The 140,028-nt window shown below is 50.5% G+C and overlaps 8 protein-coding genes and 2 long non-coding RNA genes across 12 annotated transcripts in view; 4 read left to right on the forward strand and 6 right to left on the reverse strand.

Annotated features, from left to right (window-relative positions):
* Positions 1 to 6,792, reverse strand: part of LOC118219280 — a 117,447-nt gene extending 110,655 nt beyond the window's left edge. For both annotated transcript variants that reach the window (XM_035402330.1, XM_035402331.1), the window contains exons 1-8: positions 5,752 to 6,792; positions 5,163 to 5,273; positions 4,670 to 4,798; positions 4,011 to 4,121; positions 3,170 to 3,298; positions 2,728 to 2,838; positions 1,963 to 2,073; positions 328 to 456 (exon numbers count right to left, since the gene is read on the reverse strand). In XM_035402330.1, the coding sequence (XP_035258221.1) occupies positions 328 to 456; positions 1,963 to 2,073; positions 2,728 to 2,838; positions 3,170 to 3,298; positions 4,011 to 4,121; positions 4,670 to 4,798; positions 5,163 to 5,227 (785 nt within the window). In that variant the 5' untranslated portion in view covers positions 5,228 to 5,273; positions 5,752 to 6,792. The remainder of the gene's footprint in view (positions 1 to 327; positions 457 to 1,962; positions 2,074 to 2,727; positions 2,839 to 3,169; positions 3,299 to 4,010; positions 4,122 to 4,669; positions 4,799 to 5,162; positions 5,274 to 5,751) is intronic.
* A 10,208-nt stretch (positions 6,793 to 17,000) lies between these two features.
* On the reverse strand, positions 17,001 to 42,114 carry LOC118219264 (protein kinase C-binding protein NELL2-like). The gene is made up of 20 exons (XM_035402290.1): positions 41,750 to 42,114; positions 41,288 to 41,416; positions 38,345 to 38,495; positions 36,792 to 36,965; positions 36,339 to 36,435; positions 36,019 to 36,091; positions 35,790 to 35,872; positions 34,420 to 34,548; positions 33,035 to 33,137; positions 31,297 to 31,388; positions 30,589 to 30,691; positions 29,978 to 30,106; positions 27,684 to 27,809; positions 26,540 to 26,662; positions 25,357 to 25,452; positions 20,869 to 21,009; positions 19,695 to 19,888; positions 18,977 to 19,153; positions 18,058 to 18,282; positions 17,001 to 17,463 (listed from the first exon to the last, which is right to left on the reverse strand). Exons 1-20 carry the CDS (start codon positions 41,799 to 41,801, stop codon positions 17,422 to 17,424), a joined length of 2,439 nt encoding a protein of 812 aa, XP_035258181.1. The 5' UTR covers positions 41,802 to 42,114; the 3' UTR covers positions 17,001 to 17,421.
* Positions 42,115 to 50,360: 8,246 nt separating this feature from the next.
* On the forward strand, positions 50,361 to 53,520 carry prl2 (prolactin 2). Its single transcript, XM_035402466.1, has 5 exons — positions 50,361 to 50,420; positions 51,494 to 51,672; positions 52,146 to 52,253; positions 52,842 to 53,021; positions 53,323 to 53,520. Exons 1-5 carry the CDS (start codon positions 50,399 to 50,401, stop codon positions 53,518 to 53,520), a joined length of 687 nt encoding a protein of 228 aa, XP_035258357.1. The 5' UTR covers positions 50,361 to 50,398.
* A 4,904-nt stretch (positions 53,521 to 58,424) lies between these two features.
* szl (sizzled) lies at positions 58,425 to 60,614 on the reverse strand. The gene is made up of 4 exons (XM_035402459.1): positions 59,890 to 60,614; positions 59,466 to 59,635; positions 59,057 to 59,149; positions 58,425 to 58,750 (listed from the first exon to the last, which is right to left on the reverse strand). The coding sequence occupies exons 1-4, from the start codon at positions 60,162 to 60,164 to the stop codon at positions 58,440 to 58,442; spliced, it is 849 nt and encodes a 282-aa protein (XP_035258350.1). The 5' UTR covers positions 60,165 to 60,614; the 3' UTR covers positions 58,425 to 58,439.
* Positions 60,615 to 63,816: 3,202 nt separating this feature from the next.
* On the reverse strand, positions 63,817 to 78,443 carry mov10l1 (Mov10 like RISC complex RNA helicase 1). The gene is made up of 26 exons (XM_035402222.1): positions 78,055 to 78,443; positions 77,217 to 77,319; positions 76,676 to 76,863; positions 75,970 to 76,129; positions 75,440 to 75,552; positions 75,077 to 75,264; positions 74,712 to 74,849; positions 73,968 to 74,357; positions 73,290 to 73,487; positions 72,490 to 72,604; positions 71,565 to 71,742; positions 71,300 to 71,370; positions 70,356 to 70,447; positions 69,775 to 69,833; positions 69,559 to 69,671; positions 69,111 to 69,201; positions 68,335 to 68,516; positions 67,922 to 68,068; positions 67,663 to 67,784; positions 67,251 to 67,350; positions 66,683 to 66,829; positions 66,201 to 66,374; positions 65,840 to 65,989; positions 65,395 to 65,502; positions 64,783 to 64,923; positions 63,817 to 64,250 (listed from the first exon to the last, which is right to left on the reverse strand). The coding sequence occupies exons 2-26, from the start codon at positions 77,305 to 77,307 to the stop codon at positions 64,071 to 64,073; spliced, it is 3,636 nt and encodes a 1,211-aa protein (XP_035258113.1). The 5' UTR covers positions 77,308 to 77,319; positions 78,055 to 78,443; the 3' UTR covers positions 63,817 to 64,070.
* Positions 78,444 to 79,951: 1,508 nt separating this feature from the next.
* LOC118219277 (NUAK family SNF1-like kinase 1) lies at positions 79,952 to 88,994 on the forward strand. Its single transcript, XM_035402327.1, has 7 exons — positions 79,952 to 81,347; positions 85,382 to 85,502; positions 86,166 to 86,317; positions 86,726 to 86,791; positions 87,150 to 87,269; positions 87,401 to 87,533; positions 87,729 to 88,994. The coding sequence occupies exons 1-7, from the start codon at positions 81,078 to 81,080 to the stop codon at positions 88,736 to 88,738; spliced, it is 1,872 nt and encodes a 623-aa protein (XP_035258218.1). The 5' UTR covers positions 79,952 to 81,077; the 3' UTR covers positions 88,739 to 88,994.
* A 1,075-nt stretch (positions 88,995 to 90,069) lies between these two features.
* On the forward strand, positions 90,070 to 92,618 carry LOC118219343. The gene is made up of 2 exons (XR_004763725.1): positions 90,070 to 90,704; positions 90,792 to 92,618. It is a non-coding gene; the product is annotated as an uncharacterized LOC118219343 (long non-coding RNA).
* Positions 92,619 to 111,029: 18,411 nt separating this feature from the next.
* On the reverse strand, positions 111,030 to 114,496 carry LOC118219354. Its single transcript, XR_004763740.1, has 3 exons — positions 113,835 to 114,496; positions 111,897 to 111,921; positions 111,030 to 111,173 (listed from the first exon to the last, which is right to left on the reverse strand). It is a non-coding gene; the product is annotated as an uncharacterized LOC118219354 (long non-coding RNA).
* A 2,160-nt stretch (positions 114,497 to 116,656) lies between these two features.
* On the forward strand, positions 116,657 to 131,880 carry appl2 (adaptor protein, phosphotyrosine interaction, PH domain and leucine zipper containing 2). Its single transcript, XM_035402312.1, has 21 exons — positions 116,657 to 117,233; positions 118,620 to 118,718; positions 119,343 to 119,402; positions 119,646 to 119,717; positions 121,697 to 121,784; positions 122,139 to 122,180; positions 122,329 to 122,387; positions 122,570 to 122,716; positions 123,115 to 123,197; positions 123,477 to 123,629; positions 123,761 to 123,949; positions 124,976 to 125,018; positions 125,281 to 125,337; positions 126,799 to 126,893; positions 127,693 to 127,848; positions 127,999 to 128,051; positions 128,358 to 128,532; positions 128,917 to 128,953; positions 129,079 to 129,234; positions 129,342 to 129,389; positions 129,538 to 131,880. The coding sequence occupies exons 1-21, from the start codon at positions 117,180 to 117,182 to the stop codon at positions 129,667 to 129,669; spliced, it is 1,998 nt and encodes a 665-aa protein (XP_035258203.1). The 5' UTR covers positions 116,657 to 117,179; the 3' UTR covers positions 129,670 to 131,880.
* A 138-nt stretch (positions 131,881 to 132,018) lies between these two features.
* Positions 132,019 to 140,028, reverse strand: part of tubgcp6 (tubulin, gamma complex associated protein 6) — a 17,588-nt gene continuing 9,578 nt past the window's right edge. For both annotated transcript variants that reach the window (XM_035402256.1, XM_035402257.1), the window contains exons 17-25: positions 138,345 to 140,028; positions 137,835 to 137,984; positions 137,373 to 137,541; positions 136,842 to 136,983; positions 135,659 to 135,853; positions 134,902 to 135,034; positions 134,504 to 134,717; positions 133,360 to 133,553; positions 132,019 to 132,534 (exon numbers count right to left, since the gene is read on the reverse strand). The exon at positions 138,345 to 140,028 is cut by the window's right edge and continues 36 nt beyond it. In XM_035402256.1, coding sequence (XP_035258147.1) covers positions 132,443 to 132,534; positions 133,360 to 133,553; positions 134,504 to 134,717; positions 134,902 to 135,034; positions 135,659 to 135,853; positions 136,842 to 136,983; positions 137,373 to 137,541; positions 137,835 to 137,984; positions 138,345 to 140,028 — 2,973 coding nt within the window. In that variant the 3' untranslated portion in view covers positions 132,019 to 132,442. The remainder of the gene's footprint in view (positions 132,535 to 133,359; positions 133,554 to 134,503; positions 134,718 to 134,901; positions 135,035 to 135,658; positions 135,854 to 136,841; positions 136,984 to 137,372; positions 137,542 to 137,834; positions 137,985 to 138,344) is intronic.

Genomic DNA, 140,028 nt, shown 5'->3' on the forward strand with positions numbered 1-140,028 from the left:
GAACAAAACATGGAGACAGAGCTTTCAGTTAAACTCATCCTCTTACTGCAGCTCAAACTCACAGCACATGGAGACAGAGCTTCCAGTTAAACTCATCCTCTTACTGCAGCTCTAACTCACAGCACATGGAGACAGGGCTTCCAGTTAAACTCATCCTCTTACTGCAGCTCTAACTCACAGCACATGGAGATAGAGCTTCCAGTTAAACTCATCCTCTTACTGCAGTTCAAACTCACAGCACATGGAGACAGAGCTTCCAGTTAAACTCATCCTCTTACTGCAGCTCTAAATCACTGAACACCAACTCTCTGATTCACGCATTTGTACCTCATACTGGCAGGACCGTGGGTTTCACCGTTGGTTTCTCCTCTGAAGTGGAGTGGTGGATCCATAGAACGATCACTCTTCATAGACAGACAGCTGGGTACAGGTGACCCTGCCCTCTCTTCCCGGACACTGTGAATACAACACGGAGACAGAGCTTCCAGTTATACTCATCCTCTTACTGCAGCTCTAACTCACAGCACATGGAGACAGAGCTTCCAGTTAAACTCATCCTCTTACTGCAGCTCTAACTCACAGCACATGGAGACAGAGCTTCCAGTTAAACTCATCCTCTTACTGCAGCTCTAACTCACAGCACATGGAGACAGAGCTTCCAGTTAAACTCATACTGCAGCTCGAACTCACAGCACATGGAGACAGAGCTTCCAGTTAAACTCATCCTCTTACTGCAGCTCTAACTCACAGCACATGAAGACAAAGCTTCCAGTTAAACTCATCCTCATACGACAGCTCTAACTCACAGCACATGGAGACAGAGCTTCCAGTTAAACTCATCCTCAAACGACAGCTCTAACTCACAGCACATGGAGACAGAGCTTCCAGTTAAACTCATCCTCTTACTGCAGCTCTAACTCACAGCACATGGAGACAGAGCTTCCAGTTAAACTCATCCTCTTACTGCAGCTCTAACTCACAGCACATGAAGACAGAGCTTCCAGTTAAACTCATCCTCATACTGCAGCTCTAACTCACAGTACATGGAGACAGAGCTTCAAGTTAAACTCATCATCTTACTGCAGCTCTAACTCACAGCACATGGAGACAGAGCTTCCAGTTAAACTCATACTGCAGCTCAAACTCACAGCACATGGAGACAGGGCTTCCAGTTAAACTCATCCTCTTACTGCAGCTCTAACTCACAGCACATGGAGAGAGAGCTTCCAGTTAAACTCATACTGCAGCTTTAACTCACAGCACATGGAGACAGAGCTTCCAGTTAAACTCATCCTCTTACTGCAGCTCTAACTCACAGCACATGGAGACAGAGCTTCCAGTTAAACTCATCCTCTTACTGCAGCTCTAACTCACAGCACATGAAGACAGAGCTTCCAGTTAAACTCATCCTCATACTGCAGCTCTAACTCACAGTACATGGAGACAGAGCTTCAAGTTAAACTCATCATCTTACTGCAGCTCTAACTCACAGCACATGGAGACAGAGCTTCCAGTTAAACTCATACTGCAGCTCAAACTCACAGCACATGGAGACAGGGCTTCCAGTTAAACTCATCCTCTTACTGCAGCTCTAACTCACAGTACATGGAGACAGAGCTTCCAGTTAAACTCATCCTCATACTGCAGCTCTAACACACTGCACATGGAGACAGAGCTTCCAGTTAAACTCATACTGCAGCTCTAACTCACTGTACATTTGAATGTGACAATACACAAAACTGTCACAGATGCAGATCAAGGTCATTCATTCTCCATGCATCTGTGCTTCTGTCAAGTTTATTCATGAACATTATTTTATTGGCATTTTGGTTCATTCTTATGTCTTGGTGATCTTCACTGATTGAGATCACCTGTTCTTCTGTGTATTAGTTCCTCATGTTTCCCTCAATGCATATAAAAGTATAATAAAACATTAATGTAAAAATGAACCTGCTGCATTACCTTTGATCACCTGTGAACTCTCCTCTGAAGTGGAGTGGTGGATCCATAGAACGATCACTCTTCATAGACAGACAGCTGGGTACAGATGACCCTGCATTCTCTACCGGGACCCTGTGAACAAAACATGGAGACAGAGCTTTCAGTTAAACTCATCCTCTTACTGCAGCTCTAACTCACAGCACATGAAGACAGAGCTTCCAGTTAAACTCATCCTCATACTGCAGCTCTAACTCACAGTACATGGAGACAGAGCTTCAAGTTAAACTCATCATCTTACTGCAGCTCTAACTCACAGCACATGGAGACAGAGCTTCCAGTTAAACTCATACTGCAGCTCAAACTCACAGCACATGGAGACAGGGCTTCCAGTTAAACTCATCCTCTTACTGCAGCTCTAACTCACAGTACATGGAGACAGAGCTTCCAGTTAAACTCATCCTCATACTGCAGCTCTAACACACTGCACATGGAGACAGAGCTTCCAGTTAAACTCATACTGCAGCTCTAACTCACTGTACATTTGAATGTGACAATACACAAAACTGTCACAGATGCAGATCAAGGTCATTCATTCTCCATGCATCTGTGCTTCTGTCAAGTTTATTCATGAACATTATTTTATTGGCATTTTGGTTCATTCTTATGTCTTGGTGATCTTCACTGATTGAGATCACCTGTTCTTCTGTGTATTAGTTCCTCATGTTTCCCTCAATGCATATAAAAGTATAATAAAACATTAATGTAAAAATGAACCTGCTGCATTACCTTTGATCACCTGTGAACTCTCCTCTGAAGTGGAGTGGTGGATCCATAGAACGATCACTCTTCATAGACAGACAGCTGGGTACAGATGACCCTGCATTCTCTACCGGGACCCTGTGAACAAAACATGGAGACAGAGCTTTCAGTTAAACTCATCCTCTTACTGCAGCTCTAACTCACAGCACATGGAGACAGAGCTTCCAGTTAAACTCATCCTCTTACTGCAGCTCTAACTCACAGCACATGGAGACAGGGCTTCCAGTTAAACTCATCCTCTTACTGCAGCTCTAACTCACAGCACATGGAGATAGAGCTTCCAGTTAAACTCATCCTCTTACTGCAGTTCAAACTCACAGCACATGGAGACAGAGCTTCCAGTTAAACTCATCCTCTTACTGCAGCTCTAAATCACTGAACACCAACTCTCTGATTCACGCATTTGTACCTCATACTGGCAGGACCGTGGGTTTCACCGTTGGTTTCTCCTCTGAAGTGGAGTGGTGGATCCATAGAACGATCACTCTTCATAGACAGACAGCTGGGTACAGGTGACCCTGCCCTCTCTTCCCGGACACTGTGAATACAACACGGAGACAGAGCTTCCAGTTATACTCATCCTCTTACTGCAGCTCTAACTCACAGCACATGGAGACAGAGCTTCCAGTTAAACTCATCCTCTTACTGCAGCTCTAACTCACAGCACATGGAGACAGAGCTTCCAGTTAAACTCATCCTCTTACTGCAGCTCTAACTCACAGCACATGGAGACAGAGCTTCCAGTTAAACTCATACTGCAGCTCGAACTCACAGCACATGGAGACAGAGCTTCCAGTTAAACTCATCCTCTTACTGCAGCTCTAACTCACAGCACATGAAGACAAAGCTTCCAGTTAAACTCATCCTCATACGACAGCTCTAACTCACAGCACATGGAGACAGAGCTTCCAGTTAAACTCATCCTCTTACAGCAGCTCTAACTCACAGCACATGGAGACAGAGCTTCCAGTTAAACTCATACTGCAGCTCTAACTCACTGCACATTTGAATGTGACAATACACAAAACTGTCACAGGTGCAGATCAAGGTCATTCATTCTCCATGCACCTGTGCTTCTGTCAAGTTCATTCATGAACATTATTTTATTGGCATTTTGGTTCATTCTCATGTCTTGGTGATCTTCACTGATTGAGATCACCTGTTCTTCTGTGTATTAGTTCCTCATGTTTCCCTAAATGCATATAGAAGTATAATAAAACATTAATGTAAAAATGAACCTGCTGCATTACCTTTGATCACCTGTGAACTCTCCTCTGAAGTGGAGTGGTGGATCCATAGAACGATCACTCTTCATAGACAGACAGCTGGGTACAGGTGACCCTGCCCTCTCTTCCCGGACACTGTGAATACAACACGGAGACAGAGCTTCCAGTTATACTCATCCTCTTACTGCAGCTCTAACTCACAGCACATGGAGACAGAGCTTCCAGTAAAACTCATCCTCTTACTGCAGCTCTAACTCACAGCACATGGAGACAGAGCTTCCAGTTAAACTCATCCTCTTACTGCAGCTCTAACTCACAGCACATGGAGACAGAGCTTCCAGTTAAACTCATACTGCAGCTCGAACTCACAGCACATGGAGACAGAGCTTCCAGTTAAACTCATCCTCTTAATGCAGCTCTAACTCACAGCACATGGAGACAAGGCTTCCAGTTAAACTCATCCTCTTAATGCAGCTCGAACTCACAGCACATGAAGACAGAGCTTCCAGTTAAACTCATACTGCAGCTTTAACTCACAGCACATGGAGACAGAGCTTCCAGTTAAATTGATCATCGTACTACAGCTCTAACTTACAGCACATAGAGAAAGAGCCTCCAGTTAAACTCATCTTACTGCAGCTCTAACTCACTGAACACCAACTCTCTGATTCACGCATTTGTACCTCATACTGGGAGGACCGTGGGTTTCACCGTTGGTTTCTCCTCTGAAGTGGAGAGGTGGATCCATAGAACAATCACTCTTCATAGACAGACAGCTGGGTACAGATGACCCTGCCTTCTCTACCTGGACCCTGTGAACAAAACACGGAGACAGAGCTTCCATTTAAACTCATCATCTTACTGCAGCTCGAACTCACAGCTTATGGAGACAGAGCTTCCAGATAAACTCATCCTCTTACTGCAGTTCTAACTCACTGCACATCTGAATGTGACATAATACACAAAACTGTCACAGATCCAGACCAAGGTCATTCATTCTCCATGCACCTGTGCTTCTGTCAAGTTCATTCATGACAATTATTTTATTGGCATTTTGGTTCATTCTCACGTCTTGGTGTTCTTCACTGATTGAGATCACCTGTTCTTCTGTGTATTAGTTCCTCATATTTCCCTCAATGCATATAGAAGTATAATAAAACATTACTGCTGCATTACCTTTGATCACCTGTGAACTCTCCTCTGAAGTGGAGTGGTGGATCCATAGAACAATCACTCTTCATAGACAGACAGCTGGGTACAGATGACCCTGCCCTCTCTACCCGGACACTGTGAACAAAACACGGAGACAGAGCTTCCAGTTAAACTCATCCTCTTACTGCAGCTCTAACTCACAGCACATGGACACAGAGCTTCCAGTTAAACTCATACTGCAGCTTTAACTCACAGCACATGGAGACAGAGCTTCCAGTTAAACTCATCCTCATACTGCAGCTCTAACCCACAGCACATGGAGACAGAGCTTCCAGATAAACTCATCCTCTTACTGCAGCTCTAGTTAGTTACGTCACGAGGGTTAAAAAAACAGTCATGAAATATCAAAAATACATCAGTAAAGTTTTTTTAATTTTTTATTATTGCTTTTTGGTCCAAATGGTAAATTTGGATTCAGTATGAACTCCTCGCTACGCCTCAAACACTCCATTTTATTGAAGTTGTCGGTTTTACTGAATTACGCGTGTTAATACGATTATACTTGCAGATTCCCATTCCTCCTCACATCCCCTTTATCTTTACGTTTTCTTACCACAATTCCACTCCACAACAGGCTGTTCACTCCGTTGGTTTATTCAATTTAATTCTTCTTTTTACGGTCTTCTTTCTGCTGCATCTTTAAAATGGCTGTCTGAGTTAACTTTCAGTTTCTCTTTTGGACCGCATTCGTTTCTTTCCTGTTTACTTAGAGCGTTAGATGGGCAGAGTTTTTTTTGTACTTTTTATTAGTTGCATCAGTTACCGTGTTTACTTAGTAATTCGGAAGAGAAACATTTCATCCATGTATGTCTTTGCTAAATTTGAACGCATACATATACTAGACCTATTCAACATCCTGAGAATTACATTATGTTGGGACTTAAAGTATTCCTATACAATGGTGCCATCTGTTGGCTACACGCACAAATAAGCCTTTTGAAATGTGATGTCCGTGGAACTCGAAGAACATTTCCTATTTAAAAACACATTTGAAAATAAACAGCAAATAAAAATAAATAAATAAACCATCTCACTCTCCATCACTCTCCCTGCCACAGTCAATAACCAATTCACGTCATTATAACCAGTTATAGCCCTATGTAACATCTTAATGTTTGAGGTGAGTAATTTTTGTTATTTCTTATCTCCAATTCTTGAGTTATTTCTTTACCCACTGTAAAAAAAAGTTAAGATTATTCAATATTTCTAAGCTACTTGCTTGATTCAGCTTAATACAGATTTTTCAATTTTGAGTTCAAATTATGCCTGATAACATTCATTCAGAATACTTACATTTCATTGAGGGAAAAAACTTAAAACTCAATTTTAGTTTTTCTGACAATTAAATTTCAGTTGAGTTAGTTACCTTGAAATATTGAGTATTCTGAACTTGTCCACACATTTCAGGAGATCTCCTACCTGGGCATCAGGGAGGCAACACACTGTACGTGATTCTTTTTTGTGCAAACAGTCTATGGTGTCTACCCTCATAATGAGTCCCCCACTGCCATGTAGAAGAATATGCTGTTTAATCATTGTTTTACCTTATACAGTGGGCTCCAGAATTATTGGCACCCTTAATAAAAAATGAAGAAAAAAGCCTGCATATAATAAATGACACAGATAATAATCTATATGTTATGTTCAAACATATGGGAAAACTATATACTTTTATTTCAATACATTTACTCTCATGCTTCAATGTTTTTTTTTTAAATTATCTAATTTTTTCTGAAAACCATAGGTGCCATAATTATTGGCACCCCTAACAATTATTGTAAGTAAAATCAAACAAAATGAAATTGGCAATACAATTTTACTTAATTTAGTTCATCTCAGTCTAAAGGAACTATATTGTGTCATTCCATCACTTCCAGTTTCACTAGAGAATAAAAATGAGGTAACAAGCATACAAAATCCCTTTGTCATCCATCAGCATGGGAAAAGCCAAGTAACTGTCAATTCAGAAGAGACCAATGGTAATTAACAGTCACAAGTCTGGTAATGGGTACAAAAAAAGACAAACGGTTAAACATACAACTTAGCACTGTAAGGGCAATAATAAAAAGGTGTAAAACATATGGAAAGGTTGCAAATTTGCCAGGAAGAGGAAGCAAGTGCATGTTGTCCCTATGGACAATGAGGAAAATGGTGAGGGAGGCCATTAATAACCCAAGGATCACTGTTTAAGAATTTCAGAGATTGGTTTGTTTCTTGTGGTCAACAAGTCTAAAAAAAGACATAAAATGGCACCTCCATACCAACTAACTCTTTGTAAGGGTGGCACGAAGACAGCCCTTACTGAGCACAATAAACAAAACCAAGAATCTGGAGCTTGCGAAACCTCATTGGAATTATGACTGGAAGAGAGTGCTATTGTCAGATGAGACCAAAATTGAACATTTTGGCCATACACACCATCAACATGTTTGGCGGCAAAAGAGGAATGCATACAGGAGAAGCACCTCATACCTACTGTCAAATATGGAGGTGGGTCATTGATATTTTGGAGATGTTTTGCTGGCAGTGGTCCTGGGGCAGTATTTTAGATCAATGGCAGAATGAATTAAACAAAGTACCAGGAAATTCTGGCAGAACATTTGGTTGTCTTTGCTAAGAAGCTAGGACTTGGTCATAGGTAGATTGTCCAGCAGGACAATGACTCCAAGCATACATCAAAATCTAAACAGAAATGCTTAAGTGAAATCAACATCCATGTTTTCCCAATGGCCATCTCAGTCTCCAGACTTCAATTCCATCAAAAACCTGTGGTCTGAACTGAAGAGGGGGGGTCCATAAGCGCAAACCCAAAGATATCAATGATTGAAAGTTCTACATGGAGCAATGGTCAAAAATCCCTCCAGATGTGTTCTCTAAACATATCACAAATTATAGGAAAAGACTCATGGCTGTCATTTTTGCCTGGGGTGTTTTCACGAAGTATTAAACCAGGGGTGCCAATAATTGTGGAACCTGTTTTTTTGGGGAAATATTTTTTTATTAAAAAAATTCCCCCCCCTAAAGAGCACGTGCTCTTGAGTTGAAAAATTTAGGGTTGCACTAATGCATTCCAAAGAGTGCTCCTAAATTACTTTTCCAATCGGGACACATCCCAAATGCTCCTAAAATGGGGCCGCTGCAGAGCCCTGAATTTGTTTATTTAGGAACCCACAGAAAACATTATGGGCATTTCTCAAATAATAAATTAAATTTTAGTTAGTTCTTTGTTTTTCGGTTTCCACAATTGGCATGCTGTTAACAGTGTAACTCATGAAACGTGAAAATAACACTGGATGCCATGTAACAGTCAAAGCCCACCAGCAGGTTGTTATATTTTACAGTACAGCCACTAGATGGCAAAGTCTCCAAACGTTTCTTTGAGTTTCAGAACTTGGTGGATGACAGGCAAGGCCGATCAATGTTCTTGCTTTGAAACTTCTTGATTAAGCAACGAGATAAACTCAGACGGGTACTTTTTTCAAATTTTAAAATAAAACAATTTCCTCACGATGCCAAGTCTGTAGTTTCTAAAGACGTGGGTCGGAGGTCTGAAAAGACTACCCTGTTAGTCTCTCCTGTAATATTCTTAAAATGACCATTACAGTTACCTTTTTAAATAGCAGCCTGCACTTACACTCAGCTGTGTCTGTGAGACACGTGTGTCTGTGTCTGTACTCTGTATACCTGCGGCCTGAGCTCATGCCTTTGCAGGTCTGCAGTGCCCAGAATCCCCTGCACTCGCTTGCCCAGAATCCCCTGCACTCGCTTGCCCAGAATCCCCTGCACTCGCTAGCCCAGAATCGCTAGCCCCCGCTGCAGTTCACGCGCTGGAACACTCGTTAGCCTGGCTCGCGTCCAGAGATTTCCGTGTTTTCATTTGCCCGTCAGACTGGGCACGTTCATGTTAAACCGCGCCCGGGGGGGCGGGGGGGCGTGGCGCCGCGTTCCCGACATCGCCAAGCGGAATTCTGGGAAGGAATCGTGCCCTAATTAGGCGCTGCTGTGTAATTAACGCCGTTTTTCAAGGCGCTCTCGTTAATCACTGCCGATTAGGGCCTGAGCAGGCGCCGTGTGACACCCGGGGGAGGGGGCCTGGGGTGGGGGGGGCTGGGGGGGGCAGGCACGCTGCGTTTACCGCTGTCTCCCCGTGGTCCTCTGCCACGGTAACACCTGCTCTGTGTTCTGCCGCCCAGCTGGAGCAGAGCGCAAATGAAAAGTGAGTGAGATTTAATCGCAAAAGCTGTGTGTGTGTGTGTATGTGTGTCTGTGTGTGCGCATGCCTGCAGGTGTGAGAGAGACGGTGTGCGTGCGTGTTTGCGCTTGAGTGTGTGTGTGTGTGTGTGTATTTGGGTATGTGCGAGGGTCCCTTTCAAAGGTATTTTCATTCTTGTTGAACCTTTATTAGTCTTAACGCGAGCTCCCAGGACTTCAGCAAAGCTGGGCATTGTAAATCAAGAAGAATGCTCCTCAGTCACCTACCCGCATGCCCTCTGAAGAGTTTCTAAACCCGAGAGGTCTAGCTGCGTGAGATGTGCCGTGAGAACAGCGGACTGCGGACACCGTTTACGGCGACAAGCGGAATTCTCTGCTGTCCGTCGAACGTGAAGCAACCGGGACGGACACATCTGGAGGGACTCCACTATTCGGGGCAGAGTTAGTCTGAGGAGAAACTGAGGCAACAGCGTCAGCTTCATCAGACATGCAGCAAGCATTTCCCTACCTGAAGAGCAATAATGATAATAATAATAATATTAATAATAATAATAATAATAATAATGATAATGATAATAATAATAATAATTTGCCGAGTGCTTTTCAGACTTTACAGCAACACAATAGAACACAAAAGATTTTAAAATAAAGACAAAGACCAATGGAAAAAATATGAATAAACGCATAAGTAAAAACAAGAGATACATGAAAATGGGTCACAAACGAAAAGAAAATAAGATAACGCAAAATGAGATGCTGGGGGGAAAAGAAAAAAGAAAAAGAAGCGTCTTTAAAATCGTTAATCTGGAGAGCGTCTGCCGGGCCCTAATTTGCTCGAGTGGAGCGCTCTTTACTACAGGGACCGACACTTTAAAGAATCACCATTTACTTCTAATAGGGTCGGCGTAATGAGTCACTGTCGGCCGTTAGACGGCGGCAGAATAAACGTGTCTAACAGACGGCGTCCAGGAGATGCGTTCGTCTCCCGCGTCCCTTCAATCGAAGCTGATTAACGGCGCCGGCGCGAATAATTCATGAGCTGGACGCGACGGACGCGCTCGCCATGGTTACGCTCGGCTCTCGCGGCGGACGGCGACGCCCGTTCCGGTCCGGTTTCGGGGTAATTCTACGCCGCTCTCCAGCAGATTGCGTCGCGGCCGACCCTGTTTGTAAACGGCGAGAAATAAAAGCAATGACTTGATTGGTGGACATACTGGACGACTGATTGATTGGTTTGGGCTGATTGATCGATTAATTGATCGATTCGTTAGGCTCACCCGGCCCGGCCTTTTCATACGAGGCAACGCGATCTGTAACTTGGCACCCCGTAAAACGGCCGTCGTACGGATCCAATTGGTTAGGCAGAGTGTTTAGATTGTAAAGTGTAACGTGCCGCAGAAGGGGGGGGGGGGGCAGGGGGAAGGCGTAGGAGCTGGAGAGATGGCAGAGAGCGCAGCGGGATCAAAGGCTCGTGAAAGCGCGTTCGCCGTTCCCTTTTAATCGCGGGCCCGCACCGGGAGGGGCTCCTTTCTTCCCGCTGAATTCCGGGTTTTGTGTGTGTCAGCTGCTTTCACCCGCGGCTCCGCATTAACCGCTGACCGAAGGCCTCTCTCTCCGCCGCCTGCGGGAAACCAACACGGCTTCTCTCTGGGCAGGCGGCCAACATCAGCGCACTTCTGTGCACAAGATTACATGCACTTATCCATTCTCTCTCTCTCTCTCTCTCTCTCACACACACACACACACACACAGCCAGGGAACTCATACTAATTGTGCAAATGTATCCCCAGTCCCATCCAATTACTCATGTAGTCCACACACACTTAACTAAAGCTCGTTGAGTTGGCAACAGCTGTAAACCCTAGAGAGGGCATGGGATATGCAGTTTTATTCATTAACATCAACAGGGAGGGTCATGGGAAATGAAGTTTTATCCTGCCAGCCCCACCCACAGGTATGTGGCTGTTCCAGGGAGACTTCACCCATCTGGTGACCCGTAGAATGTCTAACCTGGACCACAAATAATGATGCACAACAACCCAAATGTTGGTAAATGCTATCGTGACAAAATAAAAATACCTGGTGACTGTGACGCCTATCAGAATCTGAAATTGGCTTTCTCCACCGAAGAAACCTCACAGGCGTACTACCCCACTGGCTCACCCCTGCCATCACTACCAAACCAGGGAACGCAGAGAGGATTGTGGGAAACACAGTTTTATTCCTCAGGAACAAAGCAATCGACTGCTTCATATCACGCAATTACGATTAACAATTCCCACAGCACAGTACCGGTTATCTTTCCCCTGTTTCAGAATACATTTAAAATGTTAAAACGACACGACTAGACGTTCATGAATCATTCATAGCCATCGCTCATAGAACCACTCAGTCATTCAGTTTCTCCACAAACCACTTCCCTCATTAGCAATTGTCAGGAAAAGTACTCAAATCACTCAATCATATTTTCAATCTAAGCTCCGTTTATAAAAAATAAAAAAATGAAAAAAAAAACTGCCGACACCAGGTCTTTTCAATTGTGTAAATAGACCTCGTTCTTCTGAAATGCCATTATGCTCTCCTTCTTCAATCGTTCGCATACAGATTCCCATCTGTGATTAATGGCCGTCTCTTTGAAGTCCCCAGAGGCAACAGCAGACCTGTCCCGCTGCTGCAGCGCCCTCTATTAATTAGACAGGACCCGCTCGCGGCCGTACGAGGACCGTGCGAAACGCACACAAGCCCCTGACCCCCGCCCCCTCTCCTTTTCCCAACCGCGGAGTCACCGCGCGGGCGGTCCTGGACCGACCGCCAGCTCCCGTCGGCCTCTCTGTGATTCGCCCTCGTTCCAGCTGCTCTGTTCACGACCGCGATCGTCCTCTAACGGCCTCCACCGACGCCGGGCGCGTTTACCGCCGTTATTTATGAGTTCAATTAGCGCGGTGGTTATTGCCCGCGAAAGCTCTCCCGGTCACCCGTATCCAGCGGTCAGCTCCGCCGCGTTTGGCAGGGTCCCGTCCACCCTCCGTCCGCGTCCGACCCCAGGAACCGGTCCGGGCACTGCGCGGTCTCCGTGGAAACGCTCGTATTAAAATTCAACGTGACGCTGCGCTAACCTAACCCAGCAGTAATGCGCCATCACGCGAACGGAGCGCAACGTTACGCTAATGCAACACAACATTACACTGACGTGACATCACACCAGCGTAACAAAACCATTACACTCACGTAACATTGCACCGCACTAATGTGACACATTTGCTATATGATGTTTTAAGGTCTAGCTGTAAGATTTGAACGTTAACCCTTAAGAATATTGAAATAATACAATATAAAAATGAGCCTGAATGCACATCCCTAATGTAGCATGAAGGATTAAAGCTGCTGTAGGAGAGTAGCTCCAGTATTAAGTAAACTGCTGATTTTGCCACAAGGCCCCTCACAGGCTACACTGGATAGGGCACACCGCTACCCGCACCCCAGGCACACGTCCTAGCAATGCTAAAAAAACAAATAAATCAGGCTTTACACCCAGAAAAACACACGCAGAGCCTATCGGGCGATTTAATGAAAACCGCACACTGGAAAATATGCTAATTCCAAAAGCATCCATCAAAACGCCAGATGAATGCTCATCTCTCATGAACATGCAAATTGTGACACTTAATAACCTGCACTGACAGAAAAGCGTTTCATGGCCACGAGATTTTTCAATAAAATGACAGAGGTCTCAAAGCACTTTGACATCGTTTCAAAAACACCTAAAATACACAGTTCAGTTAAGCGCCACCAATTTGAAGTGTCAGAATGCCTTTTTTTTATTTTTTTAAATTTTCATATTGAGAACTGAATTTTCAAATTTCACTGAAATTGCAATGTTTCCTATGCACCCCATCTAAACCCCAGTTATTCAATTTGAGAGCATGAGACATTTTATCCGTGTGTCAACTGTCAGCTCTTGACAGTGGTTCTCAACCTCGGTCCTTTTCGTTCCAAAAACGACCACAATCCTTGGATCCTAGTATAAAAGTGCAGCAATATAGTGTTACAGTTTGGAGTCCTAAAACCCAAAAGTATGTTCGCACGTTTGAGCCATGGGTTCCTTCGTCAGATGGAACAATGTAAACCTATTGAGAGCACTGGAGGTACTGTCATGCTGAAACAGGAAAGGGCCTTCCCCAAACCGTCGCCACAAAGCTGGAAGCACAGAATCGTCTAGAAATACCATTGCATTACGATTTGCCTTCACTGGCACTAAGGGGCCTAGCACAAACCATGAAAAACAGCCCCGTAACAAGGGGTGTCCAAATACTTTAGGTCATATAATGGATCTTGTACTGCTGTTTCCCTACAACCTCACTTGGACATTAGATATAGGCTGTCTAGCAAAAGGACACGTGATGAATGATAGGTGTGAGAAGTGTGTGTGTGTGTGTGTGATGGGTCGAATGAAATTCAACGCCGAGACAGAAATTCAATCATCTCACGAAAGGCATTTCCAAAAGGCTCACAAAAGTGAATTCCCTTGTACAGCTAAGAAGGATATATGGGGGCTGTTGGGGACGCGCAACACACACACAGCCACATAATACCGAGAACTGACATGACGGAACGTCATACAGATCGACCGAGGGAGAAATTGTCCTCCAAATATCAACTGCCAGAAAAATGTATCGTTCAAGATGGATTACGAATGTGGGATGTACGCCGGAGCTCGGATCGGAGAAATACTCCCCAGTCACAACACAAAGACAAAGGAGAGAACCAGAAGCTGCGTATCAGCAGAGCTAAAGCATTTATGAATGCCTTATGACGTTCTTATGAAGCTGCGTATCAGCAGAGCTAAAGCATTTATGAATGCCTTATGACGTTCTTATGAAGCTGCGTATCAGCAGAGCTAAAGCATTTATGAATGCCTTATGACGTTCTTATGAAGCTGCGTATCAGCAGAGCTAAAGCATTTATGAATGCCTTATGACGTTCTTATGAAGCCGCGTATGAGCAGAGCTAAAGCATTTATGAATGCCTTATGACGTTCTTATGAAGCCGCGTATGAGCAGGGCTAAAGTATTTATGAATGCCTTATGACGTTCTTATGAAGCCGCGTATCAGCAGGGCTAAAGCATTTATGAATGCCTTATGACGTTCTTATGAAGCCGCGTATGAGCAGAGCTAAAGCATTTATGAATGCCTTATGACGTTCTTATGAAGCCGCGTATGAGCAGAGCTAAAGCATTTATGAATGCCTTATGACGTTCTTATGAAGCCGCGTATGAGCAGAGCTAAAGCATTTATGAATGCCTTATGACGTTCTTATGAAGCTGCCTATAGCCGTAGTGCAAACATTAGGAGGGGTCCCAATGTCCTGGTCAAATTGAAAATTACACAGCGACGCTTTACAGTAAGGGTTCATGAATAGACAGAAATGTAGTAAACATGACTTAATAAAAAAATATAAAAGCAAAGCATTGGCAGTTGTATGGTATGGTTTTAATCACGCGCAATCTAAAACCTGTCGGACAGGGGGTTTCAACCTTTTCAGATCCAGGGACCCCCACACACGTTCAAAGGCACCCAGGGGACCCCCATCTTAAGTTAAAAAAACAATTATATTTAAAACAGGATGTTACATTTTTAAAAATTTTTCCCAAATCTATATATGGTCACCGTCCAGGGACCCCTTACAGTACCTTCAAGGACCCCCAGGGGCCTGTGGCCCCTCTGTTGAAGACCCCCTGGCTGCAGGAGATGAATCCACCACCCATTGCACACCGCTCACGCATTAGTGCAGAACCGAGACACCCGCAGTCCTTCTCCTTATCGTTCCCAAGTAAGGTCGAGTTTTGCAGTGACCTTAAAGAACAATTACTGAACAAGGAAGTGAATTACTACGTGCGGCCTCGATGGCATTTAAAGGTTTCCGCCACAGTATCTAGATTCCAGGTCAGAGCAGACTGAGCCACATTGGCTCAACCTCTCTGGTGTTCGTGTTAACCACCTGCTGTCATGGTCGACAAAAATTCAACTGCAGGAAACCAACATGTATATGACACGTATATAAACATCTACCTGTAGATTACCTTACATTTTTAATTGTAATGCGAGGCATGGTACACTGTGCATTATTTTCCTTGAGCTATCATGCCCAAGACAATTACTCATGCACATTTGAACATTTGACGGTTGGCAAAGCTTTTATATTATTATTATTATTATTATTATTATTTGAAATTGGGATTGTTCTGTTATAAAAATGAAGGAGTTTGAATTCCTCGGGGACACGTCAGAGCGCGCGGCGATGGCGGCTCCCTGCGGATCGAGGCATCTGTGGCGCCTGGGGCGGGGGGTGGGGGGTCGGGGGGGTCGGGGAGAGGGCGAAAATAGCGCCGGAGACGGAGACAGAGCCAGCTGGACCTCCTCTCCGCCCTGCCGCCTTTCGCTGGACGCCCGCCACCGGCGGGGAGCGACCATTCTGGCGAATTCCGAACGGTCAGCGCCGCCAGGTCCCGCCTGGGGCCAGGGTCCACGCGGACGCTTCCAGGCGGTGCAGTCTGGACCCGATCCAGGGGGACTCGGGCGGGACAGAGGGCAAAACGCTCTTTAAACAAGCCCAAATGAATAGGCGCGCTCCGCGATTAACCCCAAATTTCTTAATTAAATGGGGGCTGACGCAGACAAAAAAAAAACATCTGGTTTCCACTGTCGGCTCGGTTGGAAAAATCCCAAGGTTTCAGTTTTAGTTTCTGTGACCGCGCGTTTGCAATAACTGAAGCGATCCGGCCGCTGTGACCAGATTTACAGCACACGCATTCGCTGTAATTGCAGCAATTTTGTGTTCCAGTCGTTCCGGATCGGATTGCAAAGCCCTGTAATTGAACTGTGTCTCCACATACGGCAGCTTGATCAACCTGACGTTTGTTGTGTCTCCGTCGCTACGGTCCACGGAACGCAATTCCCGAAAGCGGACTCCATTTCGCGTGCTTTGCTACGCAGCCGATGCTTCCTGTGAAAGCGGGCACAGAACGGAAGGGAGAAGGTACCAGGGCTTCACAGCACCCCGGCAGGGGGGGCGCCAGCCTTAGGGCGATCCTCCCCGAAAGACAGGAGTAGGAAAGTGAGGAGGAGCACGCAGAACACACCTGATCTGCTCCATGCGCTCTTTCCTCAGTCAGCTCCAGCAGCTGGACAGGTTCAGATTCTTTTTTTACAAATTCACTCCCATAATCAAAGTAAATGAACAGACCTATTCCAATCACTGAAATCACCAAGTATACGCCAAGTGTGTGTGTGTTTGTGTGCGCGCGTGTGCTTGTGGGTGTTTTAATGTGCTTGTATGTGTGTGGGTGTGTGTTTTAATGTGCTTGTATCTTGCGTGTGTGTGTGTATGCGTGTGTGTGTTTTGGTGTGCTTGTATCTTGTATGTTTGTGCATGCGTGTGTGTGTGCGCGTGTCTACTACCTGATTTTTCTTCTGCAGTTCGTCTTAAAACATGGTATCACATGTTCTGGCACGTGAATTAGCATCAGGAGTTTATCCAATGAAAACATCTGTAATCTATGCAGTTGTTGGGCACAGAGGGTCGACCAGCTGTTAACGTCAATGAAAATGTTTATTTCACCATCACACAAATAACAAGCCACTGAATAAATTAAACAAGGATTGATCTATGCGCTACCAAAACAACAGAATCCATGTTTCGGAAATTAAACGCGTGGCACTTTTCACTATTGAGGGCACTAAGCGGGTCCTTTACAGCTGACAAGAGTTTAAAAATCAGTATACAGTCAACATTGAGTAGCCATGCCAGAACAGGTACTTTTTACAAATGGACGGGAGATGGATGGATAGTCCTCAAAATGGCTGGGACGCCCTGAGGGTAAGACAACTGACGTAGGGGAGGCCGGTGAAAGGTTCATTGTCCGGGTGCTATGGTACAGGTCTGTATTTGGTATAAAGAAGTTTATGGCCGGGCAGACGGCTCTGTACAAACCCCTGGAGCTCCTCACAGCAGCTAGAGGCACACGGGATCCACTGAGCAGCAGGCATGTCCGTTCTGGAGGGAAAAGGAGAGGGGTGGGGTTACTGGGGCCGGTGGGTAATCCCAGCCAATCAGAGGCAGACGGCGCGCACATTCTGGAGCGAATGACAAATCCCAGCCAATCAGGAGGCAACCAGGGTCCTGACACCGAACCGAATGGCAAATTACAGCCAAATGGAGCCAGATAGGGCAGAGAGGCGGGGCAAATTTCAAACCCCAGCCAATCAGATGCAGCCAACTGAACTGTGAAGCAACGCGCTGCAGCTACGGGCTCCACGTCGCTCGAACCCGGCGGAATTCACGCCCACAGCATCGCAAGAGGAAGCTGCGAATTCGAGCAAGTCTCTTTTTTTCCCCCCACAGAGTTAAGCACTGTTGCAGAAGACGTAAATGTCTGCATGTAACAGGAGAGTGCCTGGCGTATGCCTGCAATCCAGACCTCGAGCAAAATTAGCACAGCTAAAGTACATACTTGGGCCTGCAACCCGCAATATTACCCCTTAAAGCGACGCAGCATCATGCTGTCGGGGGGCGAGACCTCCCACTAGCGAGAGTCGCGATTGGTTTAACACAAAAACGGGCGGCGGCGTGAGCTTTCGGCGTGGGCACCTTGCACCGGCAGAGCGTGCACCGGGTGCCGCGCTCCACCCAGGAGGAGCCGCTGGGGCGGACGACGCCGCGCCCGTCGACGCAGGTCCTGGCGTCGTCGTCGCGGGCGGCGTCGGCCTGGCAGGGGTCGGCGACGCAGCGCGGGCAGCACCCGCCCTCGGGCACCGCGGTGAAGTCGCAGTCCGCCGGCGGGCAGGACAGCGGCCAGCAGTCCACCTCGCCTCGCTGTCGCCGGCGCAAAGGGAGAGAGAGAGAGAGGGGGGGGGGAGAGAGAGAGAGAGAGAGAGGGAGAGAGAGAGAGAGAGAGAAGTCAAACACTGAGAAACTGATTGGTGAAAAATTCCAGGATGCTAACTGGCTAATTCTGAGATTCTCATTGGTACAGAATTCTGGGATACGGATAGAGAAAGGCTGATGGCGGGGGAAAAAAAGTCGCTTTTCTCTTTCCTGCACGCTCAGCAGGCTGCAGACGGGCTCCCTCACACAACCAGCACCCTGCGGGGGCGATGCTGTTCCTAAAACTCGACACACGGCTGCAGGTGTGAATCCCGCCGCACACCTGGAACGTGCTCCAGCGAAACTGCAGCAGAAGTCAGCCTGCGGTATGAGTACGGTGTGGTAATGAACGAGCGGCATTAAGAATTCTGAGATATCTGGAGGAGTATTTAAGTTTTTCATTGGGTTTCTCTACCAGGCAATAGAGAGTGCATTTGTGATCGAGTGTAGCTGTGATAGAGAGTGTAGCTGTGATAGAGCATGTAGTTGTGATAGACTGTAGTTGTGATAGAGAGTGTAGTTGTGATAGACTGTAGTTGTGATAGAGAGTAGTTGTGACAGAGAGTGTAGCTGTGATAGTGTGTCGTTGTGATAGACTGTAGTTGTGATAGAGAGGTGACAGAGGGTGTGTGGCTGCTCTCACCAGACACTGGCACTGCTGGCAGTTCTCCACCCAGGCGTCCCCGCTGGCGTAGGCTCGGAGCCCGTTCTGGTGGAGGCACTGGCTGCTCAGCCGCGTGTCACACTCGGGGCAGCAGAACTGGTCCAGCGTGGGGTTCTCACAGTCGCACACCATCCGCCGACACATGACCAGCCCGCTCTGCAGCACGGGGGGGCAGGGAGGGAGGGGAGGGGTGGGGTGGGTGGGGGGTGGGGAAAGGGGTATTATCACCACTATCAGGCCGGGTGAAGCCCAGCCTCTATTCTTGTATTATGTATCCTTTCAGCCCCTCTTTCGATGGCGACAGCCATAAAACCGTCACAAGCTCAATGGCTGTGTGAAACCTGCCGGTCCAGCACAGGCTTCATACCAACAGCTACCGCAGCCATATGGTACGGATCAAACAACGGTGGTGCTCACGCGCACACATACACAAGCACACATGCACACACACACACACACAGTGCAAGCACATGCTGCGCGTGTGCACACACACACACCACACACACACACACACACACACACACACACTTAAAAACACTTTTGCACGCATACTTATTCATACACACAGACAGGCAGGCAGGCAGGCAGGCAGATAGGCAGTCAGGCAGACAGGCAGGCAGGCAGGCAGGCAGGCAGGCAGGCAGACAGGCAGACAGGCAGGCAGACAGACAGGCAGACAGACAGACAGACGTCTCACCTGGCACGAGCAGACGGAGCACCTGTCGTTCTCCAGGACCCATATCTGGCCGTGGTGTTTGACCTTGTTGTCGTGGACACAGTCCCCCGTGCAGTTCCTCCCGTGGGGGCACCTGCAGTCGTAGCCCCCGTCCAGGTTAAAGCAGACCGTGTCGTTGGCACAGCTGTTCCTGCCCGTCCCACACTCGTCTATGTCTGGGGAGAGAGAGAGAGAGAGCGCACGGCCTCATACGGTATACCCAACACTCGTTAACACATCATACAGTGTACCCAACACGCTCTCGTTAACAAATCATACGGTATACCCAACACACTCTCGTTAACACATCATACAGTGTACCCAACACGCTCTCATTAACACACCTCTACATCTTTGTGTGAAGAGGGAGACAGAGCGCACGGCCTCATACGGTATACCCAACACACTCATTAACACACCTCAACATCTTTGTGTGAGGAGGGAGACAGAGCGCACGCCCTCATGCGGTATACCCAACACGCTCCCGTTAACACATCATACAGTGTACCCAACGCGCTCTCATTAACACACCTCAACATCTACGGTCTCTACAGACCGTACTCAGGCTTTGGAAAGGCGGCCTACTTCTGGTAAGGCTTTGGCGGCGCAGAAAGGAAACCGCTCGCGCTTTGTGACGGACCGCTCCAAGCGAGGCTTCGCAGATAAGCCCGCTGGAGAGAAAGCCGTTCGCAGATTAAATCGCAGGGCACCCGGAAGGCCGGTTCCTGTCTGGGATAAATGTACTTTTTTATTAGCCTGACCGGCCTGGGAGATGAATTAGTTCCTTCAGTACAGGAGGGGAGAGCTCAGTGGGGCATTCACTGCCTCCACTGGCCTGCCACTGCCTCCTACTGGCCTACCACTCCTATTACTGCCCCCTACTGGCCTACCACTGGCCACTACTGGCTTACCACTGGCTCTGCTGCCCTACCACTGCTCCTACTGGCCTACCACTGCTTAGTTTTCCCAAGAGGGATTCTATCCATGTACTACCCAAGCCCACACCTGCTAAAGCAATTTGACATGAGAAGGGTACAAGGTGGTATGGCTGCTTAGCTTCAGCAGTTTGACGTGAGAAGGGTACAGGGTGGAACGGCTGCTGGCTTTATGACCTTGACACACCTTGCAAAGGTATGGACTAAGTAGTCCAGCCTACCTTCGCAGGACTCGCCATTGGGTGAGAAGAGCCCGTTGTCGTGGTAGCCGTCCCGACACTCGCAGTGGTACCAGCCTGGCAAGTTAACGCAGGCGGCTCTGCTGTCGCACTCCACAAAGCCGGCCGCGCACTCGTCGATGTCTATGGCACGCACGCACGCACAGAGACAGACAGACAGGCACGCACAGAGACGGACAGGCAGGCACGCACACACGCACGCACAGAGGCAGACAGACAGGCACGCACAGAGACGGACAGGCAGACAGACAAGCACGCACAGAGACAGACAGACAGACAGACAGGCATTGGAATTAGAATAAATGGTGAATATTTTCCTGCAAAATTCAATGCCCTTTCAAACAAAAGAATGCATCACAATGAAAACATCACCTGGCATCAAATGTTAAAAAAATTTTTTTTAAAAGCTTCCAAGGTCTGGATTCTTTGTAAAAATGGCCCAACATTTCCCGCAGACTGCTTGAAAACAATGCATGAATGCATGCAGTATAAATGTTCATAAAAGTCAATAGATGGCTTAAGACGTGCAGAGAAATGTTCTATTTTTCTGTCAGTAGTGTTTGTTATGCTGACACAGTATGGATGCAGAGCTGGACAGTCACAATGTTTGAAGCATCTGAATCCATTCTCCATCTTTCATAATTCTTTTGGCGATAAAGGAGGCGAGGGTATTTTTATTCATTTATTTTTTTATTTTTTTACAGTGGGCCAAACTTGACCCCTGTGGCACACCGGTTGAAGAGCCCTGCAGTCCAGGCACTGAATTATGTATTAAGTCCTGCTTTCCGCTGCTCTGTGAGTCACGCTGGCGTGAACACGTCGCTTCTCTCCAAGCCCGCGGGTCACCATTCTCATCACCTGTTCCCGCCAAACTCGTTTCCATGATATGCACCATACCGCCATATCCATTTCTCCCGGGGACCAGCATAAATTCAATATTATCCAAAAAACAACGGGGATTTACGATTGCGGGGGAAAAAAACTAATATTTCAAATGATATTTGATTAGACGAGCTCAGGCGGTTGGCTGGAGGAGATTGTGAAGTGGCGTTGAATGTGATCTCCGGGGTTTTGGAGTGATTAAAGGTCTCTCTAAAGGCAGTGATGGATTCTTTATGATCCTCCGTGATGCATTATCAAACCCCTCATTATGAAAATGGCTTTGCTCGGTGACAAACCCCCCCAATTTTCCCTGCACGGGGTCCTACCGAATTGAAAATGGATTTCTGGCCTGGCTCAAAAGTAATAGGATTAAGATCTATCATCTAATGATGCTTCATCCCTTTTTTTTTTTTTTTTTTTTTTCCATTTTGTTAATTTTTTCCCCGGTAAATAATTGATCACATGTCCTGGAGATTACTTGGAATGGGTCCTACTCATTCAAACTGCTAATTTCTGCAACCAGCAGGCAGCCCGATGCCTTAATTATCAGAATTAACAAGCGCTACCTATTTTTGTTTAGGGTAATTAAGGGACCAAATTTGGCACTTAGCATTAATCACGGTAACACTACCCTAATTGGAGGACAAAAGGGCTCGTTTTACAAATTCGCCTATTTGTCAGTTAGATTGTATCCCCCCTCCCCCCCCCCCCCCCAGAAAATTGAAGCCACGTGTGATTCAGCACCTTTTTATTCCAAGTAGCGAAACTGAAGCGAAGCACCAATTACGTTCTGCTGAAAAGCCACTTGTGTTTTTTTTATTTTTTATTATTCAGCACACTGGTGTATTTGTAGCGTGCTCGGGCTGGCCGTTTCCTGACTGAGGAGCACAGGGTGTCCTCTGGGGAACGCTGACCCGGGTTATATTAACACCGGGTCAGGCCCCCCCCCCCCGGGTGGAGAATGCATTTCAGCACAACCGGAAGTGGAGAAACAGGAAGTGGAGAAATTCACCCATCCGTGCCTTACGATCCGCTGTTTGCTTAATTATTTTACTCGAGCTTTCATGTTGTGAAGAGCTTTGTGTGGCGAGCGAGAACAGCGTTTGCACTCGGCTAACGGTTATTAGCTGTCATTGAGAGCGGCTTACCTATCTTAAAAGCAGACAGGCAACAGCCGAGTTAGGAGTGGGCTGAGGTAAGGTAAGGCGGAGAGCGAGAGGTTATTTCAGGTTTGTTGGCTGTTTTTACTCCCTTGGAAAGCACCGTTGTGGGGGTCGGGGGGTGGTGGGTGGGGGTGCGATTCAAAGAGTCGCTTAGCGCTCAGCAGCTCTTTGCTCAAACAAAGGAAAAAAAAAGAAAAAAAGAATAATGGAAAAAAGGAACTTGGAGTCGCTTCTGAAAACAGGCCGGAGAAGGCAATTATAGCTGTCCACCCAGAAACTTCCCGCCGCGGCCAAAATTTAACCCCTTACCTTCCGGCCGTCGTTATGAACTGCCGCTGTTAGAAGCCACAAAGGCTAAATGTAGGCTCGTCCCGAAGGCCGTTGAAGCATTGACGTTTAAAATGGGTTCATCTGCACCCTCCTTGCACTTTTTTGCCTAATTTGCACAGGTTCTGGATGAAATGTTCTCTTTGGCACGAGGGCTAACTTTAGTCCGTTAAAATTGCCTTTTATAATCCAGCTTCTTCCCTGGCCTTGCAATTGCCTTGTTAATAGTTTTTGCCAAGTCCATGCTCTGAATGGTGGTCAGAAAGTGTGGATATTTTTTTTTAAATGCGGCAGAGTTGACCAATTGTCCTTTGGGAGCAATAACGGGTATCCGAACTGAATCAGTGGATCATTTTAACACAACAACACACACCCACATGAATGAAGCAATGCATTAATACCCTGTGTCAACCAATCACACACATGCACACACACATCACTACATGCTCTCATATTCAACCAATCACACACACGCATACATCACAATTGAACTGCATGGTCATAAAAATGTTGGATGCGAATACATCGGTTGTCCTGACAGGAATGAGCTTGGTCTCGGCGGGACGATCGCCCTGGCTTAAATGATGCGGCGTGGGGCGGGGCCAGAAAATGGCGCTTCCCTAGGGGGCCCTCGCGGCGATGGCAGGAACGGTTTCATAAAAGCTTTTCCGTGTTCAGCCGCCGACTTAACCCGACCCCAGCGCCCCCCTCCACCCCGTCCCCGCCCCCGCCCCCCGCCCCCCTACATTACCCCCCCCCCCGCCCGCCCGCCCACGCTCTTCTCCCACCCCTCCCTCCCTTCTGTCACGGTTCACTTTGACCTCCACCTGCAATGGAAAAGCAGCCTGTGCTGCTTGCTGTTGGCTGAGCGGTTTCCTACTAGCTGAGCAGTTTCCCCATTGGCTGAGCTGCCTCCTAGTGGCTGAACCGTTTCACCGCTGGCTGAGACGTTTCCACCTTGCCTACTCCTCCTAGGCCTGACGGGGCGGGGGGCAGGACGGGCGGGCGGGGGGGGGGGAACCTCACGCCTCGATTACGCCCCCTGGCTGTGACATCATCAGAGCCCATTACGCGCAACGGCTGCCGCTGACCGGGGGGGAGACGGCGGGTCTTCACGGCCTCGATGGAAAACAGGGACCGCCACCGGCGAGCGGGGCTGACGCAGCCGGAGAGGAGCAGATGAGAGAGGGCGTCTAACGCTGGCGGTAAGCAGCGCGGCCTTGCACAGCCCTTTCTGTGCAATCGATACGCACTGGGTCTGGCAGTGAGACCCTCTTCAGAAAGGGAGGGAGGGAGGGAGGGAGGGGGAAGAGAAAGAGAGAGGCAGAGAAAACGACAGAGCGAGAGAGAGGGAGAGAGAACGTGAGGGGGAGAGAGGGGGGGAAAGGGGGGGGAGACAGACAGAGAGAGAGAGAGAGGGTGAGGGAGACAGAAGGAAAGAGAGAGAGAGGGGCAGAGAAAACGACACAGCGAAGAGGGAGAGAAAACAACAGAGCGAGAAAGAGAGGGAGAGAGAATGTGAGGGGGAAAGGGGGGGAGACAGAGACAGAAAGAGGGGGGGACAGAGAGAGAGAGAGAGAGAGAGAGACTCAGAGAGAGATGTAACTGATGTTTCTGCATCTCCACCATCTCTGGCCTCTCTCCGTACCCTGTCAGCAGAATGTGAAACAGTGCGCAGTAAAAACACAGATCGACGGCGTGGGGGACGAGGCTTCAGACGCTTCTCATTATCCTCCCGTACCCGCCGGCGACGCTCCCTCAGCTCCGCAGCGCGAGGCGGCGTGACGGGGCGGGCCCGTTTCGGCGAAGACCAGCCCGATAAACGACCGCCCCCCCCCCCCCCCGGCGAATAAATAAATCGACCGGCCCGGAACGGGGTTTCGCTCCGCTTTCCGCTCGTAACTCCCCTTCCGCGGCGAGCGAATGCCGCCCGCTGTCGGATGACATATGGCGAGGAGGAGGGAGACGGTCGGAAGCGAAGGATCAGAAAACGTCTGATCGAACATTCTAATGCTGATGTCACAATCACGTCGACTTGTAAACTTAGCTAGTTTGTGCCTTGACAGGGCAGGGCGGAGGAGAAGGGAGCCTTCCTTACCGTTCTCGCACCTGTCGCCGGTGAACCCCTGCTGGCAGACGCAGGTGTCGGGAGAAACGCAGGTGCCGCCGTTACGGCACGCGCCGTCACAGGAAGCTGGCCCACAGGAGAGAGAAAAGAAGGGGCTACTTCCTGTCTGAGGCATTACTGTCTGTGGTAACGTACAGTCGGACACGTTGTGCGCATACCCATATGTTCCGTCACAGAATCAAATTAATTTAAAAACTGAATATCAAAAATTTAATTCTGTAATGCAGATGGGATGTTTCAATAACGCTAATAGGGTATTAGTTGAATGTATTTTTAGAGCTGTTCATAAATCCTCTTGGAGATTATTTTTAGAGCTGGCTTAATTTACTGATTCATTTGCACCAGCAAAAGAGCTGGAAAATATGAAATGGTAAGGTGTTATTACAGCATTACAACAGAAATGTACACACAGGTGTACCTGGATCAGTCTATTCACACAGGCGTAGTGTATCTGGATCAGTCTATTCACACAGGCGTAGTGTATCTGGATCAGTCTATTCACACAGGCGTAGTGTATCTGGATCAGTCTATTCACACAGGCGTAGTGTACCTGGATCAGTCTATTCATACAGGCGTAGTGTATCTGGATCAGTCTATTCACACAGGCGTAGTGTATCTGGATCAGTCTATTCACACAGGCGTAGTGTACCTGGATCAGTCTATTCACACAGGTGCAGTGTACCTGGATCAGTCTATTCACACAGGCGTAGTGTACCTGGATCAGTCTATTCACACAGGCGTAGTGTACCTGGATCAGTCTATTCACACAGGTGCAGTGTACCTGGATCAGTCTATTCACACAGGCGTAGTGTATCTGGATCAGTCTATTCACACAGGCGTGGTGTATCTGGATCAGTCTATTCACACAGGCGTAGTGAATCTGGATCTGTTTATTCACACAGGCGCAGTGTATCTGGATCAGTCTATTCACACAGGCGTAGTGTACCTGGATCAGTCTATTCACACAGGCGTAGTGTACCTGGATCAGTCTATTCACACAGGTGTAGTGTACCTGGATCAGTCTATTCACACAGGTGTAGTGTACCTGGATCAGTCTATTCACACAGGCGTAGTGTACCTGGATCAGTCTATTCACACAGGTGTAGTGTACCAGGATCAGCCAGGTGGAACGGACACAGGTGAAAGGCCTCACCTTTGCAGCGCGTGCCGTTTCCGGAGTACCCCGGCTTGCAGGAGCAGCTGTGCCCCCCCACAGTGTTAAAGCACAGGGCGTTCCGGTCACAGCTGTGCTGCCCGGTGGCGCACTCGTCACGCTCTGCAACAGGACACAGAGGAAGTCAGGTGATTGTGACCTAATCGTGACACCTTGTTCATCAGACTTCTGTAATCTGCGGCTTTAACGGTACGCAAATCCACAGCGGCTGGATTTCACCTTTATAATAAACAACCCGACAGCACGGATTTCACCTTTAAGGCATAATAAACTGACAGCACAGACGGGCTTCCACGTTAAGCTAAAAATCAGGACTAATTACGTGGGTACGTTTTTTGAGAAATTAAGCGCGAGACAGAATGTCAGTTTAAGATGACTGGATCGACGGAACCCAAACTGACACTTAATCTCAACTTGGATGAGAGTTCAGAAGATCGCAAAACCGCAGCTTCACCCACACGCCTCTCAGCTCCGCCCACACGCCTCTCAACTCCGCCCACGCGCCTAAACTCCACCCGCACGCCTTCGAAAATTCGCCCACATTTACTTTGGTTCCCACGATTTTTTTATCCGACTTCCCTTTGCCCCACTGTCGCTTTGTTGTTTCATTCGGAAACCCCTTTGAGCTCAGTGTACGAAGAGCCCTCCGATTGAAGCTTTTCCACTTTCATAAAGAGCTGGAGCCAAGCGCGTTTCTTTTTCGACATCGCGCGCAGGGGACGCCGCGAGGGAAGCGCGTGCGCGAACGAGCGTTGCCATGGTTTCCCTCTCAAGGCGCTCCAAAATAGCAGTTCCGCCCACATTCGATCAACAAGTGCGAGACTTTTCAGAAGCTCTTTAACATTTTGATCTCGTGCGCCGTAGTTGTACATTTGCCAATGCTGCCCGTGCCAGCGAAACAGCCAACAAATATCGCCTAATTTTCTGATGAATTAACAAACACGTTTCAAGCAATTCACATTTCAATAATTTGTGCATTCTTTGCCATATGAAGTATTCCCGTTCCGTTCCCAGCGATGATTCCGCATGAAGACGGACTCTGTGGCCCGCGGATAAACGGAAGTCTCACCGGAGGATAAATGCTAAACGCCAGCCCGCGCGCGTGTAAACTAACGTGACTCACCCGTGCAGGAGTAGTCGTCGATGCGTATGTAGCCGCCGCGGCAGACGCACAGGAAGGACCCGGGGGTGTTGACGCACTCGGTGTTCTCCCTGCAGTAGTGCTTCCCCTCCGCGCACTCGTCCACGTCTGCGGAAAGAAGCCACGGGCCGTCAGAGGCGGGACCCCCGCCGTCAGCGCCACATTATCTTCATTATCTCAGTTATTTATCTACATTATCAAACAGGAAGTGGAGCTCCATGATTGATCTACATTATCAAACAGGAAGTGGAGCTCAGTGATTTATTTACATTATTAAACAGGAAGTGTAGCTTGGTCCATTCAATGCCTTCAGCTCCCTGTTGACATTCTTTTACTCACTGAATTGTCACAATGAAGGTACATGACAGACAATATCTTTTGTTAAAGAGAACGAGGCATTTTCATCAGTATAAACCTTTAATCACTTAGCAACCCATTCAGATAATGTAACACTGAAAAATAAGTAACTAATTCAAGTGCAGAGGTGCCCTAGCGGGAAGATATTATTTGCTTCTCTCCTACGACTGAAGTTGATCTCCGCCATGATTTTTTTGCAGCAAATGAATCTTGCCAGAATGCTTCAGAACACCTCTGCTCAGACATTCCCCAGCCTCTGTGTTTATCCAGCTCCACATAACGTTGCAGCAGCTCAATGTCACGTCCTTGACAACCTCTTCCACCCACGTCCTCCTCCCCCGAGCGTGTCTTTGTGCTCTCTGCCTCTCCTTTTCACGCTCACTCTCTCTCTCGCACACGCAGCTCTACCTCACTGCCACTGCCGTTCGAGCGCAGGATCGTTTAAAAGAAACGCGGCTGAAGAACGAGCGAAGGAACGCACCGTTCGTCGAGCGATCGAAACCCCCAATTAAACACGGTAACGAGAGGAGGGGCAAGAGTGCGTTGGAGCACGCTTCCCCGCAGACCGCGCGGTACCGTGGTGCTAATCTTGGTGGGACGGGGGGGGGGGTAAGGTTTTCCAGGACTCAGGGTCACAGGGGGGCTGATTTACTGGTCGTTAATTTGCGAGGAGCATCGGTGGCCCCAGGGCTACGATCTGTGAGCTGTTCTGCCAAGCGGGGGGGGGGGGGGGACAAGTGTTGCCTCACTGTGAGTTTGGGCCTCAAATTCACTGTTGTGACTTCACAGGAAGTGAAGTCCAGCAGAGGAAGCAGGGCAGGGTGGAGACAGCGAGGGCAGACAGACTGCAAGGTTTGCACATTTAAAAAAAAATGAGAAAAAAATGAGAATCCACAGCGCCACCTGTAGCACAGGAGGATTTCCTCCACTGGCAACAAAGGGTGAGACTCTACAACAATACCCACCGCAGAGCCATCTGGCCAATTCCAATTATACAGGACCAAACAGCGTCTGTAAAGGAAATATGCGGCCACTTCAAGTCGACACTTCATTCCTCCCTTTGCTCCCCCAGTACAGATAATTAAGTACACTCAGCAACTTTCTTCCAGAACTGACTCTTTGGGACATGAATCATGGGAAATGCGGCACAAATGAAATTAATTACGCCGGCACGGCGCGTGGCGGTAACCGGTGACAACGGGTCGCCTTTTCCCAGGGCCACGCCCCTTCCGAGCGGATCCGGCGGGTCGGTTATTTATAGCCGTCGAGAGCCGAACTGAGCCGAGTCGGAGCCGAGATCAGTGGCGCTTCTTTCAAGACTTGCCACAAAAAAAAGGAAAGAAAAAAAAACAGTGATGTCACGCTTTCTTTGTTCTTAATGCTCATGGATATCACAAGCTGACACACAGTGCCGTGTGCAAAAGAGAGGGCGCCGCGTTAGAAAGCGCGGCTTCTACACTCGACCGAGCGGCGAGGGAGGAGCAGCGCGCTCAGAGTGCTTTTCCTCTCCGACAGCGCCGAAAAAAAAACTATTCCCCCGAGTGCTCAGCGCTACCTTCTCCCATGAAAAATTTAAAGGAAAATGATGTCATCTTCTATTCCGTGAGCGGCGATGGTTCAGCCGGTCTGGGGGAGCCAACGCGTTCCCTTCCGGAACATTCTCAGGCGAGCTCGTGTCCTGCGGTTCCCCCCCCGAACACACCCCCGCAAATGACAGATTTTTTGTTGTTGTTGTCGTTGTCGTCGTCGTCGTCCATTTTGTTTGGCTTCAGTCCTTTTTCCAGCAACAGCAAAGCTTTTCCTCTTAGTCAGTCATCTGGAGCGGCTGATTCATTTCTCGAGTTAAGTTTCCGGTAAAAAAATAAAATAAAATAAAATTTAAAAAAAATAAAAATAAAAATAATCCCGCAGGCCGATACCTTGGCAGTACGCGCTGTCGTCGCGGAGCGGGCGGAAGCCATCTTTGCAGCTGCAGGAGGCGCCGGCCTCCCGGCTGACGCAGTGGGAGTGCTCCACACAGGCGTTGCCCTCCGCACAGAAGTCATGACCTGCGGGGCGGGAGGGGAGAGGCGCGCACTCAGACAATCTGTCTCTGCTCTTTGCTTTTTAAAAATTCCTTTTGTTCCCTTGAAATGTTCTCAGCCTACTTGCTGGCCTGGTCATTATATTTGGTCTATAATCATGAAACCGTAGAGGGTCACCTCAGTAACCATAGAGGGTCACCTTAGTAACCATACAGAGTCACCTCAGTAACCGTACAGGGTCACCTCAGTAACCGTACAGGGTCACCTTAGTAACCGTACAGGGTCACCTCAGTAACCATACAGGGTCACCTTAGTAACCGTACAGAGTCACCTCAGTAACCGTACAGGGTCACCTCAGTAACCGTACAGGGCCACCTTAGTAACCATACAGAGTCACCTCAGAATGAGGCTGCACACAGCTCAGGTAATGACCCACGGGGGACCCTCACAGTTTGCTGCACTGAAGCACATTCCACTGCTCTAACTACCTAAAATGGGGACTGTACCTCTGCACACTTTGCAGCAGCGGTCCGGGAGGGCGATCTGCTCCGATTCGGGACAGTTCAGCTCCGGACAGGGCGAGTCCTCTACCGGATGCATCGTCCCGTTCTGTTCGCAAAAAAAAAAAAAAGCATGGCACATCGTCAATCGCAGAATTTTGAGATATCATTTTGGTCATTCATTAAGCCTTTATAACTCTTTCATAAGCACTATATGAACACTGAAAAACGCTCATGTCAACAACTGCACATGGTGTGCTCATAATATAAGGTCAGAGAGCATATAAACATTACTCCCTGACCTAACTGATGCCGGGTGAAACTAGGAGGCATGGCCAGCTACAACATCAAGATAACGATATAAAGCACAACACAAGTGCTTTCACACGTACACTAAGACGTGGAGTACGACCATTTTCCCTCAGACCCAGCCTCCTACGCACAGCCTTCAAACGATCACGGCAGCACCATCTGATTTCTAAACCGGTCACGTTCTCGCCGATCCTTATCCGTACCTGTCTTTTCTCTCTCCTTTATATCTATGGTTTCTTTTTTTTCCCAGCAGCCATGTTTTCTGCGCATTAATGCCTTTTTAGCGTGCCGGGCCGCCGTGGCGCTCTACCCAGCCGTTCTGAACGCTGTGCGCTAACTGGTGCTAGCGCAGGATCGCGGGAGGTTGGCGGTAAGCGGGCGGCGGCGGCGGGCGACACTCACCCGGCACCGGAGCAGCTGGCACTTCCCCGAGGAGTCGCGCGCGGCTTCCGCCTCTCCCTCCGCGAACGCCCTCCCGCCGAACGGGCACACAGCTGGAAGCGCAAACGAGCGGTTAGCCGTCGTAAAAATTAAGAAAAATGGCGCCGTGTTTTCGGCGGCTTGTGACCAAGGGGCAGGGAAATGATTCGTAGATGAAAGCGGTTGAGTGAAGTCGACCGTGATGATGAAGACCGTAATCATACGGTCCGCGCCCGGTAAGCTGGCCTTACACTAGACGACTTCCTGATAGCTAAAGCCTGGCGCCCTCCACTGACCCTTCAGAGTGACGGGCTAACCAGCAAGCCAGCAGTAGTGCTGTAGGACACCACTACGAATACACCAATTTAGCAAGACTTCGGCTAATAGGGTTATCAGTGAAATAAATAATAAAAAAAGACAAATTAGTATTCACTATTTACCCAGACATCGGATTATTTAACCAAGGATTTATTTGACCCATTTTTTTCCAAGGACTCTGTGGACCCAGATCTATGTGCAAAAGCTGCGTAAAGCCAGAAGGGCCTTTCACTGGCGTAAAGAGAGCAGTATGCCAGACATGCATGTCTATTTTTAAACATTATTAGGAGTGCATACACTCCAATGAAACAATTTCACGACTTAATATTTACAGTGCTGTGAAAAAGTATTCGCCCTCTTCCTGATTTCCTCTATAATTGCATATTTGTCACACTGAATGGTTTCAGATCTTTCAGACAAGATGCAACATTAGACAGGGAACCAGAGTAAACGCAAAACAAATAAAACGATACTTTAAAAAGTGTGTTTTGTGTTCACTCACTATATCTAAAATACATCAGGCATACGTGTGAACAGAGAGTCCTACAGGGGCAAACGAGCACATCTTGAAGAAGCAAGGAGGGGAGAGTTTATACACGCATTTCTCACCTGGAAGCGACACGACAGTATGCTTTGAAAACTGAAGCAAGCGTCAGTGACCGTAGCGTAAAAAGACTAAAAACTACGCCGCGTCTCTAACTACGCAAATTCAGGGGGACACCTGGGAGTGAGGAAACTCTAAATTTAAAAAATTTTTAATGACACAATTGAAAAAAAAAAAAACTCGCTTCATAAGCAAATCCCGAATTCGGTTTCCTGGATGTTTTGTTGCGAGACGATACGCGCGACACCCACACGATGCGTGCTTGTATCCGGGACACGGAGCGCGCTCTGTCCTCTGCGTGCACGTGTGTAAAAGGGTGAGGAACGCTGACTTAAGCACCGTGGCGAGGACCAGCCCGAAGAGCAGGAGAGGCCCTAACGCGTGCGAGACGCGACGCCGTCCGTTTCGTCAGTCGCATTCTCGGATCCGTCTTTGTGTCGCTCACAAACGCGTGTTTTTGAAGGTCTGCGGTGAATAATTTATGTGTATGCAAATGCGGAAGTCTCCAGAGATGCATGTGTGGCGTTGCCTAGCGACGGGCGCGATGTGGTCAGTTGTCAGGCGGTGCGTACGGAGTTCTCCCTGCTGGGCTGCAGAGAGACCGATGGGCAAAGGTGTGTGTGTGCATGAGCGTGTTTGTAGGTGTCTGTGTGTTTTTAGGTGAGTGTGTGTGTGTGTTTGCAGGTGTGTGTTAGTGTGTTTGTAAGTGTGTGGCTGTGAGCGTGTGTGTGAGTGTGTGTGTCCGTAGGTGTGTGTGTGTGTATGTGTGAGTGAGTATGTTTGTGTAGAAGTACTCACACTGGCACTCCTTGCAGCAGGCTCCTCTCACGTAGGCGGGGGCGGAGCCTGGAGGGCACTGGGGCGGGGGGCAGACCATGGCCTCACACAGCACCGTGCCGTTCTAGAGCAGGACACAGACACACCTTCACCTCACACACACACAGACACACACACAGCTGCAGGGGCCTCACCCACATCCACAGTCTACCACCCAGGCCCTGCCCATTCCACCCAGGCCCCGCTCATTCCCCCCAGGTCCCGCCCATTTCACCCAGGCCCCGCCCATTCCACCCAGGTCCCACCCATTCCATCCAGGCCCCGCCTATTCCACACAGGTCCCACCCATTCCACCCAGGCCCCGCCCAGGTCCCAAACGCAGGTTCACATTCACATTACATACGCATTTCACAGGCCCTCACTATCCCACATCAATTAATAAATCACGCATCGTCTTGTCTAATTAAAATTAAAAGCAAGACAGTTTATTTCCTTCATTGGCAGTTCAGCAAACACTCAAACTAACACACCAAACTTAGTTTGTGATTAAAAAGAAAAGTAGTGCTCGCGTTTACTTTATTTTTTGGTTAAGTTGCGAGCAAATGTCGTCTGAATGCAGGCCGGAAATAGGATAAGTGGCAGCGATGTGGCGGGGGCAATTCGCTGAACGGTGGTGTGAGACCAACCACAGATTTGGAGCCCCCCCCGAGCCAATGTGCTGAAAAACATTTCATTGTGTTTCTGAGTGCCCCCTGAGGTTTGCCTCTACCCACATCAGCTTCTCTGAGCTCTGACAGTTTTCAGACCGGCAGAAACAGGAACGGCTCAGCTGTGCCTCAGCATCTGCCCTCATCAGAGCCACCGAGACTAGCGGTTCTGTCCTGATCAGAGCCACCGAGACTAGCATTTCTGTGCTAATCAGAACCACCAAGACTAGTGGTTCTGTTCTGATCAGAGCCACCGAGACTAGCATGTCTGTGCTAATCAGAACCACCAAGACTAGCGGTTCTGTCATGATCAGAACCATAGAGACTAGCTGTTCTGTCCTGATAAGAACCACAGAGACTAGCTGTTCTGTCCTGATCAGAGCCACCGAGACTAGCTGTTTTGTCCTGATCAGAACCACAGAGACTGGCGGTTCTGTCCTGGTGCTTCCGCTAACCGTGTCTGCTTAAACTGAACTGCCAACTGTAACGATTCCCCTTTTCACAGGGCTGTTACCCAGGTCTGCGTCAGGGGCAAGCAGCGGCCAAAGCACGTCCAGCATCCATCCGGCCCGTCCCGACCGCCCGCCGGGTCCGTGTCCCACTTCCAAACTGCGGAGGATTACCGAAGCAGCGCTCTCCTAATCCTCCCAGCTGGAGCGGGGCGGGGCTGGGGCGAGGCGGGGGAGGGGAGGGGCTCACCGCGCACGTGCAGTTCCTGCAGCCGTCCGTCCAGGCCTGGTCCTCGCGGTACACCCTTCCCTTCGCGCTGCACGTCCGCTCACAGTGGCAGCTGTCCAGGCTGTTCATCTTCTCCTCCGCCCGCGACAGCTGCCCCGCGGGACCCCACCCCCCGAGACAAACAGGGAGGAGGGGAGGGGGGGGAGAGGGAGGGGGGTTAGGCTCCCGCGCCGGGCCATTGTGCGAGTTAATCGCGTTAGCATCCGATGGCGGCGCGCTCCACGGGCTGGCCTAGCGACCGCTGAGGCTGTAAGTGCAGGCTAATCCTGGGGCAGCCCAACTAATGCTGCTGCTAAACAGGCAGGCCAAGCACGGGTCAAACCCAGGTTAAACTGAAGCTGAATATGCAGGCTAATCACGGGTCAAACCCAGGTAAAACTGAAGCTGAATATGCAGGCCAATCGCAGGTCAGACCCTGGTAAAACTGAAGCTGAATATGCAGGCCAATCGCAGGTCAGACCCTGGTAAAACTGAAGGTAAATATGCAGGCTAACTGCAGGTCAAAACCAGGTAAAACTGAAGGTAAATATTCAGGCTAATCTCCGCAATCAAGGCTGACTCAATTGCCTTCTCATTCAACAAGAGAAAGTTCAAATAGCTGTCAATCTGAAATGGCTGTTTCACACGGGTTGGATCACACAAACCATTTTTGTCTGACAGACTGTGGATGCCAGCCTTTCATCCTGTAAGCTGTAGATCAGTGGTCTCCAGCCGTGGTCCTGGAGAGCTACAGGGTCTGTTGGTTTTTGTTTTCACCTTAAAATCAGCACCCAATTGAGACCCAAGACACCAGGTGAGTTGCGTTAACTGTGTAATCAACTGCTCTAATTGATTCATGAAGTGCAGAGTCACTATGAAAACCAGCAGACCCTGTAGCTCTCCAGGACCAGGGAGGGTTGGAGACCACATCTTTAGATCAATGGTTCTCAAACTTGATCCTGGGGGACCCCTGTGTATGCTGGTTTTCATTCCAACCTCAAAAGCAATCCCAGAATTTTAACAAGCAGTTAATTTTTCTTAATTAGGTGCTTTTCATGTTTTAGATCTGGGGTTCCAGAAAGGGCCAGTGTGGGTGCACACACCTGATTCTACTAATCAATCACTAGAGTCATTGCTAAGCACCTTGATTAGTAGAATCAGGATCAGCTGTGCGCACCCACACTGTCCCTTTCTGGATAATACTAGGGAACTCCGGCTCTAAAACATGAAAAGCACCTAATTAAGAAAAAATAACAGCTTGTTAAAATTCTCCGTGGTAAAACCGGCAGCATTATACAGCACCTTTTTCCGGATTCTTCCGCAGCAAAAGGGGAATTATCTTGCACGGGTACCTTGCTGGACGTTTTGGCTAAGAGGTCCTGCAGCTCCATGATCTTCTGCACCAGGCCGTGGAAGTCGTTGCACGTGGGGCAGGCTGAAACCGAGATGCCCCCCAAAAAAGCCCGTCAGGACGCACGCGACCGAACGACGGCGGCTCGGAAAACGAAGCGTTCGAACGCATCGAAATCCCGTGCGCGCCAATGGAGAGGGTTAAAAGGGATCGGGGAGAAGCGAGCTTACTGCGGTTGAGGTCCGGACACTGCGAGATGTACCCCTGGGGCATGACGAGCAGCTGAACGTCCTGCATCGTCCCCTGCGGTCACAGAGAGAGAAAAAAAGGCGGGGGAAGAAAAAAATAAATAAGCTTTCGTGATCTCAATTCCAGTCCGTTTGCCTTAATCCAATGATGTTAAAAAAACTGTGACACTGTGATGTGAGCGGACAACTACGAATACGGCAGACGGTGTAGGCCAGTGGTAACCAACCCTGTTCCTGGAGACATTTGGGCAAGTTTTGAAATACGGTTTGGGGCGCGTTTGGGACGCGTTTGGGACTCCTACCTTGAAGAAGCCGCGGGCGCCGTTCCTCTGCCCGAGCCAGAACGACGCCCCGGCCGGGATGTCCAGGAGGGGCGTCTCCACCACACGCTCATAAATCCTAAAACGGCGGAGCCAAACACTAGTCATTCAGAGTGCTGACACTGCCACGACATCACAGTCACAACTACTATCATCAGGAGGAATGATAACACATTAGTACTATTAATAATCATTATCACTCTCAATGAAAAATTTCACATGCAGAGCACTTTTCATTTAACAGCGAAATGTCAACATGATTTACACAGGCAATATAGTCAAAAGAACAACTCACGTGCTTTATGTAAGACTTTGGGCGTCTATTGGGCAATACACACTCTTTTCTCACGTCCTTCAGAAAGTGTGTGTCTCTATAGGGATGCTTGATTGGCAGGCCGTTCCCGGGGGGGGGGGGGGGGGCGGGGGGGGACGCACCTGTTGCAGTCCACGTGCAGGAGGACGTGCGAGGCACTGACGGCCACCGACAGCTTGTGCCAGCGGCCGTCGGCGAGGGCGTAGGGGAAGACCTCGCTGCGGGGGCGCCCGTCCCGGGCTCGGTAGTGCAGCCGAATCTCGTCCCTCTGCCCGCTGCTCTCCAGCTCCAGGAACCTGGGGGGAGGGGGAGGGCCAAAGTAAAAGACACGCAAATTACAGACGTGAGGATACAGGTTTACCTGTGAACTCAATCTAACGATCAAACTTCCTCCCACCTGCAGTTGCAGTTGCAGTCCCAGCATCGAGGGAGCTCTTAATTGTTCTTAAACAGACACAGGCCACTCGCATCACCGGCCAAAATCTGCGCGCCCCCCCCCGACCCCCCCCCAATCGCTTCTAAACGAACGGCTGGTGATTTTGCCTAGCGGCCGACGCCATGGAAACCGTGCGAGGCTAGGCGGGTTCGCGGCTCTTTCTGTGAATCAACTCAGCGAACCAGATGGCGGAATAGCTGGGGGGAGGGGCCTAATCACCAGGGACTCGGATGGGATGGAAACGAAATGGGAGACGTACAGTCCATCGAGCCCCCATTTCGAAGCTGGAGCTCCACGCAGCTTTGACCACGGCGAGCTCCGTAGGGGGTTGGGGTGGGGGGGTGGGAGGGGGGGGAGCGGCACTCACACGAGCGTCACAGGAAGCAGAAGGGCCCTCGACCGCCGCGCGGCGGTCGATTAGCGCCCTTGGCGAGGCTATGCTCGTTTCCATTAGCCCCGCGCCGCTAATTGAACGGAAACCGTTACGCGAGCGGGGGGGGGCGGGGGGAGGGGGGGGAGAGCGAGGCGGCAAAGTGCGGCGCATCGATTTTTGAGCGGCAGCAGGTGACTGGCGGCCGCGCCTCGCGAGGAAACCGCGATCGCTCCGGAGAACGCTAAGCGGCGGGAAATTGCCGGGTGGGAGGCCAGCGAGCCGTATGATCAATAATTAAAATCTGAACTGCAAAAAAATATATATAATTTTAAAAATTTAATGGGATTCTTGCGTTTCTCAAATCAGACTCAAAACCCAAAAAGGCATGGAAAAACCAGGCTTCTGTACTAGGTGAACATCTTTAGACTGCCTCCCTGGCCAGGGTCTGAAAAGGCAGAGTCTGACGGGGGGGGGGGGGGGATGGTCATCAGGGCAGGGTCTCTGACCTTCCTCTGGCCATTGGGAGACAGCCTCATGCCAACATCAGGACAGCACCATGGTTACTTAACGCCATGGCTACCTCCCCCCAGCACCATGGCCAGCTCTCCTCAGCATCATGGCTACCTCTGGTGAGCGCCATAGCTACTGCTCCTCAGTGCCATGGCTACCTCTCCTCAGCATCATGCCTACTTCTCCTCAGCGCCATGACTACCTCTCCTCAGCATCATGCCTACCTCTGGTCAGCGCCATGACTACCTCTCCTCAGCATCATGCCTACCTCTGGTCAGCGCCATGGCTACCTCTCCTCAAGATCATGCCTACCTCTGGTCAGCGCCATGGTTACCTCTCCTCAGCATCATGCCTACCTCTGGTCAGCATGGTGGATTGACAGGATGACTCCAGAATTGAGCTGCTCCTGTTTGAGGGTGGCCAGCAGCGTGAACTCTGTCCTGTGCCTCAACTTCCCCAGCATGCGCCCTGCTGCATCAGCAGGAGCCTTCACACTCCTCCCCACATCTGAGAGAGAGAGAGAGAGAACTTTATTAATCAAAGGAGGCTTCACATTCCTCCGAACATCTAACAGAGAGAGAGAGAGAGAGAGAGAAAGAGGCTATACTACATTAGTAGACTCCTACGTGAGGTCAGCTGCTTTAATGCTGTCACTCATCTAACTTCTAACTTGTTTCATATAAGCGAGCGAGCAAGAGAGAGACAGAGAGAGAGAGAGAGAGACAGAGAGACAGAGAGAGAGAGAGAGAGAGAGACACAGAGAGACAGAGAGAGAGAGAGAGAGAGAGATCCCTAACGGTAACGCGTTAGGGATCTCTCTGACAGATGCCTTCTGTCTAGTTGGCGCACAGAAAATGGCACCCGCTGCGGAGCGGGTCTCCTCCAGGGCCTCGGCGGGGTCTGCGCGTCGGGACGACCGCCAACTGACGCCCGCGCAGCGGGCTGGCAGCGCCTCGGCATATTACACAGTAACTAACGTCCTGCCTGCCCCCCGCGGGGCCCCCGGGCAGCGCCAACCGACAGCGGCGGTGCCATCGGGCCGGGTCCCGCTCGGCCGGGCGGGGGCGCCGCCCCCCCCCGTCGCACGTGACCGTTCCCCCCCGCGAGGCGCCTCGTTAAAAAACCAAGGGCGTCCGTCAAACAGCCGGGCTTTCAGTATCGTTTTTATTTATTTATTTATTTTTAAACGTGCTGGTGGGAAAGGAAGAGAGAGAGAAAGATGAAAGAGGGACTGTGCTGAAAACTGCCAGCATGTAATCCCGCTCAAATCCAATAACGCTCCTCGTATGGGACGGCAGATCTGTTTCGGAGGACACCCCCCCCTCCCCCGCCCCTCACCCCCCGCCCTGGACGGTCTGGGATTTTCCCCTGAAGGCAGCTGAGGCACCTTCCCAATTAGGTAAGACTGATGTAGCCAGGGGGGGGCTCAATTTTATCACACTGCCCTCCCCCCCCAATGCTCTTCAGGGTTGCCCTGATGGCCGCCTTCAAAGGATATTAGGCCACGCCCCCTCCCGCTTCCTCAGGGATCCGCCCCCGGGAAAAACAAGGAATGAATTCCACTCCCGCCCCCAACGAACTGGTGAACCGCCGCAATCCGCCGTTACTGCTGTCGTACGTCTCACGCTGGCTGGCCACCATCGTTCGGACGGTGCCGCCCCGGGACCTGGCGAACGAGCGGTGCCCGGCGGACGCCCCCGCGAATACCGCCACGAGACCCCGCCTGGCGACTGACCGCTCGCCGGCTTTTCGGCCGAAGAAGCGGGTCGTGAGAATCTCACCTGACCCATTGCGGGGAGGGGGGGGGGGGGGGGGGGAGGCAGAGACACACAAAAAAAGAAACTGACTCAGTGAGGACCAGAGAGGTGCATTATTTTGCATACTCCGTTCACTGAAACCAGTAAGATGCTGTTATGTTAAAATACTTGTTCACAAAAAAACTGAGCTTGCAACGAGTATGTTAAGGGGCTGACTCCAAATAGACGCTGCTCACTGTTCAATATACTTGGATCTGTAGCCTCCTTCCCTAGAGAAAGGACTAATAAGACCAAAGGAAATGACCCGCGCAGAGATGCCGTTAAGCATCCTGGACCAGATGCTGTTGTGTCAAACACGTTCTCAAAGGCCACGCTGCATTGTGATTCGCTAACTTGATTATCCCTGCTGCGCCCGCGCAAACTTCTTTGTGCGTGAGCGTCCATCTGCTCGGCGGAGACGCTGGGCTTTGTTTCGAATTGAGGCCGCAGCCTACTTCCGAAGGCACGCTGTGTTGAGCTCTGACGGAACGCTTCCTGGCCAAGCAAACCAGTTCCCGACAAATGCAACGGGCCAACAAGTAGAAGAAACAATCAACTGCTTTCATTATTTCCCCGCTCTTTGCATATTAATACCATCACAATTTGCATCACTAATTAATTTGAAGTTTCACTGCAGTCTCCCTTTGACAGTTGAGCTAAACAAGAGGAAAGGTAGGTACAGGCGACGATGACAGAAAAATAAGTGAACGTTGATATCAATCGCGTATAAAGGTACATAAATGTTGTAATTCAGGACGCCACAGGCGACAGTGTAGCCACCACAAATCCTCGTGTCTGGTGGAATTTAATTGGACGCACTGCCTTGAGCGGGTGCTCGTTTGCCCTGGGACAAACGGCTGGACTTCGCCGCTACTGTCAAATTCAGTATATCACGGGGTCTACCGTGGCTACTTGAGAGCAGCAGAACGATACATCTGGGTAAAATGGATCCTTATAAACTGCACTGTGTTGCTATAGGTTCAGCTCTAAAAGAAACTGGGCCCCGTGGTGACAGTAGGCTATCATTTTCTGACAACGCTGTCTGAGGTCACTAATGTCCAAACTACCATTTTCTGCAGCTGTTTTATTGCCCCACCTTTGCTGGGGGGTTGAAATTAAATAAAAATTTAAAGTACTCTGTCCTAGTTTACAGAATACTATAGCTTTGACCCGGTTGTAACAGATGCTTCTTGTATATAACCAATGCAAAGAATACAGAATTTTTTTTTTCGTACAGAAATACATTGCGCAATTTCAGTTTGTTTCATTTTATGCGATATGTCCCTAGAGCACTGCTATAATATCCATATTGCTGACTTGAAAACGAATATTAGTCCATAAAAGAGTCAAAGCAGGTTTCTTCTGCGGCAAGCACAGACAAGAGTGTCAAGAAAAATAACCGTCCGGTGCCGCACTTCAAAGTGCAGGAGGCTACAATGCTATTCGCCAGTGATCAGCTATTGCAACATACATGATTTTCTCTCTAAAAATCGACAATCTTACCTTGGAACAGAAATGCTCTGCTCTCGTTGTGGAAGCCGTGGACTTGGGAAACTCCGGCAAACGACACGCCGAGCTTCAGTTCGTTGAAAACGTTTATGCGCAGAGCGGGGTCGACCCCAAACCCTAAAACTTTGGAGCACAAAAAAACAGACACAGAGATGCCAAGAATAAACGTTATCTGTACTGTCATCCACCGGCTGGCCATGAATTCTCCGCCTTTAAATAACAGCCAGACAGTCGGGTTTCGTGTTATCATACCGATTTTCTGTACACATGAGAACATTTTAAATACCACACCTTGGAAATATTTATACTCTCTCACGTAATTTAAGAAAAACGCACAGTTAACGAAATGCTGAACATAGCAACGCTGTAAGTCGTTCGTTTGAGGTTTAGATATTGTCAACTACTGTTAGCCTGTTGTGCAGCATCATCAGCCAGTGACAACACTCCCAGTCTTACCTGAAAAGATACAAAATATACAGAAAACAAAGGAAAGTCTAAATAATCCCATCGTGAACGAAAAACAAATTAGTCCATGTTTTCCTGTTCACTTTCACAAAGGTTTTGTAGTCTGTAAAGCGAATCCCAAAGAGGCGAGGCAATCGCACAAGCGCAGTGCTACGCGTCCCCAAATACCGGACACCGCATCGCCGGAACTTCAGACACAAAAGCGAATGAAAAAGACCAAAAAGAAAAGATATTCCATTCAGTGGAGCTCATATGACGGCGGCTATCGGATCATCCGCGGTCGTACAAAAGACACGGGTGCACTGGAGAGAGATCATCCAGCACCAGACGTTCCTGGATGTGAACTACAGGCACGCGCGCAGGGAGCGCGCTTTTCCTCCGGGATCGAAAGGGGGGGGAGGACTGAGGACCGGCGCAAACCCAGCATCATTGCTACCTTCCCTAAACAATAACCCAATTCCTGTTTAGTCAGTTCTTTCACAACTGTATAATGATTATTTTTAAATCAAAACTCACAGCAAAATATGACCAACTACGTAGGCTACGCGCTTAGGCACTGAATTACTGCCAATATAGTCGGAAAACATTTTTTCTGCAATAGTTTACTGGTCAGACTTGTAGCCTATAGGACAAAAAAATGCATGTACTCCCATTTATACAACCGGGACTCCGCGAAGAAGCAGACACTAAAAAACACTTTCATTTTATTTGTCGTGACAATTCAAAAATTACCCATTCAAAAATCAACTGAATGACAGATACACTTAGAGCATGCTGAAGAACTAAACATTAATTCCTCCCACGGCAGTACAAATTAAGATAACTGTTCCCCGGACGACACAAACCACAGCCATTATCTTTCAAAACTGCTTCCTCAATAAAAGACGAAGCTTTAAAAAAAAAAAAAAAAAAAAAAAAAACTTTACATATCTAGTCAGCAGTGGTAAGACTTGAGTATGCGTAACTTTCGATGGTCTTTACCCTTTGAAGAGTAGGTTTTTGGAATTATTTTTTTTCCAAACTTCTAAGTCAGTGTTCTAGAACTTAATTGTTTTACCAGAACTGGTTGCTACATCAGTATTAGAACGTTCAATTAAGAGAATTCCAATCTCATGTTTGTGATCCTCCACCTTAAGGGGTTAATGGGCTGATAACAGATGGCCGCTTCTGAATGACAGTAACCTTCAAAAGTGTGTAGGCTACATCATATTAAAAATGAGCCTTGCTTTTAACGAGCGGTGGGGGTCGCATATTTCATAAATTCTGCCAGCTCATCAGAATGCGCGTGCGACGAAACGCCCAGGTCACGTCATTCTTAATGTAGTCGTCTATAAAATCCCACTCTAAAAAAATCAATAAATGCAAATATGGCAAATCTACGATTTATATGGAGCGGGCAGATATAACTGAGCGCATTTGTCCTTATGCGTGACAGCTTGCGTAAATCTTCTGGATTTAGTACACATTAACCTCTTAGTGGCAACAAACCAAGATTTTTTTTTTTTAAATAAAGCAATCATCTGTTACCTGTTGAGTATTCACATAGTGGAAAACACAGTTCATTAGCATTCTGGTCATAATGCATGCAGCCTGGTTTCATTTTTAATTGTTCTAAGCTTCTCGACCAAGGATTGAGTAAAAAAAAAGAAGCTTTTCCAACCTTTCACCTCTTTTTCGCTGTGGACATAATTCATTAAGGCATTTGGTTTTATTTAATACAGAACATTAGCTCTTCACTAATGACCCAGTTGGCCTATGCATGCCCTCCAGCTGACAGGAATTCCGATTTTATAGATTAACGACCGGATCAATGAATTTTCCTAATCTTGCGTTAGCACCGCGGCTCAACCTGGCCTGGACCCAATCACCATAAGACCTGACCCATTTTGCTTTGAAAAGCCCCTAACTGATAGGATTAATAAATGTGATAACATATTACAACTTATTAATTACTCCGTGAGTGGGTGGCCATCACAATACTTTGAATTAAAACACTTAGCATTTGTAAATGTGTCTATGTTATATAATTACATTTAATAAAAGTATCAGAAAGTAAATGACACTACATGCTTGGTCCAGGTCTGGAAATAACATAACCCATAAATATCCCATCTACAGTCATATAAAATTAATTTACATTATATTACTGAATTCAGTCACAAGAAGTTAATAATGCAACAGCCTTCATTAGAATAGTCAGATTTATCACTCACATTTTCTTGATGAAAACTATATATTTTGAACCATTTTATTTGGCACATTTTGTATTTATATATACTTATGACTTCCATGTAGTAGCTGTTTAAGTATTAGAGAATTCTTAGTTCAAATATGTTTTTTTACTTAATATCCACAGCTTCCGCTTTGGCCAATGCATTTGGAAGCTCTCCAAATGCACACATTTTTGAAATTACATTTTCAGAAGCAAATATTAACGCACTCCTGCAAATGGACAGAGTCTGGTAATGTCACCTTCCCTGTTCCTCTCTACTGGAGATTGTTGGAACAGCCTGTAGCCTACAGTTTGGTTTTGCTCTAGCTCTAGTGAGGGAGCAGTCTGTCATCTTTACAACAGGTAGGTCTACGCACCGCAACAGAAAAAAATAAATAAATAAATTAAAAAAAAAGTGGTGGGAGGCTTGCCGCGGCTCCGTGTTTACCCGGGAACGCCGCTCGCCGCTGCTTAATTCCGGTCATGTCCCCGGCCGCCATGGAAAGACTCGGGCCAATCAGACGTCTATTTTCCTCCCGCTGCCAGGCTCGGAGGCGCTGCTGTGGTGGGGAGTCGCAGTGCAGGACGTATTCCACACGCTCCAGCCCTCTAATTATTCCGAGCCTGAGTGACAGGAGAGGACCAAGACAAGGGACACTGATACAATACTAATTAAAAGCACACATCTGCTAAAAGACCACAGTATAAATGAAATATTTACATGATCATTGATAGAATATGATATATCTGTACATTTCATATTTGTTCACATTAAAATAATAATAACAATACACTTGAACCCACATAGACACTGTGAAAGAATCGTAATACGTGGTAATTATAAGAGTATAATAGCCTAATGCAGAGGTTTCAAATCTTATCCGAAAACGGCCAGTGTGGGTGCAGGTTTTTGTTCTTGCCGAGCACTATGACACCGGATTCTACTTATCAAGGTCTTGATTGAAGACCATGATTGGTTAATTAGTTGAATCAGGTGATGTGATGATGGGCTGAAACAAACATCTGCAACCCACACCGGCCCTTCTCGGAGATGATTGGACACCCCTGGCCTAATGCGTTAAAATCCCGTTGGATGAGCCTGTGGAACTGTGCCCATCAGTCGTACTCCTCGCCTTCCTTACATCTGTAACACTGGGCTGTTTGTTACAGGAGAATGGTCACCCCGTGGCTGAGGGCCAGGGAGCGCTGTCCAGGGTCCTGGCCGTTAAGATTTGAGAGCTCAGAGGAGCGGTCTCATATTCCGCAAGCAATAAATCGCTCAGAGCTACCGCCAGCCGAGCGTCGGGAGGGCTGTCTCGTCCGGGCCAGGTCCGCAGAGATCCCCGCGGAACAGTACCGCTTGGCTCTGCCTCGGGTCTCTGGGAAAGACGCACTCTGGCTCCATAAGGGTGCGTCACCCAGGCTTGTTGAGACAAACGGCGGTGGCCCAATTCAAAATAGAACAGGGCTGGCACCATCAGAAACCCAACACAAATCCCGTTGAAAAGCACTTTACCTGCTCACTCATTTAACGCGCATCCGACGAGGCATCATTTACAAAATGATTAGCAATCTCAAGGGACATATTCAGACATACTGCTACTGTTCAGAATTCTGCATTTCCACGAGTGGATGTGGATTTGGATTTGAGTGGATACGGACCCCGTCGACACGCCCCTTTCAATAATACAGCACAGTGATCGCATGGATCGAGTGACTGCAACAGAATTAACAGTCTGAGAGAACCAGAGTACATGTTCACAAGTTCACATCAAAAAAAGAAAAAGAAAAAGAAAAAAAGAAAATTTTAAGGGTTGTCAAAAGATGCCTGCATCTCTCTCCAGGGCAGAATTATGACTCCCCCCCCCCCCCCCCCCCAAAACAGAATATTGGGGGTGTTATGTAAATCAGGGCTGTATCACCAAGCAGGGTTATGGGGGTTAGCTGGATAACTGCACTGAGTAAAACCCAGAACAGCTATTTTTACTGCAGTCTTGGTTCCAGATTTAGTAGGGTTCGGTAGTTTAGTAGGTTTTACTCAGTGCAGTTACCCAGCTAACTCAGTAACCCTGCTTCACGGTCAAGGCTCCAGGCGTAAAGATGGACAGCACCGACTACTGCCAGAATTTAGTCAACATTGGTCTTTCAATCCGACTACTGAAAGCAAGCCGCCAATCACTGATGCAGTTTGGAGAATTTGGCTACGACAAAACTTTCGAAACGGTGTTTCTGAAGAAATTTATTTACAACTAAGAAGAAAGAAAGAAAGAAAGCTGTTCATTTAATGCAGGTACGCTGCTGCCGTTTTCAGGAATGTGCTCTGACCACCATCTAGTGTACACTGCATGAATTACATCTTCAGGGAGAAAGCCCAAAGTACATAAGTACATTGATAGGTGGTGCCATTGCTCCACAATGGTTTTTTATTTACAGCTTTTCATTCATTTCATTTTTTTGCTCCATCCAAACCTCTAATTCCATAACTGGATTTGCTTTTCGCTTTCATTCATCAGGTGTAATGACACTGAAAATTGATACTCACTGTTCATAGTCATAACTGCATACAATATTTAGAAAAAAATTCATCTCTCCTCAAATTTAAACATCATTTTTAAAGCGCACCCTCAAGCATGCAGAACTCCAACAATGAAAAAGAAAAATAAGACCACCTGGCAATGAGCTAAGAGTATTCACATTTCCTAAGAGGTGAAGACCTTGTGCAATAACTTTTCCACTGCATTTAAAGTGTTTGTTAAGCCACAAAATAATGAACTGGTGTAGTCAGGACACGACACCAGTGCCAGATAATAGGGCCTCAACAAGACCCAGCCGTCCCCAAAACTACGGGCGAAACTATCTGAAGTGGGACTTATTCAAATGTCTTAATATTTCAGCAAATGAAACAACATTATGGAACACCCTTTGTTATAATTATATGCAAATTGAAAACAAGCTATTTGGTCCCCCAAAATGGAGGGGCTTTATATAAAAATGGCTGCAATTTCCAATACGGATCATCCAATATGGATGCAAATACCCTGACATTTAAAGCTGACAGTCTTCACTCTAACCTCATATTCACGGTTTCATTTCAAATCCAATGCGCGGGAGTACACCAAGAAGCCAACCAAAATCAACATTTTGTCGCTGTTCAAATACTTACAGACTGCACCGTGAGAGCCAAGAGAATGCTACAGGCCCGAATGCTTGACTCCTACAGTGAGGAGGGTCCGGTGCCTCCGTTATGCTGTTGGGGGGGGGGGCGCATTTCCCTGGCATGGTTTGGGTCCATTTGTCCCCTTAGAGAGAAGAGTCACTGCAAATCAATACAAGGCAAGTTATTCTGAGTGAGAACGAGGCGTGTGGATTTCTTAGCCAATCAACGACTTGAATGAATGCTGTAATGCACAGAATCCACATCGCAACAGCAAGCCATGCACAGGCTGCATATAAGCGAATAAACGGTCGTGGAAGACGACTCTTTAGTTACCGCGGGTTACGGCGCATTACATCATCGCGTCATCGTCGAGTTACAACGCCGGGCCGTTTCGGAGAGTCGCCCCGAGGGGCGGACTCGGTGCGTCACTCTGACCACGTCAGCCGATCACGCGGTAACCGTGCCGACGGCTTTAAGAAATAACCAAAAAAAAAAAAACGAAAGAACCTTTGTCGTTTTTGGGGGCGGACTCAGACGTGTCCTCCTCCCCTCCTGACGTTCTCACCGGTGGACGATCGCAGCTTCCCAAAACTGGGACCAGTGACGTCCGGCGTTTCGGGGGGTGCCCCACTCTTCGTGCCGCCGCGGGGCTAAGCTTCGCTTCGCCGAAATGTCAGAGGTCGGCCGCGCCCGGGAGAGATCGTCCGCGGGGACGCGCGGCGGGCTTTTTCCGCTCGGCCCGACGTCTGCGTCACGCCAGCCCGACGCTGCGTCCAAACCAAGCCTCGCCCGGCCTTCCCCTGGAGGCGCCTGCTCATCCCCTCCGCGCCGTTTAGCCCAACGATGCTAATTACCGCAACGTTTCGCCCAAACGATCTCCACTCGAACTTTAATGACCGGCTGTGTGAAGCCAGGCTCCATCAGGCAGCCTGTACTGGGCTTCCAACTCTCCTTAACCCTTTGAAGAGTAGCTTTTTTTTTTTGTTTCTTCCAAATTCTACGTCAGTGTTCTAGAACTCCGTAACTTTCCAAGACCAGCAGTGATTGTGACATCATTAGAATGTTCAGTAAAGAACGTTCTAATCGCACATTCGCCATCTCACACCTCAAAGGGCTAAAATACAGAGAATGAAAACAAAGGTCTCCGGAAAGACAGTTAACTGTTCGCCATCGTCTACGGTTCTCCTAAGGCCGAGGTAGAGCTTTTTATTTCGGACTGGATAAATGCCGAGTGTGCGGTGCAGCTATTCCCCCACCTCGCTGCAAATAAATCAGAACTGCCCGCAGCGTCTGCGCGGGTGAAGGTCTCCTGCTGACTCTCAGACCTGACGAGCGGACCGCCAACGCTGCTCGGCGTTGCGCAGGAGTTTTTAAACCCGCCCTCGGGGTGGACCTCACAGAGCCACAAATCTTTAAAAACAGGTGCACAAATTCATTTTCTCAATCCTTGGTCAAACCGCTGAATTAGGAAATAAAATGCTTCTCCCCCCCCCCCGTCCCCCCAGTGTCCCCTCCGTCTAGGTGTAAAACTGGAATCAGCGCTTCCTACACACAGCACGGATGATATTTGACTAGAACAGGGTCGAATGAGATCGAGTAAGTTTGGTTCGGAGTATGATTGTGTTCCTCCTCGTATTCTATAATATTCTTTTCAAATGTTTCTCTCTTTCATCTACGACTTCGGGAAAACGCACAGCTAATTTCTGCACCGAACAGACAATAGCGACCCTGTTCTCATCTGAAAGTCTGAGCCATCCGGGGACACGGTTTCCCCACAAAGCACAGCTGCCCTTTTCCACAGGCCAGCTCCTCTGCCTCTGCACGAGCCCTACTGAGCACGTGCGGGCCGGAGCAGGCGGGGACAGAGGGCTCGCTCACGTGCAGAGCAGCATCACGATTCCGCCCCCGCCGTTCGCCAGGGTCGGGCCGGTCAGGGTCCTCCGTTGGCGAGGGTCAGGCGGTCAGTTCCCTTTCAGTTCAGTCAATTCAGAGAATGAGCTCAAGTCCAATTCACCCCAGACTCACTCATTCAGAGACCCACTCGTTCAGAGACCCACTCATTCAGAGACCCACTCGTTCAGAGACCCACTCGTTCAGAGAGACCCACTCGTTCAGAGACCCACTCGTTCAGAGACCCACTCGTTCAGAGACCCACTCGTTCAGAGAGACTCACTCACTCAGAGACCCACTCGTTCAGAGACTCACTCACTCAGAGACCCACTCGTTCAGAGACCCACTCACTCAGAGACCCACTCGTTCAGAGACCCACTCATTCAGAGACTCACTCGTTCAGAGAGACTCACTCATTCAGAGACCCACTCGTTCAGAGAGACTCACTCATTCAGAGACCCACTCGTTCAGAGAGACTCACTCATTCAGAGACCCACTCGTTCAGAGAGACTCACTCATTCAGAGACCCACTCGTTCAGAGAGACTCACTCATTCAGAGACTCACTCGTTCAGAGAGACTCACTCATTCAGAGACTCACTCGTTCAGAGAGACTCACCCGTTCAGACTCACTCGTTCAGAGACCCACTCGTTCAGAGACTCACTCGTTCAGAGAGACTCACTCATTCAGAGACCCACTCGTTCAGAGAGACTCACTCATTCAGAGACCCACTCGTTCAGAGAGACTCACTCATTCAGAGACCCACTCGTTCAGAGAGACTCACTCATTCAGAGACCCACTCGTTCAGAGAGACTCACTCATTCAGAGACCCACTCGTTCAGAGACTCACTCATTCAGAGACCCACTCGTTCAGAGAGACTCACTCATTCAGAGACTCACTCGTTCAGAGAGACTCACCCGTTCAGACTCACTCGTTCAGAGACCCGCTCGTTCAGAGACTCACTCGTTCAGAGAGACTCACTCGTTCAGAGAGACTCACTCACTCAGAGACCCGCTCGTTCAAAGACTCACCCGTTCAGGGACCCACAGCAGAGCATCAGGGCGTTTTCAAGGGGTTCCCGTCCCAGCCGCGTACTCTGACCCCTCCTCTTCTCCCCGGCGATGACGTCCCCCTCGGTCCCCCGATTGCGTACGGCCGCTGCGGGGCGGGGGGCGTGACACATACGCGCACCGTGCCCCTTCGGCTCAAACCCCCCAGTGTGACTAATGTGACCTCACGCTCACCGCCCCCCCACCCCACCCGCCCATATAAGGAAAGGAGTCGTCACGGCGATCCGACAGACTAGCCCACCTTCGGCTCTCAGCGTTCAGAGAGCAGCCAGACGGAGCACAGGGACAAGCAGAAGGGGGCAGCTCACAGAATGTCGATGAAAACCATATCAGGTAACGCCACCGCCTCCGCTCGCCACTCACAGGGAAACAGCATCAACCACTGAGAACGGCTCATTTTAAAACAATTCTGATAAAGGTTATTCACGGCTTATTATTATTATTATAAACCATTTAATTATTCTGATATTTAAACCACAACTACTTAATGATCAATACAGCAATTTCTATAATTATTTTTTTTTTTTACTACTACTTCTGCTGATATTTTAGAACTGAAGTGGGTTTCTTATTTGTACTACTTGTATTATTACTACAAACATTAATCAGGCTGGTGGTGTCTGCAGTGTCTGTGATGCTAACAGTACTAACGCTGGTGTCTGTGATGCTAACAGTACTAACGCTGGTGTCTGTGATGCTAACAGTACTAACGCTGGTGTCTGTGATGCGAACAGTACTAACGCTGGTGTCTGTGATGCGAACAGTACTAACGCTGGTGTCTGTGATGCGAACAGTACTAACGCTGGTGTCTGCAGTGTCTGTGATGTTAACAGTACTAACGCTGGTGTCTGTGATGCTGACAGTACTAACGCTGGTGTCTGCAGTGTCTGTGATGCTAACAGTACTAACGCTGGTGTCTGTGATGCTAACAGTACTAACGCTGGTGTCTGTGATGCTGACAGTACTAACGCTGGTGTCTGCAGTGTCTGTGATGCTGACAGTACTAACGCTGGTGTCTGCAGTGTCTGTGATGTTAACAGTACTAACGCTGGTGTCTGTGATGCTGACAGTACTAACGCTGGTGTCTGTGATGCTAACAGTACTAACGCTGGTGTCTGCAGTGTCTGTGATGCTAACAGTACTAACGCTGGTGTCTGTGATGCTAACGGTACTAACGCTGGTGTCTGTCATGCTAACAGTAATAACGCTGGTGTCTGCAGTGTCTGTGATGCTAACCGCACTAACGCTGGTGTCTGCAGTGTCTGTGATGCTAACGGCACTAACGCTGGTGTCTGTCATGCTAACAGTAATAACGCTGGTGTCTGCAGTGTCTGTGATGCTAACCGCACTAACGCTGGTGTCTGCAGTGTCTGTGATGCTAACCGCACTAACGCTGGTGTCTGCAGTGTCTGTGATGCTGTTCGTACTCCTGTGCCTGGATGAGAGACCGCGCACAGATGCCGCTCCGATCTGTGCCCAGGGCGAGGCCGGGTGTCAGCTCCTGTCCCTGGCAGACCTCTTCGACAGGGTGATCCAGCACTCCGCCCGGGTGCACGGGCTCTCCAACGACCTGCACTCCGAGTTTGTGAGTCCCTCCAGCTCTCCCTCCGCTTTCTCTCTGTCCGCAAGGCACCGGTGCGCTCCCACGACTCACCCACGACTCACCCACGACTCACCCACGACTCACCCACGACTCACCCACGACTCACCCACGACTCACTCACGACTCACTCACGACTCACTCACGACTCACTCACGACTCACTCACTTTTAGCCACAGAATTCCAGGGCAATTTAGCAAAAACCACAGCAATCCGCACCAATTTTATCCCCTCAAACTCAATTCAGCTTAATTTGTTTAGAGCTTTTTACAGAGGCCATCACAAAGACGGTTTACTGGTTAAAAAAAAAATTTCACGTTTTTCATAAAATCACATGAACCTTCACACCATAAAGGTGTACTTGATGCCCGGTCACCACTTCCTTCTTTGGATAGGCAGACGTGCTGTCTCCTTTACTCTGAACTTTCTTCTTTGGTTTTCTCTTTGCACGTTCAAGGAGCAGTACTTCCTCCCCAGCAGAAACCAAATCGGAAGGGTCAACCGGAAATGCCACACTTCCACCATACTCACGCCCAACGGCAAGGAGAACGCCCAGCGATTAGCGGTGAGTGTGCCAGCTCTCACACAGAGGGAGGAGCTCACCGGGGAGACCCCGTCTCTCTCCTCTCTCATAGATAGGGAGGAGCTCACCGGGGAGGCCCTGTCTCTCTCCTCTCTCACACAGAGGAGCTCACCGAGGAGGGCCTGTCTCTCTCCTCTCTCACACAGAGGAGCTCACCGAGGAGGCCCTGTCTCTCTCCTCTCTCACACAGAGGAGCTCACTGAGGAGGCCCTGTCTCTCTCCTCTATCACACAGAGCGAGGAGCTCGTTGAGGAGGCCCTGTCTCTCTCCTCTCTCACACAGAGCGAGGAGCTCGCTGAGGAGGCCCTGTCTCTCTCCTCTCTCACACAGAGCGAGGAGCTCGTTGAGGAGGCCCTGTCTCTCTCCTCTATCACACAGAGCGAGGAGCTCGTTGAGGAGGCCCTGTCTCTCTCCTCTCTCACACAGAGCGAGGAGCTCGCTGAGGAGGCCCTGTCTCTCTCCTCTCTCACACAGAGCGAGGAGCTCGCTGAGGAGGCCCTGTCTCTCTCCTCTCTCACACAGAGCGAGGAGCTCGCTGAAGATGCCCTGACTCTCTCCTCTCTCACACAGAGGGAGGAGCTCACCGTGGTGATCCTGAACCTCCTGGCGGCGTGGAGAGACCCCCTGTCCCAGTTCCACCAGAGCATGTCGCACCACGAGGACTTCAACAGCTTCAGCGGCAACAAGGCGCTGGAGATGAGCGACATGGCGCACAGGCTGAGGAGCGGCGTGGAGAAGGTGGCCGAGAAGGTGAGGCCGTCGCCGCGGGGACGGACAGCGTCACGCGTCCGCCACTCTGTGCCAAACATGCAGCCGGGGTAGCCAGACCCTGGGCCGCCCCCCCCCCACCCCCCAAACATATGAGAAAAGGTGGGGGGTGGGGGGGGAAGCATGGTGGGGATGGTGAATGAAGAAAAGTATGGGCGGTCAATAATAGAGGGGGGGGGGGGATTTTTAAAAGATGTCCTTAAAAGAATGTCTTGAAATTTTGCATGGAAGTCAAATTCGGGATGCAGGGAATTTGGGCTCTGACCCTCCCCCTCTCCCGCAGATGCAGCTCCTGGGCATGCTCAGTAACGCCCTGAGCGGCGTCTCCTCGGCCGAGGCCCTGGAGCCCCGCCCCCCCGGCGGGGAGAGCCGCTCCATGAGCGACTACCAGCTCCTGCACTGCTTCCGCAGGGACTCCGACAAGGTGCAGAACTACCTGAGGATCCTCAAGTGCAGCATCGTCCCCGAGCACGGCTGCTAGGGCACCGGCGGGGGGGGGGGGGGGGGGGGACTGGGGCTGTTCTCCTCTTCAGTTTCGGTAAAATGATACTTTGCTGAATTTTCACCGAAGGTCGTCTGCTTCCTTTTCTGTTACGCAGTGTTCCTGTCAAGGTCTTCACAACGACAAACTTTTTGAAACGGCGTCTTCTCGCAAGCCGCCATTTTAAATTTATCAATCGGAATCAGCTGAAAAAAATATATAATTTCTGAATAAACTTATGCTTATTTCCTCTTATTTGATGTTCAGGTTTGTTTTTTTTAACGTACTGCATTTCCATCGCATAAGGTGCAGGAACTGCACTCCCTGTTAACGGTGAGGCTGTTTGTAAATTATGCTTATGATTATTTGATTTCAGTAAAGGCACGTGTGTGATGTGCTAAATCAAATTACACTGCTGCAGCAAATTAAAAATAATTCCCCTCCTCGTTGTTTGATGAGTCTTTCATATCGGAGACGCGCTACTTGAGCCTTGAGCCCACAGTTTAATAAAAGGTTTTGAAATGGTGATGCTGTGCTATCAATGTCCATTTTAAGTGTTTACAGGGACACCATTTTATGCAAGCCACCGTAAATACAACCACTGTACATTATACACTGTTTATGAGACCCAGAAAGTCAGCTTTAAGGGTCTTTCATATCAATTCCTAATGCTCCTTAGAACCCGTTCTAAGGAGCTTCCCAGGCTGGTCCCTTCCAGTAACGAGAGCAGCAGAGACACCTGGTAGCCAAACACTAGAATGCACTCCTAAATCCAAGAGGAAAAAAACGTAAGTGAGGAGGGAAGCTGCTTTTTCCAGCAGGCAGCCCTTACCTTAAAAAGTAGCGAGGAAGCTTCGGGGGGCTGCGGCGTCATCCCCGGAGCGGGACGCCTCGGCCGAACGCAGGAAGCAGCCACTAACGGAGACGAAAGAAGGTCGGACGCGACGTCGCCGTGACGCCCGCGTACCCGTCCTCAGCTCACCCGAGACCGCCGCAGAGCAGAGAGGACCCCCCCCCCCGCTGGAAAAAGCAGCGACCGACCTCCATCCTCTCACAGCCAAACAGGAACACGCCGTCTTTTCTCCACCGGCCTTACACAGCCCTCGCAATACGCAAGTCCGCCGTCTGCCTCCCCGGCATAACTGCCGAACCAGACGTACGCTGGGTGTAAAGACAAATTGTTAATATTACAATAAAGTGACCATGATAATGCACCAGTTTTCCTTTTTCAACATCAATAATAATAATAATAATAATAATAATAATAATAATAATTGCAACTACAAATGCAAATGTCTGTGACTGAGTGAGTGATGGAGTTACACCATCGGTCGGCCGAGTCATGAAGTCACACCATTGGTTGGCCGGATCACTTGTGTTAGGTCCAGCCATATACTAGGTTTTGACCTGGTCTTGTTGCAATAAATATAGCTGCAAGCAGTGATGCACAGGATCCAAGCACACACAGCCAATACTACACCACTTAAACAAGCGGCCAATCAGTGGCAAAATAATGCAGTGGTGAAAGGGAGGTACCTTGTGACACTGTGCAAAGTTTCGCAGGTCTCCCCCATGTGGTTAGGCCAAAACGAAGGACAGAAGTAAAATGGCTGCTAGAATTTTGAAAATGGCAGCCAATCCAAGAGCTTGGCAATGCAAAAGGTACAGAACCATTTTCCAGACAAGGAAATTGATCACGACAGAGAGCTTTACATCTCGAAAAGACAACAGCGATTTTTCGTGAATTTAAGATTTCTAAAAAAGAAATAGCGCACTATAACATCACCATGTGATTCAATTGGGCCAGTACCGTAGAATTTGGCTCTTGAAGCGAGCTGCCAGACTTAATCCATTTCTGTGAACCATTTGAGAGTGCTTAGCATTCAGATCGCAGTCAAATACTCAAAGCTACAGAAAATGAAATTTAAAAAAAAATTCAAAAGAAAAAAACATGAATATCAAGTTAAAAATTACAAATCTTTAAAACAGATTTTAACATGATAAGTGTTTGTGAATTTCTGATGCCCTCATTCAGTTAAGGCAAATCCATTTTTAGGGACCTGTACAGCAATGGCTCAATTTCAATTAAAGGTCACTCATGAAATAATACTCTGCAAAAAGTCATTAAAACGGGACTGAGAAGGTAGCCTACTATTTCCCATTCAAGACATTGGCCTGTATGTGAACAAAAACACTTTTGTCTTTCTCAAATTCATCCTTCCTTCCATCTACACTTCCTAAAGTAATAACGTTACAACCGACTCACTGATTAGTATAGCACACACACACACAGATTCAAGCTATATGTGGTTCAATGCATTTAACGACATATATAAATATAAAAAACCATACCATACACGTTGTATATGCTGAAAATCTATATTCCTGAGGGGACGGACCCAATTAGCACAATTCGCAAGCATTTATACATCTCGTACTGAAGGTCATGTCAAAAATCATTACAGCTGTTTTGGACTACTTCAAAGATTTTACTTTAGAGAATACGAATGGTTCAGAGAATCCATATTAATAATGTCAAATCATATCTCTTTAATGATTTGCGGGCTAGGAATGATGCATTTTGTTTTGACATACATTATACAATAATTTTAAATGCACTAAATAGAATGAATTCGTAAAAATAAATCACATGCTGGGACACATTGTGGATGGTCATGTGATGTGGAGAAAGTTAACGTAGCAGGGAAGAACGACTTCTAGACATACCCTTGGCGTTTTTGGCCCGGCCTTTATCTGCAGTGAAACCCGAGGTTCCCCAGCACCTTGGAAAACTTGGAAGCTGCAGTCTCCCCTTGTCATCTCCTCGTGCAGCCTACGTTTAATGCGTGTTCATTTCATCCTGACAAGCTCTTTCTCGTGAAACCGGACTGCTTTGTGCTCTATGCCATCGGCAAACATTCAGCCAAGAACACGACTTTCGCATGGTCCATTTTCGACAAGGTAGCTTTCAAACGTGCGCAAATCAAACAGGAGACGTCCTTCACCATCTATATCGTTTTGCTACTTTTGTGCTTAAATTAATTCCATTTTAAATTAACTATACTCTGCTTTTGAAATGGCCTGATTGTATTGTAACCATGCACTATTTGGAGTCCGCTAAGAATGCAAACTTCAGTTGTCCGCTCTGTTTATTCGGGTTGCTGTGACAGATCTATTTCACAGTTTAAAAAAAAAAAGATAAATGCACGCGTTCGTCGATGAAACATTTTATTACAAAATTTGACAAACGCTTAAGAACGCTTGTTTTAAGTGGACTCCCTTATTGCGGACGCAGTAACATTCTGTGTAAAATGATTTAGTGCCAACCTCATCATATTGAATCAATGCTCCATTCCAAATTAACTCACTTGTGTCATCACAATGACGACATTTTAGTGCAAAAAGTTGGCTGTGATTTTGGGACACATTTACGTTAATTTCCAAGTTCTGTTTCGCGTGTATAGAAAGGGGATACCCTATTCCACCGTGGCCAAAGCCTCGCGCACTAGCTGGCCAGCGGAGCAGACATTCTTTATTTTCCCAAGCCGAAAATAAGGCTGGCCCGTCCTGAATTTATATTCTCCCACTTTCACCTCATAATGTGCCCGGTCAGTCAGACTCCATGAGTTCCCCCTGCGCTTATCGGCCGCGCGACCACGCACGCTTCAGCGCGGAAGCTACTAATGTGCGCCTCGCGATTGTGTTTCGATTGAGACCTAATGAGCTTCAGCTGTGACAATTAATACGATGGCCCGTTCACACTTTGCGCCTAAGGATGAACTTTACGCGCATGCAACGCCTCACGAACGCCAAGCGGTGCATGACAGCCACGAAGCGAAGAGGATTACCATGACAGCAAACGACGTGGATTCTCTTTCCATTTCTGCAAACAAATACAGATCACGGTTTTGTTTGAGCTGTCTATTCTGCATCAACTAGCTACGCATTTGTATGTCTTTATATTTTGTCACTGTGGGTTATGTGGATTGTACTGTATGTAGATGCTGAAGAAAGTTCCATTGAAAACACTCTAGCTTAGGCCTACTATATTAGGCCATTGGCGACATACAACTTAGTGATACACTGTTGCTACTACTAGCACTTTCTACTTTCTATTATTGGTGGCCTACATGAAACACTGAGTTATGTTTATGTTATGTGTCGACACTTTAGACTGGCTAGCATTCCCAGAAAGCAGCATGCTATTTCAAAACTATTCAATTTGTTAGTCACAAAAACATTATTTATGATTACGTACATTTGGATTGATTGACATACAATACAATAGCTCTAAAAAACTTACGGTGAAAATTCACTTGCATATAGCCAAAACAGACTTTTATTTGGCAATATCTACCGAAATATTTATGTAAATCTCATTTTGAAAATCTTATGTAAAATTCTTATTGTTGGTACTATTTGAACACATTTATGTACTTGAATCATTTCGGATAAAACCATCTGCTCAGTGAATGGGTGAGATATAATGCAATCTAATGCAGTGTCTAGGAAATAAATAAAAAAAGACGGAGACTTTCCTGAAGAAACAACTACATATAATAGACTTTTTAATAAAATCAGATATTTTAAACACATTCCACATAAAACAAACAAACATTTTAAATATACGGTCACTTTCATAAAGTTTGCTTTTTAAAAATTTTTTTTTAGTTTTCATAGTGCGTTCCACCGTTCGCTCTTTGGGAAAGCTACCAGCAAAGGGAGCTAGAGAGCCTGTCGGAGAAACCAGCTCTGACCTGGCACTCTGGCGCCCCCTCTGGTGTGGGGGTCTCTGATGAAGACTGTCCAATTACAGCGCGGCGCCTACCTCGCCCGCCCGCCCCCCCCCCCCCCGGAGGGAGTAAGGCGCGCACTGTTGCCCGGGTAACCCCCCTCTCGGACGGAGTTTTCTAAGCCCGTCAGCACTTGTGGTGTTTCCACTTACGGGCGGCGTGGGCGATGTTGGCGTCCCTCTTGTGCCAGGGGAAGAGGCGGGCAAGGGCGAGCGAGCCGTCGGGCCGGGCGCCGCCCGTCAGCAGGTAGAGCTGGGCGCGGCCAGGCCGCACCAGGAGGCGGGCGCAGCTCAGGTTGAGGAGGAGCCAGCGCCGCAGGAGGCTCTGGGTGTCGTAGGGCAGGAGGGGCCCCTGGCGCACGAACTCCACCCGCCCCTCCACCTCAAACTCCGCCTCCTTCCACGGCGAGCGGCGGCGGTGCAGCTTGGCTTTAACGGCTGAGAGAGAGTGAGAGTGAGAGAGAGAGAGAGAGAGAGAGGCGGTGTGAGAAAGGTGGAGGAGCGTACACCCACACATACAGATACACACATATATGTACACACAGACACAGACAGACACACACATGCACACGCACACATACAGATACACACACATATGTACACACAGACACAGACAGACACACACATGCACACGCGCACACATACAGATACACACATATATATGTACACACAAACAGACAGACACACACACACACACACACACACACACAGACAGACAGACAGATACACACAGGGAGCGCTTACCAAAGTCATTGAGGCAGAGGGCGTCCAGGACGCTCCTCAGAGAGGGTAGCTCCTCCACAGTGGGGCAGTGCTGGCACGCCGGCTGGGGCAGCCCTGAAACAGAACACACACAAGTCACACACACGCCAGCCTGCCAAACGGGCTTCACGTTTAAAAAGCAGCAGCTGGAGATGCACGGAAGGATTCAGAGTCACATCCGTTCTTTAAACGTACAGGCAGAAGAGATCACTACCGAATTTGAACTGTAGAAAGGAGTCATTTAGGCAGATGGACTTTAAATTACATGTTGCAGGTGCTCTGCTCCACATTTTACCAGCCATGTCCAGTTACAGAAAGGATTTGCTCCCACACACAGACTCACTCACTCACTCAGACTCACTGACTCAGACACACACACACACACACTGACCTTTAGAGAAGGGGCTGCCATATTTGGGGACGGGGGGCAGGCACATCTCCTCCTGGGCGGGGAAGCGGTCGCAGTCCAGAGCCTCAGGCCAGGCGTGTCCCTGGCAGGCCAGCACCGGGGCACAGCTGTCCCGCACCGCCACACACAGGCTGTGGCACGGCTGGACGAACCTGCACACAACCGGGGACAGGGTTAGAGTTAGGGTTACGGTCAGGGACCGGGGACAGGGTTAGAGTTAGGGTTACCGTCAGGGACTGGGTTACAGGAGAGAGAGGAGACATGCAGAGAGAAAGAGAGGAGGGAGAAAGGGTGGGATAGAAAGAGAGAGAGGATGGGAGAGAGAGAGAGAGGGTGGGACAGAGAGATGGAACAGAGAGGGAGAGAGAGAGAAATAGTGCGAGAGAAGATTCTAGGGGGCACTCACGTGTCCAGGCACATGGGGGCGATGAGGGCGCACAGGAAGTCGCGGGCCTGGGCGTGGCAGCCCGCGTCCAGCAGGGGGCGCCAGTCCTCGGAGCTGGGCACCGCCTCCAGGCTGCCGTGGCCCAGCAGGTTGGGCAGCCGCATCTCGGCGTAGCCCAGGTCCCGGCACACGCCCATCTGCGGCGGGATGGGCACGCAGCGGGTCCACTGGCCCAGGTCGAAGGCCAGCCCGTGGGCCAGGAGGGCCAGGGTCACCAGGGCGAGGAGGAGAGGCATGGTCCGGATCGTCAGAGAAGGGTCGCGGAGTCACCTCTGACCGCCACCGCGCCTCTGCATATACATACGCTCCCGGCCCCGCCCCCTCCAGCCGGCAGCCCAATCGGAGAGGCTCAGACGACGTTGAGTGGCGGGAGACGGCAGACGTGGGAGGGGCTGGGCGTCCAGACACAGGTCTGTTCCAGAGTCACGTGACGGCTTAATTTGCACCGTTACCATCGTACGCTGTTTGAGGCTCAAAGTGCTTGTTTTCAGCCTAGAACTCAAAATCACTCTGCCTGGACTGAAATCAGGTCCAGGAAGTCCAATCAGACGAACACAGCTCGTTAAGTGTATATCAAAACTAATTAAATTTTCCGATTTTCGTTTTGACATCACTGACAAAAAGCTTTTCGCAGAGCCAAACAGGGGCTTGCAGCATGAATACTCGAGTTGAAGTAATATGCAGCAATAAATGATTTTAAAAAAAGACAAAAGGAAGAGAAATCCAAAAAGTTAAAAATGTACCGAAACGACAGGGATTTGATGTTGAGAATTAGCGACGAGGTGTGGGTTAGTGTGGTTGTGGTGGTGTGTGTGTGTGGGGGGGTGGGGGGGGGATAACAGACAGCCAGTCTCCCCCGTGATGAAAGTCTTCTTTCATGTCTCCGCCTTTGCTAATTTGACAGCTTCCTCGGAGAGGGAGAGTTTCCCTCGCCCGCCCACGCGGCCCGTTGGGAGAGAGCTGTCAGTCAGGAGCCGGGGGTGTGTCAGAGCTGTCAGTCACAGCCCCGGGTCCGTTAGCAGAGAGCCGTCTGCCCTGCTAGAGCTCACCTGCCTTTGATCTGCAGACCTGCCTGGAGTGGAGCGAGCACTGCCTGCTGTACCCTGAGGACCTCCACACACACACACACACACACACACCTACACACACACACACACGCACACACACACACAAATACACACACACACACACAAATACACACACACACACACACACGCACACATAGCACGCACACGCACACACACACATACACAGTGCACACACACGCACACACACACACACATAAATACACACACACGCACACACAGCACGCACGCACACACACACACATAAATACACACACACACACACGTGCACACACAGCACACACGTGCACACACACACACACACACACACACAATGCATGCACACACACACACACACACACACACACACACACACACACACACACACACACACACACACACAATGCATGCATGCACGCATGCACACACACACAGTGCACACACACACACACACCACACACACGCTGAGCTGGGCTCGGTTTAGCCTATTAGCTCATTATGGCTCCGGTCAGTTGGAGCTGGTCTTCTGAAAAGCGATTACACGTTTTACCCTGCCGACCGCTATCGAAGGCAAACGTCTTAAAAGCTCCAGACGTTTGCAAAGGTTCTGAGTCAGCTCTGCGGCCGCCGCCAGCTTCAAACTACGGGCGTCCTGCATCCCGAACCGGCCGCCCCAACCCCTAAGCCCGGAGGAGCGCTTCGGCCCCGACGGGGAAGACGATTCCGCAAGGAGCCCGGCTTCCCCACCCCACCCCGCCCCGCCCCGGCTGCGCAGCGCCTCTCTGGGGTCCCCGTCCCGGCTGCGTCTCCAAACGCCCTCCCGTTTCCCCCCAACGGCTCCTCCTGTCCCCTGGGCCGTCTGAGCAGGGCTGGGGTGGGGGTGGAGGGCTGGTGCGAGGGTGTGGGGGTGGGAAGTGAGACGGTGATTAGCGAGGGGGACTAACTGAGCCATTAGGCTAGCAGACCAGTTTGTCGGGACAATGGGGCCGGGGGGCCGGCGGGGCTACTGTTTGTCCGTGCTAACGGCCCTGGCGAACGGCGTTTGTGTTGCTAATGCGGGAGCCCGCCGCCGTCACCTCGCACTGCAGCGCCAAGCTCCCAGGGCCTGGCCTGTCTGCAGCCGGGACGGGGATCCTCCGCAGCCGGGACCCTCTGCCCGAAAACCTTCAACCCCCCCCCCCCAAAGGTACCAGTTTTACAGCAGATTTCTGCCAGTTCGTCTGTGACTTTAAAAGGGATACGTTTTGCCTTGTGGGGGATTTTTAAAAAAAATGTCTGTTGTTTTTGATTGGTCTGGGTAGTTTGCATTCGTTTCTGATCTGATCTTCTGGCTTTACAGTGGTGGGGGGTTATAGGGGCATTAATTTGGGGGTTTGTGGTAAGAAAATACACCTCAAGTGACTCTGATGAAGCCGGGTTTCAGAGGGTGTGCGTTCATGGTGCCTGGTTATTTTTGAATAAAATCGCATTTGATCTCGTCATTGGCCGGAGCTCGTTTCCATGACGCGGGCAGCCCAAGACCACGGGGCTGGAGTAAAAAAGCGGCAGCAAACAGCACTGCACCACACAGCTGAAAAGGACTTAAAATGGCTCCTCCATCTATGATTCCGACTCGGGCGGACAATCCCAAAGGGATCATCTGTAACTTCTAGCCAATGACAAAGCAAGGGTCGGATACGAACAGGGGGAAACCGATCCTAGCGAAGTGCAGCTCAATTAGTAACCGTGGAGACGTTTCCACGGACACACGGGAGGGCGTTGTGTTACCGGGGGCCTGGGAAGCAGGTGACGGGACAGCCCAGTGGCACCTGAGCCCCCACATCAAAGATAAAGGGCCGTCTCCTCCCCGATCATTAGAGCCTGCAGACCAGCCAGTCTGAACACCCTCATTACACCCTCCAAACTGTCGCTCATTACCGACCCCCCCCCCCCCCCAAAACTAACGCAGGCTCCGCCGGGCTGTCCGTCACGCCCTCAGCGTCCAATCATCGCCCTGCCGTCGCCCCCCCCCCCAGTCTGAGCCCCAGGAGCCGGGAGCCGGTCGCCCGAGTGCACGCTGACCGTACTCCAACATCTGCGCATTCAACATGGACACTCTCAGTGAACACGACCGCACTCCCAGCAAAACCTTCCCTTAAACACGACCGCACCCACAAACTTCTCTATAAACACGACCACACCCACAAACTTCTCCATATACACGACCGCACCCACAAACTTCTCCATATACACGACCGCACTCCCAAACAAAAGAATTCATGCATTATTAATTCCCCCGTTTCACAAAGCAGGATTACAGAGTCAGCTGGATGACTGCGCCAAGTAAAACCCGGAACAGATCTTTTTTACTTCAGTCCATGTTCCAGATTGATCGGGTTCCGGGTTTTACTCAGCACCAGTTAATCCCAGCTCGCTCAGTAACAGACCTGGGTCAAATACGTATTTGTTTGGGATTCAAATACTTTTCTATACTTTACTGATCTTGTCTGGTGTATTGGGACCAATGGAACACTCTCAGAAAGTGCAAAAACCCCGCCCTTCTGGTCATATTGGCAGGCTCAATTACACCAGGCAAGATCAACAGAGCACAGAAAAGTGTTTGAATCCAAAACAAACACGTATTTGACTCAGGTCTGCTCAGTAACCCCACTTCCTGGAACAGGGCTGTGGTGTGTCAGTAACCTGCTTTGGTTTTCCCACTGGTCCCGTTACAGACCGGAATACCAGTGGAGGTCAGGCGCAGCGGACTGTGGGCTGGGAAGCCAGACGACAGAGGGAGGGGACACAGCTGGGCTTGAGATAACGTGCTCGCAGTCTTTATTTCAACACAAAGTACAAAGAAGCGGGCGAAGGAGGCGCGGACGGAGGAGGTGCGGGCGGAGGAGGTGCTGGCGGAGGGGGGCGGTGCCCTGCGACATTTGGGCGTTATTTTCAGTCTCCTGGTTCTGTCAAGGGTCTGCAGAGACAGAGAGAGAGAGAGAGAGAGAGAGAGACTGCGAAGGTCGCTGAGAAATGTTCTTCCGAAAAATCCCCTCCATCCTCGACCCCCTCCTCCTCCGGGACGCCGCTCAAGTTCTTTCACTGCTGTCCCGCGGCGGGTCCGGCGACCTCTGACCCGCTGCCCGCCGCGGCGCGCTCGCTCGCGTCGGGGCGGTCGGGGCCGGACGGGCGGGTCGCGTGCAGCGGGGCGGGGGGGTCGCAGCCCAGGAACGCCCCGTTCTCAAAGCAGTACTGCAGGAGGGCGCTGAAACAGGGGTCCTGCAATACACACGCATTTTAATACAGGCACCTGCGGGGGCACATTGAAACAGGGGTCCTGCAATACGCACACACATTTTAATACAGGCACCTGCGGGGGCACATTGAAACAGGGGTCCTGCAATAAGCACACACATTTTAATACAGGCACCTGCGGGGGCGCATTGAAACAGGGGTCCTGCAATAAGCACACACATTTTAATACAGGCACCTGCGGGGGCACATTAAAACAGGGGTCCTGCAATAAGCACAAACATTTTAATACAGGCACCTGCGGGGGCACATTGAAACAGGGGTCCTGCAATAAGCACACACATTTTAATACAGGCAGCTGCGGGGGCACATTGAAACAGGGGTCCTGCAATACGCACAAACATTTTAATACAGGCAGCTGTGTTCAATTGCTTCTTCACTGCAAGTATGAGAGAACGTTCAGTGACTAGATTCAAAAGCCTAGAATCAGGACTAGATACTGAAAGTGCTCTTACACTTGCAGTGAGAAAGGAGACAGGAAGAGGGCGCTGTCGCTCACCTTAATGAGGACGTGCGGGTTGCCCACAACGATGAGCAGGGCCTTGGGGCGGGTGATGGCCACGTTGAAGCGCTTGGGATTGGACAGGAAGCCCAGGACGTACTGCTTGTCCTCCGTCGCAGCAACCTCGTTGGACCTCACCTGTGACACGTACGTCCACATGAATGCGCGCACACACACACACACGTACACAGACAGACACACTATGATGGTGATCCAAACTATACACGATATGATAAAACAATAAGCTAGAAATACTGCGTCGCAGTCGTATGCCCGCGCCAAGGCAAAAACGTGTTTTGTGACCTCTCAAGTTCATCCCTGAGTCCAAGTGGACGTCTGTGCCAAGTTTGAAGAAATTCCCTCAAGGCATTCCTGAGATATCGCGTTCACGAGACTGAGACGCACGGACGGACGGACGGACGCACAACCGGAAAACATAATGCCGCCGGCCATGGCTGTGCCGTCGCGGAGGCATAAAAATATATCACAAATCATAATGTCAATAACTAACTTTGCATAATGCAGCAGGGGCTAGCCGGCCTGTTCATTTCGTTCCGTACGTTCACGCGTTACATTTGAGCGGCCCTGTGGGAGGGGGCACGTCGTTACCGTGGACAAGATGATGACCAGGAACTCCTGCCCCTGGAACTCCTCCACTGAGCCCACCTTGATCTCCGCCAGCCCCACCCTGCTCAGCAGCACTCTGATCTTCTCCACCTGCATGGAGAGGGAGAGAGACCCCCACTAACAATAGAGCAGGACCCCCCGAAACCAGGACTGAGACCCCCACTAACAGAGCAGGACCCCCAAACCAGCACTAAGACCCCCCTAACCAGACCTAAAATCCCCACCCACCCAGAACTAAGACCACCACTAAGCATGACTAAGACCGCCCCCCCCCCCCCAGTAACCAGGATGAGACCCTCACTAACTCTCTATTCTGGATTCCTACTGTACCTGCGGGGGCTTTTTCCGTAACCCCCCCGTGCTATTGGTCAGGCTCACGTTAAAGAGCTCTCTTTAAACACTGCAGTCTAACAGAGCGCGCCCCCACCTGCTTCCTGTAGGGGGCGATGACTCCAATCTGAGTGGCAGCGATGGGCTTGTAGAGCCTCTTGGCCAGCTGGCAGCAGTACAGCATGACCTGCACGGCCTCCCCGGGGTTAAACCAGGAGGGGTTGTTGGCCTCGCGCATCTCAGTGCCCTGAGAGACAGAGGGGGCGGAGTTACTGACAAGGGCGGGGTTACTTGATGAGGGGGCGAGGTTATTGATGAGGGGGTGGGGTTACTGGGGACAAAGGGCGGGGTTACCGGGAGAGAAAGGGAGGGGTTACTGAATGAGGGGGTGGGGTCACAGGGGGAAAAGGGCGGGGTTACCAGGAGAGAAAAGGGCGGGGTTACAGGCGGAAGCTCACCCGGACCCCGTGGAAGAGGAGGGGGAAGCCCTTGGTGGGCAGGCGGCTCCAGTGGCACAGCGACTCCACCACCGCCCGCTGGGCGCGGACGCACAGCTCGCCGCTGTAGAACAGCCGCGACGGCAGCGCCAGCAGAGACTCATGGGAGCGGTAGTTACACACAAGCTTGGTCACCTGATGCCACAGAGGAGCAGCAGCGACAGACACATCATCAATAAAAACCAAAAATCGACTATTCAGAAATGACTCCTTTGGGGGGGGTATTTCATGAAGCAGGATTACTGAGTTAGCCAGATAACTGCACCGAGAAAAACCCGGAACGGCTCTTTTTAAACTCAGTCCAGATGTTCCAGATTTGGGAGGGTTCCGGGTTTTACTCCGCGCAGTTAAACCTGCTTCCTGATACAGGGCCCTGGTTGGACAGCCTCTCCCTCTCCCCCTCCCTCTCCCACGAAGGCGAGCGGGGCGCTGTCGTGACTCACCAGTAAGGGGTTGTAGCCCCCTTCCCCTGGGGAGTACAGGGGAGTGGCCATTAGCCTCTCCATCAGGGACACCCCCAGCCCAAACACAGAGGCCAGGCGGGACTTCACCACCGGGCCCAGCTGCCGGGAGTCACCGGCCAGAACCATCTGGGACATGGGGGGGGGGGGGGGGGCGTGCACTTATTACTCACTTGTATAGATTTAACTAACGCTGCTCATGCTATTTTTTGCCATTTTAGGCTGCGTGTCTTAAGCTGCGGTAAAGTTAGCCGTTTGCACTGGCCTGCCGTTATTTCAATCACACAGCGGCCGCCTTGGTGTGGGGGTGTTCTGGGGATTAGAAACTGCCGTGTGTGTGTGTGTGTACGTGCATGCATGTGAGAGAGAGAGAGAGAGAGAGAGAGAGAGAGAGAGAGAGAGAGAGAGAGAGAGAGAGAGAGAGAGAGAGAGAGAGAGAGAGAGAGAGAGAGAGAGAGAGAGAGAGAGAGAGAGAGAGAGAGAGAGAGAGAGAGAGAGAGAGAGTCTGTGTGTGTGTGTGTGTGTGTGAGAGAGAGTGTGTGTGTCTTACCTGGCCATCTCTCTCAGACAGCAGCCCCAGGGGAATCAGAGTCTCTGGCTCAGTGGCCTGACCGGCCTCATCTATAAATACATGAGTGAAATGACCCACACTGCAGAAAGAGAGAGAGAGAGAGAGAGAGGTTAACAAACCAAAATGGCAGAGGAAAAGGACACTGAGAAAAGGAAAAGAACCTCACCATTCACCTTAGAGAGAGAGTGAAAGAAATCAATGAATAAAAACAATAGAAACACATTTCACAAAAGACATCTATTGTCATGCCATCACACTGCACAATCATAATAGTAAAATATGACCATTATAGAGCCACACTGCAAAATATGACTGTTGTAATGTCATACTGCAAAATCAGCCCGCTAGGTCGCCCCCTAGTGGGCTCCCTGCGCGCTGCGCTGGATCTCACCGGAGGCCGATTTGGTAGAACATGCCGGCGCTGGAGCAGGTGCTGACCACGATCCGGTGGAAGGAGGCGTGGCGGATGTCTTCTCCCGCCCGGCAGTACTGCCGCAGCACCTCCTGGACGGACTGCGAAAAAGGAGGAGAGGAGAGGACGGATGGAGGGAAGAGGAGGCGCATTAACGAATCCTCACGCTGCGTGTGGAGGTGCCCGGTTTGCGCGCGGCTCTATAAAGCCGGAGGCCCGCTCGCCCGTCTGTCACTACCTCCTCCTGCCTGCAGGTGGCGTTGACGCGCACCAGGCTGGCGTCGCGCAGGAAGCCGCTGTGGTGCAGCCGCAGGCAGACGAGGTCGGCCGCGCTGTTGGAGGGGGTGCAGACCAGCAGGCGGCTGCTGGGGACCCGGTGGTACACCTGCAGAGAGAGAGAGGGAGAGAGAGAGGGAGAGGGAGAGAGGGTGCAAGAAAGAGAAAGACAGAGTAAGAAGAGGACAGAGACGAGTCACCAGATTTTTTTCCCCAAACTGCATCATTAGCGGTATTTTAGCAGCTTCTTAATGATCTAAATCCAGATATTTTAGTTTATCGTAGACTGCTGGTCTGGTGTATAGCGCTTTGCGCTGCTAGTACGGTCATTATTATTCAGATAAATGGGCCGGCAGGCAGCTCGGCAGCCCAAACCTGCAGGATGGTCTCGATGAGGGTGATGGTCTTGCCGGTGCCGGGCGGCCCGAAGAGGATGTAGGGGGAGGGGCGGGACTCGGCCGCAAGGATGCGTTTGACGGCTTCCCTCTGGGCGGGGTTCAGCCCGGGGATGAAGAACCGCCCCGGCTTCGGGACGGGCCGGGGTGGGACCGCGGCGTCTGGGGGGGGGAAGGAGTTTGAGATCGCCGATGCAACTGAGCCTGTGCGCACCTCGTTTCCAAAATTCAAACTGGAGGCTGATATCCCTGCTCTAGGCTGATGGCAAAATGACTGGCCTTTTCTCATTATCGTCTCAAACTTCAAATTCTTAAGGAATTACCCCCTAACAAACATCAAGAACACACCGAGAGTCTCAAACCTGTGGCTAAGTGCAAGGGGGGGTTTCACCATTTCAAGGTTGTAAAATGGTTCCCGCCAAACTATGTTCTTTGGGGGGGGGGGGGGGGGGGGGGGGTCTGATTCAAATCCGAAGCACCAGGATTCTGATGTTTTTTGAGGTTTCCCGTCCAGGTTTTTGAAGTTCCCTTTCCATCACCAGACACACTTGTCCTTGGAAACGAGGTGTGCAGTCTTTCACTAATCGGTGACTTAAACAGCTCTTATGCGATTAAGCATTGCAAAAAACAACAGCGGGTGCTGCGGCCTTTCAGAGAGTGGAGCTGAGCGAGACGGACACGACCGAAGCGCTGCCCGGGGTTAGCCCGCGGCGGCGATGACGAACCGCGAACCTCGATCGGCCAACGGCCAGTCACCTGGGTTCGTCTGAGTTGCCACGGAAACCATGCCTACGCACACGCTCAGGATGTTCTCGCCGCGTGTTCTGGGGGAACAGCGGCCTTCTCCCTGGAAGGGAATCACAAATAAAGACTTTAAAAAGGTAGCGCCCACATCGTTCTCAGGTGTAAAAACATGCCTTTTCCAGTCAGTATCGGAAAGAGAAGTGTCTGGGGAAAAAAGATTCAGAGCACACCTGAGTGAAATTTTGTTTCAAACTACAGCTGTACAGAGGTGCTAATATAAAAAACAGGATCCAATGCGCACCCAATTCAGTATCGACTAAAAGGCAAAGCTGACCCTTAGTTATCTGGGCTGTTGTGACTGGTTGCATGTGGTTAGAGGTGCTGTTGCTATTGGCTGCATGTGGTTAGCTGGGAGAGTCCCAGCCCGGTCCCATCAGTCCCCCACAGTCCCATCTCTCACCTCCTCCTCCCCCTCCTCCTCCTCCTCTGGGACCTGGTCCCCCTCCTGGTCCTCGTCAGCCCACTCTCCGCTCCAGAGGGGCTCCTGCAGGGCCACCTGGCTGGGGAAGAGCACTGGGGGCGGGGCAGGGCGGAGAGGCAAAGAGGCGTGAAGGGAGCAAAGTGAACCGACAGAAGGCGGAGAGAAAGAGGACACTGATAAAGGAGAGAAGCTCACCGTTCTCCCCAAAATGGCGGATCTGGTCCAAGGCGCAGTGACACCGGCGCATTGTCAACCTGGTGACGACACAACAGGACAAGTTATCCGCGTACGTACGCGGCGCTGCGGATACACCCTAGTGTGCAACGTCACGTTTGCACGGTTTGTGGGGACCCCAGCAAGAGTGGCTCCCACAAGTGCAACACCCAGTGGGGACCCAAAAAAAAAACACCACAATCCCAACACCACACTGAGGTTCACAACAGGGCCAGACCGCCCAAATGCTTCAATGCAGCCGCGCCGAAACGGTTTAAAGTTGAAACAAAACATAAAACGCAAACACGGTCATTATAAACAGGGTTGCACAACTCCAGGCCTGGACGGCCGGTGCATCTGCCGGTTTCTGGTGCGTTTCATAACGAACTGGACGCACAAACTGCTTCCGAGGCCTAAATTTCCCCACTTCAAATTAAAAAAAAAAATCACAGAAATCCACGCAGGGATGAAGGGACTCCACAGAAACCGGCGGACACGGCGGCCCCCCGGGGCCGGAGCAGGGCGCCGTCGTCCTCACGTCCCCCTCAGGGGGGCCCGCGCACCTGTTGAAGGCGAACTCCACGTCCAGAGGCTCTCCCAGGTAGCTGTGCTGGAAGTCGGCGTTCACCCGCAAGCTCAGGTCCTCGTCGTTGATCTGCGGGTTCGAAAGGGGATCAAAAAAAAGCTGACAGGGGCGCTACGGCCAGGGTCTACACCGGCCAGTTTTCCAACTCCACCGCTATACGCTTCACATGTTCCTCAGCAGCATTAGTTACCATCGGTGCTGTAGTAAGGACAGAGGAAGAAGCTTTGGACCTTCAAAAATCGTCGTAATTGCAGGCAAGTTCGTTCATGCTATTGGCGCAATGGTTTGAAACCTGCATAACTGCTTCGGTGGTTAGGAACCACCATCACACAGATAACGTTCTCCAGCATCTCGATCGTGTGACTAATGTTCCCGAGTACCTCCACCACACAGCTAACGTTCTCCAGCATCTCAATCGTGTGACTAATGTTCCTGAGTACCTCCACCACATAGCTAACGTTCTCCAGCATCTCAATCGTGTGACTAATGTTCCTGAGTACCTCCACCACACAGCTAACGTTCTCCAGCATCTCAATCGTGTGACTAATGTTCCTGAGTACCTCCACCACATAGCTAACGTTCTCCAGCATCTCAATCGTGTGACTAATGTTCCTGAGTACCTCCACCACACAGCTAACGTTCTGCAGCATCTCAATCGTGTGACTAATGTTCCTGAGTTACCTCCACCACATAGCTAACGTTCTCCAGCATCTCAATCGTGTGACTAATGTTCCTGAGTACCTCCACCACATAGCTAACGTTCTCCAGCATCTCAATCGTATGACTAATGTTCTTGAGTACCTCCACCACATAGCTAACATTCTCCAGCATCTTGATCGTGTGACTAATGTTCCCGAGTACCTCCACCACACAGCTAACGTTCTCCAGCATCTCCGTTGTGTAACTAATGTGTTTGAGTACCTCCACCACGTAGCTGATGTACTCCATCACCAACCCACCGCTCAGCGGCTTCTTCAGAACGACGCGGTCACCTGCAGGACAGAGGCACACAGAAATCAACCAGCGCCTATGGCAGACGGGACAAAAGGCGAGCAATAGCGCGCAAGACACCGAGTTTGGGTTGGTCTCGCTCTTCAATTGGTCCCTTCTGAGCACCGGAGACTCCGATTGGTCCGCGGGCGTCTGTGCTTCAGGGTGGGGGGGTGGGGGGGGGGGGCGCTCTCACCTATGAAGACGCTGGGCCGGCCCTCGGCCACGCCCGGCACCTCCAGGTGCAGGTAGTGCGCCCCCTTCCTGAGGAGGGCGGCGCTGAGGCTGAACTCCCGCAGCTCCTGCTCCGCGTGCAGCTCCTCCAGCCAGAGCAGCGCCGAGAAGCGGCCCGGGGCCGAGGCCGGGGTCAGGGCCTGGAATACGGGGGGGGGGGGGGGGGGGGGGGGTGGGGGGGGAAGAGAAAAACGCCATAGCGCAGCCCCTCAGACCCGGAAGCCCCTGGGTACGCCGGGGCCTCCGCTCCAGCCACAAAATGGACGCCAAGAGGTCAGGCCTCATCAACTTCATCTTAACTGCACACAGACTAGACTGAGGGATGGTTTCTCCTCTTTAAGGCATCAGCTATGGCTGCTGTGGAGGTCCCGTATTCACACAGAGCTGTTAATCGGTCCGATACGCAAGGCAGGCTGGGATTTTCCGGACTGTTCCGTAACGCAAATCGTTCCTCCAAAGGGAGGTTTCATGTTTAACTGACAGGTGAAATCAGAGGGGTCCTAATAGCTGGTACTTGCGAAAAATAATTAAAAGACTGAGAAAAATTACAGCGAGTAAAACCTGCCTTCTGCTATGAGGGTTAAGGAATCGATTATCAAAGTGATGAAACTAGACAACTTTCATAATTTTCATAACTGTTGAAATGGAATTTAAAGAAGCCTAGATGATCAAGAGCTGTAACAAAATCTAGCAATATACAAGGGGTCCCAGGACAGAGTTTGAGAACAGTTTGAGATGTACAACAGTTTCCAAATAAATCAGGTCGTGAGGCTGAGAGAGTAGACGGAGCGGAGAGTGTCACCAGGCACCAGGGGAGAGAGGGAAAGAAAAGGAGGGGAGAGAGAAAGATGAAGACAGCAGGACAGAGTGAGGGAGAGCGGCGTCACCTCCGCCAGCTTGGGCTGGGCCACCAGCACGTCGGCCTGCTGCTCCACGCAGTCCCGCAGGGCCTGGGGCACAGGGTAGTTGCCCAAAAAATTGGGCAGGTGGCGCCTCAGCAGCCTGCGCAGACACACAGGGGCCGGCTCAGCGAGGAGGGGGTTTCACCCAGCAGAGCACAGAAACGCACTGCAGCAGATACGCCCCTTACAAACGAGGGGCGGCCATTCTGGCTCTCGCGCATTTCAGTGGCCTTTTTAAACAGTCAAACTCCTGCCGTGTGCGCAGGTGCCACCTGGCTCCTGGCTTAACTGGCTAATTACCTGTGCACAGCATTTCTGGGCCTCTCATAGGTCAGAGCAAAGTAACACACATCACACAGTGTGTTCAGCTGTTATTCACAGGCTTATCAATAACTGGAGCTAAATTCTCAGTTCATGTAAATCAGGGGTAATCAACCCTGTTCCTGGGGATCTTCTCTCCTGTAGGTTTTCATTTCAACCCTAATTTGGCACGCCTGACTACTAATTAGCAGCTCAACGAGAGCTCTTGAGAGGTGTGCTTTTCTAGGGTCGAAGGGATAACCTATAGAACGGTAGATCTCTAGGAACAGGGTTGATTACCACTGGCTGAAATGACCTTACTAGTTAACTTAGCATAAAATTGGGAGCTTTTCCAGACTTTGTTTTCATTAGCAATGCTGTCTGCGCTCTGGGCTAAAGCTGTATGAATGGTGCTTTATTTTATGCGATTGTGATTGGACGCTGTGCTCCGGAGGCGGGGCTCCCCCCGGTTTAGGGAGGGTTACCGTATGGGCGGAGGCGGGGGCAGCACGGTGACCACCTGACGGGGGCCGTCCGGCCGGGGCGCGGGCGCCGCCGGGCTGTAGGGGGCGCTGGGCTGCAGGAGCCGCTCCTCCGCGCTGTGCACCGTCACCTCCAGGCGCCTCCCGATGGTGAACAGGGGGAAGTGCAGCAGCAGCATCTCGGCGCAGCGCCCCAGGTTCCTGAGGTGGGCACGGACACGACGGCCATGTCTGTCTCTCTCTTTCTCTCTCCCTCCCTCCCTCACACTCACTCACTCTTTGTCTCTCTCTCGTTCTCTCTGTATCCCTCTCTCTCCATTTCTTCAACTCGAAGATGGATACTGAGCCTTTTCGATTTTGTTAAATTCAATTTCTTGGTATTTTTTGGTTTCAAAAACGGCCATTTTCACAGTGCTGAGCCTACTTCATTACTGCCCCCGGGGGATAAATAAAGTGTTTTTGAACCGAACTGAATTGAGTTAAATAGTGCGACAGATAACTGAAGCTAGCTACAGAAAGATACAGCACTGTTAGCTACGCTTCCTGTTGTCTCAATGCTAACAATGTGATGCACGAGGTTGCTGATGCTATGAGTGTAGTTTGTATAGTTCGGCTATCGTGTGTCAGGGTTAGTGGGGGGGGGGGGGGTAGTCGATGGCGACGGGGGGGAGGGACACTCACTTGGCCCTGCAGCTGACGGTGACGGGCAGCCTCTCTCCTGGAGCGATGGGCGCGTTCCTCTCCTCCGCCCCCACGGGGTCCGCCGTCAGCGGCCCCTTCCCGGGGGCCTCTCCCCCGGGGCCCCCGCCGTCCCCCGTCCCGTCGGGGGGCGGGGCCGAGAGGCCCGCCAGAGCCCCGTAGGGCGAGCGGGTCAGCGGGGGCAGCGGGACCCCCTCCCACAGGACCCGGGTTATGACGGCGGCGGCGCCCGGGCTCCGCCTCCTCGGCCCCGCCCTGGAGCGGGCGTCGGCCGGGGCGAGGCGGGCCACGGGACCCAGGCTGAACTGGCCCTCCGAGTCCCAGCCGGCGAGCTCGCAGCTCTGCAACGTCTGCACGTCCGGGCCCTGGTTCCTGCCCGGAACAGTCCCCATTCAGCCTGTGCACAACCAGCACGCTAGCAGCCGCTAAGCACAACCGCTAGCTTGGCTGTGCACGTCCATTAGCTTAGCAGCCACCCTTCTACCCAACATCCAGTATAAAGCCAGAGGAGGGGAGGTTGTTATAGCAGCAAAGGGTGGACCAACTTCATATTAACGCTTATAATTTTGGATGAGATTTTGAAGGTCAGGAGTCCACATACCTTTGGCCATGTACTGAATGTGTGTGTATACACTTTGTTGTACGTCAGTCTGGATAAGAGTGTCTGCCAAATGCCTGTAATGTAATGTGTGTGTGTGTGTGCGTGTGTGGGGGGGGGGATCTTACTCTATCCAGACCACCAGTTCCCGGCATTCTCCCAGCATCAGCATGCCAAAAGCGGTCTCCTGACTGACCAGCAGCCCCCCTTTGTTCTCCTGCAGGGCCTCCACCTCGCCGTCCAGCCCAGGTCTGGCCCCGCCCACACTGAGAGAGACAGCACACGCCAGCAGTGACGCTACAGCCCGTCACTCAACTGCTTCCTAACTGTTACACTTCCTGCTACTGCACACGCTCTGCAACTTGAGTAGGGGTGGTACCTGAGGGGAGTGGGGGGGGGTACCTGAGGTGAGAGGGGGCGGTACCTGAGGCGAGCAAGGGGGGTGGGGGGGCGGTACCTCAGGTGAGTGGGGGGGGGGGGGGGCGGGCAGTACCTCAGGTGAGTGGGGGCCATGCACAGGGCCCGCCAGCAGTAGAAGGACTGGCTGCTCTCCAGCACCACCACGTTCACCAGGTCTCCGGGGCTGGGCCGGTACTGACCGGGGAGGAGCACAGAGTCCAGACTGAAGAACACACTGTCCTCCACCACCCCACTGCAGCCAAACACACTGGACACGCGCACCTGCGAGAGAGAGCGAGCGAGAGAGAACACACAGCACTAACACACTGCACAGGGAACAGAGAAGGCAGTATTGTGGTGTTTTACTTAAAGGGAAAAACACAGTATTGGGGTGTTTTAGTAAAAGGAGAGAAGGCAGTATTGGGGTTCTATAGTAAAGGACGAGAAGGGGACCCACATTATCCATGCGGCGATAGCGTAGCGGTGCGACAGAGTGGGCCTGGCTGCTCCACTCAGTGGGACTGATGAAGTACTGGGCCTGGACCCAGTCTCCCTTCATGGGCTCATAACCTGCAGCGAGAGACCGAGAACAAAGCATTACATTATGTGTAATATGCCTTTAGCATCTTATCCAGAGCGACTTACACAACATTTCACATTGCATTTTACACTGTACCCATTTATACAGCCGGATGTATACTGAAGCAATGCAGGTTAAGTACCTTGCTCAAGGGTACAACGGCAGTGTCCTACCTGGGAATCGAACCTGTGACTGTAACCTGTGGTTACAAGAACAAAAATTCTACTATATAAAGCGGCTTACTGTCAACACAGGACAGGTCTTACCGCCTTCCAAGAGATCCCAAACCAAACACTTTCTTTGTGAAATAATTTCTAGAAGTTTGAGAGCAGGTTTCCTAGAGCGTTTCCAGGCAACCGCTGTCCGTCCAAACGTCAGCACTGTGCTTTACCCGGTAAAGACTGTACCTTCGCACAGGGCCTGTCGGGGGAAAAAGGTGGTCTGGTTGATGAAGCCCCCGTCCCGGTCGCATGACGTCACGGTGCCGGTGAGAGGCCTGAGCCGACTCATCTCCGATTCCAAGGACGTGCCACCACCTTCCTCCCAGGCGTCGGTCAACAGCTCCACCTACAGGACAGGAGGACACATCGCAGGGGTTTACTGCTTAAGCCGGCGGTAACCTACCCTGTTCCTGGAGATCCGCCGTCCTGTAGGTTTTCATTTTAGGCTAATGGCTAAAACGCACCGTGTTTTTGTGTTCGAGACAAGATGACAGAGATGCAGATACAGATGCAGACACTGAGAAAGAGACAGCCATTTTTAACATGCTTAACAACAACACACACACACACAGAAATGGTTTCCTCCAGGTACTCCGGTTTCCTCCCACAGTCCAGAGACATGCAGGTTAGGCTAACTGGAGAGTGTAAATTGCTCATAGGTATGAGTGGGTGCGTGAATGGCGTGTGGGCCCTGCAATGGGTTGGCAATCTGTCCAGGGTGTATTCCTGCCTCTTGCCAAAAGCCCGCCCATGACCCTGACCAGGATTAAGCAGGTTAGATAATGAATGGATGGATGGGCACAGGAAAAGTTGGCACTACAGGATAAGCGTAGGGACAGTGTGAGAATTGGAGATGCTAGGCCGTCCGTGAGCAACCGCCCCGGATACCCACCCTGAGTGCCCTCCATCCCCCGTGGGGACCCCCCCGTACTGCCAGGGCGGTGACGCCGTCGCCCACGCGCAGGGGGACCCCGCCCATCACCTCCTCGCCGGTGAAGTAGACGCCGTCGTCGATGAGTCCGTAATCCTGGCAGAGGCGTGTGACCACCCCGCCCTGCACGTGCCGGATCTCCTCCGCGTCTGCGTCCGAAGGAGATTGGCGGTAAGCTCCTCAGACAAATTTCTGCCCTTAATGGGTTTCAATGACCCATCATGTAGGCCTGAACAGTTTACCATTTCAGCTACATTTCTTTGTGAAGCTCTCAAAATAGCAGTTGACAGACAGAGCAAGGGCAGTTTAACAATTTCAGTTTCACACCAATCCAACATGAAAGCTGCAGCTCATCTCTGTAGCGGCCTACTATACTGTGAAATAGACTTGTGGAGTAAAGCATAATGCTAGCATCTTGAAACCGAAATCAGGCACCGATATGCAACCATCTGACACTTTTATCAAGCTGTGGATACTTAAGTGTGAGTTCTGGTGGACTGACCAGTCACGTAAAATCCAACGTCGTCGTCTTCCGCTCTCCTCCACAAGGGCGACATCAGCTTGCCAACGAGCCACTTCACAGCCGTTACCATGCCGACAATATACTGCTGGCGCAACAGAGGCACTGACTCGGTCATTTTCGTAGCCATCGTTCATTGCCCCAGTTGTTAATCAATCAGCTGAATCCCATTCATATTTCACTAGCACAAATGTGCATGCGGGTACTCGGGCTAGCAGATATTCAACAGGCGGCCCACTATTGCCTACTCTTCGCTCAATTAAAAAACAAATGAATCCAAAGCATCAAAATGTGAATATTAATCTGTACATCACCATCACATCACTGCATCTCGCACTATCGGCAGATTCATGAATATAAGCCCATGTCATTATATGAGACATCCAGCTAGTTTGATTACACGTATAGTAACCATTTCTGGTCTCCTTTGGAATATTGACAATACAAATGATTATCTGGCCCCATGACAATGTAAGCAAGTAGTTGATGAACCATGGCGTAAAACGTGTTTGTTTCCACATATTTAGGCTACTCCAGGAACAGCAGACATTGCCGAAAAGTTCTTGAAATGTGTCATTTTTTAGATATTCGTGTGCTCAATATTGCACGACACGTGTAGACCTCTAGCAAATAGTCCTACTCAACTAACTCGTAAGCTGCACTGCATCGTGTGCACGAACGACTGACACACAGAAATACTAGCTAGCAAGGTTAGCTTGCTATCGATCGTTCACCAAAAGCGCAAAGAAATTATCTCCACACGCCATGGTCAAGTTCCTGCGGCAATCCAAATACAATTTAAGACACTGTGAAGCCTTACCTTTCTCTTACAGCTATCAAACGATCTTGCAAGCTTTTCACCTTTCTCCAAACAAGTGCAAGTGAAATTTGCTGGGTTAGGCTATGTGGTTTTTTCCACACCCTGAATGTGAAAAATCAATTATTCTGATAGCTGTTAGAATGGCTCAGTTCAGAAATATTTTCCAGCTCCAGAACGATCAAAACAATCGTAAATTCGTATTGTAATTTGGTTGAATCAACTTAACTTCAAATCTAAAATCGTAATGCCGCCTAAAGGAAATAGGATGGGTTCTGTTCAAGCAATGCAGAAGTTTGCCATATCGCCATGAGAAAAAACTGCAAGTTAAATGTTGCCACGTGATCCTGCGTACTTGCACCGTGCACCGCTCATCAATTGCGCCGTCACACCTGTTAATTGAGAGATAGATTAAATGAAAGACAAAAAACTGTATTTAAAAAATGATTTGTAAAGTTTAACCTCATATGAAACGCTAGATGGCGGCGTTTTATAAGGTACAAAGATGTAGGCTAACCGCCATGCCATTCAACGCAACGGGACAATTTTTCTTATGTGACAGCCAGCTCGTTCGAAAAAAAATGATTAAAGTTACAGCTGTCATTCCATCTCCTTACAGTCTTCCAGGAAGACTCGCATGCACACACACAAATAGGATTCCACCGTTATAATGAGGTGTGTTTGCAGGTTTTTGTGGAGTCCTTTCAATCAATTGCCTCGAGAACAAGGTGTGTGAATTCCTTAGCCAATCAATGACTTAAATTTACCACCTGTGCCAAGAACACCTCAAAAACCTGCGGACACTGCAACTCTCTAGGACTGGAGTTTGACACCTGAACCATTAGAGAAGGCTCACAGTTATAGCCCTGCCCCTCCATTAAGGGGGTACCAGTATAGAGGGCAGTGTCTGATATCTTCTACTTACGACAGGAATAAGGTAACACTCAGGAATATCAGTCTTCTATTAATTCCTATGGGTGCTTCACACCCATGAAAGGAATATATATATATATATATATATATATATATATATATATATATGTATGTATGAAGATATTAGGTTATTTCCAATGTATATATAATGACCTAATTACTGTCAGGATGAAACTAAATTTACAGCCTTACAGGTCAGTGTTTGACAGGGGCATTAGTCACAAAAACAGAAAATCACGAGTCGGAAAACATACATTTTCTATACTTTGATGAATAATTGCTATAGATTTTAGGTTTGTATGATGGGATTTACAATGTAAACCCCTATTATACCTGATGCGCTGTCCTCCAGAGGCTTCTGTGATGTAACAATAAAGAATGACTCATTAATTATGATCTCATTAAGCTGACTTTATCAGTGGTCTGTGAGTGACAGCTGTATGACACCCCTGGGAGGAAACACTGATCTCTGACTTGTTCCGGAAAACAAATCCACCCATCTGATAGGTCACTAGGTAGTGTCAGTGTCATGCAATGATGCCCTTCCAGATAGTTCCCCACTCAAAGCATGATTGTGAACTGAGGTTATTGCATGACTGCATGATTGCATGCCTGACAATTAATCATCAAGTACACAGGCAACATGATTCTCAAGCAGGCTATCCAAAATCTACATATATCTCAATGTGCACATACATATTGTGACTCCCAAAATTTCTGCATGTGAACGGAAGTAGGCTAAAAATATAAAATATATATATAAATGCACAGCAATTGTACATCATCTGCTCTAGACTTGGATTCTCTAGACATGGATGTCGTGTATTCTGTGTGCGGGTGGGGACATTTCCGATTTCTTCCTAAATAGATTCTGGAAATGAACTTGCTGAGCTTAAGTTATTTCGAGGTCCTGTCTTTGTTTTGCCAACTGGCTCGCTGGAAACAGCGCATTCTTTACACGACCAGGTTCGCCAACTCATTCTTTTCCGCTGTAAGGCAAGTGACTGTTCCTCTAATGTGCGCGTGTGCGCGCGTGTGTGCGCTGAGTGCTACAGCCAAATTTGAGCCAGAGAGTAGTACAATGAAAGAGAGGTATAACTCCGCCTCCGGCATCAAACAGCTCGCATTCCTCATTCGCAGCCCTGCAGATTAGAAAGACAGAGAGTGGTGAAGAGGGCACGAGAGAAGGGGAATATAATGACCATGGCATTACACAGAACGTCTCAGCTTTTGAAAACCGAACGCAGCGCACCACTGACGGCGATCGGGGCATGGATCACACGCGCGACGTTCTTAGAGTCGGTTAATGTCGTTACACCAGCTTTGGGGGAAAAATGAGGGTTATCTACATCCTGAACGCGGGGTTCGTCGCTGCTTTCTCGGGAGGTGACGACTATGAAGGTTTTCCCTTTTATTTTTGACTTGGTAAAATGAAACGATACGGCAGCATTTTGCAGTAGACGAAAAACACCGCCCTGCATAATTTAGCTAGGCAGACCGAGAGAACATGCCGCTACTGGGGAAACTGGCAAAATTTGCGAATATATTAAATGTAGGCTACCTTGCAATATTTTTATACTTTAATTAGACTAGTCCCGTGCATTTTGTGCATATTATTGTTCTTATATCGGGATGCGTTATCAGAAAGTGAAAGTGGACGCAGGCTAAACGATAAACTGCGATAGTCTTTAAGGCTCATCCTAATTAATCACTACCTAATGAGCATTTATGCAGCCATTATTAAAACCATATTATACTTCGTATTGTAGGTTATTTGTAATGTTTATGAACCGACTCATTAAAGGGCAGGACAACACAATTAACGTTTCTCTGTCTTTCTCAGATGAATGTGCGAGCCAACTGTAATATTTATAGTTGTGATACTCCAAACAAAATTTAAATGGGAATAATAAAACAGGCCTAAAATATATGCAAAGACAATCTTATATCTAATCTATGTATTATGTTTTACGCGTTGATGTAGGCTATTTATTTATTTATTGTCTTTATTATTATTATTATTATTATTATTATAAATACCAGAAAATACAAGGCGTGTTCGAAATCGTCAGGGTTAATAACCTTACATTGAGATGGAGGCTGCGAGTATATCATCCATCGGGCTGTCCGGACCAGGAGCCGAGCAAGCTCAAGGCTCCTCAGGGAAGTCTCGGGGAGACAAGCAGATTCCGCCGTCATCTGGCGAGCCGTCACCGACAGCTGACGGCGGCGCGAGGCGCTCCGGCGTGAAGAAGCACCATCACAAACACAACCTGAAACACCGCTACGAATTACTGGAGACTCTCGGGAGAGGGACGTACGGCAAAGTCAAGAAGGCTATCGAAATACACACCGGGAGAAAGGTGAGATAAAAAGGTCATCAACAAATTAATGGATAATCAATATAGAGCAATATTGTGACGTTTAAATGGTGACGTCTATGGTTGCAGTTTGACTAAACATTCTCAATTTGCATGGCAAGTGAGCATAATACTTACTTGCCATGCAAATTGAGAATGTTTAGTCAGCGTACACTAACGTATAGACGCGTTTTTGCCAGATGTTTGTTTACAGTGTAGACGTGTCATCTGGACCATGCAACATTCATGGAAGTAGCCGTGCTGTTTAAATGAGTATTGAAACTCGCAGTTTTGCTCCTGGCAAACTTGTTACGATGGGCATTCCCACGTGCTTTAAAGCGTCCCGGAGGACGGTGCCGTCTCCACTGCACGCGCTCCAGATGCAGGCGCTCCAGATGCTCTCTAAATCTGTGCTGCTGACAGGATTGATGGAGCTTTAAAGACTCCCAAGTGAAGTGGTCAATTTCAGAGGTCAGCAGCACTTCTACCATTTTAAACAGAAGTCAGCCCTGTGACCAACAAGTTTCTAGGCCAGATTCGAGTGGACAAAAGGAGGGAGTATCCTCACCAGTTAGTGTCTGGATGTATGGTTATATTAACACCACATGTGAATTCTTTGAATACCTCTCTCTCAGTTTATGCATGAAGGACTGTGGCCTTCAGCACTCAAATGGTCTTTCATTCCAGTATGAGAAACTGGAACATAGCCATTGCGCTTAAGCCAAGCGATTCAGACGAAGCAGTTTTACTTGTGTCCTTTAACAAGAACCACAATAGCACAGAGATGCTACACAAACATCCAGCACAGAGCTCCTGCAGACACAGACAGGCTCCAGCACAGAGCTCCTAGACACACAGATGGGCCCCAGCACAGAGCTCCTAGACACACAGACGGGCCACAACACAGAGCTCCTAGACACTCTGTCACGCCCAGTTCTGTATGGCTCTCATCATTCTGAGTGTGTGAGTAAGCACGTGGAGTGTGTCAGCAGAAAAGGCTGTGGTGACGTTGGGGCTGGGAGGGGACAGTGGCACGTGAAAGTCTCCCTTCAGCAGGAAGTGGAAGCTGTCAGGGAACCGAGTTGCCTGTGATGATGCTGGAAGGGAGGGAGGAAGTGACACGCTGGGGGTGCCAGGAGGGGAGGGGCGTGACTGAATCAGCTCGCCTCGCTAAAAGCTTGCGGCTAAACCCATAGCAACAGGAACGTATCAAACAGTAGGTTTGAGCAGTCTTCGTGCACCGTGTTGTTTGGATAACCATATACATTTTCCCCACAATTCAATGTCATTTCTATACACAAAGGAAATGATGGACAGCGATTGGTGCAAAACCAATACCGTGACATTGGCCGAGTTATTGTGTTTTAGCGTGTGCTGAAAGATTTTGCATATGCTAAAATCAGGTTTAGCCGTTAGCATTTCCAGAACCCACTGGGCTATCTATGAAAAATGGGGAATGCCTTCCTCCCCCCCTCAATTGAACAGATTAGAGCTTCCACCGTTTCTCAAATCTTCTTTTACCTTCTTTCACCTCATTTCATGGATTTGCATTCATGTACCTCTCTCACCCCTCAGCCCCCACCCAACCCCCACTCAAACCCCCCCCCCCCCCCCCTCCGGTCTTCTCCAGATTAATTCCAGAGGCTCATGTATTAATGATATGACAGGACCTCAGTCCTCTGTGCACTGTCTGCTTGAGCTCACGTATTAATGATATGACAGGACCTCAGCCCTCTGTGCACTGTCTGCTTGAGCTCATGTATTAATGATATGACAGGACCTCAGTCCTCTGTGCACTGTCTGCTTGAGCTCATGTATTAATGATATGACAGGACCTCAGTCCTCTGTGCACTGTCTGCTTGAGCTCATGTATTAATGATATGACAGGACTTCAGCTCTCTGTGCACTGTCTGCTTGAGCTCATGTATTAATGATATGACAGGACCTCAGTCCTCTGTGCACTGTCTACTTGGGCTCACATATTAATGATATGACAGGACCTCAGTCCTCTGTGCACTGTCTGCTTGGGCTCACATATTAATGATATGACAGCATCTCAGCCCTCTGTGCACTGTCTGCTGGATTCAGCAACCCAGTGACTGTCTGAGTTCGTCTGCAGAAACCCAGACCTAATGTTCCTGAGGGGTTTCACTGTTCATCAGTGAGCTGGAGTTCGTCACTGTGGATTTAGGAAATTGAGCATGTCTGTGTGTGTGTGTGTGTGTGTGTGCATAAGCGAGTGAATGAGCGAGTTTGTGTGCTTGTGTGCATATACCTGAGTGAGTGAGTGAATGATTGATATGATCGATTGCTGTTATCACTACGTTTTGGCAGTATGAATTTTGAAATATGTCAAGCCAAGAAAGCATTTGAATTTAATTTAAGTGAATGAGTGTGTGTATGTATGTGTGAGAGAGAGAAGAGTGTGAGTGTGCATGAGTGAGTGAATGAGTGAGAGAAAGAGAGGGAGAGGGAGAGGGAGAGAGGGAGATACAGCCAGGTTCTGATTTCATTTTTTATCATGGGGAGGAGTAAATGCTTTGTGCGAAAGAAATAACTCAGGATATGGCTGCCTGGCAGCAGATAAATGTGACTCTGGGACTTCATTGTCCTGAGCTTCCTCCTCTTCCCTGGGAGGGGCGAGGAGCGGCATCGCCGTGAGCGGCGCGGGCATACAGGAAACGCTCGGGCTGCCACTTCCTGCGCTGGGCGCGTCGCTCGCCGGCTTCCTGCGAACGCCCGCCCAAGCGTTCTCTTCCTGTCGAGCCACACCCGCCCGCGAGTTCCGGAAGGTTCCGCGCATAGGGCGCTCGTCCAGTTTCCTCCTCTCTGCTGACGGCGCGTGACGGATCGCCGTGATACGCGGACCCGGAACCGACGGTCCCGATCTCGCTCACGCCGAGCTCTGCGCTTCGTCGGCAAAATTTCGCGGTAAATTTATGGGCCGCGGTTCGCCTCGAACCCCGGGCCCCAGGAAGGGAAGAGTGTCTGCTCATAACGCAGCGCCGTGTGACTCCTGGAAGCTCCTCCCCTCTCTGTTCCTAAAGCGATCGCCGTCGCGCTCTTTCACGGGCCGTCTAAAAAATAAAAAATTTTTAAAAAGCGGCGGGAGTTTAAACTGTCATGGCGGTCTCGCCTATTACCGCTTCTGTGTCATCGTTCATGTGGTTTGCGAGGACCTCGGGGGGAAGGGCCTCAGCAAGTGCGACTAGTGGGGACCCAAACAACTAGTGGGGACCCAAACAACTAGTGGGGACCCAAACAACTAGTGGGGACCCAAACAAACGGAAGGACTCCTGGCAATACTTTCTGACCGCGGGCGTCCCCCAGTCTGCTTCTGCTCCCATGCATTTTGCTAAAGATGCCTTGCTGTGCAGTTCTGGAAGTCTAGTCTCCAGGTCCTGTCCCCCGCAGCATTGTTGTATAGGAATTAGGGGCTCATCCAGTTTATTCAGTGACCGCAATGATGCCATTTGCACCATCATGAATTGACTTTTGATTGGGTGATTGATCGCATCACTGAAGATTACATCAGCACTTAATGTGCCTTACTCAAAATGAGCAGCTGAAGAAACTTAGCAGGGAGCTGACACTTAGCATGACACAATAATGAGAACAGGCCGTTCAGCCCAACAGTGCTCGCCATTGTCCTACCACTGAAGCGGACCAAGTGCTCCGTTTACCTTCAAACTTGATAGTATCATTCAACCGGGTCTTGAAAGCCCCCAGAGTTTCTGCCTCTACTTCAAGACCTGACAAGCTATTGCACACATTGACTACTCTCAATGTGTGAAAAAACACATCCTAACAGAATGGAATTTACCTTTCACTAATTTCCATCTGTGCCTCCTCCGTCTACTGACAGAACTCAACAGACACTTGTGGTTTTCCGGCTAAAACTTGAAATAAAGTAAGAAAATAAAAATAAATTCGCTACCGGTCTTGTTATAAGGTGCCGTCCGGTTGAACCCACTGTCTGTCTGTCTGTCTGTCTGTACCTCCTCCTCCTCCTCCTCCCCACTCCCGCTCCCCCTCAGGTGGCCATTAAATCCGTCCGTAAGGAGAAGATCAAGGACGAGCAGGACATGGCCCACATCCGCCGGGAGATAGAGATCATGTCCTCCCTCCGACACCCCCACATCATCTCAGTCTACGAAGGTCAGCGCACCCCACCCGCTCGATACGCACCCAACTTTTCTCTGTGACCGTATCACACCGGGTTAACCTTTGTATCTGGCTGGGCGCTGACCCATAGATATCAAGATCTTTAGTCGGCAAATCCCACCACTAAAGACACCAACTTGTTCCCCATGACATCAGTTTTCCAACAATACAAAACGAGATTACATTGTATTGAGGAGAACCTACGTTGTACACAATGCTGATCCAATCAGACGTTTTGCAACTGAGCACTGTCTCTTTAGCACGCCTGCCGATTCCCTGTCAGCACAGTAAACAGTCTGTTTTCCTTTGAGGGTCCGGTGTGGGATGAGAAAAAAATGAGATGACTAACCAGATGTCCGCGCTGCGTCAGAGCTTGAGAACAGTGCAATGACATCCTGGAATGTTCTGAGTTTTTTTTTTTTTAAAGGGACACTCCCCATATTTAAAGAGAAGCCCAGGGGTTTTGGTACACATTGGAGCTTTGCATACCTCATATTGGGTGGAGCTACAATAAGCTGTCAATCACATGACTTGTCAGTCACAAACAGATGAACACGTATTGCTTTCCTTTCTGTGTAACGCTTTTTCCGAGCGTCACTCTGCTCTATGTAACACCACTCTCCCTCCCGCCCCGCTGTTCCCCTCTCTCTCCCTCAGTGTTCGAGAACAAGGACAAGATCGTGATCGTGATGGAGTACGCCAGCAAGGGCGAGCTGTACGACTTCATCAGCGAGCGCCACAGGCTGAGCGAGAGGGAGACGCGCCGCTTCTTCAGACAGATCGTCTCCGCCGTGCACTACTGCCACAAGGTGAGGGGGAGGGTGCTAACCACGCTAACCGTGCTAACCGCGCTAACGGCGTAACAGCACGCCAGTGTTACAGCGTGACGTGCTAACAGCGTTGACCATGAGAACTGCGCTAACAGCGCTAACCGCGCTAACGGCACGAACCATGCTAACCACGCTAACTGCGCTAACTGCGCTAACAGTGCTAATGGCGCTAACGGCGTAACAGCTCGCCAGTGTTACAGCGTGACGTGCTAACAGCGCTAACCGTGCTAACGGCACTAACCGTGCTAACCGCGCTAACTGCGCTAACAGCGCTAACAGTGCTAATGGCGCTAACGGCGTAACAGCTCGCCAGTGTTACAGCGTGACGTGGTAAGCGCTCAGGAAGTGTGTGCAGGTTGCTGAATGTGTCCCCTTGTCCTCTTTCAGAACGGGGTGGTGCACAGGGACTTGAAACTGGAAAACGTGCTACTGGACGAAAACTGCAACATTAAGGTAAGACCGGAGCCCCCGTTATCTGCTGCAGGTGCATTGTGGGTAAAGCCATGCAAGACGACTGGCCAGTTCCCCTCAGCACTGTTATGTTCTTACGTTCGTCACTACGTTCTTCCTTCCTGAGCGTACGCATCATCCGACTGTCATCTGCAGGAATTTCTCTGCCAGCGAATAGAAAACAGGGGGTGGGGCTAGCTGGAAACCCAGGGGGGGGGGGGGGGGGGGGGGGGTAGGCTGTCTGACTGTGTGCAGGGCCAGCAGGGATTACACACAGCTAGTCCCTTAACTTTCGGAAAACCTGAAACGGGGAAGGGCCGCCGTTTGACGTTGCTCGTTCCTCCTCTCCTCTTCCCGCCAGATCGCCGATTTCGGCCTTTCTAACCTCTACCACAAAGACAGGCTCCTCCAGACCTTCTGCGGGAGCCCCCTCTATGCCTCGCCGGAGATCGTGAACGGGAGGCCGTATCGCGGCCCGGAGGTACGCAGAGCACGGGGCGTAAACACGCTCACTTCCTGTGAGAGCGCGGTGTAAACACGGCTCCAAATGTATTTTTTCCCCCATTTAAACACTTGAAGGAACAGGGTAACGGGGCGTTGTGTGCTGGGCAGGTGGACAGCTGGGCGTTGGGGGTGCTGCTGTACACGCTCGTCTACGGGACCATGCCGTTCGACGGAGGAGACCACAGGAACCTCATCCGCCAAATCAGCAACGGGGAGTACCGCGAACCCACCCAGTCCTCAGGTACCGCCCGGAGGAAGTGTGTATGCTAATATTGTTAATGCAGTGTGCCGTATGCTTGTGCATCCCTTTCTCATGTACCACGCGTACAGGATCGATTGCAGTTGTTTTCCTCGCATCGTAAATAAATGTGTGACCCCTCCCTTCTGCATGACTCCTCCCCTCTGTTTGATCCGTCCCCTCTGTGTGACTCCTCAGATGCGCGCGGCCTGATTCGCTGGATGCTGATGGTGAACCCGGAGAGGCGGGCCACGGTGGAGGACATCGCCAGCCACTGGTGGGTGAACTGGGGGTGCAAGAGCAGCGTGTGCGACTGCGAGCCGCGCCGCGACGCTGGGGGGGCCCCGACGCTCGCCCCCTTCATCCGCCGCCCGGGCCGCGGCGAGCCCCACCCCGCCCCGCCCGAGACCGGCCCCTTCCCCGATCAGCGGCCCAAGAAGGCCAAGAAGGAGGAGGCGGCGGCGGCCTGCGGGGGGGCGGAGGAGAAGGCGGGGCTTAAGAGGCCGAAGAGCATCCTGAAGACCAGGTCCTCCCACAGCCAGGTGGCGCCAGACCCGGCCGCCGCCGCCCCGCACGCCCAGGAGGGGGGGTCGGCGTCCAGCCCCGAGAGGGAGGAAGAGGAGCCGGCTTTGGCGGGGGGGTCCCCCCCGAAGATGGCGCCGTCCCTCCCCAAGAAGGGCATCCTGAAGAGCAGCCGGCAGCGGGAATCCGGGTACTACTCCTCGCCCGAGCGCAGCGAGTCCTCCGAGCAGCTGGGGGGCGCCGTTCTGCTGGCTCGCGCCGGCTCGCCGCCCAAGAGAGCCGCCGGCCGGAAGAGCATCCTGAAGCGCGACGGGAAGTACTCGGCCCGCGGCGGCCCGCCGGCGGGGGAGCCGGCCCCCGGGGACTCGGGGCTGTCCCGCAGCCAGAGCCGGCCCTCCAGCATGGTGGGCGACGCACCGGGCCTCTCGGCCGCTGCTCTCGGCGGGGCGGAGTGGCCCCCCACCGCCGCCGCCTCCGCCGCCGCCCGGCCCAACATCCGGCCCTGCGTCTCCGCCGAGAACCTGCTCCAGCTGGCCGGCTTCCGGGGCCCCCTGGGGGCGGGGCGTGGGGGGCGGGGGCGGCGCGGGTCCCCCGGGGACGACGGCAGCTTCTCGCTGCTGGAGGACCTGGACGATGTGACTCAGGTGTACCAGCAGGCCCTGGACATCAGCGGCAGCCTGAGCTAGAGCCCCGGCAGGGGGGCGGAGCCATGTGGGGTGGGGGGGGGGGGTGGTTTCCCTGACGACCAGTATACTGCTGGGATGGTGAATGTAGGAGGTTTCACAAACACACTCGCACTCACACACACACACTTACTCTCAAAACACTCTCACTTATTCTCACACACTCTCTTGCGCACACACAAACACACACACACACTGCCCTGTGAGGCTTTAGAGGGTTGAGCGACGCCATGCTGCCACCCCTCCCTCCCTCCCTCCCTCCCTCCCCTCCCTCAGAGACTGTCCGCTGTTTCCGTGTTTACATCCTCGCCAAGCGGCCAATCAAAACCCACATCCACAAGTGGCCAATCAGAGTCCACATCTGCAAGCACAGCCGGCCGCGGGCGGAGTCTCCAAAGGCACCCTGGGTGCTGTAGAACCCAAACCCAAACCCAAACCTGTAACACTCAACCCAGGGTCCTGCTAGTAGAAGTCAGAATGAGTATTCACTGTATAATTTCCTAACACAGATGTTGTAACTGCTCTGCCTGCACTGCAAGTACTTGATCGCAGCGTCTTCGAACCTGTGGCGGAACTGACATGTATGATTGTTCCTACCCGAGTACACGAGCTCATAGCCGATATATCGCAAACGCTTCGCGCTTCAGACGCAAGGCAGCGTATATCGCATCAGAATCATTCATCTCCCTCGTATAAAAGCGTGTGTGTGGTGCTAGAAATATACGGCCCCCCCTCTCTACAGGAAGTGCCTTTTTAATCCGTGTGAAATTATGTATGTCATTTCCCAGAAGCTGGGAGAGAGAGAGAGAGAGAGAGAGAGAGAGAGAGAGAGAGAGAGAGAGAGACGCCAAGTTAGGATGCAGACGGGAGAAACTGATCCTAGATCAGCTCCTTAACTAGATGTACAGTAAGCACCGTGGTGAGAAACGCATTCACGTTTTAGAGCGTCTCAGAGCCGGTCATGTGACCAGTCCTGACCCCGCCCCCAAAGCAATGACTCAAAACACAAGAACAGTGAGGGGGGTTTTTCTGGAAGGAACAAACCTCTTTTTTTCTCAATGGGTTCTGTGAGTTGGCCATCACTCAAACACTCTGTGGTGTTTGTGTCCCCCCCCCCCCGTCCCAAAATATTTTCCATGAGGTTCAGCACGCTTTGAAACGTGAAAGCTTGGGACAAAGTTCGGAATCCGGCGCTAAGTAAATAAATTTGTTCTGTTTTCAGGCTGTTTGTGTCTCAACACAGTAATTATGTGGGTGCATTTAGGAAGCCGCAGAGAATGACGTGCAGTTCGGTTCAACTTCAGTGTCCTGAGGACCACGTAAAGACGCTCATTACCGGAACAGGAGATGGAGCGAGTCGTGTGAACTGAGGTTGACTGACACCTGAACCCATTTTTCACATTCGGGTTACTGCGTCATTTCTGTAGATGAGAACATGTTATTAACATGGTATTAACGTGGTATTAACATGGTATTAACATGATATAGATAATTTTCAGTAGAAGGTAAGTGAGGGGAGTATGCAGAGGAGCATTATGGGAAAGGCAAACAGTTTGCTGTAGTTGGATGGAAATTAGCGGGTTGAGTATTGTGATCTTATAGTTGGGTCTTCAAACTGGAGTGAGAGGGACTAGGCTATTGATTGGCTTGGCCTACTCTTCCAGTAAAGGTTTAGAAAGGTAGCTCAGATGGAACGAGTAGTTTAAAGGTAGCTCAGATGGAACGAGTAGTTTAAAGGTAGCTCAGATGGAACGAGTAGTTTAAAGGTAGCTCAGATGGAACGAGTAGTTTAAAGGTAGCTCAGATGAGTCGAGTAGTTTAAAGGTAGCTCAGATGAGTCGAGGAGTTTAAAGGTAGCTCAGATGGAACGAGTAGTTTAAAGGTAGCTCAGATGGAACGAGTAGTTTAAAGGTAGCTCAGATGAGTCGAGTAGTTTAAAGGTAGCTCAGATGAGTCGAGGAGTTTAAAGGTAGCTCAGATGGAACGAGTAGTTTAAAGGTAGCTCAGATGAGTCGGGTAGTTTAAAGGTAGCTCAGATGAGTCGGGTAGTTGAAAGGTAGCTCAGATGAGTCGAGGAGTTTAAAGGTAGCTCAGATGAGTCGAGGAGTTTAAAGCTAGCTCAGATGAGTCGAGAAGCAAGGAACAGTCACGTAGAGTCAGAGGTAGTGAGACGTTGAATCGGAAAGTGACCGGAAAAGGTTGGGGACGTTTTAGAAGCCGGAGAGGGGGTGCGGCTTGTTGGGAAGCCGTGTGCGGGGACCTGGCAGGGGTGTAACCCGTCATGTGATACCGGGAACAGCCCCCACGCACACGCACACACACACACACACAGAACAGGGCGTCTGGGTTAAGGCTGAAGTATTCCAGCCTATTTCTGTCTGCTTGGAGCACAGCACCAAAAGGCACAAGTGCCACATATGCAGGTGGGCAGGCAGTCCACAAAACCAAACCTCCCATCAAGCTTGAATGTTTTTTTTTTTTTTTAAAAAAGGGTCAGCGTGTTTTAACAAGATCCTGGGTATGTGAAAATGTAATTAAAAAAATTAAAAACAAAAAAAATTACAAAATAAAGGGAAACAGACCTGCTCTGTATGGTATTGAGTTATAACGTATTGTTAACTGGATTTACAGTGATAAAATTATACTATGTTAGTATTTTTGTTTTATTATGCTTGTTTTTGATTCTCCAAAATGTAGAAACTGCTTGTTGCTTTGTTTTGCGGCAGAAAGCCTGTTTGCCTCTGACTTTCCGGTTGGTCGAGACCCCCTTAGAATCTCGGTGAGGTGTAGGTGTACGCGCACGCATGTGTGTGCGTGCGTACGTAGCACGTGTGCAGGTGTGTGCGCGCGTGCGTGGGTATGCGTGCGTACAGACCAGAGCCCAAGTTAGAGCCAGAATCCCTAACAGCCTCAGCTCATCGAAGCAACGAGAGCTCGAGCACCTTAAAGGTGATTTAAGCGCAGCGCCCGAATCTGGCCGCTGCAGTTAGCGGAAACTAGCGTTACCGCTCTTTACGCCGCCGAAGCTAAAGCCAACGCGCTCTTATTGTGACGCCTTGTTTCCGCGCCGTACCCACACTAGCAACTCCGTGGACGTGCGGATAAAAACTACGGACAGGATGCAAGAAAAAAAAAAAAAGAGCTGGGGTCCCTTTCAACCGAAGCGGAGTAAACTCGACTCGAGGAGGGCGGGCTCGCCAGATGGAACCAATCAGAGTTCACAACAGCGCTGTCTGCCAAACTGGAAACAACTGCTGCTTGTTTGTTAGTTAGGAGGGAGCATAAAAATAGGAAAACTTGACTGGATGTTGTTATGATACAGGTATTAATATGTTATTTAACTATTCTGTTTTTTGTTTTGATTTTTATTTTTTACAATTCATTTGTAACTGCCACGATTATCATTCCGGTATCAATGTAAATGTAAAACCTAGATGGCTGAGGTGGTCATTGTTTAGTGCCTTTGCTATAATTATGTTCATATTTAACTGCTACGATGATAATCAGTGTTTTTTTTTATACTTCTATTTATTGGTGGTAAAGCCAGGTTATGTGCTGTATTGCTACTCTGTCCATGTTATGACTCGTGACCGGGGGGAGATGACAGACACCATAGAGAGAACGGAAGTAGACGCTGAACAAAAGCCGTGACGACGCAGAGTTTCGCCCATTCTGCGCTGCGTTGGCTTTTGTGCGGTTTGCCAGATATCTATGGTTTTTTTGTGGATCTGTTGTCCTCCTCTGACCTGGGTCCTCCACTGGGGGAATGGTGGGGGGGGGGCTGGGGGGTGTTGGCGTGTGAGAGGCTTCCCCCGCCCCATCTCTTTCCACTTCAGCCTTGTCACTCCAAGGACCCTCTCAAATAAACGGATCTTTTCAAACATCTGTGAGCATTGGAGCCTCATGTTACCTCCGTGTGCGTTTATGTTACAGTTGCTTAGCAGTGCAAAGCGATTCTTAGCTTCCACGTTTCTCCAGCAGCTAAACGCTCAAGGAGTCATGAAAGCAGATGTTCCGCACGCAACAGTAGACCCAGATATCCCACACGCAACAGTAGACCCTGACATTCTGCACGCGACAGTAGACCCAGATATTCCACACAACAGTAGGCCCAGATACTTCAAGAGATACTTAAATGTAGCGTTCAGAGGTATGTTTTGCACTGAGAAGGCGGACTCGTATCGAGGATTCTCCGTAACGCTCGTTCTTCGAAACCCTGATGCAAAGTCCAGATGTGGCAGAGGCTGGGGGGGGGAGCAGACAGCAGGGTAATTGGATCCAGCTGCGTTGCTCCGACAACTGAGGCCACGGCAGGAGAGCCCGGGGAGGCGGGGGGTGGGGGTGGGGGTTGAGGGTGATTTTGGGGGTCCCTGCTGTGCCGTATTTCGGTTCCCTTCCTCGATAACAACGCCACTCAACGGCTCCCTGTCCCGGTCGCTCTCGGACGCGCCGCCGAGCCGTGAGCAGGGGGGGGGGGGCGGGGGTCAGGGAGGGTAAACGGGCAGGCGGGCGGGCGGGCGCGGGTCCGAGGCCGGGAGGGAAAGAGCCGGAAAGCCGGCAGGCCGGAGCTCTGGCACGCCCCTCAGACGACCTCTCCTCCCTCATCCCTCCGTCCCTCGTCCCTCGTCCCTCATCCCTCCGTCCCTCCTCCCTCATCCCTCCGTCCCTGCGCTCGGCTCCGTCTCCTTCGTCTGCCTGCCGGCGCTCGCCGGGTGGGATGCGTGTGTGTGTGCATGGGGGTGGAGGGGTGGGGGGGGGGGTGTACCCAGTTTGGGAGGTTATTTACAAAAGCTTTTGCGCCTCGCTTCAAAAGCCGCCTCTTAGGTTTTCCACAGGCTGCCTTGAGACATCAAAGGGCGACGGCAACGCGGGCACGAATCGAAAATATTTCCACTCGAGGGCTTTCACTTTACTCGGGACGAGGAGCCATTACGCCACCTCACAGGCATTTAGCAGATGGTCCAATCCAGGACCACTTGCACAACTTTCTTGTTTTTTCATAATGGGCATTTATACAGCTGGATGTGTTACTGAGTCGATGCAAGTACCTTGCTCGATGGTACAACAGAAGCAGTTACCAGGGCATCGAACCTGCAACCTTCAGGTTACAAATGCAGGTCCTTAACTAGAGCACTACACTGCCAAAGAGTATCTGAAAACCCAGAATAAATATAGAAATATAGAATAATAAATAATGATGTATGTGTCTGTGTGTGTGTGTGTATATGTGAGTGAGTGAGTGAGTGTGTGTGTGTGTGTGTGTGTGTATATGTGAGTGAGTGTGTAGGTGTGTGTGTGTGTGTGTGTGTGTGTGTATGAAACAGATTCAGTCAGTAAAGTCTTTAGAGTCCTGGGGGAGGGGGCGGGACATTCCACACTGAGGGCTGGGAGGATGTTTTAACAGCAGTAAAAATAAACATTAAAACTGGAGCAGACCAGGCAAGGTACGGCAGGGTGTGTGTGTGTATGTGTGAGTGAGTGTGTGTGAGTGTGTATCACTGTGTGTGTGTATGAGTGTGTGAGTGAGTGTGAGTGTGTGTGTGTGTGTGAGTGTGAGTGTGTGTGCCAGAGAGCTCCTGGAGTGGAACAGGTCAGTGAAGAGCTGGTGCTGCTGCAGAGACCCCCCCCCCCCTCCAAACCCTCCTGCCCCCCTCCCCCCAGCCCCCCAGCCCGCTGCGCTATTTTTAGCTCCTTCGCTGCTATTCTGGAATTCGGCTCTGACTGGCTGCTGTCGGACGCCTGGCCAGCGCTACTCATAGGAATGTCTGGACTGCGCTCAAGCTACGGAGCAGGAGCACTGGAGCGGCCAGCTCCACTGTGTGTGTGTGTGTGTGTGTGAGTGTGTGCGTGTGTGTGTGAGTGTGCGTGTGTGTGTGCGTGTGAGTGCGTGTGTGCGTGTGTGTGTATGCGTGTGCATATCTGTGTGTGTGTGTGTGAGTGGTTGAGTGTGTCTGTGTGAGTGTGCGTGTATGTGAGAGAGAAAGCAAGGGGAGAGTGCTAGAGTGAAAAGAGAAAGAAAGAGATAGAGTGACAGAGAGAGAGGAAAGGGGAGAGAGAAAAAAGAGAGAAGGATAGAGAGAGAGAGAGAGAGAGAGAGCGAGAGAAAAGGGGCAGGGGTTGTTTCCGGTCGTCTCCGTGCGCGTGTGGTCCGCGCGGCAACGAAAACAAACAAAGCAGCGAAGAGCGCCGCCGGGCTCAACTGTTTCGTTGTCCCGCGCCAGCTTTTTCGGTTTCAAAGAAAACAGGAAGCCGCCGCCGCGTTGGGTCCACCTGCTGCTGCTGCTGATGGCGAGGTTCCGCTAGCATGCGCGCGCCGCGCGGCGGCGTTTATTAGCCGCTCCGCTCTCTCCCCGGGGAGAGCGTGGGTCAAAACCCATTTACAGACGCGATGGGTCAAAACCCATTTACACACTCAGTGGGGTCAAAACCCCTTTACAGACACAGTGGGTCAAACCCCATTTACACACTCAGTGGGTCAAAACCCCATTCACAGACGCGGCGGGGTTGCGTGATGTTCCAGCCATGCTGAAGCACTTTGCGTCTGCAGTCTGTGGGAGGCTGAGGCTCGTCCGGAAGAGCGATCCCCTTGTTGTGGTTTCCCTTAACTACGACCGGGTCCTGGGGGACATCCGTGCGGTTTCAATCAAATCCGACTGAACTCGTTCCTCGGACGGTTAAGCCTCTGGGAAACGTGGATGTTCACAAACCAACACTATGATCTGACCGAAGGAACAACATGTACTGCACGAAGCCAGGACTGCCACAATCAAAAATGGGTTTATTGTTTGTTTGAGCGTATTATGCTTCAGAGTTGGGGAGTAAGACATTATTCTCTTCCGATTGGCAGACGACCATCATTCAGACGTAAAGAATGAGTCTTTACCGTATCCTGACTGGCCGGTGACATTACTGCATTCTGATTGGCTGATAAGGGAGACAAAGGGAGATGGCATTTGCAGGAGGGCTGCGTTGATCAGAACACACTTTGATAACAGTGACCTGAACCTCACACCGCGGTGCGCTCAGATCCGTCGACCGGATAAGCGCTCAAATTAACACTGCGAGAGCTACGTACGCTCAGGCCCTGCAGAGTCTACGCGAGCACGCGTGACCGAGGGGGGAAACGCGTGTGCCCAGTTTCCTCGCTCGCATCTGTTCGCATTTAAGCCACGGCTCCCCGCGTCTTCGGCGAAGGGATGAGGTCAGCCCCTGCGGTATTTCAACGAACCCCGGCGGTTCGACGTTCGACGAAACGTTCGCGCTCCTCCGTAGCGTCTCGGGTCGCTTCGGCCCAGCGAGTCGGCAGGCTACGGTCAGGGTCGGCCGAGGAATTCCTCTCTCCTTCACTGTTACATTTCAAACAACACAGAGAAAATGTTAAATTAAGGATCTGTCAACTGAATCTTTTTGTACTTAAAAAAGGCCTTTGTCCATTAACACAATGCAGCGCAATGCATTATGGGACATGCGGGCTCCCTAGCTATAAAGTCTACCTGTTTGAAGGGACAGGTGACTCTTCTCGGCATTCACAGGTGCCGTTTCTACGGACACCGATTTGATTTGAAACCAAGGCGCGTTCAACTGAATTCAGACCAAAGACCAAGAAATCCGCACACTGGGAACAGTCAACTCCCAGACTACTTCAAAAATTGTAACTTTCAAGCTGGAGAGCCAGCAGTCCCACAGTGCATTGCTCCACTGTATTTAGACACAATGGGCTCAGCCTTTTCAAAGTGCAAATAACAAAAAAAAAAAAAGAGAGGCTATTTTGAAACAGGAACCAAATGTGAAATATTCTCAATTTAACATTCTCCGCATTTTCAGTGTTTTTTTTTTTCTCCCCCAGCAATGGTCTTGGGAAAAGTGTTCCAGATGTCCGTGAACATGAAGGCCCCCCCCGACCGAACGTGGTTTCGTTTAAGCATTCCGTTGATGCCTCTGCCCCCCACTGCACTGAGACCCCCCCTCCCCCCCCAGCGCTAGCATGGATTCTTCTGGCGCTGAACACCGGGCCAAGTCCCACGGGCTGAACTTCAGACAGCTCCGTGACTTCCCATGTTTTTATGAACACAAGCACAAATTTACCGCGCGCGCGATCCATCCACTCCTTCCTCAAAAGAAAAATTAAAATCGGACGGACGGGGAAAAACACGCTCGTCAAACCGGCTCGTAAACTGAGGGAAATCGCGTTCGTGTTCGTCACTCTGAGAGCCCACATCAGACACCGTTCCTTACGTCCCCTAACGCTTGTGTGTGTGTGTGTGTGTGTGTGTGTGTATACTCTCATATTTCCTGGAACGACAGGAAAGCCAGTTTCTGTGCTATCCCTTATTTCGTTTCTGCTATCCTTCATTAAGAAAGATAAAGACGGAACTGAAAAGTGTGCAGAAATTATGGAACAGCCCATGATCCAAAGCAGCCCCCTCCATCTGTTAAATATGGAGGAAGCAGTGTCATGACATGGGCATGTATGGCAGCTTCTGGAACAAGTTCACCTCATCTTTACTGATGATGTAATGGAGGATGGCAGCAGTAGGACGAATTCGGAAGATTTCGTCTGGCCACGTAGAAAGAAATTCCTCCAACCTGTGCGGCCAGTGTTTCACCCTGCAGCAAGACAACGGCCCCCACACACACTGCCTACGCAACCGAAGCGTTCATCAACGGGGGGGAAAAAAAGCGGAATGTTTTGTAGTTGGCGGTGTCTGGATGTGATTTGGGGAACGTTAACCCTGTTGCCAGTATGATATCGTAGCAGTTGGCTCGCCAGGAATTTACAACAAAAAAAAAAAAACCAACATTGTCCATGTTTGTTTTATCGAGTCAGACCATTCATGCACATTCATTTAGAAGCCCGCACTGCTTCATAGCCAGGCATACATGGAAAATAATGCACACCTCTCAGCGAATCAAAATTCAGCCAAGCTGTTGCAGAAAGCTATATAAACATACCCCTGCATAAACACTACATGGCCAAAAGTATGTGGACACCCCTTATAATGAGTGGATTTGGCTAAGTGAACGCTCTAAGTTATTTTTTGACAGAGCGGACATTTTTAAGACGATACGGCGGTCTTCGACTGAATTTCGGGGGGTCATGCCCCATTGACTCGGTCCTTTGGTCCTCATTAAAGCGTTTAGGGGGCGCTGTTATTATCGCAGTGACAGTATAATGGGGAGAGGGCGGGCGGGGCCGGAGCACAGTCTCTCTCTTTGTTTTCGGAAAAGGGAAAACGCGACGAAATAGCGGCTTTCGGTCGAGGCTTGGGGGGGGTGGGGGGGGTCCAAACCCCCCCCTGGTCCCATTCCGTATTAAAACCTTCGCTTTGACCTGTCAGCGGGGGGCTTCAGTCCCCCTCGTACGCTTTACAAAATCGGGCCGCGTAAACACGCGGGTATCTGATCCCGTTATGTAATTTACTGCGGTCCGAAGGCAGACCTCTGGGGAACCGCAACAAAGGAGTTTCTGTGCAGATCTATTCTGTGCAATTTTCGGGGGGGTGGGGGGGGGGGGGGGGTAACCCTGCATCACAGCATCAAGAGGAAAATTGCGTTATAAAAATTTATTTCTATTTTCTAATGTGGATCGCTGTTGTTGGGTGAGGAAAGGGGTTTGTTGGGAGATGCCAAATCCTGTGTGGCTGTTAACCAAGGAAAAGATAAGCATGGCCGCATAAAATTACTGCTTTGCAACGGCAGGCCATCGCCGTCTCCAGACTTGAACCCGATCAAAAATCAGACAGGAATGCATGCGGGCCGTACTCTCCCTCCTCCACCCGCTCCTCCCAACTTTTTTTTGGTTTAACTCCTCGGTTTGCTGTCCGGGCTGGGGATGGGCGAGAGCCGAAAGCGTTCGGGCCCCCCAGGGCGGCGAGGCTCCGGACCCGGGCATACACAGCCCAGCACAGACCCAAACACAGCACAGCACAGTCCCCCAAACACAGCACGGTCATTAAATCAAAATAAGACTGCATCCGTAATATGTAAAACCTTTTCTATCAGTGTGGTAAAGCTGGTATTACATCTCCTGAAGAAAACGTGCAAACACATTCTGAACAGTAACCGTTTCCTCTTCGTATTTATAACAACATGACACAACACAACACAGCACAACATAACACAATGACGAGAACAGACAGACCAACATTTTCCTGACTAAATTTGTGATTACCTACTAAATCTGATTACCTACAGACTAGATAGTATCTAACACCGTATCAAGCCCAGTCCTGAACATCCCCAGAGTTTCTGCCTCTGCTACGTGACCTGGCAGGCTGTTCCACACATTGACTACTCTCTGCCTGAACATCTCCGCACATATCTGCACATCTCCGCACGTCTCCGTCAAGTGTCTGATTGGCCGTCGCGTGGTTACTGGAAACGAGGGGGCAAGTTCAGGCGGGAGGAGGCCGGAGGTGGTGTTTAACATTTTTTTACACACGCGGGGTTACATAACCCCCGTCTAGGCGGTCGCGAAAACATCGCCGCCGGACGCTTCCGCGGGCCCGGGAACATCGCCTGACGTAACGCCGAGCCCGGCCGCGCGCCCGGAGACCGCCACGGGAAATCCGAAGTCGCGGGGGGGAGGGGGCGGGGCGGGGGGCGGTGGGATGGGGAGGCGCCCAGGTGCGTCGCCGTAGGCGCCCGTAACCGCGGTAATGAGCAGCTGCGGCTTAATGACAGGACGGCGCCGAGCGGATGGGGACGCGTTCGCACGCACCCCCCTCCCCCCCCCCCCCCCCCCCCCCCCCCCCCCAAGAAACTCACACAGGGGTTACATAAGCGACCCCCTTCCCCCCCATCCCTCACTTAGAATGCTAAGTGAAGTGAGGGATGGTATTCCACATCTGCCAGCTACAGTATTCAAACCAACACCACTAGGTGCTTAATGAATACAGGCTTTGATCTGGGGTCAGCTCAGCCTCTCAGCTCATAATAAGCAAGGTGAGTGCACGGACAGGAGGAAACTGATCTCAGATCAGCACTTTACGAACACGGGCCTGCGATGCCTTTTGCGCAAAGGAGCTGAGAGACACTGCCCCGCCCCAGGTCCGTGGGTACACCGCGTTCCCGTGACGACGATGAGCTCACCGACACCCCCCCCCCCCAAGCGCAGGCAGCGGGAGGGCGAATTAGCACCCTGGGATCACACACCCCCCCTCCTCGTTTTGGGATTTTCCCTTCAGGACAAGAGAGCGACGGCTGGAGCCGGGGTGCGAGGCGTCCATACGGTTCTAAAGAGGGGCGGAGCCAGCGTTCCCGAAATAGCGTAATTACAGGCCTTCGGGCGCGTCCCCGCCCCCTCTTTCATCACGGCCCGCCCCCGGTTACACAACGTACTCTGCGGCGACCCGTCACCAGCGCGTCATTTTGTTTTTTTTCTTTCGTCTTTTTTTTTTTGGGGGACGGTCGTCAGTGGCCTGGGGGGTCGGAGGTGAGCGTCGGGCGTGCGGACGCGTGAGATTCGCCGGACGCGGACGGACGCAGACTGACGGGTCGCCCCGGAGGGAGAAACGCTGAAGCGTTCCCTTTGGGTTTATTGGTCTGCGTTTTTCAGGCTGCTGAGAAATCTGCACTGTCTGCAAAATGTCCATTTTTTGGTAGTTGAAATATTAATCCATCGACGATACTGCAACTTGGTGCGCATGTGTGTTTGTGCGTGTGTGCGTTTGTGTTGTGTGCGTGTGCGCATGTGTGTTGTGTGTGTGTGTGTGTGTGTACGTACTGTGTGTGTGTGTGTGTATGCGTGTGTGTGTGTGTAAAAAAGGGAGTGAGGCAGCTTTACAGTTGAGAACAGGGAGTACACTCACCCCATCTGTGCGCTTCTTGATACCGGCCCAGTCTATCCCCAGTTTGCTCGGTTTGGACAGTGTGCGTTGTGAAAGGACAAAATCCGCTCTGCTTAAGTTCATCAAGACTTCAGGGGGATTTGAGCCGCTCCTGGAGGGGGAGACCGAAAGCAACGTTGCCTTTACGGTTCTAAAAACAAAACTTTCCGCACGTTTCATTAACCGTAAGCCCGTCGTACAAAGTCAAGAGGAACGGACACACATACCTGCGCGAGAAGCAGCTCCAAGGCTCAGCCAATGAGAACCGCCGGTGAAGGCTAACCAAAGTGACATCGTTCAGCTGTGAAAAGGTCAGGGGTCGGCAGCCCGGGCCCCAGAGAGCTGAGGGGCCAGCCGCTTTTTGTTTACGCCTTTAAACGGGCAACCGATCCATTGATCTCATCGCCCTCTAGCACCCACTCCTGGTGAGACTAAGCACCTGTGCGTGCACCACGAAGTGAGAATCAGTCTTCCATTTTGTGCGGTAGCAACCAAGCACAATTACAAACTTGAACATATTGAGCATCATATTTCCAGGGTATGAAAAAAGCATGCATGATATGCTAGACCAGGCAACTTCAGCGGGGCAAAAATGCGTTAAATCTTTACGTTTTTATCACATTTCAGGCACTGAGCAAAGTCGACCCACCAATTAAACCTCTGTGTGACCGCCAAGCTTGCATCCGGGCACATTGGCCCCTAAACCACTCCTCTAGGAGCCACCCAATGAAAGTTTGAAAATCAGTAACTGCCACCCTGCCCACCCTCCCCTCGGCCCCCCCCAAACCCAGAGGGAGCCCATTTCCCCCCTGAACAGCAGCAACCCTTATCTCAATAACATAAATCTGGCAGGATTTGTTAGCTGCTTAATCAACTGTCAAAGTGAAGGGAAAAGAAAAAAAAAAAAAACCTCGGGCCCTGATTGCAATTTGATCAGATTTCTAGTTTGCGGTTCATTAGCTGGCTAATAGCTTTGTTCCTCACCAGAGGGTGAGAAAGGGGGTTTGGGCCACCGGCCAACCCACAACAGCCCTGATTGGTCCCAATCTCCGGCGGCCCCACTTCCTGCCCAGGGAAACCAGGCTCCTGTTTGTGTAAGGCGGCGGCCGGGGCCGCGGACTGGGCTGCCCAGGCCCGTTTCCCGGGAGACGGCACTGCGTGTTCCGCGCGGCTGGAGCCGAACCCCACGACTCCAGAACAACACTTTGCCCCCCTCTTCATCATGGTCATCATCATCACCACCACCACTGCCTGCAAATCTAATTCTTATGTGTGAACAAGATGAATAGCATCTCTATATGCCAACAGAGAGGTGGCCTTCTTAAAAGAGGTGGCCTTTCTCTCTCTCTCTCACACACACACACACACACACACACACAGCTGTGTCACTGAGGTTTCCAGGCAATCTCTGCCGGGAGTTCATTGCTTTGAGTCGGACAGACTTTGTGTCCACTGTGCTTAGCCTTGCGTGAGTTCATACAACGCGTGTACCTTCACTGAATATCAGCCTCCGACTAGAAACCAGAACGGTCACCGTTAGACTTACTGCCGACAGCACAGCCATGTCTTCCACCAGCTTAAACGCCGCCAGAATCAGCACCACCAGAAAAATCCCAGACAGAACCAACACCGGATTCACCACCGGAACCGACACCACCACCGAAATCACGAACAGAACCAACGCCGGATTCAACACCAGGACCGACACCACCACCCAAATCACGAACAGAACCAACGCCGGATTCAACACCAGCACCGCCAGAATCTCTGAAAGAATCAACCCCTGAGGATCACCACCAGAAGCAGAACCACTGCCTGAGTCACCACCAGAAGCAGAACCACTGCCTGAGTCACCACCAGAAGCAGAACTACTGCCTGAATCACCACCAGAAGCAGAACCACTGCCTGAGTCACCACCAGAAGCAGAACCACTGCCTGAGTCACCACCAGAAGCAGAACCACTGCCTGAATCACCACCAGAATCAGAACCACTGCCTGAATCACCGCCAGAAGCAGAACCACTGCCTGAGTCACCACCAGAAGCAGAACCACTGCCTGAATCACCGCCAGAAGCAGAACCACTGCCTGAGTCACCACCAGAAGCAGAACCACTGCCTGAGTCACCACCAGAATCAGAACCACTGCCTGAGTCACCACCAGAAGCAGAACCACTGCCTGAATCACCACCAGAAGCAGAACCACTGCCTGAGTCACCACCAGAAGCAGAACCACTGCCTGAGTCACCACCAGAAGCAGAACCACTGCCTGAATCACCACCAGAATCAGAACCACTGCCTGAATCACCGCCAGAAGCAGAACCACTGCCTGAGTCACCACCAGAAGCAGAACCACTGCCTGAATCACCGCCAGAAGCAGAACCACTGCCTGAGTCACCACCAGAAGCAGAACCACTGCCTGAGTCACCACCAGAATCAGAACCACTGCCTGAATCACCGCCAGAATCAACAAAAGAACCAATCCCCAAAATCACTACTGGGACAAGAACCAGGGACTGACAGAATCACCACCAGAACGAGAATCTCTGCCAGAAGGAACACCGTAACCAGGGCCGACGCCACCATCAGAATCACCGACAGCACCAGCAGGAGGTGCCATTTTGGATCACTGCATTTCGGGCAAAAGCACAATGTCAGTGTTTAAAGGGCTTAGCATGGCTAGCGCTTGTGCTGTACAGTGAACCCCTCAGTGAAAGTCTGCAATGGCGGCTCGCAAGGCTACAGCTCTGAAGAGGAGAGAGAGAGAGAGGGCAACAGAGAAAGGTTGTAATCAGGCCTAGAACAAACCCCGAATAGTCTGTTGTAATCCACTGTTTCCTGGTATTAACTACAATCAGGAGACAACGCACACAGAAAATCCATGATTCGGTCTGTAAAAAAAATGTTAAAAGAATTCTGGGGGGTTCTTGATAAAGGATTGCCGCTCCTTCACGGTTGGCTGGTTTTCAAGTTAAAGGAAGAGAGTTCTTTTCTTTGGGGGGGGGGGGGGGGCAGACTGAAAAAATAAAGAATTTTTTACGTTGCACATTAAAGCAAGAGAGACACATTCCTTTTGTCCGTTTGTCCGTTTGCTTAAATAGAAAGGGGGGAGTGGGGGGGGGGGGGGGTTGTGGGTTGTGCCTCCAGAGTGGACGGAGGTCTATTCCGGGTTTTGGCAGGGAACCCCCAAAAAGAGTCCAAACTATCCCTGCGGTACCCCCCTCCCCCCCACCCCCGGCCCCCCCGCATCACTGTTAACATGAGGAAAAGTTTAGCTGCTCGAAACGCGTTTTCTCGGTCAAAAAAAGCGGCGAGGGTCCAGCTCTCCTCATTCAGCCGCTTTACCCAGCGGGGAATTCGCCGGGAGCCCATCACCGGCCGCCTAAAAAAAACAGCGTTCCCCCGTTTCGCCTCACCTGCGGCACACGTTTCGTACGCTCTCCCAGGTTCTGCTGAGTGCGGGGGGTTCTTTCACAATGACTCAGAGCAGCAGAGCGCTCTTTTAAAGGGACAGTTCGCTTTGGGAGTTTTTTCGATACGGTTTCAGTTTTTAACGTACGTTTCCGATCGGGCCCGGACGGTTTCTGTGTGCGTCGAAAACTTATTTTTAGGTTACTTACCAAAGTTTGCGTAGGCCCGACCGTCCTTAGGCCTGGAAACGCACCCTGGGTAAGCACGCGAACGCAAATGGGAACGCCAGGCCGACGCCCTGCAAATACGCGTCCTCGTAGTACATACTCGCAAGTGCGCAAGTGCACTCTTATGTCCACGCGGGGGGGGTAATTGATCCGAGTCCTCAAGGGGGGGCGATGCACGACAGTTGCAAAACACCAAGCGGGACCCAGAGGGAGCGAAGTTCCCCCACCGGGGACCTCGACAGCCTCCCAAATCATATTAGAGCTGTTGAGGCGCTGTGGCAGAATCAGCCCGCCCGCCCCCCCCCCACCCCCAGGGTGCCGCAAACTCACGGGGGACCCCCCAGCAGCAATCGGGCGCGAGTTCCCCGCCGAGAACCGCAGCCGCGTACGAAAAGAGGACAGCCGAAGACAACAACAACAACAACAAGCCCGGCAACGGCGACATGGGGGGCCGGCGGTAACCACAGGAACGGCGGCAGAATGAGGTCACGGGCGGGGACGGCGGCGAGAGCTACAGGAACCGGTCGATAGCAGCCATTTTTGCCAGCGCCAGGCGATAACGACAAGAACCGCGACAAAAAAAAAACTGACGGACAGGCCTGGCCGTACCGACAAACAATAGCGACGGTGCTGTAACGTTGCGGAGCGAACCGGCAGCGACAACAGCAGTTGTGATAAACACACAGAGAGGACGGTCACGATGACAGCCGCAACGATGGGGGGGTTGTTGTTATGTGCCGCCCCCCCGCACTGCTTTGAAGCGGCGCTAGCCCCCGACGCGCTAACTGTGGTGGGAGCCTTAAACCCGGCAGCCTCCTGCAGGATTAGCTCTGCTGAGACTCAGCTCTGTTCTCGCCGGGGCCTGGAATGCAGGGGATGACGGATATGTTTTCCTACATTGTTTCACCTGCTCTGAACAGAACCACATGTCGCGCGGGACGACGAGCTCGCGATTAGGAGCACATGCGGGGGGGGAGAAGGGGAGACAGAAATGGGGGGGGGGGCTATATGGGAAGTGTGGGTTCTCCGAGCACATTAGGTAACTGAGAGGGGGTGGAGGGTTGGGGTGGGGTCAGGATCCTCCCCCCCCCCCCCCCCCCATCACTGGTCGGAGGGGGAGCAGCCTTACACGCAGAGAGTAAGTTCAAGATGGCCTCCAGGGCCAACACTGAAGGGTCACGAACACCAGCAGACCCAGTCAATTTTCACACGACACGTATTTGTTTTTCGATTGCTCAGGGTCTGACGCACGCAATAATAAAGACAGCTGAGCTCACCGCCGTGCATCTTGGGAAATTTCCTCACGGGGGAATATGGGAGCGGTGAGTTTCCAAAGCATTAATTGTTCATAGTGCATGTGTGTGTGTGTGTGAGAGAGGCAGTAAACATGGATAAAGCTGAGAGAGAGATTTGACATGTTAAACTGTACATACACGATTAAATCCTGCAGAAATGGTACAACGTGCGGTGTGAGGTTTTTCGGCATAGAACTGGGTCAGTAGATCAACCCGCTCATGTGCTTATTCCCCTTTACGTTTATTTACAATGGGATCTGCTCACAGTGTCATTCAATGGACAGACCGAGGGACTCCTTCAACCTGCATTTTAAATGGAGACGCCCTACCGCTGCTCTGGCAGGGCGTGTAGGCCGTAGGACTCGCTGGCCCGTGCCTTTCCTGTGACTGACACGTTCGACCTCCGGAGAAGGATGCTCAAGGGGTAGCAGTCAAGGGTGAATTACAACTAATCTCAGATGACACCAAAAAGGACACGTTTTTTTAAAAACAGGTTCGCACTGTAGACCCCTTTCACCCACCTGTACATAGCGCAATGCACAGCTTGATTGGCAGCAAGCGTCCCAAGAGTGTGCCCAGTCAGAGCTCTTTTGTTGCACAACCCTGACACCTGGTGGCAGAACAAGTGAACTGCAACGCACATGTTGACACCAGGGCTTTCCAGGAACATTTCGTCATTCTTTCATCAGTTTGCACGTCAACAGTTCAAGCATGGTCATGCCCTCCCTTTGGCTAGTGGGATTATGAATTAGCTCCAGTGAGACTGTTCAACAACAGGAAATAAGAAAACAACAGAAAAATCGCTGTGGAATGTACTACAATTCTTCAGAAGTTCTCAAATTTTGGTTGGCCAATTAACAAAGGCAATAAGAGATATCAGACCAGTTGGCAGCGATTTACCAAATGATTACTTGATTATAATGTAAGTAATGTAATTTCATGGCTCCCATAGTTTATAGTCGTATAGTTGAAATCATATAATAGGAAATGGGCATTCACTATCAATCAGCGAAAAGGAACATCCACATTAATAAGTGAGACAAGGGGGAACCATTTTTTTAAATCGGTCAGAGTCTCTGGAATGATCTGCCCAAGGACATCAGGCCAAATCTGTCTTCTTTTAACACACTTTTGAAAACAAATATTAATAGGCTAATTTTTACTTAAACACAAGCCTTTTTTTAAACTAGTTTTTTAACTTCTGAATTTTAAAAAAATATATTTTTTTTGCTGTATTTTAGCCCTAGACTATGCTTTTGCCTTTTATCTTTGTGTTCCTATAGTGATTGCTTTGCCATTCATGCATTCACTTTTCTTTTACTTTTTGCATGTCTTTAACTCTTAGTGAAATTTTTAACTTTCTGCGAAGCACTTCATAACAGTATTTTGAGCTGTAAAAAGGCCTGCATAAATAACATTTATTAGTAGTATGTAGTAGTTGAAGATATTAAGACAAGGCACTTTAGAAATAGAAAAAAGCAAACATGACATGTAAATTTATTGCCATCGTACAAACACAAAGTAAACAGTAAATAATCAGTCAAAATGTTGAATTCATAGTTTATATAAAAAACATTACTCAGGCACTATAAACAGTGGCTATTAAAACAAGACTGGATCCCACTGACCCTTCACCACAGTCTGCACATCTGTGTAGTTGCTTCTCACTTAAATGCAGGTTTACAAGTACAAAAGTTATACCAGTTTATTTTGACCCCTCACTTTTTTTTTCTACAAACCCATATAGAAGTGTTCTCAAGTAGAGAACATTGCTGAACATCCTACTGGTTGCTAAACAACCAAATATTGAATCCAAAAAGAACCAGCACTCACAAGCTAACCTGAGTCCTACCCGTGTGATATGTTTTTTAAGATTGGGACGATGTTGCTTTGCGTTTACCTCTGTCCTCAGGTGAGAGGGTCATGTCCATGTCCGGGCCAAGGGTGCGAGGATTGCTAAATGAAAAGGATTGCAATAATGCCACTGTGCCTTCCCTCGCGAGTGTTCATCCTGACCAGTAGAGGGCAGCATCGCGGCATCAGCCAGCTTCCTGTTCCTTCTAACAATGTCCCAAAGCCTGTGTCTGGCACTAATTAAAATTAAGTGTGAACTCATCGAAGGAGCACCACCTCCCTCTTGAGCTTTAGTTGCATAAGGGGCAAATAACAAAAACACAACACATCCTAACTTCTGTGTCCTCAAGATATGTACCGTCTACTAAGCATACTGTGTACTAGTGCATATGTTTTAGTATGAGATGGGCAGTGTGCAAAAAAATAGCCTCCACACTGTTTTCTAAGTGTACTGCGGAAGTGTTGCATGACCTTTCGCCCTTGTGCTCGGGTGTTGTGGAAGGAAAACATTTTTAAAGTGAAGCTCTGCCTTATTTTTAAAGTGAAGCTGCGTCTTATAGGACATCATATATTTATTCCAGCGAGAGGCGAACTGGATATATTTTCTGGATACGGAAGCCCCAAAGGGGCTTTACGAGAAAGTAAAAATTGGAGATGTTTTCTTTAAAGGCGGGAACACCGCCTCGGCCGTGATTGGTGGGCCCGCCTCGCAGCTTCAACACCGAGGCGCAGAGATAGGCTTCTGCTTCACCTGCTGGGGACCAATCTTTGACATCTCACCGTCTTTCAAGGCTTATGTTGAACGTTTTTTTTTTCTTTACCCGGGCATCTCGTGGCTGACTGTTCCCAACGTTTCGTTTACCGCTGTCGCCGGCGGGGGTGTCCCGTGGCGCTCAACCGGGTCTGAGAGGCGTAGCGTTTAACCGAAACCCGTCCGCTCCTTTTGGTGGCTGCTGACGGGCCTTCGTCTCCTTAAGGCTGATCGGAATCCGTTCCCGGCTCGTGGCTTCATGTCACGTTCGCTAATCTGTTAAACAGGAAGATAACGAAAGGAGGTTCACTCGCGTTTGCTTAGAAATGCTTAAATCTCCAGCCAAACCGCAGTGCACAAGCACACAAGTGTATTTTGCGCGCGCAGTTTTTCATTTTATGTATTTAGCGTTTGTTCTCAAACATCTTTATAACTTTCACACAGTTGGATAGTACCTTCTCCTCAGGAGAGAATGGCAGCGCCCAACTTGGAATCAAACCAATAGCTTTGGAATTGCAAGACGCTAGGCTGTAGCGCCCCCTAGCACCAGACCAGTACGTGCAGACGAACATTTTTTAAGTAATGATGCAAGTTTGACTACACTAACCAAAAGGAACAGGAGCCAAAATGGAAACTGTGAATACATGCAGGTAATATCCATAAGAAGGCATAAGAACCAAATAAAAGTAGAAAAATACAATAACAAATTAAGCTCTGTGGGGTGGGGATAAGAGTAGAGCCAAAATGGAGTCTTAAGAGGTGGGTTTTCAGACTGTGCAGGAAGTTGACGGTGAAGGAAAGGTTTGTGGGTTCGGGAAAAAAACGGAAACTCTATCCCCATGTGTTTTCCCGGCCTGAGGCTGTTTTGCCACATTCAGTCTGGACGGTTACATAAACCACAGCTAATCACGCAAGCCAATTAGAGGACACGTCGTGGTTCCTGTGTTCATCATGGGAAAGGATCAATATTTCTATTTTTGGCACGAAGCTCACTCCACAATGCAGATACACAGCAGTCCTGAATGACGCCTGGAGTGGCTCTTTCGAGAGGCGGACAGCCAATCGGTGTTCGCCTTAGTTCGGCAGATCAAGCCCAAGAGAGCGACCATCGCCCCCTCAGGTCACATACCATTCGGCTGCACCACCGTTGAATGAGATCATTCAAAGCAGCCAGATAATGGCCACGTGTTTCTCAAGATAAGCCTGTTTACAGTCCTTCATCGTTTGCACTCTCCACTCGCTTCTCCAGAATGGAGGCGTACAGTAGTTTCCCCCGAGGCCGGTTGGTTTGCGATACGTACGGTACAGTCTACGCAACAGCGAATAAGGCAAGAAAGTCAGCCACTGCAGGAAGCCAGTGTTATTAAATGACAGTTGAACAGTAGTTAAACAGTATGACAGTTTGTCCATCTGAGAGTTTGTCTGTATGACAGTTTGTCCAGATGACAGCTTGGCCGTCTGACGGTTAGAAAATTTGTACATATGACAGTTTGTCAGGATGAGTTTGTCCATATGACAGTTTGTCAGTATGACAGTTTGTCAGGATGAGTTTGTCCATATGACAGTTTGTCAGTATGACAGTTTGTCAGGATGAGTTTGTCCATATGACAGCTTGTCAGTATGATGCAGAGAGTGAGGATTAGACACCATTCACATTGCCTCAGACTCACAGGTTCCTACTGGTTTGAGTGCATGAGAGAGAGAGAGAGGGGCCTGCAGTGTCTGAATGGTGTGGAGGGGAATGAGCAGGGCCAAGCTGGGCCGAGCAGAGCCGAGCTGAGCCAAGCCGGGCTGAACAGAGCCGAGCCAATCGAAAAGCACATCCAAAGCCGTGAGGTTGTTCTCTCTCTCTCTCTCTCTCTCTCCGTACCTTTGTGAATGACCTTGGACAAACTGGCGGCGACGGTGGTCAGGTCAACCGGCAGACCCACGTACACCCCGCCATAATCCCTGAATCGGGGTACAGAACACAGGATGACGGACACATCAGGTCAGAGGTCAAAGATTTTTTTACAATGCGAATACAAATACATACACCTGCACGCACGCACGCACGCACACACACTCGCCATGCTGCTCATGGTAGAAGCTACGTTATCACGAAGCAAGTAAAAAAAACGGGTGAAAACACATTACTGCGGGGGGGGGGCGTAATAAACAATTCGTCCTTGGCAGTCCGCGAGGTGACGCGGCGGTTCCTGCAGAATACCAATAAGACGATAGCGTTAAAGCTGGCTACCGGAAGCCCAGCTTCTGCGCAGGACTGCAGCGCAAACTCTCGCACTGCGCTCTCTCTTAAAGGCACAGGATGTGGCAGAACAGCGTGGCCAGTCAGTGGCTCTCCTGTAGCACTGTGTGGCCAGTCAGAGGCTCTCCTGTAGCACTGTGTGGCCTGAAGGGTGTAAAATAGCTAAAGACTCTCTAGTAGTACTGCGCAGCCTGCAGGGTGTAAAATAGTGACCGTTATCTCCTGTAGTACTGTGTGGCCTGTAGGATGTAAAATAGTGACCGGATCTCCTGTAGTACTGTGTCCTGTAGGGTGTAAAATAGTGACCGGCTCTCCTGTAGCACTGTGTGGCCTGTAGGGTGTAAAATAGTGACCGGATCTCCTGTAGTACTATGTGTCCTGTAGGATGTAAAATAGTGACCGGCTCTCCTGTAGCACTGTGTGGCCTGTAGGGTGTAAAATAGTGACCGGATCTCCTGTAGTACAGTGTGGCCTGTAGGGTGTAAAACAGTGACAGGCTCTCCTGTAGTACTGTGTGGCCTGTAGGGTGTAAAATAGTGACAGGCTCTCCTGTAGTACTGTGTGGCCTGTAGGGAGTAAAATAGTGACTGGCTGAAATGTTTTTTGTTAAAAAAAGAGAACATGAAGATGACATACCTTGTTTTGTCGTCGTCGTCGTCGGGCGGGGGCTCCTCCACCCTGTTAGGAACGAAGATGGCAGACGAGTGACCGTTGGGTGCAGTACAGAGAGGTGACACTGACAGAGAACACGTGAAGGACTGGGCGCTGGGCGCACCTCTGAGCTTCAGAGGACCCAAAACCTGTGGCTACGGGAACCTCCAGTCACCTCTGTAAAAATACACAGAGGGGTTGCACCAACCGCGCCTCCATACTGACATGGAAGATACCGAAAATATACTGAAAGAATATTATCAAGATATCAGACACCCTGGCTAATACAAGAGCGCACGTTATTGTTTATAGCGTTGTATACAGCGTTTCAGCGCACGCGAGATCGAAGGGATGACGGCAGACCGGCCCAGAACGCCACCGCCTGTCCCAGGAGCCCGTCCGCGACGCGGACGTGGTAGCTCAGGGGACCGCCCCCCCCCCCGCTTTACCGCATTTTCTGCGGCCGATCGGTCGGAAATTATCAAATCTGGGACTCGCAGGAAGACGGGGTCCACAAGGCACGAGCGCGAGAGCAGAAAACGCACCGAATGCAACATGTTGTCGGCAAAATACTTTTGAAAAGCAACGTTTTCCAGTTTGTTCGTATGATGGTTTGTCCTCATGACGCACAGAGCGAGGACAGTACAGTAGCCTCCGAAAGGCCCAATTAGCACCTCTCACGTTTCTGTGAATTCACTTCGAACGCAAAGGGATTGCGTTTGGAGGGAGTCACGTTTCTAGCGTACGTTCCTATTCACAGTAAGTGCGTGCAGGTTCACAGAGAACTACAACCAGCCCACCCTCACTCAGAGTACTACAACTATGGCTTCTGAAATGCTGCGCGTGCACTCCCAACCTTTGATAACCATGGAGAGTTGCATAAGACCCTCTGATACTCACACGTCTTTGGATGCTTCGGCTGGACCTACAGAAAGAGGGTGAAAAAAAAATCTTGCGTCAGTTTTACCTGCAACAAAAAAAACTAAAACTTACGCATACACATTCGCTGTAATCCAATTCTGGGAAAGAAGAGTTTGATGAAGGCTGAATGATATAGGGGTTGTGAAGGAGGTGAATGGAGATTTTAGATGGATTTCGGGCCACAGTCGGCACTGGCATGATCCGGATTGGATACCAGACTGTGCGGTGCATCAGCACACTGGAACTTAACGGGACGAGCCACCCAGCAGCCCCCAGCATTGGACTGGTTTAAAATAACAGTGTCTGGTGCTAAGCAGCAAGCCTCTTCCCCATTGACTTTTATCACCTTGCACCGCTCCTGTTATAAAACAGGACTCTGTCTTGCACAGTTTGTCTGAAGCGTGCCAGAGACACAGACACAGACACACACACACTCACAGAAACATATGCACACACACACATGCACACACGCACACAGACTGGCCACAGTCTGTGGAGCACCACAATCCAATGAGTCATTCCTCCATAAACCTCTTTTGAATGTGTGTGTGTGTGTGCGTGTGTGTGTAGATGTGACTGCAAATACAGCACTGATTGGTTCCATCATCTGAAACACTTCCGACACCTACAGCCCGGTACCGAGCAGGAAACAGGAAGTGAGGCGTGCTCCCTCGCTCGTCGCAGCCGGACGCTAGAGAGCTACGCGGAATGGCACCCAAGCACCCCCACCAGAGGCGCCCTTTCCCGAAAACGCATCGAACCTCAAACTGTACCGAGCGAAGAGAGAGAGACAAAAACGACAAAAACACGTCCGCTAAACCGAAGCCCCTGCCCCTCCCGCGCCGAGCCCCCGCGCCTGCGAGTCACCCCCTGGGGGTAACCCGGCGTCTCCAGCGGGCGTCTCCAGCGGGCGGGGCCCCAGGTGTTATTTACGCGAGCATCGCGGCGCGGGCCCCTGCTGGCTGGCGGGCGCCTTGGCTGACGGGCGCGGTCCCCGGGGAGCTTGGCGAGCCCGACGCCGCCGCGGCGCTGTCCCGCCGGAGAGCCCCGCGGCTGTTTTTCCGCCCGGCCTCGGGCCCCAGAGACGGGAGGGAGGCAGGTGAGGGATTAGCCGCAGGCGGGCGGGGGGGGGGGGCGGGGGGCGGGGGGGCGTCTCTCCGGATACGCCGGCCTGCCGGGAACAGACGCTGAGAAACACCGGGGGGGCGGTGGGGGCGAGACCTGGTCCTGCTCCTGGTTTGGGTGAAGCTCTGTATGAGAGCTGATCCAGCCTCTCTGACCGTAGCATTCTACTGCTCTACTGTACAACCACACACACAAGGAGACACACACACACACACACACACACACACACACGCGCGCACATACTGCCACGTGAACACAAGGACAAGGAAACACAGACAAGGACACATACACACACAAACACACACACACACACACTTCACCACGTACACCAAGACAAGGACACACACATACACACACACATACTGACTCAAAACCAAACTTACTCTTTCTTTCTTTCTCTTTCTTTCTTTCTTTCTTTCTCTCTCTCTCTCTCACACTCACACAATCTCTTAAATATTCAATCACGTTCACTCATATCCACGTGCAAAAACATACTCAAAACTACATTCTCTCTCTCTCTCTCCTCACTCACACACACACACTCTTACACACACTTACACTAAGATACACAAACTACCACACACATTCTCTTCAATACACAGATTCAATCACATATACACACACACACACACACACACACTTCTACACACACTTACTCTAAGATACACATACTTTCACACACATTCTCTTCAATACACAGATTAAATCACATGTACTCACACACCATGGACACACACACACACACACACACACGTGTGCGCGCACACACACACGCAGTGCAGGCTCACTCACCCTCGGCGGTGCTGGTTGCAGATGAATTGCCACAGCCCATCTTACTCTGAAACGGGCACTTCGAAAGAGCGGAGCGAGGGAACGGGAAAGAGCCAAAAGAAGAGGGTTAAAGGGAAAGAAAAGGAGGGAGCAGGGAGGGAAGGAACAAAGGACAAGGGACTGAAAGTGTCTTCCTGTCCAGGGGCTTCCCAACAGCTGCTCTCTCCAGCTCCCTCCGTCTCTTCCTGCCTGCACTGAAGAAGTGTCCAGAGAAATATGCACATATGGAGGAAAAGAGGGGAGAGAGGGAGGGAGGGAGAGATAGAGAGAGAGAGAGGAGCACGGGATACAGAGTGAACCACTGAGGGAGCGAGAGAGAGAGACCGAGAAGGGGGGGAGGAGAGAGAGAGAGAGAGAGAAAGAGCGTTGATTTCCCCTCGCGCGCTTCACTCTTTCCCTCCTCCCTGACGGGGTTGCCCAGGCAACGGGGGACTCGGCCAATCGCAATGCCTCCCTCCGGGATTACGAGCGAAATTAAGCGAATGGACGGGCCGCATCAAACCGGCGTGTCGCGCCTCAGTCCGCACCCGACGGCCCGCACGCTCGCGGAACACGCCGGAACAAAAAATGTCCCGGGACCCAAGAGAGGGGCGCAGACGACCCTGCGTACGGAGAGCCTGGGTTCCCCTCTCTGCCTTCTCAAAGTCAAACGTGAACTCCCGCCTGAACTAAATCACTTCACTGGCGAGCGACTACGCCAAATTCAATAACAAACATCCGCGGTGAAGCGTGCGCTGGGGAGCCAGTACCCACTTGGCCTTCTCAGGAGCCTCTCGAGAGGGTCGTCTCTGTGATGGTGAAATTAGGAATCCCCAACGCCCGGGCTGCACTTTCGAGAGCGCTGAGGAGAGGTGTTGATGCCGTACTCGGTAGGGGTCGGAGTGAAACGACGCTTTCACCCGAGCGGTTTTGGCTGGACGCGCACCATCTTGCGCCATTCCAGAAAAAAACTTTGTGTCGTCCCTCCTGCCTTCCTGCTGAAGATAGCAGTGAGGCCTGACTGGAACGTGTGTCCGTCACAATGGTGAACTACTCAGGGACGTTACTGAGACTGACTTTCATGTTACAGACGCTGAGCTGCGCAGACGCGTTACGGACGCTGAGCTGCGCAGACGCGTTGCGGACGCCGAGCTGCACAGACGCGTTACGGGCGCTGAGCTGCGCAGATGCGTTGCGGACGCTGAGCTGTGCAGGTCCAGAGTGCCACTCAGGGGAAATCTACTCCGAGGCATGGTACCTACCACCTCTTGTTGCTGAGAGCTAAATCTAATCCTCAGTTCTAGAGAACTGTGGGAATTGAAGGCCAAGGAAAGGAACAGAAGGTTCTAGAGACAGCAGAGAGACAGACAGACAGGCTCTCGGTGCAAGCTCACTTAAGCTCTTCGCACACTGAGCGAGCTCACAATTCAGCCTATTATAAGCCGCAATGACTCACGATCCACACTTCCTCCATAATTTGCCTTTCTTGCACATTGCTGCTCACAAAAATTCTTACAGCAACAATATATCTGATTCACACAGTCTCTTAAATCTTATTGAGAGCTCTTCAATAAAGGTCAGTAGTTCCATGCGCTAGCCATAACTTGACCATTTAGCCAGGTAAGTGGTCGATTTTGACAGAAACCAATTACAATGTTTGCGCACCTTTGGGCATTCTTGCTGTGATCTACATTGCAACCAATAATTGAGAACTGCCGCATAAAAAATTAAGGTTCATAGAAATGAGCGGTATTGTTTTTGAGATGTGTTTCATGGTGAGTAGGCTATGTTCATATGGCAGACAGCTCTGAGTGGAAACTTGCTGCAGGTATTTGCGTTCTTTCTGCGGAAGATCTTGTGGTTTGCCCACGTTCCAGTCATTCGGGGGGTAATTTGATTCTGACCCCGATAGCCTTAATGTTTTAATTTACCTTGTGTACATACAATGCCTCCCACCTTCTCGTGGTAGCTATAAACCGCCTTATTCTTGGGTCAATGCGTACCTGGATGAGCCAAAAATTATGGGGCACAAAGGTATTATGGGGAAGTATTTTTGCAGTTGTCACATGAGAGTTCATTTTATTAAATAACGACTGAAGTGCTTTTTCATGTTCAAAATGGCTTTTGTGAGGACCTAAAAACAGTACATAATCACGCTCTCTGTGTACAGTTATAGTACTGTTGCTGGCTCACAACTGCAAGATGTAAGTATTTTGCTGCTCATTACATCTAATACATTGTGCATCGGAATTTGAGTCTTGTGATTCTATGTCCATTCATTTAAATTTAGCTATTTTTCAGCTGCGAATAAAGCTCGTATTATTGTACGTGCAGCAAGGCGTAAACGTAGGCATTTGCTCCCTCTGCTGGACAAACACGAGAACGACATCGAGGGTCTAAATATGACCAGTTAAAATTGACAAGGAAAATGGATTTAACGTAACGCACAGCTGAGATAATGGTGTTTGATCTTAAATTCATGTTCAAGTAAACTCGGGAAATTGACCTACCGAATGACAATTTAGAAGTATAACCTCTGCCCTCCCGGTAGATGGCAGTTCAGTCAAACTATAAAGTGACTATTAAAATGAAACATAAGAACAACATTGAAAAATTACTGAGACCCCCTGGTGTCAGCTGAGAAAAAAAAGACCCATGTGTAAATCTGTACTGTCGGTTTAGAAATCTGTGAGCTCCGTAAAATTTTTTTAAAAAGCATGCTGGATTTTTTATGGGGGCTATTATACTGGAAATACTCCTGAATGTGACAGAATATCGTGCAGTCCTGTAGTGTGCACCGTTGCATCAGGATAGCCTATGCATGGAATATTTTTCCTTGTGGTTTATGGTTTGGCTAAATCCTTTGCGAAATAAATTCGGATAATCCCACATAACTATTATTCTGTCAATATGCTAGATTGTTTTCTTGTGCTGTGGATAGAAAAATACTAACAGTAATAGCCACGTAGACATAAGTGCTCATTTTTATACAATCAATCGTTATAAGCATTCAATTATATCATCAGGTATAGCCTACTCAGATTTATTAGACAACCGTTTCGCCAATTACTCGCTGTTTTTCAAGGGTATTGCAGAGGTGCATTGCGTGTAAATGAATCATTTTCATGCACACACACTTTCTGATCCAACCCTAAGTTTCTAGCCGACAACAGAAGTTCGACCTGAGCTCGGTCACTCGTCGCAACGCTTTCCCACCGCGGCTGCAGTGACCGTCTCATTCTGTCAACCATTGCAACACCAGAGCTCTCTGGGAAAGCGAGTCCATATTCTAAATAATTCAATACTGTTCTTTTCCCCGTGAACAAGATGCCGGCCGTCCACAAAATACTTCTCGAAGACGCTCTGCAGGACAGCCCGCAGGTAATACATTTTTTACAAGCTTTCGTATTTTTGTTCTTCATCTTAGGCTGAAACCTGGGGTGTAGCCATGTAGCTATCGTTGGACACAATGGATACGATAAAAAAACTTATCCGCCTGATCTATATATCTCGCTTCCGCCCCCAGAACGCTGCAATCCGTGGCCGTGGACGTTTGCATTGTTTATAACTGCAGCACATGTCAGAAATCGCTAGATAAATATAACACCAACAGAAGCAAATTACATTTTCAGACGTCATTATGGCAGCGTAGTGCAAATACCGCATCTACGGTATTTGCATAAGCTTTTAAGCAGCAGGTCTCCTCCGTGTCCGTGTTGTCCACAGAAGCTGTGTAGTTTCATGGAGACCTATTTGAATAAAGAAAATAATTGCATTGCTTTGTTAAGTAGAGAGATAGCCTACTTGATGTAGGGTGATGCAGCCTATTCGAATCGTATGCTATCGTTATGGTGTCGGATCATGACAAGTGGCGATGACATATTTCCCATCTGCGGACTTAAGTAAGCAGTTAATTCACTAGGCCCACAAAGACAGCAGGGCAGTTTTTTGATGGAATCCATAAAACAGATCCGCCCGGCTCATACATTAAGGATTTAGTAACCTATGGTTACAGCGCCACGACGGATCAACTGTCATTTGACAGCGCGAAAGAAACTGCACCTTTTTTCAGCTGAGGTTTTGGTGCGGTAGCTATCAAAAGGTGGTTTACGGACAAACTTCACTCGCAGCCTTAAACGCAAAATTGAACACGTAGGTTTCGAGGAACATCCCTAAAAGACTTGCTAATGATACACCTACCTATCCTGAAATTTGATGGAAATTAAAACTCAAATAAAATATTTTTTTGCGGTGTGTTAATATGGCCAGGTGGGTATTCTGCTATTGCGGGGTATGCGCTCGAGTCTTTCTGGAACACGTTAATGTAACGAAGGGGGTTTAGCGAGCTGTCCATCATAATTAGAGACAATAGCTGTTCTTCGTTTTGGATAGGTTTCTAGATAGCGTCATTGTTATGTAGGCTGCCCGGTCTGTCACTACATTAATGTAGACCACCCCCACGGACACATAGCCTAGTTCTGGGGTAATTCTGATTGATTCGTAGGCTACTTAAGAATTTTGGGATTACGTCCAGTTAAAGGTTGAAGTCCGCTCATTTAGGCGTTGGCGTTTTAAGGGCGACTACACTGTGGCTTGGAATGTTTAGACAGCATTTTGCTTTCCAAGCTTTAAACCACACCCAAACCACCTGGCCGTTTGCGATCTTAGAATGAAACCGACATAACCTTCTACCGCTGTTCAGAAAGCGTGTTCCTTTAAGCGCAGGCACTGAGCGTGTGTGTGGTGTGTGTGTGTATCTGTCCACAGACCCGGTCATTGCTCAGCGTGTATGAGGAAGATGCGGGGAATCTAACAGACTACACGAACCAGCTGCTGCAGTCCATGCAGAGGGTGTACGGCGCGCAGGTAAAAGCACGCAGGACCGAGACCCGCATTTACAACGGGTGCGCTCAGCGTTCCATCCAACCTGGCCACACGCTTTGGGCGGTCTCGCCAATCTCACGCAATTATTGCGGGATGTTGTCACTCGTCAGTCGAATTGGGGCGCCAAGATTACCGCCTGCTGGAACATTTAAAAATGCAATCCCACCCACTCCACGTCCAGATGCCATTCAGATTGGATCTGGACGAAGCTGATGAAAATCTGATTTACTGTGTCTGAACGGCACATTTATTGGATTTGTCAATACCTGTACGTAGAACATACAGGAAGACAGGTGCACTCGGGCCCACAATGTAGCCCAGTCAGGTCAGGTCCATCTACGAATCCCTGCAGACATTTCACAGATGATTCATATTTCAAAATAGCCTCGTGGTAATGCGAACGCTTTGAAGGTCTGTTCAATTAACTCCTCCATTAATCGGTCAATAAATCCCCCCTTGCCGCCGCCGCCGACACCGCTCGTGCCCCCGAGCACCGTTTGACGTCTGCTTGACGCGAGAGGTTGCTAGGTAACGCAGCCCATTAACGGGGGGCTGAAAATGGAGCTTTGACGCGTTCACCCACAATGCCTTTTCTGATCTGTCCAGAACGAGATGGCGCTGGCCACGGAGCAGCTGTCCAATCAGCTCCTGGAGTACGAGAAGCAGGTGAGAGCGGGCGCCACGTTGCGAGGAAGTCCGTCGTCCGCATAAACCGAAGGACACTGCCACTCGCAATTATACGAGCCCCAATCTCCTTGTGGGTATGCTCTATGTTGGAAAGATTAAAGCTACGATTAAAGTTTTGGTTGGGCGGAATGAATGGCGGACTCACCTCTGACCCCGGAAAGCGTCTGACCCTCTCTCTTCCCCTCTCTCTCTCTCTCTCGCTCTCTCCCGCTCTCCCCGCAGAACTTCACCCTGGGAAGGGGAGATGAAGAGGTCATCAGCACGCTGCAGCACTTCGCAAAATCTGTGGAGGAGGTGAGTGCCCAACCTGAAGACGTTCAGACAAGGGAGAGACGGGGAAATATGAGCCTGCTGTTGCACCCCTCCAACTGTTGCGGGACCCCTCTGACTGTTGCGGGACCCCTCTGGCTGTTGTGGGACCCCCTTCGACTGTTGTGGGGCCCCTTTAGCTGTTGTGGGACCCCTCTATATATTGTGGGACTCCTCTGTTGATGTTCCCCTCAGTTCGTCGTCGAACCTGCTGGAAGGCAGTTAAACTGGCTCAATTTCACAGTTTGGATGTTCACTCTACAGTGCACAGGCATCAAAGAAAAAGTCAGAGGACCAGATGTTCACGAGCCACTTACATTTCCCATCCACCGTTGTATATTATTTATATCTATAGCCAGCATTATAAATAGGTCTGCGTAGAGAATCGTCGCCCCGAATAAAAGCGAATAATACTTTGCTGCGTGTAATTCCAGGGCCTCTCTGTGGAGGGGCCCAACTGTGGAGCAGGTGGCAGGGCCATCTGGGAACAGCAGGAGCCCAGCAAACACAGAGTGTCCCCACAATGTTAGCGGAATGTTCTGTCAGCGTTAGAACAGTGACGCTACACCGCAGCAACATTGCGTAGGCTACACGTATACAATTGTTATTCTTACTGTTATTACAATAATGCAGCCCTCTATGGTGAAATAGTATCTGTTAGACCATGGCAAGGGTTTCTTGGCTGTGTATTAATGGTGAACAGTGCCTTCTACGCAGTGATACTGTGTACTGAGATCTTTCCTACTGTAGCCTACCTGTAATTCAACATCACGACACAGTGTCGCTTTGTGGAACTAGAAATAATATATGCGCCTTGGGAATCGGGATTTCGACTGTCTGCGTCGTTCCCACGGAGACAGCGCGGGCCCGTTTAGAACGGTCACATGAGTTCCGGTCGGGACGGTGGCCTGATTGTTCTGGTGATGAGAAATCGCTTTTTTGGAATCTGGCTGCTTGAAATGACGTTCTGTTGGAAGAAGAAGAAAAAAAATGCGTCAGAGTAGATCCTCCCTGCACTTTTCACATGACCCTCGACGGAGAAGTCAGAAGTTAAAGTCATTTAGGCCTGCTATGCATTCTCTGCTAAGATAACGTAGGCCCATTCGAAGCTTACAGTCACACTTGATCTCCGTTTTTTTTTTTTTTTTTTTTAACCTCGCTGTCAGGTACGGTTACCCTGGATACGATCTGCCCTACCTCGCCGTAATAACACAGAAAATCTGCTGCTAATTAGCCATCGCAAGCCAAAGCCGCTTTCCTTCACATACCCCGGAGGGGTCTTATATTTCAAGAGCCAGGTCTCTATAGACAGTGGACACAAACAAACAGGACATTTGATATCGTTCAACTTGACGCGAAACCACGGGCTGCCGCCGGTGCCAAGCCGTATTGGGTTTTACTTCTATAACACGCTAGTAGCATTTTGCTATTGAGCAATATTGCGCGAGAGGCCGTGCTGTATCACAGAGACGGTCGCGGCTACGGGGGTGCTGTCAGGCACCGGTCACGCCGCGAAGCGGGAAGCCGGGCAGCCCCCAGTAGCCACGATTGCTTTTATAAAAAAACGTTACTGCACATAGAGACAATTATTTGATAACACGGCGTTATTTATGTGATAATGTTTGTAAGTTATAGTGATTCTGCTCACAGACAAGCCGTTTGATTAACTGTTACTGTATCGGATTTACCTCCCTCCTCTATATCAGCTGCAGAATGTCGTCTCGGCCAATGAGCATCCGGGATGGAAACAGTCCGTTGTATTGCATGCATTATTCTAGTACTTTTCAACCAGTGTGCCATGGATCTGCGGGATAACAGCGCTGCATTGTCCCACGCATTATTCACCCAGAGTGTTCAAACGCCTCAGTAAAGGTTTCACTGCAGTATGGTGCCCACTGTGTGCTCTGACTGCGTAAGCTGCACATGCTCAGTAGCTGAATCTGCACTGGTTCCTCCTCCATCAGCTGAACGCCCTCCATGCTGAGCTGACCACACAGATGGCCAACAGGATGGTGTTCCCAATGGTTCAGTTCAGAGAGAAGGACCTCACAGGTAGGACTGCACACAGCCCTCCGCCCACACCATACCACACAACACCATACCGCACAATACCACTCAATACCACAGCACACCATAACACAATACCACACCACGCAATACAATACCACACCACAACACACAATACCACAACACACCATACCGCACAATACCACACCACGCAATACAATACCACACCACAACACACAATACCACAACACACCATACCGCACAATACCACACCACACCATACCATACTGCACAATACCTCACCACACAGTACCACACCATCTGCTGTCTGTAGCCCGTCCTGCATGCCTCCACTTGACACGGATTCACGTTTTCCTTTTGTGCGCCTTTGCGTTTCAGAAGTCGGCACGCTGAAAGAAATATTCGGCATCGCCAGTGACGGTACGTACGCCTGGGTCCCGAAGGCCCGATTTGCGTTTTCGCGAGTTCAGACCGCACGTTTAACGTAACCAAGGTTACGCTCTGGGGGGGGGGGGGGGCGCGTGCGAGCCGTCGGACTCAAACCGTTTACCGGACTCTTCCTCCGCAGAGCACGAGGCCTCCATGGTGAAGTACAGCAGGCTGCCCAAGAAGAGAGAGAACGAGAAGGTGAGTCCTGCTGGAGTTCACCGAAGTACTGCGGGTGTAGTCTTTGTAGTCAGGATGCTTGTTACTGAAGCACTGCGGGTGTAGTCTTTGTAGTCAGGATGCTTGTTACTGAAGTACTGCGGGTGTAGTCTTTGCAGTCAGGACGCTTGTCACTGCAGTGCTGCGGGTTGTCTGGTCTGCAGCTGAAGGCGGAGGTGGTGACGGAGGTGGCCTACACCAGGAGGAAGCAGCACCAGGCCTCCCTGCAGTACTACTGCGCCCTCAACGCCCTGCAGTATCGCAAGAGAGTGGCCATGCTGGAGCCCATGCTGGGGTACACACAGGCACAGGTCTGCCTCCACCCGAAAAAAAAAACTCCACCCGTGCATCCTTATACACCTACACACCCTTATACACTTACACACACACACACAACTCCACCCACACACCCTTATACACCCACACCTGCTCACCCTTATACACCTACACCCACACACCCTTATACACCCACACATACACCCTTATACCCCTACACACCCTATACACACACACACCCTTATACACGTACACCCGCACACCTGCACACCCTTATACACCTACACCCACACACCCTTATACACCCACACACACACCCTTATACCCCTATACACCCACACACACACACCCTTCTACCCCTACACACCCTTATACACGTATACCAGCACACCCTTATGCACCTACACCACTCTCTGTCCCCCCCCCCCCCCAGATGAACTTCTTCAAGAAAGGCATGGATCTGGTTTCAAAGAAAATGGACAGCTTTCTCGCCTCCGTCTCCAGCATGTCCCAAAGGTACGGCCCATACCCAACCTTAGCAGACTGGACCGTATCTTAGCGGACTGGACCGTATCTTAGCGGACTGGACTGTGTCTTAGCAGATTGGACCGTATCTTAGCAAACTGGAACGTATCTTAGCAGATTGGACTGTGTCTTAGCGGACTGGACTGTGTCTTAGCAGATTAGACTGTGTCTTAGCAGATTGGACCGTATTTTGCAGACTGGAACGTATCTTAGCAGATTGGACTGTGTCTTAGCGGCCGCTGAGTTTGCCTTGCTCTCCGTCCTGCTCAGTATCCAGGCCCAGCTGGACCAGGAGGCCGAGGCCATGCGCCTGACCCAGAGGGAACTGCTGTCCGCGGACGACACGGTCTACATGCCCGACCGCGACCGCGACCCCGCCAACCGCACCCTCATACAGAGGGCCGGCTACCTCAACATCAGGAAGTACGCGAGCTTTCGCCGCTTGTGGGTTTGCTCTGAACGCGCTGGATGCCGGTCGTACACCGTGCCAAGGACGGCCTGATTCGCATTAAGTGATTCTTTTTTTTTTGTCTACTGTTGTTTCGGGCCCACAGTAAAACGGGCCTGGTGACCACAGCCTGGGACCGGCTTTACTTCTTCACCCAGGGAGGGAACCTCATGTGCCAGCCGCGCGGGGCCGTGGCGGGGGGGATGGTGCTGGACCTGGACAACAGCTCGGTGATGGCGGTGGAGTGCGAGGACAGGCGATACTGTTTCCAGATCACCTCTCCTTCCGGCAAAACGTACGGGAAACTGCTGTGCGCTAAAATCATAAACATACCAGAAAAAAGCTTAAATGAAAAAGCAGTTGTGTTTTATAGCATGAAGAGCCATTTTCCATCTGCTTCACTTTGCATTCTGTCTCTCCATAGCTTTAAATCAGATTTTTAGCATCGACTCAAATGCTTGGGGTCCACAGAAAAGCTAATGGCCGTTTAGCCAATGGCCTGTTATCTCAGTCTCTCGCTCCCATTCCAATATCCGTGCGCTAATGTCTGTCTATCCAGGCCGCGAGCTCTCACATCCTTAATTATTCAGGCCCTCTGTGAGACCGAGCACAAAGGGGGCCATTGTGGGCCATTCTCCCCTCCACTGCTCCGAAACTTCATTTCCCACAATCCCCCGGAGCTCAGAGGTGCCGAGGTCACGGTCAGGAAGTCATTTTCTACTGGCTCTCACAAACAAGCCAGCTGCTGTGCCTATCAGTTGAGAGACCTCTCCAGCGACCCGTGATTCACTATGGCTGCGGAACAAACATAAGCAGAATATTGCTGCATTTGAAATTATGCTTCTGAATGCCAACTCTTCCAGACAAACAAAATCTAAATAAATATGCTCAGCTAAAGCATATAAATGTTTTAATACTAAAATGTTGACCCCCAAAAAACCAAAACAAACTGAAATTTTAAATGTTTTGCATTGATTTCTACAATGTTTATATTCAGAGATTCCCAATCAGTTAAGAGTGATTACTAGATGTTGGTCTAGTAAAGAGGACTCCAATGAAAAGCAGAAAGGAGATGGAAAGCCAACTTTGAATTCAGGAGAGTAATTATGTAATCAGCTGAATGCTAAAATTCAGTTTATAGCAGTCTGATGTATTATTTTTACAATTTTGTATTTTATCAAGTCTCATGGGATTTAGAAAAGCACTATGCAAATGTATCATCATGACGATTTTGATAATGTTTTCAGTAATTATTTTGATTACCTCATCCAAAGAAAGATTTCTGGTCTTTGCTAATGTTGTTTTTGTTTTTGACTTGCAGGTCGATAATTCTTCAAGCAGAAAGCAAGAAAGAATATGAAGAGGTACAGATTTGTCCCTCTTTACAGAAGTCGCAGCTATTTCACTAAGATGTGTGCAGGGCTAACGGAACCATATTGGATAACAGTACCATTTGACCGACGCAGTACCATACTAACGTTAGAATGGCCGAGCATATTTTACTAGTACAGAATTGATAGATAATTGCATTTATTGGTTCTGTTGTAATATTCTACACTATATATTTTTTCTTAATTGTTGGCATGTTTGCATTCACGGTAAAGCAAACGTTGTTTTTCTTTTCAGTGGATATGCACCCTGAACAACATCTCCCGGCAGATCTACCTGACCGACAACCCTGAGGTGCGTCCCCCCCCCCCCACCCACCCCGCGACACGCCCCCTCCAGCGTTCCCCCGACGCGATTCGGCGCTGAATACCGCCTTTCCACACCATTGGCTTTTAAGCCTGGGGGCCTTTTTCGATAGCGCGTCCGCACCCCACCCCCCCACCTCTGCAGGGCTTGAGTCTGGGTGGGGCTCCCGGGATCAGAATAGGTCGAAACCCCCCTGGTTTCAACACGGGGGGGGGGGGGGGGGGGGGGGCGACTCGGCGAGTGCGTTTTTCTTTCTCCAGGAAGTTCGTTTCATGCGGGACTTTTAATATGAGGGCAAGGTTCTGTGCTGCCGCGCAGTCTTTTTGAGTGAACCTGCGCGCCTGTCACAGGGCCCTGGAGAGGGGCGGGGCTTTGACCCTGATTGATGTGATTATTCCGGGCACGGCGCTGGGAGCCATGCCGTCTCGGAGCGGGAGAATCGGAATCTCGCCAGCGATTAGGAATGATGAATCGCCAGGAAGAGAAGCTTATTAACCCCTCGCTCACCCTTCCCATTTCGCGCTCCCCGACTCCCCTTATCTCCGCCTCTCTTATCTCGCAAATGAGATCTGTCACCTCTCTTTACCTCCCTCTCCCTGCTCCCATCTTCCTCTCTCCTCCTTCCTTTCCGTGCTGCACGCAAACTGCCAAGCACTCACTCCGACCCAATCGCTGGAAAGAGCACTCGCTCTGACCCAATCAGTGGAAAGAGCACTTGCTGTGAGCTAATTAGTGGAAATAGCACTTGCTGTGAGCCAATCAGTGGAAAGGGCACTTGCTGTGAGCCAATCAGTGGAAAGAGCACTTGCTGTGAGCCAATCAGTGGAAAGAGCACTTGCTGTGAGCCAATCAGTGGAAAGGGCACTTGCTGTGAGCCAATCAGTGGAAAGAGCACTTGCTGTGAGCCAATCAGTGAAAGGAGCACCAGCTGTGACCCACTTATTCACTCTCTGAGCTGCAAAAACTGTAAGAAAGAGGTAGATTTCAATATCCTTAAATGTATGTCAAATATCGGCACACGAGAACAGGTCTGGTAACACCAAGGTTTGCTAGAAAGATGTGGCTTTCCAAACATTAAAGGAGAGTGATCTTACCAAGCTTCCAGGGTATTCCTCAGTACATTAAGCTTTCGCCGTGAGTTTGACTTCTTGTAAGCCCCTGGAAATAGCAGATTTCAGTCCAAGGAGCTGCAATGAAAGCATCTTAAACAAACACAAAACTTCTTCACTCTTGTGTGTGTGTTTACAGCGACAAACTGTTTCACTGATAGTACGATTAACATATGTTTTGCTCTGACAAAGTACATTTTATCTCTTTCAGACTCATATAAATGTTGTCAGGTATATGATGAGGGTGCTGCAGGGACAACGAGTGTTGATTGGCTGAAGGTACAGTGAGTGATGATTGGCTGAAGGTACAGTGAGTGATGATTGGCTCTTCTTCCTGCAGGCAGTGGCCATTAGGCTGAATCAGACAGCCATACAGGCGGTCACACCCATCACCAGCTTCGAGAAGAGACTGGAGGGCTCCCCCCACCCAGACAGGTGAGGTGTAAGGTTTTTGTTATGTGGCTCCTCCCACACAAAGCTTAAAGCCCTTAGCTCCTCCCACACAAAGCTCAAAGCCCTTAGCTCCTCCCAGTCAAAGCTCAAAGCCCTTAGCTCCTCCCACACAAAGCTCAAAGCCCTTAGCTCCTCCCAGTCAAAGCTCAAAGCCCTTAGCTCCTCCCACACAGAGCTTAAAGCCCTTAGCTCCTCCCAGTCAAAGCTCAAAGCCCTTAGCTCCTCCCAGTCAAAGCTTAAAGCCCTTAGCTCCTCCCACACAAAGCTCAAAGCCCTTAGCTCCTCCCACACAAAGCTCAAAGCCCTTAGCTCCTCCCACACAAAGCTCAAAGCCCTTAGCTCCTCCCAGTCAAAGCTCAAAGCCCTTAGCTCCTCCCAGTCAAAGCTTAAAGCCCTTAGCTCCTCCCACACAAAGCTCAAAGCCCTTAGCTCCTCCCACACAAAGCTCAAAGCCCTTAGCTCCTCCCACACAAAGCTCAAAGCCCTTAGCTCCTCCCAGTCAAAGCTCAAAGCCCTTAGCTCCTCCCAGTCAAAGCTCAAAGCCCTTAGCTCCTCCCACTCAAAGCTCAAAGCCCTTAGCTCCTCCCACTCAAAGCAGAAAGCCCTTAGCTCCTCCCACACAAAGCAGAAAGCCCTTAGCTCCTCCCACACAAAGCTTAAAGCCCTTAGCTCCTCCCACTCGAGGCTCAAAGCCCTTAGCTCCTCCCACTGGAAGCTGTAAGCCGTTCCTGGCGCAGGGGACGACTCAGCCCGCCGTCTCTCTGTCCGCATCGGCCCGCAGGGCCAAGCCCGGCGCGAGGGCCCCCCCCGCAGAGACGGCCCCCAAGCCCCCCTCCTCCCCGCTGCCGGAGGACCTGATCGCCCCCGGGACCCCCATCCAGTTCGACATCGTGCTCCCCGCCTCCGAGTCCCTGGACCAGAGCCGTGCGGGTGGAAGGTTAGGCGGGGTGTGGTGGTAGTGGGGGGTGGGGGGGGGGCAGTGAATGTAAGTGTTAATGAACCCCAGTTGTGTTAATGAACTCCAGGTGTGCTGAAAAGCACAGCTGAGGCTCTGCTCAGACTTAAGTTTGCTCCCCCCCCCCAACAGGCGCACAAACCCTTTCGGGGAGACGGACGAGGACTGCTCTTCTGACACAGACGGTGAGGGAGCGGCCCAGCTGCTTGAACGAACGCCATGATATCACAAACGATGACAATTACACTACAGTAGTAATAAGCCATTTTAAAATTCACTTTCCCAATTAAAGAAAAAAAACCCAGTAAAATAAACAATGAATTATAAACAGAATAAATTAAATGTATAAATTTGCAGCAAAGCAGACAAAAATAAACCAATTTAGCACTCACCTGTTCGTTACTATAGCATTGCCACGGTGCAGTCCTGTGTTCAGATATAGTAACTTGGTAACCCCGCCCCTCGTCCCCGCCCCCCCATCCCCTGCTCAGACCGCCTCCTGCAGCAGGTGTTCGGGGTGCGCTTCCTGGGCTCCATGGCCGTGCGGGCGGGGCACACGCAGGAAGTGATCTACGAGGCCATGCGGCAGGTCCTGGCCGCCCGCGCCATCCACAACATCTTCCGCACCAGCGAGGCCCAACTCATGGTCACCAGCACCTGCCTGAGGTGAGCGGATCTGAACGCCTGAACATGGCGGCCTGATCCAGATTCACAGGTGGCCTGGGGTGTAAGCGTTCTGATCCAGATCCTGGGGGTCCTGCAGCTAACCCAACTTAGCTAGCAAGCAAATGGAATCAGCATAACCCACTTACATTACATTAAGAGTGGTTTTGTTCAGCGTGTGTTTTCAATTTCTCCAGAAGAGGGTGCTGTTGTTCCCCCCCTGCAATTTGTACTTAAAAAATAAGAACCTGGGCATTTTGAAAATTGGCTTAAACCGAGAATTCTTAACGCGTGAGACTTCAGCATACGTTACATTTTGTGATACGGAAGGACGCAAAGTAAGGAGTTCGCAAACCTGACGTCTGTTTTTAATTCCTTTTCCATCAGGCTCATCGACCCCCAGACGCAGGTCGCCAGAGTAACGGTGAGTGATTGACGAGCCGTGTTCCTCACACCCAACAGCGGGCCAATCACGCGCGGGGGCGGGTCTCAGATTTTTTTTTTCTTTTTCCCTCGCCTTTCTCTCCGCTCTCTCTCTCTCTCGCTCAGTTCCGGTTGCGGGACGTCCGGCAGTTCGCCGCCCACCAGGAGAACGGCAGGCTGATGGGGATCGTGGTGGAGGGGCGGGACTGGGCCGAGGGGGCGGAGGAAGGGGACCCCGCCTTCAGCGCTTTCGTCTTCGAGAGCAACACCGAGGGGGAGAAGGTGCGTTGTGGGTGCGCTGCAGCTCTCCCCGCATCTCAATTTGCTCTGGATTAGAGGGCAGTCCCCCGAATTAACGTTAATGTCACGCAAATGTCTCGTTTTCACAGATATGCTACACTATAAGTTTGGGGAAGGAGATCACAGAAGCAAAGAAGGTACGCTTTGAATCCCCCTTTGAATAATGGGGGGAATAATTTTACTTCAAGAGATACGCTATACACTGTAGGGATGCAGTTGCAGGGGTGTAGCTGTAGAGATGCGGTTGTAGCAGTACGGTTGCAGCGGATCTGTGTGCTGTTTCAGGATCCTGCGGCCCTGGCTCAGCTGATGAAATCCCTGCCTCTGACCAATGACGGGAAGTTCCTGCTTCTGGACAACGAGGGAGGCGGGGCCGAGAACGGGGCGGGGCCGGAGGAGCTGGAGTCCGAGGCCTAGCCGGACCGGGACTGAGCCGGACTGCTTTGGGGGCTGTTCCTTTTTCTCTCCCCCCCCCCCCCTCCTCCATTTTGGCTCTCCCTGGCTCCCAAAGAGCCTGTTTCACAGTTTACATCTTTTGCGGTCAGTAGGGCTTTCAAGGCAAGGGACGGTCTGCTCAAACATTCAGCTCAGTTTCCAAAGAAGGAAAACACAGGCAGAGCGACACTCCCCGTCCCCGAATGAGGAAAAGAATCCTGTTACGTCGTGATGAGAAACGACGAAGACTCTGGTCACGGCGAGATCCCCTGTAAACAAAGCGCTTAACTCACAGCATGGGTGAACTTTCCATTTCTCTCCAACGGTCCTTCGACCAGAACTGTGGTAAATGAGGCTGACTGGTAATCCAAGTGGTGTGAAACCCCCCCCCCCAAAAAAAATATATATTCCCCCCAGGTTTCTGGTGACCTTACCACTCATTTAAGTTTTGGCGATGTCATGCTTAAGATTGTCATCGGAACGCATACAGTTTTAACCAAGTGGGCGTGGTCTAAATGTTACAACTCTTCCGCCAGGGAGAGGCTATGCAAGGGAGAGAGAGAGACTCTGAATGAATTGCCTGCTCCGAAACCAGCCCTAACCGGACCCAGCGAAAGCAGCCGCCGTCGAAGCAAGTCACATTAGAACACGCTCATCCCTCGTGGTCCAAAGACTCGCGTTTTGTGGCATTTCCTAGTGAGATAAAGACCAACCGGCTTCGGCTGTCTCCCTCGTGACCTCGTGTAAAGAGACTTGAGAGCTTTCGCTTGACCTCTTGTACCGAGAGCCGCAGCCAGCCAACCCCCGGACTGCAGAACACGACGACGACCGGCTGACAGAAGGCTCTCTTCTAGAGGACGATAGTCGAATGTTCCTCGCGTCCGTTGATCCGTTTGTCCGTGCGTGCTGGCGTGTGGTACGGTCAGGTGCTCGTGTTTACACTGCATGTGCTTGGTACCGCTGGTTTCCTTTTCAGTTCGATACGGGCAGCGCGCTGTCCCAACACGACTGCTGCGTTGGGTTCGCTGGCGTTGGGGAGAGCTCCGAGGTAGGAGATGCTTCTAGAATGTGCGCAGGACGGATGAAGACGTGGAGATCTCTTTTTTACCTCAGAGTACAGTAGGTCAAAGTCTGTAAATGAGTATTGCTTCTAAAGGGCTCTTATGGATTTGGGTGTAGGAAACCATGGGTTTGAATTTGGTTACTCCACACTTTGGAATTTACCTAAAGGTGCAGAAAATAGTTTAGAGGTTTTCCTTTTTTTGTTGTTGTTGTGGTTGTCAGCCATCTTGTTTTCTCAAAGGCTGTTGTCAAACAGACTTCAGTCTGCATCCAATCAGCATTTGACCTTCAAATCAAATTGCAAATGCACGCGCTACACTTTTTCTTCCCAAATTCAGTTTGGCGACGCCGTTTCAACCGATTGCTGACCATGCAAAAGTTTGTGTTAAGGAGGGAAATAATTCTTGCTTAATTGTCAGTTAAGGACAGATTTGAACTGAATCCCAACATTAGAGAATGTGAGCGACACGGGGGAGAGGTGGCATGGAGGCCTGCGCACTCTGAGGGTGTGGCCGGGGCTAATGTCAAGTGTCATTGGACATTTTTTTTCCCCATGATTCAACTGTGTTTAATCTGCCCTGAACTTCGCAGACACTGCTAGCAAAGTGCTTCATTCTAAGCAAGTGCTGAAAACACCAAACTGCTTTGGCTCGGCTCAGCTTTTCAGAAAGGACCTTTGGCTATAGTCTGACACACACACACACACACACAAAGACAAGCACTCGTACACAAACACTCCCCCACACACAGATGTGTAACACACACACGCGCATACACACACACACTGCTGTATACATGCACGCTCAAACACACACATACTTGTTCACACACGCAGAATACAAATGTGACTACATGTTTACCAACCGAAGATACAGGTGTGTATCTTGACATTCGTGAGCGTTTCTGCTACGCCTCGTGCCGCGGAGACCTCTCGAGTGCAGTTCTCTGTCAGGGGGAGCTCTTTTCTCTGGAAGAGGCGGTTTGAATGTGAGGCAGGCGTGCGTGCGGGCGATCAAGCGAGCGGACGTAGCCCTGGCTGCAGGCAGACGCAGAGTCCACTTCCTGTCGAGTTTATTTTTCCTCAAACCATTTGTCTCATGACCTTTAATAAAAGTTCCATTTCTAATTTTATGCGTCACTGTGGTGTGTTGTCCCCTGACCTCTCTACCAAACCGCTCCTCCATATTCAGATGCCTGGCTAAAACTGCCATTTGAAAGCAATGTAATTCAAGGTTTCAAGACCTCCAACACTCTAGGGGGCGCACAACATTTAAAACAAAATGCATTTTTATTGGATTCTCTCACAAGGGGGGGGGGGGGGGGTGGGGTTTCCTATCGAGAGCACAGAGCCACAATCACAGATGGACTCACAGTAATAACGGCTAATGGGCCACACTGCACAGAGCATGTAGGACGGAGAGCATGACCGCCCAGGCGTGTCGTTACGGCAACGGACAGGTTCCCTGCGGCATGCGGCCTAGGGCGTGGCGCCGGCCGTTCGGCCGCAACCCACGCCAAGCGGAGTCACCCACGTGACGGGCGCGAGCCCCCACGGTTGAGACGGCGTGCGAAGGCGAAGCCGCCGAAAAGTGGGCGGAGACAGGAAACGACGGGACGGGGCGGCTCAGAACACGGGCTTTAAGGGGGTTCTCGGTCCCGGTCCCTCCCGGCCGTGCGGAGGCCCCGCCCCCCCTCAGGCCTCTTTGTAGTAGTTGTTGAAGTTGATGCGCACCAGGAAGTCCTCCAGGTGGGGCTGGTAGCCCCGATTAACCAGCTTGGTCACCACTGCGCACAGAAGGGAGGGGAATGGCGGTTAGGGGCCCGCTGGTCGAGTGGCGACTCGTGAGTGCAAAAGATGGAACACGCACACAGAGATAAGCACCAGCGCTGTGTCGACGGGCCGGGAGAACACACCCACCCAATCACATTCTCCCATTGCTGAAGGTAGCTAGCAAAAATGGAATGTCGTCTAACTGGCAACATACTTATGAAAATATGATCAAAAATATGATCGAATGGAAAACCGAACACATCATCCTGACAGGATTAAGGATTGGGAGGATGTTGTGAACAAATAGACAGGAATAAAGTATGAGGACATTTTGAATGATTTTGTCTACATTGTCGGCGTAGATACCACTACGATGCAAATGGCACTTACAAACTATCCATCACACAAGTAGTACATTATATAAATAAAAAGTAGTATATTTTCAGAAAGAATTTATATTTTGGTTCTTGGTGAGCAGTTAGCTTGCATAGTGCTTTATCCAGATTCGCTAGTCTGGGACTGCTGTTGGTCAGGTAGGGCACTATAACTCACAATCAGTTGGATGCATTTAAGGCTCTCCCATGCTGAAGGTCGCTCCGGATAAACTAAGCGAATGTAATTTAATGCAGTTAACTAACGTTAGCTGCCAGGTAACTTAACGTTAATCAGCCAGAGCCTCTGCTTGTTATTGGCTGGATTGATGAGATTGCTAGGTTGGCCGCAGAGACACAGAGGCGAATACCCATTCAGATGACCGAGATGTGATCATTGAACTGAACATGGGCCTGGAGCATGACGGTCCCCATGGCGACGCCGGCGGGGGCCCCCCCCCCCCGTACCTTTGAAGAGGAAGTGGGAGTAGTACTTGAAGGTGTTGTAGGACTGCTGCAGGGCCACGAAGCTGGGGTGCACCAGCTCCCCCTGCTGGCGGCTCCAGGGCTGCGCGATCAGCTGCGCCCGGAACTTGAGGATGAGGCTGAAGATGCTATGGATGATGTTCATGACGGACGCCGCCTTCTCCGTCAACAGGCCCCTGGGGGGGCGGGGGGAGTGGGGGGGTTGGGGGGACAGGAGAGATGAGCCAAACCATGGGTCAGCCCTGCCCTCCCCTACCGCCACTACCGAACACTCCCAATGTCTCTCTCTCCCTCTCCCCCTCTCCCCCACACCCCCCCCCCCACTGCATTCACTAATTTAGCAGCTGCCGTTATCTCCAACAGTGCTGCTCGACCCCTGGTCCTCGGAACCCACTGTGTAAGCTGGTTTTTGTTGCCGCCATTTTCACTTCGTCGTTCAATCACAACACTGGCAGGCGATATCTGTCGCCTCCCATTCGCTCGCAGTGTGAAAGGCTGAAAGCCATTTGTGTGTAATGAATGGAGCTTACGGGCACAAAATGGCGACGAGCCAAGCCTCCATTGTGTGGACATGAGCTTAACCTACACAATTACGGTAGGACACGCTTTCCAACAACCTGAATTAAGAGCCATGACAAAAAGCAGCATACACAGTGGCTCCCCAGGACCGGGGCTGAGAAACGCTGATGTAGAACCACGTCTAAGCAATATTGCTAATAAGGCCGGTACAACAGTGGCAGGTTGCCCGCTGGATTAAGTCAAATTAGTTGCAGAAAATCTTTATTGTCCCCAGAAGGCAAAATCCACGACCCACATTTTAAAACCCCAGACTACAAAACACAGACCATGCAATCAGTTCACAACAGTAAAAGCACAGGGAATAGGTTGCAAGTTTGATTATGTATAAACAAGTAAAATTAGCCCACTGGGGCAAGAAAGTAATATTCAGGTGCAAATCTGCAAATTAGGCAAATCCCCAAATTGGTTGTTGGTGGGTTGGAGACTCACCTGGAGATAGCCCTGTTGAGGTAGTGTTTGTGTGTGTGTGTGTGTATGCGCGTATGTGCGTGTGTGTGTGTGTGAGTGAGTGAGTGTGCGTGCGTGTGTGTATATGCCCGAGACTCACCTGAAGATGGCTCTGTTGAGGTAGTCGGCGTGGATGTGGTGGATGGCGTCCAGGTCGCTGGCGCTGCCCAGCTTGTGGGTGAACTCGCTCCAGGACACCTGCAGGATCTGGTTGGCGATGTAGCCCTGGATCACCTTGACGAAGTGCTGCATCTCGTGCCTGAACAGCTGCAGCTGGCGGAACTGGACCGAGCTCCCGGCCCCCTTCACCAGCGCTGAGGGAGGAGGCGGGGGTTACACACACTTCCTGTTTCCCCCACTTCCTGTTACTTCAATGGCTAATGCAATCTTTTCAAAACCTCATGCGGTGGTTAAACCATACCATAGTTTCGGTTTCACAACAGATGTGGTCAAAATACGTATTTGAAATGCTTTTTTGAATATGATGAATGAGAGTACCTGCTCTCTTCAGGTGGAACCAGACGTCGCGCAGCGTCCACACCATGTGCTTGAGCTGCAGCAGGAAGGAGAAGAGGCGGTTGTACTTGTTCATGCAGCTGTCGGTGATGATGATGTTCAGGGGCCAGTCCACCTGCAGGGAGGGAGGGAGGGAGGGAGGGAGGGCATCAGACCCCGATGCTAGTCGAAAACCAGCCACGAATCTCCCCGCTGCTTTACTCGAGTCGCCGAAATTTGTCCCCTGGCTCCTCCTTGCTCAAAGCATCCTTCGGGAGCCTCCTAGCTCCTCGCTCCTAGTTCCTTCAAGGAGCATTTAACTGGTTGGACTGTCCTTGCAAGATGGCGACCTCGACCGATTTTCAGATCAGGCGAGGACCGAGGAGACAAGGATGGATAAAATCTGGCTCCATGAGTCTCCGGCTATACTAGTCTCTGACTCTATGAGTCCCAGGCTTCATGAGTCTCTGACTCTATGAGTCCCGGGCTTCATGAGTCTCTGACTCTATGAGTCCCGGGCTTCATGAGTCTCTGACTCTATGAGTCCCGGGCTTCATGAGTTTCTGACTCTATGAGTCCCGGGCTTCATGAGTCTCTGACTCTATGAGTCCCGGGCTTCATGAGTTTCTGACTCTATGAGTCCCGGGCTTCATGAGTCTCTGACTCTATGAGTCCCGGGCTTCAGAGACTCTGAATCTGTGTGTGTGCGTGCGTGCGCGCGCGCGTGTGCGTGTGTGTGCGCCTCTCTCTGCTCCCGCACCTTGTAGCGCAGCTCCAGGCAGTTGAGGGCGTCGGGGGCGAGGGGGTGGAAGGTCTCGGGGAGGAAGCGCAGGGCGAAGGTGAAGTTGGCGGCCAGGGCGCTGTCCCCATGCAGGCTGTACTGCAGGGCCTTGCTGAGGATGGAGTTCAGCACCAGAGGAGTCAGCAGCTCCCCCGGGGTCTGGCCACTGCCCAGCTGGAACACACACAGCGCGGCGCGATGAGCGGAGCTCACCCAGAGCGGCCTGACAACTGCAACACTCACCCCTCTCTCTCTCACCTTCTCAAACAGCAGGTCGCTCGCCCCCCTATCTCTCTCACCTTCTAAAACAGCAGGTCACTCGCCCCCACTCTCTCTCTCACCTTCTAAAACAGCAGGTCACTCGCCCCCCTCTCTCTCTCACCTTCTCAAACAGCAGGTCGCTCGCCCCCCTCTCTCTCTCTCACACCTTCTCAAACAGCAGGTCGCTCGCCCCCCTCTCTCTCTCACCTTCTCAAACAGCAGGTCGCTCGCCCCCCCTCTCTCTCTCACACCTTCTCAAACAGCAGGTCGCTCGCCCCCTCTCTCTCACCTTCTCAAACAGCAGGTCGCTCGCCCCCCTCTCTCTCTCACACCTTCTCAAACAGCAGGTCGCTCGCCCCCTCTCTCTCACCTTCTCAAACAGCAGGTTGCTCGCCCCCACTCTCTCTCTCACCTTCTCAAACAGCAGGTCGCTCGCCCCCTCTCTCTCACCTTCTCAAACAGCAGGTCGCTCGCCCCCTCTCTCTCACCTTCTCAAACAGCAGGTCGCTCGCCCCCCTCTCTCTCTCACCTTCTCAAACAGCAGGTCGCTCGCCCCCCTCTCTCTCTCACCTTCTCAAACAGCAGGTCGCTCGCCCCCCTCTCTCTCTCACCTTCTCAAACAGCAGGTCGCTCGCCCCCTCTCTCTCTCTCACCTTCTCAAACAGCAGGTCGCTCGCTCCCTCTCTCTCACCTTCTCAAACAGCAGGTCGCTCGCCCCCCCCCTCTCTCTCACCTTCTCAAACAGCAGGTCGCTCGCCCCCCTCTCTCTCTCACCTTCTCAAACAGCAGGTCGCTCGCCCCCCTCTCTCTCTCACCTTCTCAAACAGCAGGTCGCTCGCCCCTACTCTCTCTCTCTCACCTTCTCAAACAGCAGGTCGCTCGCCCCCACTCTCTCTCTCACCTTCTCAAACAGCAGGTCGCTGAGCGACTGAGCAAACTCCCCATCCTCCATCAGTAGAAAGTGCCGGAGAGCCTCAAAGTGCCTCTCCACACCCAGCTCTACGAAGAAGTAATCCACCACCGCTTTGTTCACCAGAGATACACTGGAGAGTGGGGGGGAGGGAGGGAGGGAGGGAGGGAGAGGGAGAGAGGGAGAGAGAGAGAGAGAGAGAGAGAGAGAGAGCGTATGTATTTCCACCATCTACTCCATTATTATTATATTTGATTGTTGTTAATAATTAAAGCTGCAGTAGGCAACTTTCTCAACGGTCCCAAGGGGCCTCAGAAGTAGTGTCGTCATTCCCTTTGTGACTTCGTTACCGTTTTCGGGACTTCTTAAAATTTCTTCACTGGCTACATCGGTAGCTTTGACCGGCTAGAAAAGCCACTGGGGCTAGCTGTGACGTAAATAACGTTGGCAGCAGCGTTACAAAAACGCACCTATAGCAGCTGTAATGGTTCAAGCACACGCGGCTGTGATTGGGGGACTCACTGCGTGATGAGGGGGGTGGTGACGGAGTGCTTCATCAGCACGGGCAGGGAGACCAGCTCACTGAGCTGCACGGCGGTGGCGTCCGTGGCCCTGCCCAGGGAGGGGCCCCCCGGGAGCCCGTAGGGGCCCCCGGTCACCTGCTGCAGGAGCTGGGAGTCCGGGGCCAAGGCTGAAGCACAGGGGAGGGGAGACGCGTTTCAGTTACCTTCCACAATAATCCCTCTCTCATTCTACACTCATCCCTCTCTCCTCTTACCTTCCAGGCTCATCCCCCTCAACTCTTACCTTCTACACTCAACCCTCTCTCCTCTTACCTTCTACACTCATCCCTCTCTCCTCTTACCTTCCACGCTCATCCCCCTCTTCTCTTCTTCTATACCCCTGACCTCTGCTCCACGTAACCTCTCTCACTTGCTTCCTGTTGTCACGGACTCTGTTAGCATTAGCCCTGATCTCACTCACCCATGAGGCTGTAGGAGTCCTGGTACTGCTCCACCTCGTACTGCGCCGCCAGCGCCGCCAGGTAGTCCCGCTCCGCGCCCCCGTCGGGCGAGGCCTCCGGCGGCCGCCCCGGCTCACCGTGGGCCCCTGCTTCGAGCTCGGCCTCCAGTTCTGCAGAGAAACGGGGCGCCGTAGGGCTCAGTGTCCTACCGTAGGGCTTGATAGCAAGATAACCAGCCAACCAGTACAACTCGGCAAGAGTCAAGAGCGAGATGTACTGCGGGAGGGAAGGTCAGAAATATGTCCTCCAATCACAGCGCTCACATATTTGACTGGCAGTAATACTATCCAATAACTATGGGAATACAAATTACGTAATGGTTTACATAACCCTTTTAAATCAGTTGTCCAGTTTTCTGTGTGTGCTACCACTCCCCATCACAATAAAATGGTGGCATCTGACACATTCAGTAATTACTGACCTGCACCCACTGAATTTGAGGGCGAATATCTGACGCATGATATCTGTACCTTCTATTGTCAAGGGGGTGTGGAGCCCCCTGCTGTCCATCGTCACACAGCCCGAGCCCAGGGCGGAGTCAGAGGAGTGGCCGTAGCCGCTCCCGGGGAGGGGGGACGGGAGCGGTTCGGTCCCCGAAACCACACACCCCACCATCAGGGCGGAGTCGGAGGAGTGGCCGTGCTTGCTCCAACGGGGGTGGAAGGGGGTCACGTCCGACACGAACCCCCCCACCTTTATGCTGCTGTCAGAGGCGTGGCCATGGATACTGGGGGTGGGGACAAAAGTCACGACCTCAGATACATGCTCTCCTACCCTTATATGGGCATCGGAGGCGTGGCCATGGATGCTGGGGGTGGGGAAAAAAGCAGTGACCTCAGATACATGCTCTCCTACCCTTATATGGGCATCGGAGGCGTGGCCATGGATGCTGGGGGTAGGGAAAAAAGCAGTGACCTCAGATATATGCTCTCCCACCCTTATATGGGCATCGGAGGCGTGGCCATGGATGCTGGGGGTGGGGAAAAAAGCAGTGACCTCAGATACATGCTCTCCCACCCTTATATGGGCATCGGAGGCGTGGCCATGGATGCTGGGGGTGGGGAAAAAAGCAGTGACCTCAGATACATGCTCTCCCACCCTTATATGGGCATCGGAGGCGTGGCCATGGATGCTGGGGGTGGGGAAAAAAGCAGTGACCTCAGATACATGCTCTCCCACCCTTATATGGGCATCGGAGGCGTGGCCATGGATGCTGGGGGTGGGGAAACAAGCAGTGACCTCAGATACATGTTCTCCCACCATTATATGGGCATCGGAGGCATGGCCATGGATGCTGGGGGTAGGGAAAAAAGCAGTGACCTCAGACATATGCTCTCCCACCCTTATATGGGCATCGGAGGCGTGGCCATGGATGCTGGGAGTGGGAAGAGGAGTAATGACCTCAGATACATGCTCTCCCACCCTTATATGGGCGTTGGAGGCGTGGCTGTGAGGAGCAGGGGAGGGACTGGACACCCCCACTGTGACGTTAGCCTGGCTGGTGGGTTCATGGGTGCTGGCTTGCAGTACTAAATTGACCTCCTCAGGGGCAAAGTTCTCTTCTCTGCAGGTAGGATGAGAGGGGAGGGGCTGTTTCTCAGGCTGCCGTCCAATAGCCTGGTCATCAATGGCCCCTGCAGTATCTACGCTCTCTGAGGCCTTTGGCAGTGCTGCCCCCTCCTGGCGGACTGGCTGAGCTGCAGCAGTCTCTCGCTGACCCTCCTGGTCCGGGCCGGGGGGTGGGCGAGGCGGGGCCCCTGGGCCCCGGGCATCCCCCTGCGCCTCAGACGTCTTCTCTCCGTCCTGGACGGGGACGAGCGGCGGGACGGCGGGATCCCAGCGGGGGCTGGGGTGAGGGCCCTCCAGGGGTACGTAGGGGGCGCTGAAGTCGTAGTCCGGGCCCGGGGTCGGGGGAGGGGCCGAGGCCGGGGGGGCGGCGGCCTCCGGCAGGTCGGAGCCGATGTCCTGCAGCGCCCGGTCCACTTCCTGTGAGTCCAGCGGGCGCGGCGGCTTCGGCAGGAAGTCTCTGATGTCCACCGCGTCCAAGATCGGCACGTCGTCTCCGGCGGGGGTGGGCGTGTCCTGGGGGTCTGCAGGCGTGTCCTGGGGCCCGGTGGGCGTGTCCTTGTGGCCAGTGGGTGTGTCCTCTGGGCC

The sequence above is a fragment of the Anguilla anguilla genome, chromosome 19 (assembly GCF_013347855.1).
Source record: "Anguilla anguilla isolate fAngAng1 chromosome 19, fAngAng1.pri, whole genome shotgun sequence".
NCBI lineage: Eukaryota > Metazoa > Chordata > Actinopteri > Anguilliformes > Anguillidae > Anguilla > Anguilla anguilla.

Coding starts and splice junctions, on each gene's coding strand:
- LOC118219264 (XM_035402290.1), bottom strand. CDS start 41,801: ATGGGATTATTTAGACTTTCCTTTGTTTTCTGTATATTTTGTATCTTT. Junction 19,154..19,694: donor GCTCCGTCTGCTCGTGCCAG/GTGAGACGTCTG, acceptor CCCGTGCTGCAG/AGCGGGCTGGTCATGTGTCG. Junction 17,464..18,057: donor GCACGCTCTGCCGGTGCAAG/GTGCCCACGCCG, acceptor TTTTCCCTCCAG/AACGGACATGCCTGCTGCTC.
- prl2 (XM_035402466.1), top strand. CDS start 50,399: ATGTCGATGAAAACCATATCAG. Junction 50,421..51,493: donor GTCGATGAAAACCATATCAG/GTAACGCCACCG, acceptor TGGTGTCTGCAG/TGTCTGTGATGCTGTTCGTA. Junction 51,673..52,145: donor ACGACCTGCACTCCGAGTTT/GTGAGTCCCTCC, acceptor TGCACGTTCAAG/GAGCAGTACTTCCTCCCCAG.
- appl2 (XM_035402312.1), top strand. CDS start 117,180: ATGCCGGCCGTCCACAAAATACTTCTCGAAGACGCTCTGCAGGACAGC. Junction 123,950..124,975: donor ACCTCTCCTTCCGGCAAAAC/GTACGGGAAACT, acceptor TTTGACTTGCAG/GTCGATAATTCTTCAAGCAG. Junction 129,390..129,537: donor AGATCACAGAAGCAAAGAAG/GTACGCTTTGAA, acceptor GTGCTGTTTCAG/GATCCTGCGGCCCTGGCTCA.
- LOC118219277 (XM_035402327.1), top strand. CDS start 81,078: ATGGAGGCTGCGAGTATATCATCCATCGGGCTGTCCGGACCAGGAGCC. Junction 86,318..86,725: donor CCGTGCACTACTGCCACAAG/GTGAGGGGGAGG, acceptor GTCCTCTTTCAG/AACGGGGTGGTGCACAGGGA. Junction 87,534..87,728: donor CGAACCCACCCAGTCCTCAG/GTACCGCCCGGA, acceptor GTGACTCCTCAG/ATGCGCGCGGCCTGATTCGC.
- szl (XM_035402459.1), bottom strand. CDS start 60,164: ATGCCTCTCCTCCTCGCCCTGGTGACCCTGGCCCTCCTGGCCCACGGG. Junction 59,150..59,465: donor TGGCAGCCCCTTCTCTAAAG/GTCAGTGTGTGT, acceptor GTTCTGTTTCAG/GGCTGCCCCAGCCGGCGTGC. Junction 58,751..59,056: donor CCTCTGCCTCAATGACTTTG/GTAAGCGCTCCC, acceptor ACTCTCTCTCAG/CCGTTAAAGCCAAGCTGCAC.
- mov10l1 (XM_035402222.1), bottom strand. CDS start 77,307: ATGGTAACGGCTGTGAAGTGGCTCGTTGGCAAGCTGATGTCGCCCTTG. Junction 68,069..68,334: donor TCATCGAGACCATCCTGCAG/GTTTGGGCTGCC, acceptor CTCTCTCTGCAG/GTGTACCACCGGGTCCCCAG. Junction 64,251..64,782: donor ACCCGCACGTCCTCATTAAG/GTGAGCGACAGC, acceptor TGTGTATTGCAG/GACCCCTGTTTCAGCGCCCT.